At 41.1% G+C, this 144179-nt stretch overlaps 1 protein-coding gene across 1 annotated transcript; it reads right to left on the minus strand.

Annotated features, from left to right (window-relative positions):
* Positions 1–259: 259 nt before the first annotated feature.
* On the minus strand, positions 260–89964 carry LANCL2 (LanC like glutathione S-transferase 2). The gene is made up of 9 exons (XM_068982809.1): positions 89776–89964; positions 69821–69938; positions 35070–35277; positions 34070–34217; positions 32253–32399; positions 29139–29321; positions 6752–6928; positions 2799–2871; positions 260–523 (listed from the first exon to the last, which is right to left on the minus strand). The coding sequence occupies exons 1-9, from the start codon at positions 89962–89964 to the stop codon at positions 408–410; spliced, it is 1359 nt and encodes a 452-aa protein (XP_068838910.1). The 3' UTR covers positions 260–407.
* Between the last annotated feature and the right edge of the window lie 54215 nt (positions 89965–144179).

The following is a 144179-nucleotide window of genomic DNA, read 5'->3' on the forward strand; positions in this document are numbered from 1 at the left end:
GAATTATGTTACTTAAGAGACACCACCTGCCTATTTCCTTGTTTGTCAATACAGAAAACACCTCACTTTAAATAGTATGTACAGAGAAGTGGCTGCCGTGTGCCCTCATGCACAGCCAGCTCGGGCTCATGGACAGAGAAGGGCTTCTGTTTAGAACAACCTGCACCTAGAGACAGCAAACGCCGGGAGTCATGCACACACGACAGAGGGCTGGACATGAGGAAGTCGTATTTCACACCAGCGAGGGGGCACTGTTACAGAACGCTGATGGGACGGCTGTCACCACACTCGGACACTGGGGGTCTAGGAAGACGTCTGCTTCTCCTTCTTCTCCCGCCTTCAGGATTCCCAGTTGGCTCTGGGTCAGGCACTAAGCAACCTGGTGGCTTCTGGCCCAGTCAGGTCTCTTAGTAGTCTTTTTGAACCTTTGTATCCCTCTGGGAAGAGCTGAGTTCAAATGCTGGAAACCGTGATGCCTCTGGGGCCAGAATGTCAGAGAGGAAGTGAACAGTGCCAGCCATGCCTGCAACGAAAAACGTGATCCATGATGAAAAAAAACGGTGTGTGGTGGGGTCTCAAGCCAAGTGACCTTAATCACTGCCTTTACTGGGGCTGTAAGAATGTGGGGAAAGGTAGTGAGGACTTTAAAAATAAATTCACATAACAAATGGAAAATCCTTATATTAGCACATAGCAGGTTTTCTTCACTATCTTATTTTTAAATCTTGCATCTTGACACTTTATGGTGATTTCATAGAACTGCTAACAAAAAAGTTAAGGGCATTGCTATTGTGATATTCCAACATATAAACTTCTTCTCAGAGTCTTTATGTTTTTATTTCAAATGTAAAGCTGCATTTTATATTTTCTTTAGGTTTTAAAAATACTAGTTAGAACAAACTTTACTTGCTTGGTTAAAATCCCCACCACCAATCACTGCAGTAACTCAGCAGTCTACCCGAAGGAACCCTTGGTTGGAGGGAACTCCTGCAGAAAGGGTCCGAAGCGCTGGGGGCCCTGCCAGCCTCGTGGCCTCCACACAGCCACTCACCATCTGACTAGAACCAAGTTACTGGTGTCTCTTGCCAGGCATTTGTCAGGCACAGGATCCAGGAGAATCTGAGAGCTTCCCAGCCTCTCAGCAGGGAACATTCAAAGATTTTCACTCACTGGGGCTTTAAATTTGCCATTTATAAACTTGAATTTATGAACCTGAATGAACTTCATTTACGGTTAAGGTTATATCTATTATTCTGTTATTTCTATACACACATAAACACACACACATATAGGTTATTCTGTTATATCTGATATAAATCATTTTTATGACGTGATGAAAATTTTTATCCTGAGAAACATTTTTTCATTATAAAATCTGTGAATACTAAAAGAGATCTTTTTTTGCAAAAAATAATGACAAATGCTCTAATTTTTGCTCACCTGTCTGTTATATGATTAGACTATTATCAATAGCAGAAATAAAACATGGCATATCACTACAGACAATTCAAAATATCAAAAAGATAATGAAGGGATACTACCAAAATTTTAGGCACATAAATTTGACCCCACAGGTGAAATGGAGCAATATCTTAAAAACGCAAACTAATAAAACTCACTGAATATGAAATAGATAATTTACAGCCTGGTAAACTATTAAATTAAGTTCATAAATTTAAGACTCTTGAGAAATAAATCTGTAAGCTAGGAAGGTTTTGTGGAAGAATGTTACCAAACATTTAAACCAGAATTCTTCTACCAATTAATATATAATCTATTACAGAAAACACAAAATATCAATTTAGTAGGCCAGTATTGCCCAGATAGCAAAACCAGACCGTGACAGTATAAAAATGGACAACTACAGGCAAATATTCCTTATGACTATAGATGCAAAAACCATCAACAAAAGATTAGCAAAAACAATTCTGCAATACATAAAAACCACTGTATACAATGGCCAAGTAAGGTTTATTCCAGAGATGCAAGATTGGCTTAACATTTGAAAATGAACCAATGTGATTCACAGTGCTAGGAGGTTGAAGAGAAAACTCACATGATTTGTACTTGACAAAACTCAACACCCATCTATTATTTGATTTTTTTATAAGTATTCATTTATTCCTTCTGGAATTTACTTTGGAATTACTATAAAATGTAGCCCTAAAGTAATTAAAAAGTTGCCATCAATTTATCCCAACCCCATTTAACCTTTGCCCTTAGTTTGTGCAACTTATGTCAGAATATCTTAGTCTCTGCAGGTCTTCTGTTTGGTTTTCCTGAATTATATTCTATGCATTCTGCCTGCAGCAGACTCTCAATATGTTCTCTGGTTTCTTTCACTGCTCTTGTTTTTCAGACTTTCTTATTATTTTTCCAAGTACTAATAGTTTTACTTACTAATAATTTTAAATTACTAATATTAATTATTTATGCCTCTTTATATGACTTAAATGTATCTAAATAACTAACCAAGTTTGCTGTGAATAGATCAATATCATATGCATGGTATTACAGGTGAAACGCAGAGGAAAAACTTATTATTTCTTCTATCACTAAGCAGCAAACAGTCTATGCATATATACTTCACAAAAGATCTGAAAATACACGGAAGAAGTTCACAGGAGCACAAACAGGCAAGGTAAAGAGACTCAGTATAGTTTTCAGCAAGGAATAACTTTGCTCCTGGTATTTGCCAGCTTTGCACTGATCACTAAGTAAGATCAACTGTGCACAGAGCCAGGAGGACCAAACGCACGCACTCAGAGACTTGAACCTGCAGTTTCCTTCACTCTTACCTTCAAAGAGAGAATAGGGTCTGTCAGGAATTCGGCAGCCATGTGCTCCATAATCTAGACACCACTCTGCAAACTAGGAAGAAAGACATTTATTTTTAAGAGTGGGGTTTCACTTGGTGGAAATGGAACTAACAAGACACTGTAGTGAATTCACAAAGAATCAAAGGCCCAGGTGCCCAGGCAACAGAGTGGCCAGCAGTGTGGGTCTGGAGGGACTTAGCACCTCTTCTAAGGAGGCGAGACCTTTTAAGTCCTATCACCTGTCTAGGCCTGTTTCCTCATCTGTCAGTGAGGATTTACCCAGGAAGGTTGTTGGGAAGACTGAAGTAGAAACACACAGTTCACAACCTTCTATCTCTTCCAGGCATTGCCTTCCACCCTGGCAGGCACTCTGTGCAGATGAAAACCCGCGCATGCTGAGCCCTGTTGCTGAATATGCAGCTTGCCCCTCTCTCCCCTTCTTTCCCCACTGAGCCCCTGGGCCTCCCACTGCTCACCCTATTCCTCTCGAAAACACATCCCTTAGCTTTCTCAGCAACTCCTCTGAGCTCTCTGACACTTCCTTCTGAAACTTCTTCAACGGATTTTTGTGACATAATAAAACTCATGCTGCTTTCTACCCTCCAAACCCTCACACACTTCTAGCTCTTTCGATGCACTATCTATCTGGTTTTCTTAGTCAGGCATCAGGAAGATATTCATACATTTCTGTCTTCTCCACATTAAAAAAAAATCCACCAAATTCTGTGGGCTCAACATCCTAAGTGTTTCTAAATCTCTCTTTAGTATCATAGCCAGTATCCTTGGTTTGTAACTCTGCATTTCTGCTTATAGTATGTGAATTTATATCTCAATAAAGTGGGTTTTTAAAAAAAACAAAAAAAAACAAACAAACCAGATGAAGTCTTCAGGGAATTTTTTGGTGGAAGGGACCCATTTTCATTCGACTTCTTCGAAGACCCGTTTGAGGACTTCTTTGGGAATCGAAGGGGCCCCCGCGGAAGCCGGAGCCGAGGCACGGGCTCGTTCTTCTCTGTTTTCAGCGGACTTCCCCCCTTTGGAGGGGGATTTCCTTCCTTTGATGCAGGGTTCACTTCCTTCGGCTCGCTAGGCCACGGGGGCCTCACGGCATTCTCCTCCTCCTCCTCGGCCTTCGGCGGGAGTGGGATGGGCAACTACAAGTCCGTATTGACGTCGACGAAAGTGGTGAACGGCAGGAAGATCACCACCAAGAGGATTGTCGAGAATGGTCAAGAAAGGGTGGAAGTTGAAGAAGACGGCCAGTTAAAGTCCTTGACGATAAATGGTAAGGAGCAGCTGCTGCGCTTGGATAACAAATAGCTGACCGCACGCGCGTAGCAGAACCCTAACTCTGGCACGCGCCATGCAAGGATTAACAGGAACATTTTTTTGAAGATTTCAAACGAACTCGACTTTCAGTATAACTGTACCTAATCTAAAGTATTTATACACAGCTCGTCGGAGCCCTGTTTGTCATAGACTTTTGAGTTTACTGTTGGGACCACGTAATAGGACTATTTTATTTGTCTTTAAAATTGTTGTAAATCTCTGTATGCACTTTGCTTTTTATTAAACGTAATCCAAGGTGGCCGTGACTCTTTCGTACACTAACACCAGCACGGACTGCTTTTCCATTGTGTTTGAAACGTGAGCCGAGTAGTCTCAGCCTGCTGTGAAGTTAACATTGCCAGGATGACTCTTCCACAAGATAATCTCAGTTTTTTCAGTATTTAGTAGTGATGATATTAATACATTAATGGTAATGCATTTCTGGTTTAATGTGCATTGAGGATGTTTTCAGTCATGCATGAATGCTGGCAACTTAGTAAGTTTTGACAATTGTTTAAATATGTAATGTTAAGCTTAGGTTTAAAAAAGTTAAGCTGGTAAACTGGGTCTTTGTCATTTGCTTAAAAAAAAAAAAAGAAAAGAAATGCAAAAAAAAAATAAAAAAAAAATAAAAAAAAAATAAAAAATATTAAGTGACTTAGTTGCTTGGCTGCATTGGGTCTTAGCTGCAGCACTAAGGTACACAAACTCTACAGTTGAGGTGCTCAGGCTCCAGAGCACACTGGCTCAGTAGTTGCAGCAAGCCAGCTTAGTTGCTCTGAATGTGGGATATGGGATCTTAGTTTCCTGACCAGGGATCAAACCCACATCCCCTGAATTGGAAGGCAGATTCTTAGCCAACGGACCACCAGGGAAGCCGCGACATTTCCTGCATTAATTATTAAACAACAATTTGGAGAAACCCAGATTGTTTACCTCTGCCTCAACCACCCACTGCAGCCATGGTGATCCTTCTGAGAGAGAATACTGAATGTGAATCACAAACCCTGATGAAGCTCCTCCTGACAGATGAGGACTCACGTGGCTGGTGGGGAGACCCACAGGTGTGGGGACCACAGGGCTTGGGCTCCTGCATCACTGGATCTAGGCTGGGGTCCAGGCCCTCTTAAGTGTGAGAGCTTTTAAGTACTCACAAGCTCCCAGTGAGTCTAAAGTGTAACCAAGGTTGAGATCTACTGACTAGGGGAAGGACTAGCTTTCTTTGGCCTCTGCCCTTCTGACTTCATCCCTCACCCCGCACCCTCTAACACTGGGTACTTGGGGTGTCAGACTGCCCTGTGCTGTGCCTGCCTCCATGGTTCTGCAGGAGCTCTTCTCCTAAGGGAGAGACACCCCCTCTTCATGCCATGCTTTCCCGACCCACCTGAGAAGCTCTACATCTTTAGAAAACTAGCTATGCATTCCTCCTTGTGAAGTCTTCCCCAGTCCCCACAACTTCTTGCCCATCTGCCACCGTGACTGCTGTCACCCGAAGCTGACCCTCATGTCTCTGCTCCAGCCAACGGAACGTCATGGCCCCAGGGTGCTCACCCCTCCAGCTCCCTCTGCGGGCAGTTCTGCTCCCATCCCCCACCCCTGCAAAGTTTCCAGCTCTCCTTTGGGCCTCAGTTTACATGACACTCCTGGGCCAGCACCTGCCCTCGATGCCCTCACAAGACCCTGTGTGCACGGCCTTTGTGAGTGTGGGTACCACGGCTCTATTCCACCTGGTTTAAGAAAAGCCTTCAGAATAGTAATAAATATAAAAAATAAGCCACTCTGAATGCCCCCATCTACCCATGGTCTTGTACATTTTGGTGTATTTTCTTCCAATCTTTTTTTCCAGTGTCTTCATAACTATTTTGTGACATGTGTATAGCAAACGTTTACCGAGTCTTGCTTTGTGCATTCATTTTCAAACACCGGATGCATGTTTATTAGTCTCCACTTGGGGCCAGGCACTGTCCCGGCTCATGGTCGAGGGCGTGGCACAGCAAGAGCAAGCGGAGCACCCCACAGTGAGCAGCAGCTCCATTACTTGGGGTCGAGACCTCAGAGGTCCCCTCCACCAGGTGGATTTCAGAGGAACCCCAGGCCTGCTGTGCCCCACGGAGAGCACGGGTGGGGGAAGCAGCAGTGTGGAGCACAGGGCAAGCCAAGAGGAGGCATGCGAGGGCTGAGGCACACAGGCCCTCCAGTGTGGGGGCATGGGTTCTGTGCGTGGAGCAGTGTGAAACCACTGGAGGACGTTAAGCAGGGGCACTTACTGATGATCTGCCCATTATCACAATTAATTTTTCTTGGAACAAATTTAGGAGGCGGATAGTATTTTTCCAGTTGAGGCTTAAAGCAGGCACGTCCCAAAGTCATGAGGCTAATAAATGCACAGCAAGGCACACTTAACAGGTTGTGGGACTGCAGAGGGCATTTCCACTCCGTAGTCCCACTGCACAGAGGACCCCTGAAGAAGAGGGCCAGCAGGGACACGGCTGTGTAGAAGAAACTGCAGAGCTGGGCGAAGCATGTCTGAAACAAGAGAGCTGTTTTGGGCTTTGTGTGCTCTGGAGGGCTCAAAAGCTATCTGAATAGACATATACTCTTACCTTGCAAGCTCGGTAGAGGTACTTTTTATCCTGCGTGATGTGGTAAAGGGAAAGGAAGGAGTAGCCGTTCCCAGCGGTCCCATGGCAGATCCCATAGCCCTTCCGCAGCAGACCTCGCTGCCAAATCACGTCGCTGCACTCCACTGCGTCCTTTAGGTACTTCTCCTCCTTAAAAACCTGAGAAATGGAAAACAAAGCTGTGCTAAACTGGTGTCTTAAGTAACAAACAGCACAACACCTCCCCTTTCTGCTGAGAAAGTGTCCTGCCCTTAGGACACCTGAAGTGACCCGAGGTGAACCGAGCCCCGCGGCAGCAGCACCGCACCAGGCAGCCTGCAGTCCCCTCCCCTCCAAGTGGCTTAGGGGAGTCCCAAGGCACTCCTCTCCCCCACCCTCCTTCCAGTGCGCAGTGTTTCAAAAGCAGTTCAAAGGTTAAAAAAGTATGAGGAAACTGACAAGATCTCTTTGGTACAATGGTCTGTCATACACAAACTGTTTTGTACTTCCTGGGACTTACAGGCTGCAGCTCTGAAACTACTACTCGTGTAGAAGGCATTGTAAGATTCCATAACGCCCTGCCATCCACATCAAGAACATTCCATACCCTAGGTCAGCCATATACCCAATGCACCCGACAAGCTGTGATATAAATTGCCGCAAAGAAACCTGCACAGAGCATCTTCAGCCCCTTGGCGGAGGAAGCACCACCTCCACGCAGCGGTTTCCAGGGACAGAGACAAACACGCTCAGCAGAGATGACCCCGGCAGGCCAGGAGGACGCTTTCACCATTCCGACTTCCCTTCACTCTGCTCTTTCTCCTCACACTGCATTTGTTTTCCTTCCCAGTCCTTTCCTCAGAATCTGTTATTTTTGTTAATAGCAATCTCTGCTGCTGAGCTCATTCCATTCTAGTGCAAACAAGTTTTAGACCATGGGTTCGAAGCAAAAGGTCACTGGAGAAGAGTTCTCTTGGGTGGCCAAAAGGATCTTCCCTGTGACCTCTTAGGCATCCAACTGAGCAGGCTCTGAGGAGCAAGAGAAACAGCACCTGAAAGGGGATCAGCATCTGGGGGTCTGGCTGCTCACCATTCAAAAGCCAATAAGCAGGCCAGGTTGGTGGAAAGAAAATTTGCTTTATTTCAGATGTTGGCAACTGGGGTAGGGGGAGGTGGCGGACATATGTCCAAAGACCGACTCCGCCCTCAACACCACCACCAAGCAGGAGGTGAGAGCTTTTACAAACAGAGTGGGGTTGGGGGCGATTACATGCAGAAACAGCACAGTCATCTCCAACAGTCATCTTCAACTGGTCATCAGTGTTCTGAACGGCATCATCTTGGTTGTTATAGACACAGTTAATCTTCAGTTCTGCGGTGCACTTGTTCCCATTTCCTGGAAGTCAGGTCTCAGAACTGTGGCAGCTCAAGTCCTGGATAGTCTGGTAATCATGTAGATAGCTTCTGAAAGGTTGCTAAACAATGAAAGACGCAGGGATTCTTGGCCTCTGGAGGGGAAGAATTTGATCCGGGGCAGAAACGAGGTCTGATTGCTCAGAGCTTTTGTGCAATAATGTGAAAGTGAAATTAGTCAGTCGGGTTCAACTCTTTGTGACCCCAAGGACTGTAGCCCACCAGGCTCCTCTGTCCATGGGATTTTCCAGGTAAGAGTACTGGAGTGGGTTGCCATTTCCTTCTCCAGGGGATCTTCCCACCCATGGATAGGACCCGGGTCTCCTGCTTTGTAAGCAGACGCTTTACCATCTGAGCCACCAGGGAAGAACTGGTGTAATAAAGTTTTATTAAAGTATAAAAAAGGTAGAGAAAGCTTCCGACAGACATCAGAATGGGCAGAAAGAGCGACCCTCCGTAGTGTTAGCAAGGGAGTTATATACTTTTTAATTAGTTATTATAATGAATCAGAAGAATGTTTGGAGGTTGTAAAGACCTCCAAACCCATAATTTACAGACCCATAATTTACAGACCCACTCCATAATTTACATTTTTAAGATAACAGGATTAGCCAGAAGGTTTTCAGGAAGGAGAAACTGTCCTCAACCAGGATACACTGTTGTCAGTAGAGAGTTCAGTTCAGTTCAGTTAAGTCCTTCAGCCATGTCTGACTCTTTGCGACCCCATGAATCGCAAAACACCAGGCCTCCCTGTCCATCACCAACTCCCACAGTTCACACAGACTCATGTCCATCATGTCCGTGATGCCATCCAGCAATCTCATCTTCTGTAGTCCCCTTCTCCTCCTGCTCCCAATCCCTCCCAGCATTAGAGTCTTTTCCAATGAGTCAAATCTTTGCATGAGGTGGGCAAAGTATTGGAGTTTCAGCTTTAGCATCAGTCCTTCCAATGAACACCCAGGACTGATCTCCCTTAGGATGGACTGGTTGGACCTCCTTGCAGTCCAAGGGACTCTCAAGAGTCTCCTCCAACTCCACAATTCAAAAGCATCAATTCTTCAGCACTCAGCTTTCTTCACAGTTCAACTCTCACATCCATACATGACTACTGGAAAAACCACAGCTTTGACTAGACAGACCTTTGTTGGCAAAGTAATGTCTCTGTTTTTGAATATGCTATCTAGGTTTGTCATAACTTTCCTTCCAAGGAGTAAGTGTCTTTTAATTTCATGGCTACAATCACCATCTGCAGTGATTTTGGAGCCCCCAAAACAAAAGTCTGACATTGTTTCCCCATCTATTTCCCATGAAGTGATGGGACCAGATGCCATGATCTTCGTTTTCTGAATGTTGAGCTTTAAGCCAACTTTTTCACTCTCCTCTTTAGCTTTCATCAAGAGGCTTTTTAGATTCTGCCATAAAGATGGTGTCATCTGCATATCTGAGGTTATTGATATTTCTCCCGGCAATCTTGATTCCAGCTTGTGCTTCTTCCAGCCCAGCGTTTCTCATGATGTACTCTGCGTAAGAGTTAAATAAGCAGGGACAATATACAGCCTTGAGGTACTCCTTTTCCTATTTGGAACCAGTCTGTTGTTCCATGTCCAGTTCTAACTGTTGCTTCCTGACCTGCATACAGGTTTCTCAAGAGGCAGGTCAGGTGGTCTGGTATTCCCATCTCTTTCAGAATTTTCCACAGTTTACTGTGATACAACAGTCAAAGGCTTTGGCATAGTCAATAAAGAAGAAATAGGTGTTTTTCTGGAACTCTCTTGCTTTCTCGATGATCCAGTGGATGCTGACAATTTGATCTCTGGTTCCTCTGCTTTTTCTAAAACCAGCTTGAACATCTGGAAGTTCATGGTTCATGAATTGCTGAAGCCTGGCTTGGAGAATTTTGAGCATTACTTTACTAGCATGTGAGATGAGTGCAAGTGTGTGGTAGTTTGAGCATTCTTTGGCATTGCCTTTCTTTGGGATTGGAATGAAAACTGACCTTTTCCAGTCGTGTGACCACTGCTGAGTTTTCCAAATTTGCTGGCATATTGAGTGCAACACTTTCACAGCATCATCTTTCAGGATTTGAAATAGCTCAACTAGAATTCCATCACCTCCACTAGCTTTGTTCGTAGTGATGCTTTCTAAGGCCCACTTGACTTCACATTCCAGGATGTCTGGCTCTAGGTGAGTGATCACACCATCGTGACTGTCTGGGTCGTGAAGCTCTTTTTTGTACAGTTCTCTTGTGTATTCTTGCCACCTCTTAATATCTGTGCCCGAGGACAGGGGAGGCACCTGAGAGGAGCAACCCCATGTCCAAGGAGTGGTGGCTGCATGGGCGCAAGAGGGCCAAGAGGAGCTACTCTACTTAAGGTCAGGAGGGTTGGCTGTGAGGAGATACCCCTCATCCAAGATAAGAAGCAGTGGTTGCACTTTGCTGGAGCAGCTGTGAAGAGATATCCCACGTCCAAGGTAAGAGAAACCCAAGTAAGATGGTAGGTGTTGCGAGAGGGCATCAGAGGGCAGACACACAGAAACCATAATCACAGAAAACTAGCCAATCTGATCACATGGACCACAGCCTTTTCTAACTCAGTGAAACTAAGGCATGCCATGTGGGGCCACCCAGGACAGGCAGGTCATGGTGGAGAGGTCTGACAGAATGTGGTCCACTGGAGAAGGGAATGGCAAACCACTTCAGTACTCTTGCCTTGAGAAGCTCATGAACAGTATGAAAAGGCAAAATGATAGGATATTGAAAAAGGAACTTCCCAGGTCGGTAGGTGCCCAATATGCTACTGGAGATCAGTGGAGAAATAACTCCAGAAAGAATGAAGGGATGGAGCCAAAGCAAAAACAATACCCAGTTGTGGATGTGACTGGTGATAGAAGCAAGGTCGAATGCTGTAAAGAGTGATATTGCATAAGAACCTGGAATGTCAGGTCCATGAATCAAGGCAAATTGGAAGTGGTCTAACAGGCGATGGCAAGAGTGAATGTCGACATTCTAGGAATCAGTGAACTAAAATGGACTGGAATGGGTGAATTTAACTCAGATGACCATTATATCTACTACTGTGGGCAGGAATCCCTTAGAGGAAATGGAGTAGTCATCATGGTCAACAAAAGAGTCCAAAATGCAGTACTTGGATGCAATCTCAAAAATGATAGAATGATCTCTGTTCGTTTCCAAGGCAAACCATTCAATATCACGGTAATCCAAGTCTATGCCCCAACCAGTATCGCTGAAGAAGCTGAAGTTGAATGGTTCTATGACGACCTATGAGACCTTCTGGAACTAACACCTAAAAACGATATCCTTTTCATTATAGGACACTGGAATGCAAAAGTAGGAAGTCAAGAAACATCTGGAGTAACAATCCAATTTGGCTTTGGAGTACAGAATGAAGCAGGGCAAAGGCTAATAGAGTTCTCCTAAGAGAACGCATTGGTCATAGCAAACACCCTCTTCCAACAACACAAGAGAAGACTCTACACATGGACATCACTAGATGGTTGACACTGAAATCAGACTGATTATATTCTTTGCAGTCAAAGATGGAGAAGCTCTATACAGTCAGCAAAAACGAGACCGGGAGCTAACTGTGGCTCAGATCATGAACTCCTTATTGCCAAATTCAGACTGAAATGGAAGAAAGGAAGGAAAACCACTAGGCCATTCAGGTATGACCTAAATCAAATCCCTTATGATTATACAGTGGAAGTGAGAAATAGATTTAAGGGACTAGATCTGATAGACAGAGTGCCTGATGAATTATGGAATGAGGTTCGTGACACTGTACCGGAGACAGGGATCAAGACCATCCCCATGGAAAAGAAAAGCCAAAAAGCAAAATGGCTGTCTGAGGAGGCCTTACAAACAGCTGTGAAAAGAAGAGAGGCGAAAAGCAAAGGATAAATCGAAAGATATAAGAATCTGAATGCAGAGTTCCAAAGAATAGCAAGGAGAGATAAGAAAGCCTTCCTCAGCGATCAATGCAAAAAAATAGAGGAAAAGAACAGAATGGGAAAGACTAGAGATCTCTTCAAGAGAGATACCAAGGGAACATATCATGCAAAGATGGGCTCGATAAAGGAAAGAAATGGTATGGACCTAACAGAAGCAGAAGATATTAAGAAGAAGTGGCAAGAATACACAGGAGAACTGTACAAGAAAGAGCTTCATGATCCGGATAATCACGATGGTGTGATCACTCACCTAGAGCCAGACATCCTAGAATGTGAAGTCAAGTGGGCCTTTGAAAGCATCACAGGAACTAAGCTAGTGGAGGTGATGGAATTCCGGTTGGGTAGCTCAGAGGTTAAAGCGTCTGCCTCCAATGTGGGAGACCCGGGTTCAATCCCTGGGTCGGGAAGATCCCCTGGAGAAGGAAATGGTAACCCACTCCAGTATTCTTGCCTGGAGAATCCCATGGACGGAGGAGCCTGGTAGTCCACGGGGTCGCAAAGAGTCAGACATGACTGAGCGACTTCACTCACTCACAGAGTACAGAGTTTAAACTGAGTTTTTTGTTGTGTAATCATCAGTTTGAGGCTTAAAGATAAAAACGTTTTATGTGACTAAGACTAAGGAATGTAGAGGGAAAAAAAAGTTTCTCCTTTCCTCCTCCTTGAGAATTCCAGACCCCATCTCCTCCTTGAGAACCCCAGATCCCTCTCTCCTGGGGACCCCCAGACTTATCAGCCTGCCTAGTAATTGACTCTCTCACTTCTCCTCCTGGTTTTTCAGTATCTATAAGGCAGCTCACAGGATACAGCTCAGAATATTATGTATGCCCCGTGCGAAAGAAGCAAAGGTCCCTGACTGTGTTTAATGAGCAAATTCTTATCATTTAGTCTCTTCAAACTGTTTCCCTTCGTTTCCACATTTCTCACTTCTCTGATTAAACTTACTCTTTGACTAAAGTTTTCCACAGACAAAAGGCAGGCAGAGGACATGATGGCGTGGGGGACCAGAACCATAGGGTCCTGCTCTGTTTCAAAGGGAGACTGTTTCAGAGGCTATGTCATGAAATCACAGAGAGTAAGCCCAGTCCTGAAGGAAAGCTATGGCTCCTTTATCCTTTCCAGTGGTCTCCAGTTGGTGAAATCAGGCAGAGCCCCTACTCCCCTGTTTAGGCTGAAGCTGCTGGAGGTGCACTGCATACATTGAGCTTTCCCTTCCTCCCTCGGTACCAGGTGCACAGCCACCACACCCACCACCATCACAGGCTCATGCTCCAAGTGAGAAGCGACTTTTAATAGTGGGACATTTGGAAATTTAATAAACACGGACAAAAGCCCCCAGATTTAATCACAGATTTTATCTTTTCTACATTGTAGCCATTATAACTTGGCCAGAAAAATCTATTTACTGATCGACATTACCCCTCTCAAATGCTAAATTTCCCTGGAAGTGTCACGACAGAAAGTCTGAAGAGACGTGCAATGCAGAGGGCAACATAAGGGATCTGGAGTCAGAAGACACTGGTTAGATTCCCTCTCCCACAACTACTGACTGTATAACTTTGGTTAAGTCATCGTAACTTCTCTGAGCCTGTTGGCTTATGTAACAAAATGGACTGATGCTGAGATGACCAAATGTTGAAAATAAAGGCAAGGAATTGGGGCAGTCATTAAAAATATTTAAGGATTAAAAAAGAAACTATACTCAATATCAGAGAATGCTTTGGAAATCCCAGAGAAACCAGTCAGAACGGCCATGATTGAAAAATCCACACAAATAAATGCTGGAGAGAATGCGGAGAACAGGCAACCCTCTTGCACTGCTAGTGGGAATGTAAATGGATACAGCCACTATGAAAGACAGTATGGAGACTCCTTAAAACATTAGGAATAAAACTACCAACTACCCAGCAAGACCACTTCTAGACATATACCCTAAGGAAACAAAAACTGAAAAAGACACATGTACCCAAATTTACAATAGCTAAGACATGGAAGCAACCTAGATATCCATTGACAGATGAATGGATAAAGAAGCTGAGGTACATATGGAATGGAATACTACTCAGCCATAAAAGAAATGCATATGAGTCAGTTCTAATGAGGTGGATGATCCTAGAGCCTATTACACAGAGCGAAGTAAGTCAGAAAAGAGAAACACAAACATTGAATATTAATGCATATATATGGAATCTAGAAAGATGGTACTAATGAACCTATTTGCTGGGCAGCAACGGTGACACAGACATAGAGAACAGACTTGCGGACACAGGCAGTGAGGTGGAAGGAACGGGTGAGACGAATGGGGAGAACAGCTTGGAAGTATATACACTAACAAATGTAAAATAGATAACCAATGGGAATCTGCTGTATGACTCAGGGAACTCAAACCCAGGCTCTGTGACAACCTAGAGGGGTGGGATGGGGTGGGAGGTGGGAAGGAGGGGATGTATGTATACTAAGGCTGACTGATAACACAATATTGTAAAGGAATTATCCTGCAATTAAAAATAAATACATTTAAAAGAAGAACAGAAAAAAATCAGAAAGAGGAAGATAAAATAGCTTTGATCACACTAGAAAAATAATTATTATTTTGTTCAGAATATGCTTCTTATAATTTAGGAAAACAGTTTTACAAAATTTATTTGCTAGCTTTCTCCATCTGATCACTTTTCTGTTATATGAGTCAAAATGTCAATTAAAGTTGTTATGATAGAAAAAAAAAAGACAGATTTTCAGAAACTGATAAAACACCAATAGGTGAAATTAAAAATTTACTGGTAAGACTTAATACAGAAGAAATTATTAGTGAATATGAAGCTAAATAAATAGAAATTATACAATCTGAATTACAGAAAAAAATTAAAAACAAAAGTCTTAGGGACCTACTAAAAATGAAAGGCCTAACATTTACCAAGTGTCATGAAAGGCATACAATTGTAAGTCAAAAACCCAAAGGCTCTCAAGCAGGATAAATACAGATATACATAGGTACCTGATAAAATACTGAAAACCAAAAAGTAAAAGGGTATGTCAAGAGCTTCCAGAGAAAACACATACTTGTAAGAAAAATATACTACTACTAAAAAAAAGAATGACTAACATCTTAGAAACAGTTTAGGCCAGAAGACTGTGGAGCAGTATCTTTAAAGAACTGAAAGGGAAAAAAGAACTGTTAGCATAGACATTCAGCAAAAATATCTTCAAAGAATGAAGGTGGAATTTACAAGAGCCTGGAAGCAACCTAAATATCCATTGATGGATAAATAAATGAAGTTGTGGCACATATACACAATGCAATATTGCTCTGAAATAGTACAAGACTGAAATAATGCCATTTGCAGCAATATGAGTGGACCTAGAGATTAACATACTAAGTGAAGTAAGCCAAGTAACATATGATATCACTTATGTGTGGAATCTAAAAAAATTATATATATATATATGTGTGTGTGTGTGTGTGTGTATATATATATATATATATATAAAATCTGAATTGCTTTGCTATAACTATTGCTATATACTATTGCTTTGTGAAGCTAACAATGACATTGTAAATCAGCTATGTTGATGTTCAGTAGCCAAGTCATGTCTGACTCTCTGCAACCCCAGGCTTCCCTGTCCTTTGCTATCTCCCAGAGTTTGCTCAAACTCACGTTCATTAAGTCAGTGATGCCATCCAACCATCTTATACTCTATCGCCCCCTTCTCTGCTCACCCTCATTCTTTCCCAGCATCAGGGACTCTTCCAGCGAACTGGCTCTTCACATCAGGTGGCCAAAGTACTGGAGCTTCAGCTTCAGCATCAGTCCTTCAATGAATATTCCAAATTGATTTCCTTTAGGATTGATGGTTGGATCTCTCTGAAATCCAAGGGACTCTCTCAAGAGTCTTCTCCAACACCAGAGTTCAAAATCATCAATTGTTCAGCACTCAGCCTTCTTTATGGTCCAACTCTCATATCCAAACATGACTACTGGAAAAAACATAGCTTTTGACTATATATAATTTGTCAGTAAGGTGGCTCAGAGAGTAAAGCATCTGCCTACAATGCGGGAGACACGGGTTCGACCCCTGGGTTGGGAAGATCTTCTGGAGAAGGAAATGGCAACCTACTCCAGTACTCTTGCCTGGAAAATCCCATGGACAGAGAAGCATGGTAGGCTCCTACAGTCCATGGGGTCACAAAGAGTTGGACACGACTGAGCAGCTTCACTCATTCACTCACTCAAATTTGTCAGTAAAGTGATGTTTCTGCTTTTTAATATGTTGTGTAGGTTTGTCACAGCTTTTCTTCCATGGAGCAAGCCTTTCATGGCTGCAGTCACTGTCTGCAGTGATTCTGGAGCCCAAGAAAATAAAGTCTGTCATTGTTTCATTATTTCCCTATTTATGTGCCAAGAAGTGATGGGACTGGATGCCATGATCTTGGTGTGTTTTTTTTTTTTGAATGCTGAGTTTTAAGCTAGCTTTTTCACTCTCCTCTTTCACTTTCATCAAGAAGCTGTTTAGTTCCTCTTCGCTTTCTGCCATTAGAGTGGTATCATCTGCATATCTGAGTTTATTGATATTTCTCCCGGCAATCTTGATTCCAGCTTGGGCTTCATCCAGCCCGGCATTACACATGATGTACTCTCCATATAAATTACATAAGCAGGGTGACAAAGGAGCCTTGATGTACTGCTTTCCCAATTTGGAACCAGTCTGTTGTTCCATGTTCGGTTCTAATTGTTGCTTCTTGACCTGCATACAGGTTTCTCAGGAGGCAGGTCAGGTAGTCTGGTATTCCCATCTCTTTAAGAATTTTCCAGTTTGTTGTGATCCACATAGTCAAAGGCTTTAGCGTAGTCAACAAAGCAGATCTTCTTTTGGAATATCCTTGCTTTTTCTATGATCCAGCAGATGTATGCAATTAGTTCTGGTTTCTCTGCCTTTTCTAAATTCAGCTTGTACATCTTAAAGTTCTCAATTCATGTACTCCTGAAGCCTAGCTTGGAAGAGTTTGAGGATTACCTTATAGCATGTGAAATGAGTACAACTGTACAGTAATTTTAATATTCTTTGGCCTTGCCTTTCATTGGGATTGGAATAAAAACTGACCTTTTCTAGTCCTGTGGCCACTGCTGAGTTTTCCAAATTTGCTGGCATACTGAGTGCAGTACTTTCACAGCATCATCTTTTAGGATCTGAAATAGCTCAGCTGGAATTCTATCACCTCCACTAGCTTTGTTTGTAGTAATGCTCCTAAGACCCACTTGACTTCACGCTCCAGGATGTCTGGCTATTGGTGAGTGATCACAGGATCATGGTTATCTGGGTCATTAAGATCTTTTCTGTGTAGTTCTTCTGTGTATTCTTGCCACCTCTTCTTAATCTCTTCTGCTTCTGTTAGGCCCTTATTGTTTCTTTATTCTTTTATTGTGCCCACCTTTGCATGAAATGTTCCCTTGGAATCTCTGATTTCTTGAAGAGATCTCTAGTCTTTCCCATTCTATTGTTTTCCTCTATTTCATTGCAATGATTGCTGAGGAAGGCTTTCTTATCTCTCCTTGCTATTCTCTAGAACTCTGCATTCAGTTGGGTGTATCTCTTCCTTTCTCCTTTGCCTTCTGCTTTTCTCAGCTATTTGCAAGGCCTCCTCAGACAACCACTCTGTCATGCTGTTGTACTTCTTTTCTTGAGGATGGTTTTGGTCACTACCTCCTATACAACACTATAAACCTCCATCCATAGTTCTTCAGGCATTCTGTCTACCAGATCTAATCCCTTGAATCTATTCATCACCTACACTGCATAATCATAAGGGATTTGATTTAGGTCATACCTGAATGGCCTCATGGTTTTCCTTACTTTCTTGTATTTTGCAATAAGGAGCTGATGGTCTGATCCATAGTTAGCTCCAGGTCTTGTTTTTGCAGACTGTGTAGAGCTTCTCCACCTTTGGTTGCAAAGAATATAATCAATCTGATTTTGGTACTGATGATGTCCACATGTACAGTCATCTCTCGTATTGTTGGAACAGGGTGTTTGCTATGACCAGTGTGTTCTCTTGGCAAAACTGTGAGCCTCTGCCTTCTTCATTTTGTACTCCAAGGCCACACCTGCCTGTTACTCCAGGCTATCTTTTGACTTCCAACTTTTGCATTCTAGTCCACTATGATGAAAAGGACATCTTTTTTTTGGTGTTAGTTCTAGAAGGCCTTGTAGGTCTTCAGAGAATCATTCCAAGTTCAGCTTCTTCAGCATTAGTGGTTGGGGCACAGATTTGGATTACTGTGATGTTGAATGGTTTGCCTTGGTAATGAACTGAGTTCATTCTGTTGTTTTTGAGATTACACCCAAGGGCTGCATTTCAGACTCTTTTGCTGAATATGATGGCTACTCCATTTCTGCTAAGGGATTCTCGCCCACAGTAGTAGATACAATGGTCATCTGAATCAAATTTGGCCATTCCCGTCCATTTTAATTCACTGATTCCTAAAATGTCAGTGTTCACTCCCTCCCTCAGACCTGGTCACTGAGACCTTGCTCCTCTCTCTCCTCTGTAGAACCCTGCTGTGGATTTCAAGGTATGAAATAAAATCCAAATTTTTTAAATAACTTGTGAATTTTTCCATTGAGCTATAACATTCTGATATTACTCCCATTTCCAAGGGAAAATTGGGTTGACTTTTTTCTTTTATGGTTTAATACATGACTATATGGACCAGCTTGTGGGGTGCAAATCATTATGTCTTATTGCCATGGTGTTTATCATTCCCTCACAAACAATGAATAACAATGTCTGCTCCAAGGAAATGAAGGCTTTTCCTTCTCTTCTTAAAGCTTTCATCTTTTTATCATATATTTCCTTTATCTTCTTCAAAATGGTTTCAACTATTAAAATTAAAGCCTTTAAGGAAAATACAAAAAAAGGAAAAAATATAAGCTCATAGTCAGTGAAGCTGGATTGGTGACAGAGTTTCGACTTGCCAAGAAACAAACATGACACAAAGTTAAGAAAACTACTTAATTTTTTTTTTTTAATTCTCACAAGAAGAAGTGAAGTTTCAGGTGATTCATTTACTAAGACCTCTTCCAGAAATAATACTTACTTTATTAACTTACAGTATATTTCACCAGTTAATTAAGAAAATAATTCCTAAGAGGCATTTTCATTGTAAGTCTTGGACAGATGGAATCCCATAACAATAATAATATAAAAAAGCAACTTCAGTTTTTTCTTTCTTTTTTTTAACATCTTCCACTTAGCAGCCAATTTGATGGGGTAGCAGAATTGAGTTTTCCTAAGTATAGAGCAGTATTCATCTCCATCACGGCTTTTGCTTATTGTTGTGCGTGCTCAGTCGTTAATTCATGTCTGACTCTTTGCAACCCCATGGACTGTAGCCCACTAGGTTCTTCTGTCCATGGGATTCTTCAGGCAAGAATACTGGAGTGGGTTGCTATTTCCTTCTCCAGGGATCTTCCTGACCCAGGGATCGAACCCACATCTCCTGCAACTCCTGAATTTGCAAGCAGATTCTTTACCACTGAGTCTTATTGTTAGGCATTCTTAAAGTGGTAGGAAATTTCTGGATCAGTTATTACAAAATCCCTGTTCTCTGCAGTTTTTGGAATAATAAAGAAATGTCCGCAGAATTGATTTAAATGTTCATGATAAGGAGAGCATTCTTCACAAATGACCACAAGATGTAGAAGGAAGACTGAAGCACCACCCAGAGGGATGGCTTCAGATTTTGCCCATGAAAATGACCACTGTTGGAACAACCAGGAAACAACCAAAATGTTCACATATATTAAGAAAAGTTCCCTGGTACGTAACATTGATGAACCAGTACTCCCAAAATGTCAAGCTCACCTTGAAATCTACAAAGCACTTTGGTACAAAATACCCACACACTAGTGCCACAGGAATATGAAACAGTAGGAAGTCTACTGTTAGAATTTTATTGGTTCATTTGGATGTCATCATCATCACAGAGAACTGCAAGAAATTTCCTTAAATCAGGAAAAAGATACAAAATCTTTGTTACCACAAATACCACAACAATCAACAAACTGAAGGCTGTTCGCCAGACATGCATTCCTTGCACGAATCACCTCTTTGATGATGGATCACCCTCTCCTAAGTAATCTACTGAATAAGCCAAAGCCAGGTCAAAGGAGTTCCAGCTGGTGCATTCAAGTGTGTGGTTCCAGGCAGAACAACCTGGTGCCTATACGGTGCTAAGTACCTGAGGCAGGGCCTGAGTTATGAGACATTTAGCAACGTGTTGGGATCCAAAAGTATATGCTACAACTAAAATATACTGTCCTTTATTTTCCATTTTAAAAAAAATGAAGGTGAAATAAAGACAAGTGATAAGTAACAACGGATAATCAATGTGTTGTTACCAAACTGACTATAAGAAATGCTAAAGGGAGCTCTTCAGCCTAAAGGAAAGATATGGATCTTCAAGAAGGAATGAAGAGCACTATAAAGAGCAAATATACAAATAAATATGAAAGACCATCTTCTTTGTCTTAATTTCTTTAAAATACTATTTAAAAAGCAAAATTATAAAACTAAAAATTATATCACTGGTTTTTAACATTTGTTGATTTATACATCTGACAGATGTAATAAAGACAGATATAAAGAACTGCAGTCAAGAGAACTTGGCACTTACTACTTTCTTCTTTTTTATGTGAAATGTACAATGTTAATTCTAAGGAGACTATGAAAAGTTAAGGATGTCCACTGCAATTTCTATATTGAAATATTAAAGATGTATATTTAGTAACCACTAAAAAATGAGCAGTGAGCAGCTGAGAAGAGACCCCATGTCCAAGGTGAGGAACAGCGGCTGTGCTTTGCTGGACCAGCTGTGTGGAGATACCCCATGTCCAAGGTTAGGAGCAGCAGCTGTGCTTTGCTGGACCAGCCATACGGAGATACCCCACGTCCAAGGTCAGGAGCAGCGGCTGCACTTTGCTGCACCAGCCGTGACAATATACCCCACGTCCAAGGTCAGGAGCAGTGGCTGTGCTTTGCTGGACCAGCCAAGAGGAGATACCCAACGTTCGAGGTCAGAGAAACCCCAGAAGGATGGCAGGCACTGGAGCAGCTGTGAGGCGATACCCTACGTCCAAGGGCAAAGGAAAAGCACCACCAAGATGGTAGGAGAGGCGAATTCACACTTAGAATCAAACCCCGTTCCTTCCAGAGATGCTCAGAAGGCTCAAACAAACCTTGTGTGCACCAGGACCCAGGGGCCCCACAGAGACTGAGACAGAACTGTGTTTGAGCATGTCCTGTGGAGGTACAGGTGAGTGGTGGACTGTCACAGGGGAAGGGGCTCGGGGTGCAGCAGACCTGGGTATGGCATAAGCCCTCTTGGAGGAGGTCACCATTAACCCCTCCATAGAGCTGCCAGAACTTACACAGTACTGGGAAATAGACTCTTGGAAGGCACAAACAGAACTTTGTGCACCAGGACCCAGGAGAAAGGAGCAGTGACCCCAGAAGAGACTGACCCAGACTTGCCCGTGAGTGTCCAGGAGTCTCCAGTGGAGGCATGGATTGGTGCTGGCCTGCTGCAGGGTTGGGAGCACTGAGTGTAGCAATACATGCGTGGAATCTTTTGAAGGAGGTCACCATTATCATCATTACCTCCACCATAGTTTGAAAGTAAAGTCACTCAGTCGTGTCTGACTCTTTGCGACCCCATGGACTGTAGCCTACCAGGCTCCTCTATCCATGGTATTTTCCAGGCAAGAATACTGGAGTGGGTTGCCATTTCCTTCTCCAGGAGATCTTCTCCACCCAGGGATTGAATCTGGGTCTCCTACATCTGAGCCACCAGGGAAGTCATTCCACCATAGTTTGGCCCTAGTTAAATACCAGGGAGGGAACACAGCTCCACCCATCAATGGAAAACTGGATTAAAGATTTACTGAGAATGGCCCCACCACTCAGAATAAAACCCAGTTTCCTGGTGGCTCAGAGGTTAAAGCATCTACCTGCAATGCGGGAGACCTGGCTTCGATCCCTGGGTTGGGAAGATCCCCTGCAGAAGGAAATGGCAACCCACTCCAGTATTCTTGCCTGGAGAAACCCATGGACGGAGGAGCCTGGAGGGCTACAGTCCACGGGGTCGCAAACAGTCGGACATGACTGAGCTACTTCATTTTCACTTTCACTTTTCCCCCTCAGTCAGTCTCTCCCATCAGGAACCTTCCATAACCCTCTTACCCTTCTCCATCAGATGGCAAACAGACTGAAAACCACAATCACAGAAAACCAACCAATCTAATCACATGGACCACAGCCTTGTCTAACTCAATGAAACTATTACCATGTTGTGTAGGGTCACCCAAGACAGACAGGTCATGGTGGAGAGTTCTGACAAAATGTGATCCACTGGTGAAGGGAATGGCAAACCACTTCAGTATTCTTGCCTTGAGAACCCCACGAACAGTATGAAAAGGCCAAAAGATAGCACACTGAAAGATGAACTCCCCAGGTCAGTAGGTGCCCGATATGCTACTGGAGATCAGTGGAGAAATAATTCCAGAAAGAATGAAGAGACGGAGCCAAAAACAACACCCAGGTGTGAATGTGATTGGTGATGGAAGCAACGTCTGATGCTGTAAAGAGTAATATTGCATAGGAACCTGGAATGTTAGGTCCATGAATCAAGGCAAATTGGGAGTCGTCAAACAGGAGATGGCAAGAGTGTGAATGTCGACATTTTAGGAATCAATGAATTAAGATGGACTGGAATAGGTGAATTTAACTCAGATGACCATTATATCTCCTACTGTGGGCAAGAATCCCTTAGAAGGGATTCTTCATCATAGTCAACAAGAGTTCAAAACGCAGTACTTGGATGCAATCTCAAAAATGACAGATCTCTGTTCATTTCCAAGGCAAACCATTCAATATCATGGTAATCCAAGTCTATGCCCCGACCAGTAATGCTGAAGAAGCTGAAGTTGAACGGTTCTATGAAGACCTACAAGACCTTCAGAACTAACAACAAAAAAGTTGTCCTTTCCAATATAGGGAACTGGAATGCAAAAATAGGAAGTCAAGAAACACCTAGAGTAACAGGCAAATTTGGCCTTGGAGAACAGAATGAAGCAGGGCAATGGCTAACAGAGTTTTGCCAAGAGAACACACTGGTTATAGCAAACACCCTCTTCCAACAACACAAGAGAAAACTCTACACATGGACATCACCAGATGGTCAGCACCAAAATTAGATTGATTATATTCTTTGCAGCCAAAGATGGAGAAGCTCTATATAGTCAGCAAAAACAAGACCAGGAGCTGACTGGCTCCGATCATGAACTCCTTATTAGCAAATTCAGACTTAAATTGAAGAAAGGAGGGAAAACCACTAGACCATTCAGGTATGACCTAAATCAAATCACTAACAATACACAGTGGAAGTAAGAAATAGATTTAAGGGCCTAGATCTGATAGACAGAGTGCCTGATGAACTATGGATGGAGGTTTGTGACATCGTACAAGAGACAGGGATCAAGATCATTCCCAAGCAAAGAAATGCAAAAGAGCAAAAAGGCTGTCTGAGGAGGACTCACAAATAGCTGTAAAAAGAAGAGAAGCAAAAAGCAAAGGAGAAAAGGAAAGATACACCGATTTGAAAGCAGAGTTCCAAAGAATAACAAGGAGAGATAAGAAAGCTTTCCTCAGTGATCTGTGCAAAGAAATAAGAGGAAAACAATAGAATGGGAAATACCGGCGATCTCTTCAAGAAAATTAGAGATACCCAGGGAAGATTTCATGAAAAGATGGGCTCGATAAAGGACAGAAATGGTATGGACCTAACAAAAGCAGAAGATATTTCGAAGAGGTGGCAAGAATACACAGAAGAACTATACAAAAAAGAGCTTTACAACCCAGATAATCATGATGGTGTGATCACTCACCTAGAGCCAGACATCCTGGAATGTGAAGTCAAGTGGGCCTTGCTGCTGCTGCTGCTGCTAAGTCGCTTCAGTCGTGTCCGACTCTGTGCGACCCCATAGACGGCAGCCCACCAGGCTCCACCGTCCCTGGGATTCTCCAGGCAAGAACACTGGAGTGGGTTGCCATTTCCTTCTCCACAAGTGGGCCTTAGGAAGCATCATTACAAACAAAGCTAGTGGAGGTGATAGAATTCCAGATGAGCTATTTCAAATCCTAAAAGATGATGTTGTGAAAGTGTTGCACTCAATATGCCAGGAAATTTGGAAAACTCAGCAGTGGCTACAGGACTGGGAAAGGTCAGTTTTCATTCCAATCCCAAAGAAAGGCAATTCTAAAGAATGCTCAAACTACCACACAATTGCTCTCATCTCACATGCTAGTAGAGTAATACTCAAAATTCTCCAAGCCAGGCTTCAGCAATTCATGAACCATGAACTTGCAGATGGTCAAGCTGGTTTTAGAAAAGGCAGAGGAACTAGAGATCAAACTGCCAACATCTGCTGGATAATCAGAAAAGCAAGAGAGTTTCAGGAAAACATCTATTTCTGCTTTATTAACGATAAGAAAGCCTTCGACTGTGTGGATCACCACAAGCTGTGGAAAATTCTGAAAGAGATGGGAATACCAGACCACCTGGCCTGCCTTTTGAAAAACCTGTATGCAGGTCAGGAAACAACAGTTAGAACTGGACATGGAACAACAGACTGGTTCCAGATAGAAAAAGGAGTGCGTCAAGGCTGTATACTGTTACCTTGCTTATTTAACTTATACGCAGAGTACACCATGAGAAACACTGGGCTGGATGAAGCACAAGCTGGAATCAAGATTGCTGGGAGAAATATCAATAACCTCGGATATGAAGATAACACCACTATTATGCCAGAAAGTGAAGAAGAAGTGAAGAGCCTCTTGATGAAAGTTAAAGAGGAGAGTGAAAAAGTTGGCTTAAAGCTCAACCTTCAGAAAACTAAGATCATGGCATCCAGTCCCTTCTTCATGGCAAATAGATGAAGAAACAGTTGCAGATTTTATTTTTGGGGCTCCGAAATCACTGTAGATGGTGACTGCAAACATGAAATTAAAGACACTTACTTCTTGGAAGGAAAGTTATGACCAACTTAGACAGCATATTAAAAAGCAGAGACATTACTTTGCCAACAAAGGTCTGTCTAGTCAAGGCTATGGTTTTTCTAGTAGTTATGTACGGATGTGAGAGTTGGACTATAAAGAAAGCTGAGCACCAAAGAACTGATGCTTTTGAACCGTGGTGTTGGAGAAGAATCTTGAGAGTCCCTTGGATTGCAAGGAGATCCAACCAGTCCATCCTAAAGGAAATCAGTTCTGAATGTTCACTGGAAGTACTGATGCTGAAACTGAAACTAATTCTTTGGCCACCTGATGAGAAGAACTGGCTCATTTGAAAAGACCTGATTGATTGATGATGGAAAAGATTGAAGGGGGAGGAAAAGCGGACAATAGAAGATGAGATGGTTGGATGGCATCACTGACTCAATGAACATGAGTTTAAGTAAACTCTGGGAGTTGGTGATGGACACGGAGGCTTGGTGTGCTGCAGTCCATGGGGTTGCAAAGAGCCAGACATGACTGAGCAACTGACCTGAACTGAAAAAAATGTGCAAATAGATACAACTAAAGAGTCAACAGAGAAATTAAAATGGAATTCCTGAAAAAAAACCCAATTAATCTCTCCTACCTCCCTAAAAGGGAAAGAAAAAAAAAGAAAAACAAAGTAGGGGGAAAAAAGTCCCAATATGTAGCCAACAGAAACCTAATGGAAAAACGGTAGAGCTAAATCCAACCATGCAAATATTATTAAACTGAACCTCCAAATTAAAGGCCGAGACTGTTAAACCTGCACTGCTAGACAAGGCCCAACTATGAAGAGACACACTTTAAATACAAAAACATCAAAAACTATAAAACATTGCTGACCTAATAGAAAGAAAATATAAACAGCAGAAACCATATTTGTGGACAGGAATATTCAATATCAATATCAAATCTACCAAAACTGATCTATAAATTGACTGCAATCTCAGTCATAATCCCAATAGGCCTCTTCTGCAGAGGCTGACGAACTGATTTCTAAATTTTATACTGGAATGCAAAGGATCTAGGATATTTAAAACAATTCTGCAAAAGAAAAACAAAGCTGAAGTCTTAACATACCTGATTTTGAAGCTTAGAGCTAGAGTAATCCAAACAAGGTGGTATTACGATGACAGATAGAGAGGCCAAAGCAACAGAATAGCGAGCCCAGATATAAACCTATGCTTACTGGGTAATCGATCTTTGAATTAGTGCCTCTATAGGAACCAAATCAATTGGGGAAATAAGTCTTTGCAACAAACAATGTGGGAACAATCAAACACTTCTACAGTGAGAAAATGAACCTCAGTCCTTCACACAGTATATAAAACTTAATTTGAGACAATTCTAAATATAAAATCTAAATCCATGAAGCATGTAGGAGAATACTGTCTGTATAACCTGGGAGTGAGTAAAATTTCTTAGACAAGATTCAGAAAGTAATTGCCATTAAAAAAAAGAAAACACAACACTGACAAGGTAGACTTCACCAGAATTTAAAATTCGATTCATTAAAAGATCCCATACAGAATGTTAAATTAGGCTGACTACAGACTGAGAGAAATTATTTCCAAAACATATCTGCGAAAGGGCTTACAACCAGAACAGAGGAAGAATTCTTATAACTCAATAATAAAACGATAAAAAATAAATAAAACAATGTGGGGAAAAGATATGAACAGACACTTAACAAAAATATACAGTTAACCCTTGAACAATTTGGGGGCTGGGGTACCAGCCCCCACCTAGTTGAAAATCCTTGTATGACGTTACAGTGGGGCCTATCTGTATGCCATTCTGTATCTTCATTCAACCCATCATGGACTGTGTTGTACCATAGTACTGTATTTATTGAAAAAGATTCAAATATAAGTGGCCCCACAAAGCTCAAACCTGTGTTGCTAAAGGTTCAACTGTACAAACAACCCATGAGCACAAGCAAAATTGCTCAATATTATTAAACATCAGGAAAACACAAATCAAAACCAGAATGAAATACCCACCAGAAATGAAGACAACTTTCAACACCAAGAGTTGGCAGAGATGCACAGCAACTGGAATTCTCCTACACTGCTGACTGAATGTAAAAATGGTACAGCCCTTTAAGAAAAGGTCTAGCAGTGTCTTATGAAACTAAGCAAGTCACCTTCTGAGCCAGCAATTCCACTCCTCGTTATCAGCTCCCAAAGAAATGCAAACATATGTCTACAAAAAGACGTGTCCAAGTGCTCACTACAGCTTATTCACAGCAGTAAAATAACCGAAACAATTGACAGACAAAGGGGTACACTAATATGTTTATAACGACGCTTCATATCAGGAAGGTACCAGAATCTTGAGGAAGAAGGAAAGAAAGTATAGTTTGAAAATAATCTCTCCAGGTGATTCTGACAACCACCACCTAGAAGAAAGATATTCCACGTTAGAAATAATTAACTAACAAATGAGTTTCTAGAGAATAATTTATATGAAAACATTTGCTGATGAAAAGTTAAGGTCAAGAGTTGACCATCAAGATGCATTTCTAACAGTTCTACTGTGGAAATTACAGAGGAGGATTGTGGGTACAGGAAGGGAGGGTATGGTTTTTTCATACATTTAGCCCAGAATCAAAGGATAACTTTGATATTACTTTGCTATGACTTACATGGTTTTCTTGTGAAACATATTTACTTTTTCAAATATAACTTTATTTGACCAATGTTAGTATTTGTTTATTAGTGGCTGAGTCCACACAAACTGCTAATGCCCTAAGGCCTAAATGTGTGGTTAGAAGGTGGAAGATTTTGTTACTATAACCTATAATTTACCATAAAGAACTGATCATAGAAAAGTAAAAGTGTTAGTTGCTCAGTCATGTCTGACTCTTTGTAACCCCATGGACTTGTAGTCTACTAGGCTCCTCTGTCCGTAAGTTTCTCTAGGCAAGAATACTGGAGTGGGTAGCCACTCCTTTCCCCAGAGGATCTTCTCAACCCAGTAATCAAAACCAGGTCTCCTGCACTGCAGGCAGATTCTTCACCATCTAAGCTACCACAGAAACTCACTGATTGTAACTATTCACCAAAATAGATTCCATCTGTGAGGTCCGCAAATGTCCACAAACGTAACTGTTAGGAAATCACTTTCAATTAACAAAATACCTAATACATCACAGAAATAGTATTAAAAATCTTGACATTTTTTCCAAGACCATCTAAAATACTACATAATTTCAAATAATACATGTTCATACCAAGAAGCGTATGCCCTATGTGAAATGTGAGTAGCATCTATAGGAGCGAAAATCAAATAGCAACCATTACAAAGATGCATTAAAAGAAAAAATTTCAAAAGCAATTTTACATGATAATTTCAGTTTACATGGTAATTTTCAGTCCAGGAGAGAAATAACAGTATTCTTAACACTGTCCGCAGACAGATTGAGAGTCTACTACAGTTAATCAGTAAATGCATTGCCAAATTTCCAATAATACTATGTGTGAAAATTTGAACACCATGTCCATCTTCCATAAATAATTTTATAATAATTTTAAATTCAGATTTAAAATTTCCCAAATCATCATCATCCTGCAATAAAGGCTTATTCAGGGAAGGAAATGAAATGATGTGAAGTCAAACAAAAAACATTGTGGCTCTAATGCTACCTCTTACCTTACTGGTTATTCATACTTATGTCATCTAGGTTTTCTTTTACACATAAATATAATCCCTTTTAAGACACACATACACACTTACAGCTCTAACTATAGTGGTGATGAACAGTGAAATAAGATTTTCTGCTTACTAGTAGAAATATTAGCCCTAAAAGGTTTTTAGTTTGCAAGCAAATATGATTATCAACACCAAACCGAAAACTCGGTGGTGAACACTGTGTGTGTGCACATTGGATGCTAAGGACATAGCCTGAGCACTGACCTTGTATGCCTGCATGAGCACATGGATGACGCCGGGGGCCCCGTGGCACCAGTGCACCAGTCGGTCTGTCTCATTGCTTAGTGACGACGGATAATTCCCAGATCGGAATCTTTTGTGGCGCATATAGTCAATACTAGGTTTCACCATTTCTGTCAAGGTTTCTTGGTCCACTTTTGCTGCTGGCTTTTAAACAAATAAAAAATTTAATTAATTTTTCCATAAGTTTTTTTTTCTTTTTTAACCTATATTGCAGCTAATATAGTTAAGCATCAATTACCTAGAATACTGAGGAACATATAAAACTGGAATTAATTTACCTCTCTGGTTACTTAAGGCCTGGGCAGACTTTTGCAACAGTGCTTGCTGAGGCTGCAGATGAAGCTGAAGGCTGTCTGCTGGGGATTCCCTCTTGCTCAGGGGAGGCCTTCAACTGACTGGACAAAGCCCACCCACAGTGCAGAGAACAGACTTCTTTACCAGAAGTCAACCTGTTTAAATGTAAACATCACCTATACACCCTCACAGAAATACCCAGAATAATCTCTGACTAAATGTCTGGGCACCACAGCACAGTCAAGTTAACACATAAATTTACAGCTGGGGACTTTCATATACCTGTATCTACAAATCTTTTATCTGAGCTATTTCTGCAAGAGACTTCAATTCCCTATGTGAGGCGGTGAGGCACTGCAGCTGGGCTGGGGGAAGGTGCTGGAGAGAGGCTGGCTGTGGCCACAGCGAGGTCTCCTTGCTGACCGTGGGAACAGTCATGAAGCCCCGCCTTCAGCTCTGTGCTTCACTTCCAGTCTCATCTACACCAGGCTTTCTGGAGTTAAAAAAAACTGGGTTTACTCTTTCAGTCTACTTCCTGTTATCTCTAGTCACCTCACTGAGCAGGGTGATCCCTGCAGAGGCCCAGGTGGGCTCCACAGAGATGTTCAAAGATGCCCTCCTGTGGCCCAGACTCACTCTCCACCTGCATACATGTCTGGCACTGCCTTTGAGGGCACCTTAAATTCCTGAGTGCAGGGGCTAAATTCCTGGCTTGCTTCTTGCTGGCATCCTCTTCCGCAGGCAGCTTGTGCAACCATCCTGTCCTCTCAGGTCGCCAAGGGTTTCTTTGTTCCTTCATCTGTTCTCAGTCTACATCCTTGTCTAGTGGGGCTACCGAAGTCTCCAAGTCTCATCAAAGAAGCTGGGTGTCAGTTTTCTGTTTTCCTTGATGTTTTGACATGATGTTCAAGAAGAACTGTTCTTTATTCTTCATTGTAAAAGTGGAGTTCGGTTCAACTGATATTTTGAAAGTTTTTGTGTATGCTGTTCTGTTAGCCATTCAAATGAAACCACACAGGAGCCCCCGCATGGTCAGGCTGGCACCACTGGGGAGAGCCATGCACGGCCAGCTTCACGAGACCAGCTCTGGCACATCATTGCTTAGTGATCAGGAAGAGAATGCTGACATCAATTAGTATCCTTTACAAAACAGTGTCTCTATGTTTGTCACTTTAAAAGTAGGTGAGTTGAAAATTTTATGATTTGTGATTCTCTCAAGGAACCGCCTAATCTCTAGCAAAATTAAACTAAACACCTAAGACTAAATTATTGGTGATTTTCTTATGATTATGTTCCCCCTAAAGGTTTTACCACTTTTAAAAAAGGTTCAAAGGCCACTGTTATAAACATTTTTCTGAGAAAATAGAGAAAAAAAGACAATCTACCAACTGTCTAGAACAAAACTGCCATTTTAAAATGAGACATGGAATTCTGGCTGCTTGGGAACATGTCTGAACTAAGACAAAATTCACAAGTTGGAATACATAGGTGTTTTACTTTCTACAATGATAACCAAATATACTTAATCACCAGAGAAAGGAGTTCTAGTCCTGGGCAAATAGGAATTTTCTATTTTCCTTTAGTGAGTACCAGCATGATGAAAAAGATAAAAATAAAAAAGAAATTTGTAAGTAAAAGTTTTAAAAAGGAATATACGGGCTTTTAATTAAAAAGATCTAAATTCTAATCCATGTTCCTTGACATACTAGCTTTGTAATTTTGAATAAGTTTATGAAGTACTCTGTTATGGGTGTGGTAGAATAAAAAAAGGCTTAATTGGGACAAAAAAAAAAAAGCACAGACAGACCATATTTTATTGTTCTTTGTTTTATTGTGCTGCACTTGTGTTTTTTAAAAACTGAAGGTTTGTGGCAACTCTGAATCAAGCAAGTCTATTGGCACCACTTTTTCCAACAGGATTTGCTCATTTTGTTTCTCTGTGAAACATTTTGGTAATTCTCATGATATCAAACTTTTTCATTGTTATTATATTTGATATAGTGATATACAATCAGTGACCTGTGATGTAACTACTGCAAAAAGATTACCACTCACTGAAGGTTCAGATGATAGTTTAGCTTTTTTTAGCAATAAAGTATTTTAAAATTCAAGTATGTACATTTTTAAGGACATAATAGTACTGCACACTTTAAATAGACTACACTATAATGTAAACATAACTTTTACATGCACTGGAAAGCCAAAAAAATTTATGACTTCCTTCGTTGTGACATTTGCTTTACTGCAGCAGTGTGGAACTGAACCTTCGATGGTGCTGAGGTCTGCCCAGAGAGGAGGGACTCACAGGCCATAAGGCTGGAAGCAGGCTGAAGCAGTATTTGGTGCAAGGTCTTAGACTATCTGATGGAAGAGTCAGTACGTGATTCAGCAGACAGGGATGATTCAGAGACAAGAGCATAACCACAATAATAAACTAGTTAAAAATTTTCAACACAACTGATACCAAGTTGGGGTTATTTGAATATGAAAAAGCCTCTGCCCTAGTCTGCATTCTAGAAGCCTTTTCTGCTTCTTGAAGGTTTTCCCCAATTAAAAGAGCAGGGAAAAATGGACAGAAATAAAGTGTGGGCTATAGACACCTTGTCCAGTACAAAACTGCACACAGAAGTCCTCTCTCTCAGGAGGTCCCTGCTGGAGGATCCATGACTCTTATTTCATTTCAGCCTGCTTGGTTTGTAGTGAAATTTCAGTTCCCATTCTCAATTCGATCTATTATTTTATAATGTGGTTACGGTACTGGTATTACAGACTGGCACTCACCTGCATTAACATGTAGTAGATCCCGGCCATGCCATGGGCTGCGCCAACATACTGCTTCCTGTGCCACTGATACAGCAGGGGACAGCGCTCTACCTTCCTCTCTTCCCTGGACAGAGCTTTGCCCGATTCAATGACAGCACTGACTACCTACACAGATGATGAGACAGGTAAGTCTAGAAAACTTACATCTAATCTGTTTTAGTTTAATTAACAATAACAGCATGTCTTTATATACATAGATTACTTAATCTGAAAATCATTATATACATAGATCACTCAATATGAAAATCTTTAATCTTTAATACACAGATTACTTAATCTGGAAAGATAAGCACCATTATCTTTATTAAGCAATAAATACAGTCAGGGAGAAATCAGAAGACAATCTCAGAGTAGAAAAAGATATTAAGAAGTAGAACCAAGAGATCAAAAGGCCTTTGTATGGACAGTTTACTAGAACCTAGGAACACTTCTTATAAAAACTATCCTGGACTACTTAGACTCAATGCTGTTGCTGCTGCTGCTAAGTCGCTTCAGCTGTGTCCGACTCTGTGCGACCCCAGAGATGGCAGCCCACCAGGCTCCCCCGTCCCTGGGATTCTCCAGGCAAGAACACTGGAGTGGGGTGCCACTGCCTTCTCCAGTGCGTGAAAGTGAAAAGTCAAAGTGAAGTCGCTCAGTCGTGTCCGACTCTTAGTGACCCCATGGACTGCAGCCCATCAGGCTCCTCCTTCCATGGGATTTTCCAGGCAAGAGTACAGGAGTGGGGTGCCACTGCCTTCTCCGACTTAGACTCAATATTTTCCCCCAGAAGGCAAGTACAGTTGGCCCTCCATATCTGCTGCGGGTTTCATACCCGTGGATTCAACCAACCTCTGAAAAAAATAATGGGGAAAATATATTCCAGAAAGTTCCAAGAAGCAAAACTTGAATTGGTTGCATGGGGACAACTGTTTACATAGTATTTTACATACATACATACCATATGGTGTTAGGTATGAAAAGTAATCTAGAGATGATTTAAAGTACACAGGAGGATATGCATAGCTTACATGCAAATACTACATCACTTTATTAAGAGACTTCGGCATCCTGTCATTTTGGTATCCAGAAGGGGTCCTGGAATCAATCCCCAGCAGGTACTAAGGGATAACTGTACATCCACCAATGCTGGAGGAACTGGCTTTATTTATGAAAGATTATAGCAACGAGGTTTGCTGCAGGATTTTAGAATGACTAGGTGGCAAAGTAGTATTTAACTGTTTCCTCATATCCTCTCTCCCCTCATACTTTTGGTAACAGGGCTCCAAGTTTTAGTGAGACATATCGCCTCTGAGATACAGACAGGGGGACACAGTCATCTGACGGAGTTCTAGAAGTAGGATGTGCGCACAAGTGAGGTGGGCAACTTCTGGTTCCTCCACGTCCTCACCACCCCCTGGGCTGGGGGCTCTCAGTGCCGTGCAGATAAGGGCATGGCCCAGGGATAAGGCAGAACAAGAGAGAAGCTGGTCCCTAGCCATATTCACCTATCAGTTCAATTCACCATATTGCCTATCAGTTCAGATACCTCATGAAAGAGAAATAAACATTCTCTCTTCTTTAAGCTACTGTTTGGTTCTAGTAAAAACAGCTGACTTAATACAAACTTAAACTAAAAAAAAATATTCCCAGAAGAAAAAATGAAAGAGCTATTTATTAATTTTATGAGAGGCCTTAGGAAATTACTCTTACCTAGAGGCAGAGTCCAGCTACTACCAGCAGACAGGCTGCCTGATGGAAAGGAGAGGACTCCCCAACCCATGGCCCCACAGTACCTCTTTGATAGCTGACTCACACACAGCGCCTGGACCTATCTCCGTGTTCACGTAGAGTAAGGCGTACAGATAACCTGCCCGTCCATAAAGCAGCTCATCAGGAAGGTCTGAATCTCGACAGACGACGGTTCTCTGAAGTTGCAAAAGTCTACCCAACAAGAAAAATTCTGTTTTCCCAGAGAATGCCTAAAATACGTCTTCCTGAAACTGCAAGTAACCCTATCAGTTTAGGAATTATCTGTTATTATTTTTCATTTAAAAGTGATTTTTTAAAATATCAAAAAAGAGGGAAAACAACAAAAACTTCCACTACAAAACCAAACAAAAGCTTCTCTCTCAGATATCAAAATTAATAATAACACATCTTGCAGTTCAAAAGTTCTACATTTACTAATATATCTAAACTTTATAGGAATATATACATATAAGAGAATTTACTCAGTTTTGAAACCCAGAATTAAAAAAAGTGATTAGAAATTTTAATAAAAATCTTACTAAAATGTAGCCAAAGCTTGAGAATTAGCTTGAGTCACCCCATCTTTAACTAACATTAACTGACCAGCACATGCCAGACACTTCACTAGACCATGGCAGTGAGCTCTGATTCAAAAGAGAATATAAACCAATATATGCAATAAAAGCTTACATTCTCTATATTTCATAACAACTGAACCAAAGAATAACTCAGTTATTATAGCAAATCTAAGGCATATAAGCTAATTTTCATGCACTGAAGGCAACCAAAAATTACTTAGGAAAAAACATGTTTACTCTCTTCCCTCAAATTAAGACAAACACATGCTTGGATAGAAAAGGAGCAAACAATCCCAATATTGAGACCAATCAGGCTCAAGATTAATTTTCAAACTTTTTTCTATTTGGAGAGAACTATTTGCAAGAGCAGGTGAATTAAAAGAGAAAGTTATTTTCATTTTTTGAGTTTCTTTCAACATCAATACTGAGAATTTGGAAAAAAACACTTCCAGTAGTAAAAACTCACTTTGTGATGCATTCCTGGGACTCACAATCACTTTTGAGTTTATGATATACAACAGCTCCAACGGCCAGGGGCCCAGCATCTCCACAGAGGAAAGTGACCCTTCGGCCATTCAGATTCCGAAGTGTTCTCTTTACGTAATCCAAGGATCGGAGCAAATAGGACTGGTCACATGTGACCCGGTACAACTGCAGGTACAAAAGGGCTATGCCTGGAATAATCCCCCACCCCCACAAAAGAAGACAAACATTATAGCCTTTCCTTTTTATCATCAGGACATTAATTCACAATTACATGAAACTCCTACATAAACTCTTCACTTCTGAAGGGGTAACATTAAAAAAAATCACATACGATTTGTTTCTTAAAATGAGGGGGAAAAAAACCCAGGGTAGAAAAAAATTTAGACAAGTTTAAATGCTGCCAATTGCTCTAACACAATGATTCAGTAACTCCTAGATAAGGGAAATGTAAGACTTCCCATTCATTCCCCTTCAATTTTCATTGTCTCAAGGTTGTACATATTTTTTTTTGCTAACTTAGGTCCTTTTCGTCTTAATTCTCATATAATAATGTCCTCCTCCTATATCTCATGCCAAATTACATGATTGCTTTTCTGAATTTTATACCCTTTTCTTTCCAATACCTATTTCTCACAATTTTTCAATTTTCTTTAAGTGACCAACCAACCAGTTATCCAGCTCATCATTTATGGAAGAGCCACATGATGCACTTTAAGGCAGTGAATTCACAAGACATAGCTTATCACCTATCCAACTTTCCTATGTTAGACTAAAAAACAGATCTGTTTACTCAAGGGAACCAGAGAGGTGTCTTTTTCTGAAAATCGAAGGAGGATGAGCTATATGGCTTCTAAGGAAGCACGCTATTATTCCTGGGCTCAGGAAGTCAGTGTGACAGCTAAATAATATATCAATCTGTATAAATAAATACTTAATAAAATATACTCAGGAAAAAGTATTTTTTAAAAAATGATATGCTGGTCAAAAGGCCAAAAAAAAAAAAATCTATTAATGTTTGAATTGAGGTTCACTAATATTCTGTTCTTCATCAGATATCCTACTTTCACTTTTCATTTTTCATTTTGCTTTTTAAATTTCTCAAAATAGGTAGCTTCTTTCTTCTTTAATTTTGCTATTCAAGGTATACTACTTCCCTTTGAGGTTAACTCTTAACACCCACATATATTTTTTGAGAAGTCCTTTTCTCATTATCCATTGTTTTTACAAGTCATTGTGTCAAACAGATAGAAATGGAGCACATTAATAAGCCCTAAAAAGATCCTTCCCTATGATTCAATTATGATTTCGAGTGTGTGTTTTCTGTATTCAAAAACTGAAATTATAAACATATAGAAAACAAGTTCAATACCAACAAATTTCAAATATAATAATCACTATAAAAGGTTCACCAGTATTTCCTTACTGACTCAGAAGCCCCTAAAAAAAGGATGATGATCTGGCCAACCTATGAACCTAAAAATCTATGGTTCTATATATTCAAAGCTTAAGTATTTTAAAGTAAATGATGGGAGGAGCATAAAGATGGCGGAGGAATAGGACGGGAAGACCACTCTCTCCCTCACTAATTCCTCAAAAGAACATTTCAACGCTGAGCAAACTCCACAAAACAACCTCTGTAGGCTGGCAGAGGACAGCAGGCAACCAGAAAAGCAGACCATTGTCTTCAAAAACAGGTAGGGAAAAATATAAACGACGAAAAAGGAGACAAAGGAGGTGGGGAGGGAACTCCGTCCCGGGAAGGGAAGCCCGTCCCGGGAAGGGAATTTTAAGAAGAGAGGTTTCCAAACACCAGGAAACACTCTCCCTGCCGAGTCTGTGGCGAGTCTTGGAAACCCAGAGGGCAACATAACAGGAAGGAAAAATAAAGAAATAATTAAAACCAAGAGATTACAAGCCCAACAGTAACTCCCCCAGCGGAAAAGCAGCACAGACGCCTGCATCCGCCATTGGGAAGTGGGGGCAGGGCAGGGACGCGCGGGAGGCGCGGGCTGCAGTGCTTTGTAAGAATCGGGCAGGAACGCCCCACGCGCAACCAGAACGATCTAACTTGCACTAGCAAACCAGACTGTGGGATAGCTACCGCACGAAAAGCTCGAACATAAGACGCCGCCAGGACCGAGCACAGAACAAAGGACGGAACGGAAAAAGCCGGCTGCAGACCATCCCCCGCCGGGGACAGGCAGCCAGAGCCGTAAGGACTGGAAAGGGGCAATTGCAGACCTGGAGAGACTTTACTTACCTAACTGCAAGCGGGCTTCTTTGCTAAAACTTCTGGGGGTGCTGGACAGTCACAATCTGCCTCACGGGGGACGCCAGCGGTCCACCCAGAAAGTTGAGCAGCAGAGACAGAAAAGGTGACAAGCCGCGGCGATCACGCTCGCCAAACTCCTGAGCTACTCGGACCTGGGAAGGGCACAAAGCGCAGTCCCAGCCGAATCTGTGCCTCTGAGGGCTGCCTGAGCGCCAAACATGAGCGGCTTGGACCGGGAAGTGCACGCAGCCTAGGGCCAGCCCCAGACGGTTCCCGGCTGTGCATCGTAGAGCCGGAGCGGTTTGTGCGCCGCGAGAAGGGACAGGTCAAGCGGGGCTGTGACACTGAGAGCACACGACAGCGCTATTAGTTTGCGGCATTCCCCCTCCCCACAGCGCGACTGAACTAGTGAGCCTGAAAAACCAGCAAACGGAAGAAGTTAAACAGAGGGAACCACCTTGGAAGTGATCCCACACGGCCCAAAACATCAGAGAAGAGCCAGATATATTTTTACTATTTTAAAAATCATTCCTTTTTTTTTTTTTTTTCTTTCTTTTTTTTTTCTCTTTTTTTTTTCCTAACCTTTTTTTTTTAATTGTTAAATCTTCTATTTCTCCTTTAATTTTTATTACTATAACCTATTATTACTATTTTTTAAAAAAAAAGACTTTTTTTTTTTTTAAGGCAAACACCATATATAGCCTTTGGATGGTTGTTGGTGGGGTTTTTGTTTGTTTGTTTGTTTTGTTTTTTTTTTGTTTGCTTGTTTTTTTTTTAATAATTCTTGGTTTTTTTTCTTTCTTTCTTTCCTGCTTTTTCCTTCTGCTTCTTTTCTTTAATATTGTATTTTTGAAAATCCAACCTCTACTCTAGATTTTTAACCTTTGCTCTTAGGTTTTTGTTGTCAATTATGTTCATTTAAAAACCCAAACTTCACGACCCAAGTTTACCTGAGAGCGAGATTACTGGCTTGACCACTCTCTTCTCCTATAGACTCTCCTTTTTCTCCACCAGGTGGCCTCTGTCTCTTTTCTCCCCCATCTCTTCTCTATCCAACTCTGTGAATCTCTGTGTGTTCCAGACAGTGGAGAACACCTAAGGAACTGGTTACTGGCAGGATTTGTCTCTCTCCTTCTCATTCTTCTCTCTTATCCTCCTGGTCACCTCTGTCTACTTCCTCCCTCTCCTCTTCCCTGTATAACTCCGTAAATACCTGAGCGGGCCAGACTATAGAGCGCACATAAGGAAGTGACTACTGCCTAGCTTGCTCTCTCCTCTTTTGATCTCACCGCATCTCATTCCAGTTACCTCTAACTACCCCCTCCATCTTCTCTTCTCCTTGTAACTCAGTGAACCTCTCTGAGTGTCCCTCAATGTGGAGAAACTTTTCATCTTTAACCTAGATGTTTTATCATCGGTGCTGTATAGATGGAGAAGTCTAGAGGCTACTGTAAAAACTGAAGACCAGAAGCAGGAGGCTTAAATACAAAACCTGAAAACATTAGAGAACTCTTGAATTCAGGGAACATTAAGCAATAGGAGCTCATCAAATGCCTTCATACTTACACTGAAACCAAGCTCCACCCAAGGGCCAACAAGTTCCAAAACAAGACATATCACTCAAATTCTCCAGCAACACAGGAACACTCCCCTGAGCTTGAATATACAGGCAGCTCAAAATTATTCCAAAATCTTTGATGTCTCATAACCCATCACTGGTCACTCCACTGCACTCCAGAGAGAAGAAACCCAGCTCCACCCACCGGAACTCCAAGATAAGCCTCCCTAACCAAGAAACCTTGACAAGCCACTGATAGAACCCCACCCACAGTGAGGAAGCTCCATAATAAAGAGAACTCCACAAATCACCAGAATATAAAAAGACCACCCCAAACGCAGCAATATAACCAAGATGAAGAGACAGAGGAATACTCAGCAGGTAAAGGAACAGGAGAGTTGCCCACCAAACCAAACAAAAGAGGAAGAAGTAGGGAATCTACCTGAGAAGGAATTCCGAATATTGATAGTGAAAATGATCCAAAATCTTGAAATCAAAATGGAATCACAGATAAATAGCCTAGAGACAAGGATTGAGAAGATGCAAGAAAGGTTTAACAAGGACCTAGAAGAAATAAAAAAGAGTCAAAATATAATGAATAATGCAATAAATGAGATCAGAAACACTCTGGAGGCAACAAATAGTAGAATAACGGAGGCAGAAGATAGGATTAGTGAAATAGAAGATAGAATGGTAGAAATAAATGAATCAGAGAGGAAACAAGAAATACGAATTAAAAGAAACGAGGACAATCTCAGAGACCTCCAGGACAATATGAAACGCTCCAACGTTCGAATTATAGGAGTCCCAGAAGAAGAAGACAGAAAGAAAGATCATGAGAAAATCCTTGAGGAGATAATAGTTGAAAACTTCCCTAAAATGGGGAAGGAAATAATCACCCAAGTCCAAGAAACACAGAGAGTTCCAAATAGGATAAACCCAAGGCGAAACACCCCAAGACACATATTAATTAAATTAACAAAGGTCAAACACAAAGAACAAATATTAAAAGCAGCAAGGGAAAAACAACAAATAACACACAAGGGGATTCCCATAAGGATAACAGCTGATCTTTCAATAGAAACTCTTCAGGCCAGGAGGGAATGGCAAGACATACTTAAAGTGATGAAAGACAATAACCTACAGCCCAGATTACTGTACCCAGCAAGGATCTCATTCAAATACGAAGGAGAAATCAAAAGCTTTACAGACAAGCAAAAGCTGAGAGAATTCAGCACCACCAAACCAGCTCTCCAACAAATTCTAAAGGATATTCTCTAGACAGGAAACCGAAAAGGGTGTATAAACCCGAACCCAAAACAATAAAGTAAATGGTAACGGGATCATACTTATCAATAATTACCTTAAACGTAAATGGGTTGAACGCCCCAACCAAAAGGCAAAGACTGGCCGAATGGATACAAAAACAAGACCCCTCTATATGTTGCTTACAAGAGACCCACCTCAAAACAAGGGACACATATAGACTGAAAGTGAAGGGCTGGAATAAGATATACCACGCAAATAGAGACCAAAAGAAAGCAGGAGTGGCAATACTCATATCTGATAAAATAGACTTTAAAACAAAGGCTGTGAAAAGAGACAAAGAAGGCCACTACATAATGATCAAAGGATCAATCCAAGAAGAAGATATAACAATTATAAATATATATGCACCCAATATAGGAGCACCGCAATATGTAAGACAAATGCTAACAAGTATGAAAGGGGAAATCAACAATAACACAATAATAGTGGGAGACTTTAATACCCCACTCACACCTATGGACAGATCAACTAAACAGAAAATTAACAAAGAAACGCAAACTTTAAATGATACATTAGATCAATTAGACCTAATTGATATCTATAGGACATTTCACCCCAAAACAATGAATTTCACCTTTTTTTCAAGTGCTCATGGAACCTTCTCCAGGATAGATCACATCCTGGGCCATAAATCTAAACTTGATAAATTCAAAAAAATCGAAATCATTCCAAGCATCTTTTCTGACCATAATGCATTAAGATTAGATCTCAATTACAGGAGAAAAACTACTAAAAATTCCAACATATGGAGGTTGAACAACACACTTCTGAATAACCAACAAATCACAGAAGAAATCAAAAAAGAAATCAAAATATGCATAGAAACTAATGAAAATGAAAACACAACAACCCAAAACCTGTGGGACACTATAAAAGCAGTGCTAAGAGGAAAGTTCATAGCAATACAGGCATACCTCAAGAAACAAGAAAAAAGTCAAATAAATAACCTAACTCTACAACTAAAGCAACTAGAAAAGGAAGAATTGGAGAACCCCAGAGTTAGTAGAAGGAAAGAAATCTTAAAAATTAGGGCAGAAATAAATGCTAAAGAAACAAAAGAGACCATAGCAAAAATCAACAAGGCCAAAAGCTGGTTCTTTGAAAGGATAAATAAAATTGACAGACCACTAGCCAGACTCATCAAGAAGCAAAGAGAGAAAAATCAAATCAATAAAATTAGAAATGAAAATGGAGAGATCACAACAGACGACACAGAAATACAAAAGATCATAAGAGACTACTATCAGCAGTTGTATGCCAATAAAATGGACAATGTGGAAGAAATGGACAAATTCTTAGAAAAGTACAATTTTCCAAAACTGAACCAGGAAGAAATAGAAAATCTTAACAGACCCATCACCAGCACGGAAATTGAAACTGTAATCAGAAATCTTCCAGCAAACAAAAGCCCAGGTCCAGACGGCTTCACAGCTGAATTCTACCAAAAATTTCGAGAAGAGCTAACACCTATCCTACTCAAACTCTTCCAGAAAATTGCAGAGGAAGGTAAACTTCCAAACTCATTCTATGAGGCCACCATCACCCTAATACCAAAACCTGACAAAGATGTCACAAAAAAAGAAAACTACAGGCCAATATCACTGATGAACATAGATGCAAAAATCCTCAACAAAATTCTAGCAATCAGAATCCAACAACATACTAAAAAGATCATACACCATGACCAAGTGGGCTTTATCCCAGGGATGCAAGGATTCTTCAATATCCGCAAATCAATCAATGTAATTCACCACATTAACAAATTGAAAAATAAAAACCATATGATTATCTCAATAGATGCAGAGAAGGCCTTTGACAAAATTCAACATCCATTTATGATAAAAACTCTCCAGAAAGCAGGAATAGAAGGAACATACCTCAACATAATAAAAGCTATATATGACAAACCCACAGCAAACATTATCCTTAATGGTGAAAAATTGAAAGCATTTCCCCTAAAGTCAGGAACAAGACAAGGGTGTCCACTTTCACCACTACTATTCAACATAGTTCTGGAAGTTTTGGCCACAGCAATCAGAGCAGAAAAAGAAATAAAAGGAATCCAAATTGGAAAAGAAGAAGTAAAACTCTCACTGTTTGCAGATGACATGATCCTCTACATGGAAAACCCTAAAGACTCCACCAGAAAATTACTAGAGCTCATCAATGAATATAGTAAAGTTGCAGGATATAAAATCAACACACAGAAATCCCTTGCATTCCTATACACTAATAATGAGAAAGTAGAAAAAGAAATTAAGGAAACAATTCCATTCACCATTGCAACAAAAAGAATAAAATACTTAGGAATATATCTACCCAAAGAAACTAAAGACCTATATATAGAAAACTATAAAACACTGATGAAAGAAATCAAAGAGGACACTAATAGATGGAGAAATATACCATGTTCATGGATTGGAAGAATCAATATAGTGAAAATGAGTATACTACCCAAAGCAATTTACAAATTCAACGCAATCCCTATCAAGCTACCAGCCATATTTTTCACAGAACTAGAACAAATAATTTCAAGATTTGTATGGAAATACAAAAAACCTCGAATAGCCAAAGCAATCTTGAGAAAGAAGAATGGAACTGGAGGAATCAACTTGCCTGACTTCAGGCTCTACTACAAAGCCACAGTCATCAAAACAGTATGGTACTGGCACAAAGACAGACATATAGATCAATGGAACAAAATAGAAAGCCCAGAGATAAATCCACACACATATGGACACCTTATCTTTGACAAAGGAGGCAAGAATATACAATGGAGTAAAGACAATCTCTTTAACAAGTGGTGCTGGGAAAACTGGTCAACCACTTGTAAAAGAATGAAACTAGATCACTTTCTAACACCGCACACAAAAATAAACTCAAAATGGATTAAAGATCTAAATGTAAGACCAGAAACTATAAAACTCCTAGAGGAGAATATAGGCAAAACACTCTCAGACATAAATCACAGCAGGATCCTCTATGATCCACCTCCCAGAATTCTGGAAATAAAAGCAAAAATAAACAAATGGGATCTAATTAAAATTAAAAGCTTCTGCACAACAAAGGAAACTATAAGCAAGGTGAAAAGACAGCCTTCTGAATGGGAGAAAATAATAGCAAATGAAGCAACTGACAAACAACTAATCTCAAAAATATACAAGCAACTTATGCAGCTCAATTCCAGAAAAATAAACGACCCAATCAAAAAATGGGCCAAAGAACTAAATAGACATTTCACCAAAGAAGACATACGGATGGCTAACAAACACATGAAAAGATGCTCAACATCACTCATTATCAGAGAAATGCAAATCAAAACCACAATGAGGTACCACTTCACACCAGTCAGAATGGCTGCGATCCAAAAATCTGCAAGCAACAAATGCTGGAGAGGGTGTGGAGAAAAGGGAACCCTCCTACACTGTTGGTGGGAATGCAAACTAGTACAGCCACTATGGAGAACAGTGTGGAGATTCCTTAAAAAATTGCAAATAGAACTACCTTATGACCCAGCAATCCCACTGCTGGGTATACACACCGAGGAAACCAGAATTGAAAGAGACACATGTACCCCAATGTTCATCGCAGCACTGTTTATAATAGCCAGGACATGGAAACAACCTAGATGTCCATCAGCAGATGAATGGATAAGGAAGCTTTGGTACATATACACGATGGAGTATTACTCAGCCGTTAAAAAGAATTCATTTGAATCAGTTCTGATGAGATGGATGAAACTGGAGCCGATTATACAGAGTGAAGTAAGCCAGAAAGAAAAACACCAATACAGTATACTAACACATATATATGGAATTTAGAAAGATGGCAATGACGACCCTGTATGCAAGACAGGAAAAAAGACACAGCTGTGTATAATGGACTTTTGGACTCAGAGAGAGAGGGAGAGGGCGGGATGATTTGGGAGAATGGCATTCTATCATGTATACTATCATGTAAGAATTGAATCGCCAGTCTATGTCTGACGCAGGATACAGCATGATTGGGGCTGGTGCATGGGGATCACCCACAGAGATGTTATGGGGAGGGAGGTGGGAGGGGGTTTCATGTTTGGGAACACATGTAAGAATTAAAGATTTTAAAATTTAATAAAAAAAAAAAAAAAAACCTCTTCTACTCAAAAAAAAAATAAAATAAAAATAAAAGTAAAAAAAAAAAAAAAATAAAGTAAATGATGACAGGCAAAGTATAAAAAAAGAAGGCATCATGATATTCTGCCCCTGAACACTTCAGTATGAAAATCTAAAACACAAACCTCTTCTTAGAAGCCAAATTAAAAACCATACGTATTAAAATTAATAATTAGTAAGATTGAACTGAGTGTATTTTTTTTCTTTTTAGTAAATCTTTATATCAGTTTCGGCACTAGTATTAACCTTGCTTCATAAAACAATGAAAAGTATTCCTTATTTTCCTGTTCTCTGAAACAGTGTTAAGAGTAGCAATGATATTCCCTGTTCTTTAAAAAACAAAAACACTGACTCTTTTACTGTTTAAAAAACCTCCAGTTTTATGGAGGTACAATTGACAAAAAATGCCCTTTTCATTATAGAGGACTGGAATGCAAAGGTAGGAAGTCAAGAGATACCTGGAGTAACAGACAAATTTGGCCTTGGAGAACAGAATGAAGCAGGGCAAAGGGTAATAGAGTTTTGCCAAGAGAACACACTGTTCATGGCAAACACCCTCTTCCAACAACACAAGAGAAGACTCTACACATGGTCTATATCACCAGATGGTCAACACCAAAATCAGACTGATGATATTCTTTGCAGCCAAAGATGGAGAAGATCTATACACTCAGCAAAAACGAGACCGGGAACTGACTGTGGCTCAGATCATGAACTCGTTATTGCCAAATTCAGACTGAAACTGAAGAAAGGAGGGAAAACCACTACGCCATTCAGGTATGACCTAAATCAAGTCTCTTATGATTATAGAGTGGAAGTGAGAAATAGATTTAAGGGCCTAGATCTGATAGACAGAGTGCCTGGTGAACTATGAATGGAGGTTTGTGACACTGTACAGGAGATAGGGATCAAGATCATCCCCAAGAAAAAGAAATGCAAAAAAGCAAAATGGCTGTCTGAGGAGGACTTAGAAACAGCTGAAAAAGAAGAGAAGTGAAAAGCAAAGGAGAAAAGGAAAGATATAAACATTTGAATGCAGAGTTCCAAAAAATAGCAAGGAGAGACAGAAAGCCTTCCTCAGTGATCACTGCAAAGAAATAAAGGAAAACAACAGAATAGGAAAGACTGGAGATTTCATCAAGAAAATTATACCAAGGGAACACTTCATGCTCAGTAAAGGACAGAAATGGTATGGACCTAACAGACGCAGAAGGTATTAAGAAGAGGTGGCAAGAATACACAGAAGAACTGTACAAAAAAGATTTTCATGACTCAGATAATACAGTGGTGTGATCTCTCACCTAGAGCCAGACATCCTGGAATGTGAAGTCAAGTGAGCCTTAGGAAGCATCACTACGAACAAAGCTAGTGGAGGTGATGGAATACCACTTGAGCTACTTCAAATCCTGAAAGATGATGCTGTGAAAGTGCTACACTCAATATGCCAGCAAATTTGGAAAACTCAGCAGTGGCCACAGGACTGGGAAAGGTCAGTTTCCATTCCAATCCCAAAGAAAGGCAATGCCAAAGAATGCTCAAACTACCGCACAATTGTACTTCTCTCACATGCTAGTAAAGTAATGCTCAAAATTCTCCAAGCCAGGCTTCAGCAATACTTGAACCGTGAACTTCCAGATGTTCAAGATGCTTTTAGAAAAGGCAGAGGAACCAGAGATCAAATTTCTAACATCTGATGGATCACTGACAAAGCAAGAGAGTGCCAGAAAAACATCTATTTCTGCTTTATTGACTATGCCAAAGCTTTTGACAGTGTGGATCACAATAAACTGTGGAAAATTCTGAAAGAGATGGGAATACCAGACCACCTGACCTATCTCTTGAGACACCTATATGCAGGTCAGGAAGCAACAGTTAGAACTGGACATGGAAAAACAGACTGGTTCCAAATAGGAAAAGGAGTACGTCAAGGCTGTATATTGTCACCCTGCTTATTTAACTTCTATGCAGAGTACATCATGAGAAACTCTGGGCTGTAAGAAGCACAAGCTGGAATCAAGATTGCCAGGAGAAATATCAATAACCTCAGATGTGCAGATGACACCACCCTTATGGCAGAAAGTGAAGAGGAACTAAAAAGCCTCTTGATGAAAACAAAAGAGGAGAGTGAAAAAGTTGGCTTAAAGCTCAACATTCAGAAAATGAAGATCATGGCATCTGGTCCCATCACTTCATGGGAAATAGATGGGGAAACAGTGGAAGCAGTGTCAGACTTTATTTTTGGGGGCTCCAAAATCACTGCAGATGGTGACTGCAGCCATGAAATTAAAAGACGCTTACTCCTTAGAAGGGAAGTTATGACCAACCTAGACAGAGTATTAAAAAGCAGAGACATTACTTTGCCAACAAAGGTCTGTCTAGTCAAGGCTATGGTCTTTCCTGTGGTCAGGTATGGATGTGAGAGTTGGGGTATAAAGAAAGCTGATCGCCAAAGAATTGATGCTTTTGAACTCTGGTGTTGGAGGAAACTCTTGAGAGTCCCTTGGTCTGCAAGGAGATCCAATGAGTCCATCCTAAAGGAGATCAGTCCTGGGTGTTTATTGGAGGGACTGATGTGAAGCTGAAACTTTAATACTTTGACCACCTGATGTGAAGACCTGACTCATTAGAAAAGACCCTGATGCTGGGAGGGATTGTGGACAGGAGGAGAAGGGGACGACAGAGAATGAGATGGTTGGATGGCATCACAGACACAATGGACATAGGTTTGGGTGGACTCTGGGAGTTGGTGATGGAGAGGGAGGCCTGACGTGATGCGGTTCATGGGGTTGCAAAGAGTCGGACATGACTGAGCGACTGAACTGAACTTGTATGTAAACAGTTTTTTGCTTTCTGCTTCATAAATTCTCTTTCATTTTATACAGTTTTATTATAATGTGTCTCAGTAAAGTCCTGAGTTGAATCTCTTTGGGAAAGTACAGACATCTTGAATTCTTAATTTCCATCTCTCTTCCCAGATTTTGAAAATTATCAGCCATTATTTCTTTAAATAAGCTTTTGCTTTCCCCTGCGCCCTTTTACCTTCTATGACTCCTATAATGCATTAGTTGTTTTCTTGATGACATCCCTTAATTCATGTAGGCTTTCTTTACTTTTATTCATTCTTTTTACTTTTTTCTCCTCTGACTGGTTAATTACAAATGACCTGCTTCAAAGTTCATAGGTTACTTATTTCTTGTTGATTCATTCTGCTGCTGCTGCTTTCTTATGTCATTTGTTGGTAGTCTTCAGCTCTAGGCTTCCTTTTTGGTTCTATTATGTATTGTTTTCCTGAACTGTTTTGTTTATGCATTGTTTTGTATTGTTTCCCTGATTTCATTACAATGTCTTTCTCCGTTTTCTTGTAGTTCATGAGCTTCTTCAAAAACACTGATTTGAATTCTTTATCAGAGAAATCATAACTTCATTTCTTTAGGGGTGGTTACTGGACAGTTATTTTATTATAAAATTCTTAAGTATAAGTGGTATTATGTTTCCTTGATTTTTCATGTTTCTTGAAGTCGTGTGTTGCTGTTTCAGCATGTGAAGATGCAGTCACCTCCTTCAGTCTTTATTGACAGCCTTCAGGAATGAAATGCCTTCGGTCAGCCTGACGAGGGATTCTCAGGCTTTCTCAGAACGTCTCTATGGATATGCCTCCTCCACACTTTTTGTTCCCTGTTAGGGGAGAATTCTTAAGACTGTATGCCTCTCCTGATTCCATAAAGTCAGGCTGAGTGTTGAGTCTCCTGTTTGCTTTTCCTAGGGTAGTTGAGGGCTGCTCAAGTGTGTATGCTTTCTCCCAATCCTGCTGGGTGAGCCAGCTTTCTGCCCATGCTGAATGTCCACAAAGGTTGCACACACTGCCCTCAGGGGCACACATAAGGTGGGTCAGTGTGTGAGTGTGGAATGTAGCATGTTGGAGGCCCAAGGTTATGGTTATGGGCCAATATGGGGGGATCCACAGGTGGTGTCTCCAGTGACTCATGGGTAGGCTTCCTGATGGAGTCTGCAAAGTGGTTAGTGGAACTGTGTCCCCTGTTGAATTTTGAGCCCTGGCTGCTATGCTCTCAACCTCTCCTTGCCCCTCAGTTATGCAGATCACCTCTGTATTCTGAAAGGGGTGAGAAAGAAGTGGGTGTCCTCAGTAGTTTCACACAGAGTTGCGGAAGCTGGGCACTCACTCACATGTTCTCACTTTCCTCTGCGGGAGAAATCACAGGCCAAGCGTTTCTCTCTTGGCACTGAGCTGTTGAGGATGACGTGACAGGTGATGTGGGAATTTTCCTCTTACCCTTTTCAATGTATCCAACCTCAGTCCTATATATATATATATATTTTTTTTTTTTGGCTTCAGTGATATCGTGTAACTCCTCCATTGGACTCTTCGGTCCCAGAAAGGTACTCTCATTTGTGTGCAATTATCAAAATCAGTATTCTTTGGGTGGAAGAGGGAAACAGTACAAAACTCATGTTACACCACTTTTATGTCACTCTCCTTGGGATTTCCTGTTCTTTAACTAAAGTTTGGTAAAATTTCCCAGTGAAATTTTTGGCCAGGTAGTTGATGACATTCTCAAATTTTTATTTGGAATTATATGTATTTACACATTGTATCTCTTCCAGCATCAGGTTTGGTAGATTATGTGTTCAGATAATTGTCCATTTCAGTTATATTGTGAAATAAATTTATATAGTGAAAAGTAGTCATGCTATTCCTAAAATTTCCTGTTTTAAGGTTTCTCAATTTTATTGATGTTTCTATGCCTGGTTCTCCTATCTGCAAAACTCTGTTCCTCATCAGTGTTGCTCTATGCTTACGTCCCTGTTTCCTTGAATCGCATCTTAGCTAGTCTTCTAATATAGGAGTTAGCAATTTTTTTTTCCCATAAAAAACCTAGATAATAAACTCTAGGTTAGGCCTTGAGGACTACACTCAAGTCTCTGCTGGGTATTCTTTTATTTCAAAATTCTTAGGAATATAAATAAAAACCCTTTTTGGTAACAGGCCTGTGAAAAAACAGGCTGTATCCCAGATTTGGCCCATGAGCCACTGTTTGTAAGCTACTACACTAGCAGAGTCCTCTGCAATGCTCTAAATAAAAATATTTTCTAGGTTCTTCTTATATCTTTTGTTATACTTTATATGTTAGGAGGGTGGTAACCTAGCTGGATTTAAAATCTTATCTTCATTTTTAACTCCTTGAAAATCTGGTAGGGTGCTGGTCAACTTCTGAACGTGGCCACTTAGAGGTTTAATACCAAGGTGATTTCCTCCCTGTTGATACTTCTCTCATATACCTCCTCGTTAACTACTGACATCCCACACCACAGTACTACATGTGACAACTGATGAACTGACACTGATGCATCATTTTCACCAAAAGCCCACAGTTTATACTGCCATACGCTCTTGGTGTTATACATTCTATGGATTGGGACAAGTGTATAACAAGATGTATCCAGCACTACAGACGATCCAGAGCAGTTTCACTGTCCTAAATATCCTCTGTGCTCTGCCTGTTCATCTGTCCTCCACCTCTAAATTCACTGAAACCAGTAACCACTTCTACTGTCTTCATAGTTACATATTTTCCAGAATACCATGTAATTGAAATCTTACAGTAGGTAGCCTTTTCAAAGTGTCTTCCAGAAAAACTAGAAAGTTTTAAGTTTCTTCCATGTCTCTTTTTGGCACACCTCCTTTTAATGCTGAATAATACTTCACTGTTTAGATGCACCATTTATTTATCGACTTACTCAGTGAAAGATATCTTGGCTACTTCAAACTTGTGGCAACTATGAATATAGTTTGCTATAAAGACTCATGTGCAGCTTTTTGGTGGGCCTAAGTTTTCACTTCATTTGGGTAATAAAGAGCACAATTACTGGAACATATAGTAAGAGTCATGTTTAGTTTTTTAAAAAATTGCCAAACCATCTTCTAATATGGCTGACTATTTTGCATTTCCATTAGCAGTAAATCAGAGTTCTGGTTGTACCACACTGTCACCAGCATTCGGTACTGTCAGTGTTTCGAAATTTGGCAATTCCCTAATGACACAAGATGTTGAACATCTTTTCATATGTTTTCATATGGCTTACTTGCCATCTGTGCATCTTTTGGGGTGAGGTGTCTGCTCATGCATTCTGTCTATTCTATAAGAGCGTTGTTCATTTCCTTATTATTGGGTTTTAAGAGTTTTTTTGTTTATGCTTGGTAAAAATCCTGTACCAGGTATGTCCTTTGCAGTTTTTAAAAAATTTATTTTTTTAGTTGAAGGATAATTGCTTTACAGAATTTTGTTATTTTCTGTCAAAGCTCAACATGAATCAGCCATAGGATTTCTTCCCGGTCAGTGGCTTATCTTCTCATTGCTTTTCACAGGGTAGTTTTTTAAAAAGCCTTATCATTTACAGGGATCTCTCTCTCTCTCTCTCTCTCTCTCTTTTTTCCAAATTAAAGCTTTGTGGCACCCTGAATTGAGTAAATCTGTTAGAGTTATTTTTCCAGTAGGATTTGCTCATGTTGTTTCTCAGTATCACATTTTGGCAATTCTCACAATATTTCAAACTCTCTACCAACAAAAGGATAAAGACTCACTGAATGCTTATGTTAGCATTTTTTTCACCAATATTTTAAAATTAAGGTATGTACATTGCTTTTTTTTTTTGGACATGATACTGTTACAAACTTAACAGACAACACATAACTTTTATATGCATTGAGAAACCAAAAATTTATATGACTCATTTTATTGTGAAACTTGCTTTACTGTGGTAGTCTAGAACTGAACCTACAATATTCCCAGGGTTTTGGCTGTACTTCTTTCACAGATCACATCTTCAGTGTTGTATGTAAAAAGTCAGTTCCACACCACAGGCCATCTAGGTTTTCTCCTGTGTTATCTTGAGGAGTCTTATATTTTATGTTCAAGTCCATAATCTATTTTGCTAATTTTTTTTTTTTTTGCTAATTCTTTTGAAAGGTATCTAGATTCCTTCTGTTGCATGCGGATGCCCAGGTGCTCTAGAAACCATCTGTTGCAATGACCATCTTGGCTACACTGCATTGCCTTTGACCCTCTGTTAAATATGGGTAACTATATTTCTGTGGCTCTATGTCTGGGCTCTCTTCTGTCCTTTCACCAGTGCTACACTGGTTGATTACTGCAGCTTATGAGTCTTATAATCTTAAAAGTCTTGTAAAACTTAAAGTTGGATAGTGTTAGTTCTCCATCTGTTCTTTTCCTTCAATATTGAGTAGAATATTCTGAGTTTCTTTCCTCTCTATATAAACTTTAGAATCAGTTTGTTGATATTCACAGAATAACTTGTTGGAATTTTGATTGGGACTGCTTTGAATCTATAGCTCAAACTGGGAAGAAATGACATCTTGACAATATTGAGTTTTCCTACCAAAGAAAATGAAATACCTCACTTTAGTTCTCCTTTTAGTATCTTTAATAAAGAGCTTTGTAGTTGACCTCTCACAGATTTCTGTATATATTTTGATAGATTTGTACCTCAGTATTTTGGGGGGATGCTAATGTAAATGGTATTATGTTCTTTAAATTTCACTTATTCATTGCTGGTATATAAAAAAACAACTTGTAAACTTATTTCATATCCCACAACTTTTCTCTAATTGCTTATTAGTTCCAGAAAATTTTTTTGTTGTTGATTCTGATTTTCTACATAGAATGGCTATGACATCTGCAAAGGCAGTTTTATTTCTTCCTTCCAAATTTGCATACCTTTCATTTCCTTTTTTTGTCTTATTACATCAGCTAGAACTTCAAGTATGATGCTGAAAGCAGTGGTGAGCAACATTTTTACCATGTTGCTGATCTTAGCAGGTAAGTTTTAAACATTTTACCATTAAATATGACATAGTTTGTCTGTGATGTTCTTAACCAAGTTGAGGATGTTCCCCTCTATTCCTAGTTCACTGAGATGTTTAAGTCACAAATAGACACTGGATTTTGCCAAATGCTTTCTCTGTATTTTACGATGTGATTTTTTTTTAAATTTAATCCCACTCCACTTTCAAATATCACTATAACACTTCATGGGTAGAGCAACTATCTTATAATAACAAAATGTTCCTAAATTCATCTTCCTTTCTGTTGTATCTTACTATTGTTCATTTTACTTATACATAACATATACATGGTAGTATGGTCATGCTCAAAATTCTTCAAGTTAGGCCTCAGCAACATATGAATCAAGAATTTCCAGATGTTCAAGATGGGTTTAGAAAAGGCAGGGGAACCTCAGATCAAATCGCCAGCATTCACTGGCTCATGGAGAGGGTAAGGGAATTCCAGAAAAACATCTATTTCTGCTTCATCAACTAAAGACTCTGTATGGATCACAAAAAGCTGGAAAATTCTTAGAGATGGGACCTCCTTACCTGTCTCCTGTCTCACTTCTTGCAGGTTAATAAGCAACAGTTAGAACTGAACATGGGAAAATGGTTCAAAATTGGGAAAGGAGGACAACAAGGCTGTATATTGTCACCTTGCTTACTTAACTTATATGCAGAGTACATCATGTGAAATGCCGGACTGGAAGAATCATAAGCTAGAACCAAGACTGCTGGGAGAAATATCAACAACCTCAGATGTGCAGATGGTCCCACTCCAATGGCATAAAGTACAGAGGAACTGAAGAGCTTCTTGAAAAGGGTGAGAGAGTGAAAATGCTGGCTTGAAACTCAATATTAAAAAAACTAAACTCACGGCATCTGGTCCAACACTCCATGGCAAATATAAGGGGGGAAAGTGGAAGCAGTGACAGATTTTATTTTCTTGGGCTCCAGAATCACCAGTGTGAATGGTGACTGCAGGCATGAAATTAAAAGGTACTTGCTCCTTTGAAGGAAAGCTATGACAAACCTAGGCAACATATTAAAAAGCAGAGGCATCACTTTGCTGACAAAGGTCCATATAGTTAAAGCTATGGTTTTTCCAGCAGTCACGTACAGACATGAGAGTTGGACCATAAAGAACATTGAGCACTGAAGAATCAATAATCAGTGCTTTCAAATTGTGGTGCTAGAGAAGACTCACGAGAGTCCCCTGGACTGCAAGGAAATCAAACCTGTCAATTCTAAAGCAAATCAATTCTCAATATTCATAGGAAGGACTGATGCTGAAGCTCCAATACTTTGGCCACCTGACATAAATAAATCACTGGAAATGACTCTGATGCTGGGAAAGGTTGAAGGCAAAAGGAGAAGGGAGCAGCAGAGAATGAGATGGTTAGATAGTACCACTGACTCAGTGGACATGAATCTGAGCAAACTCCAGGAGACAGTGGAGGACAGAGGAGGTTGGCGTGCTGCAGTCCACTGGGTCACAAAGAGCTGGACAAACAACATATACATAATCATATATATATATGTGCATATATATAAACATACATATATGCTTATGTAACAAATATATTCATTGCTGTTATTTGAATATATGTAACTTAATGTATACTATCATGTAAGAATTGAATCGCCAGTCTATGTCTGACGCAGGATACAGCATGCTTGGGGCTGGTGCATGGGGATGACCCACAGAGATGTTATGGGGAGGGAGGTGGGAGGGGGTTTCATGTTTGGGAACACATGTAAGAATTAAAGATTTTAAAATTTAATAAAAAAAAAATAAATTAAAAAAAATAATAAAAAATAAATAAATTAAAAAAAAATTAAAAAAAATAAAATTTTAGATTTAATATGTTTTCCAGAAAAAAAAAAAAAAAAAAAGTAACCAGTTGGTGCAAAAAAGGGGTTCAAAAGTGCTTGGTTCAAAAATAATTGAGGTTCATTGATCCAAAAGTCAACCACAATTGCTTTTGAACCTCAATTACTTTTGCAACAACTAGCAATTACTTCTGCTCCAATAGCAATTACTTTTGCACCAATCTAATAATTTGATCTGCTAGATCATTTGAGAATAAGAAAAATAAAAGTTTTAATTTCACCTTCACTTATTCATACGCTAAAACTCTTCCTTATTTTAAATGCAGATCCAAGTAACTCCTGGTGACTCAGATGGTAAAGAATTTGCGTGCAATGAGGGAGACCTGGGTTCAGTCCCTGACTTGGGAAGATCTCCCAAAGGAGGGCATGGCTACCCACTCCAGTATTCTTGCCTGGAGAATCCCACTGGACAAAGAAGTCCACCGGGTCTCAAAGAGTCAGACAAATCTGAGTGACTAAGCACAGCAACAAGTAGCTAACTAATAACATTTTCCTTCTCACAAAGACTTGCTTTACCATTTCCTGAAAACTGAGTCAAATGGCAACAAATTTCCTTGATTTTTGTTTGAGAAAATTTTTATAACTCCTTCACTTTTAAGGATAATTTGAAAGGGTACAAAATTCTAGGATTTTTCTTTTTTAACTCTCAACACTTGAAATATTTCATTCCACTCTTACCTTGTTGCTGAAAAGAAGTCTGGTGTAATTCTGATCCTTGCTTCCGTGCTATAGAGTAGGTGCTTATTAGTCATCTGTTTTACATATACTAGTGTGTATGTGTCAATCCCACTCTCCCAAATAATCTTTCCCTCCCTGCTTTCCCCACTAGTAACTGTAAGTTTGTTTTCTACATCTGTGACTCTATTTCTATTTTGTGAATAAGTTCACTTGTATCCATTTTTAAGATTCCACATATACGAGATATACAATACTTGTCTTATTCTGTCTGACTTACTTCACTCAGTATGACAATCTCTAGGTCCACAGTTCAGTCGCTCAGTCGTGTCCAACTCTGCGACCCCATGAATCGCAGCACACCAGGCCTCCCTGTCCATCACCATCTCCCGGAGTTCACTCAGATTCACGTCCATCAAGCCGGTGATGCCATCCAGCCATCTCATCCTCTGTCGTCCCCTTCTCCTCCTGCCCCCAATCCCTCCCAGCATCAGAATCTTTTCCAATGAGTCAATTCTTCGCATGAGGTGGCCAAAGTACTGGAGGTTCAGCTTTAGCATCATTCCTTCCAAAGAAATCCCAGGGTTGATCTCCTTCAGAATGGACTGGTTGGATCTCCTTGTAGTCCAAGGGACTCTCAAGAGTCTTCTCCAACACCACAGTTCAAAAGTATCAATTCTTCGGTGCTCAGCCTTCTTCACAGTCCAACTCTCACATCCATACATGACCACAGGAAAAACCATAGCCTTGACTAGACGGACCTTAGTCGGCAAAGTAATGCAAATGGCATTATTTCATTCTTTTTCATGGCTGAGTAAATTACATTGTATACTGCCTCCAGGCTCCTCTGTCCATAGAATTCTCCAGGCAAGAATACTGGAGTGGGCAGTCACTCCCTTCTCCGGGTGATTTTCCTGACCCAGGGATCAAACCTGGGTCTCCCACATTGCAGGCAGATTCTTTTACTGTCTGAGCTACCAAGGAAGCCCAGCTATGCCCCATGTCTTCTTTACCCACTCCTCCATAGTTAACATTTAGGTTGATTCCGTGTCCTGGCTATTATAAAGAGTGCTGTGATGAACACTGGGATGCATATATCTCTTTCAAGACTTTTTTACTTATGGTTTTGTGAAGTTTGGATATTAAACGCCTAGATGCAGGTTTTTGTTCTTTGTTTTTGGTATTTATCCTGTTTGGTATTCTCTGAGCTTCCTACACCTGTGGTTTAGTGCATATTAATTTGGAAAAATTCTTAGTCACTATGGCTTCAAATATTGCTTCTGATCCTTTCTCTGTTTCTTTTCTTTCTGGTATTCCCATTTCACAAATATTAAACCTTTTGTCATTGTTTCCCATTTCTTGAATATTCTGTTTTCTTTTTTTTCAGTTTTGTAAGTTTCTTCTGCTGTATCTTTAAGCTAAGCATTCTCTCCTTAGCTGTGTCTAGTAGAGAATTCTTCATGTTACCATGTATTTGATTTCTAGCATTTGTGTTCAATTCTTAGAATTTACATCTCTCTGCTTACATTATCCATGGGTTCCTTCAAGTTATCTACCTTTCATTAAAACCCTTAGCATATCATCACAGTATTTAAAAACTCCTGGTCCAATAATTCCAACATTCCTTCCATATCTCATTCTGGTTCTGACGTTCATTTAGTCACCTCAAACTGGCTTGGTTTGAGACATCCTTTCAGTATGTCTAGCAATTTTTCTGTTGGAAGGTAGACAAAGCACTGGGTAAAAGAAACTGCAGCAAGTAGTCTTAGGGTAACAGAGTGGCCAGGAGTGCAGGAGTGGGGGCGCTCCATGGTCCTATGAGCAGGTCTCAGTGTTTCAGTGAACATATGCCCCTGGGCCATGAGCTCCATCAGACTCCTCAGTGTCTTCCCCACCTTAGGTTGAACAGGATGCCGAGGGAGCTGGAGTCGGCTACTACACTTTCCCCAGGTAGCTTCTGATCCAGTAGGTTAGGCTCTGGTAAAATAATTTCTCCTGAAGGCTGGCCTTGTTAAGAACAGAATGCTCTGAAATATTTTAAAATGGTTCCTTTGCCCCTCAACCCCACGAGAAGCATGCAGGGATTTTTCTCCAATAACCACAGTGAGGACCTGGGATAACTGCTGAAGTTAATGTCACAAAAGTGTGGAAGCCTCCCTATGATTGGGTCCTCCTGGAGTTTTCTTCTTTCTCATATTTGCCTACAGTGAGTTTCTAGCATTAATCAACTGCAGTTTAGGTTCCTGTGGTGATTTCCCTTTGGAGGTCTCTGCTCTAGTAAATTGTGATTTTCTGAATCTCCCTGAATATTGCTCCTATTTTAGGTGTAGCTATTTGTCATGTAACCCCAATTTTCTGCAGAAAACTGGGGTTACATGACAAATAGAAAAGTTGTTGATTTTTCAGTTTGTTCAGTTTTTAACTTTTTAGGACAAAGTGGTGACTTTTATTAGTAACTCCTTACATGTCAGGCAGAAACTGAAAAGTTTTTCTTCGATTTAATTTTTTTCTTGTTTCATTTTTCCTTTTATGTATTCCTATGTTTTCATTTCTTTCTTCAACTCCTTGCAATTTGGTCCTCATTTCTGATGTGATTTTGTCTTTTCCTTGAATTTCTTTTTTGAGTTCTGTCAATTCTTATTTTACATCATCTTACTGCCTTACCCTCTCTCCTCAGAGTCCATTATTTCTGCATTGTGCATATATTGCATAATTAAGTTACAAAATCAATGCTGAAAAGTGCTGCACTTTTTCTCCATCTTGTAGTAGAATTTTCTTGCTATGTTTTCTTCTGCTGAAAAACTCTGTTTTTTTTTCTAATATTACATAAATAATTGATCTTTTCCTTAAATTTGAAACAGATGGGTTTTTCTGGATCAAATATTAATAGGAAGATTCTCTAGAAGAGGAAGATGGTGAGAGTGGCTTCCATCGGAAAGGCATCTTCTTCTTTTTAGGTGAGGAACAGTTTACTTAATAAATGCTGACTTCTGGTGGCCAGCTTTCCTTTGACTCTCATTTTTTTTGTTTCAGAAGGCACCTACCATTGATGTTTCCCTCCTTCCTACACATTAGCAGTGTCACCAGGAATGCGGATTCTGCTTTCTAAGTTAATCCTCTTCTTCAGAATAGTGCTTTGTTAGGAAGTCTATAAAACCTATGTTCCCCATATAATCAGATATCTTTCTTCTCTGCTTTGTCCAGCATTACTTGCCCACTTTTCACTCAGATGTGCCCTCAAAGTTTCCCCTCAGTGTGTGTCTCCCTCCTCTGGGAATAATCACTTGTGGGGAGTGACAGGACAGATTCTGCCACCCCTGGATCCTTTGTCTTTCTTCCCCTGGTCTACCAATGCTCTTTCCATAGTCATTCTGGATGGTATTTGTTTTTAACCCTGTATTATTTGTGTATATTCTCTATCTCATATTTTGCTAAAGAGATAAATTTTGAATGGTTCAATTATTCTTCTTATATTGTACAGTTTTAGGAGACAAGACAGGGAGGTGTGGGTCTAAGTGGATTCCATACTGCTACATGAACCCCAAAGCCCTAAATATTATTTGAAATCATTGAAGCCAAATACTTCCATGATAATTCTCAGTGATCCCCCAAAATGACAACAATTGGGGATTTTTAAAAAACAATGATTCTTAGAATCATACCCTCTGAGTTCCTGATATGACTGTCCTGGAATGGAGTCTCTGTTTATTATAAAGCTCTCCAGATAATTCTGATGCATAGCCAATTTGGGGCCTAACAATAATGGAGTTAAAACCTCTTTTCAACAAGAAGAAATGCTTTAAGTAAAAGACTTCATAGCGGGAAACCTGTACTACTAATAACTGATTTTTCCTTTCAAAATAACTGTATTCTTTGTATTTTACTTCAAGTTAGCCAAAATTATTTAACTTTATATTTAGGATAAATTTCTTTGGCTCTGTAAGGGAACGAGCTCCATGTCTGTCTAGGTATAAAAGTTTGAAAAATTAAATTCTATTGTCACTATGTAATATTGTAGTCACAATAGGCAAATAATAAATAAAGCATAACATAAGTGAGTACACATATAAACACAAATAAAGCGATTGTGGCCATCATACTTGGGTGTCACTTGAAAAACAAGTACCAGTTCCTGGCGACCCCAACATTATACTTGTGTCCATGCTGTTTACTGATTAAACTATAAAACTTTAGCAAGAAAAGACTATACATTTACACGTGAATTAGGATTAACAATAATCACTGTGTTTCTAATCCCTCAAAACAAGGTCTGTCCAGCAAAACAGACACAGATGTAAACAACAGACTTTTGGACTCTGCGCGGGAGAAGGCAAGGGTGGGATGATTTGAGAGAATAGCACTGAAACATGTATATTATCATATGTGAAACAGATCGCTAGTCCAGGTTCGATGCATGAGACAGGGTGCTCAGGACTGGTGCACTGGGATGACCCTGAGGGATGGGATGGGGAGGGAAGTAGGAGAGGGGTTCAGGATGGGGAACACATGTTACCCATGGCTGATTCCTGTGAATGTATGGCAAAAACCACTACAATATTGTAATTAGTCTCCAATTAAAATAAGTAATTAAAAAACAACAACAACAACAACAAAAACACCAAAGTCTGTCTCATTTCTATTCCGTATTATAATGTATGACACCATGGTAAAATAATAAAAAGAATATAAAGATTAGTTGAGGCAAACTGATTTTGAAATTAAAATTTTTGATGTGAAGTGTTACTACTGGTTGCTTGCTTAGTTATAATTATCAAAATAAAAATCTTTATGTGTACAAATGATTTAAATGGGTACAAATAGAAGGTTAAATCATTGATAACTTTAAGGCCAGAAAAGTCACACAAATGTGGCTTGTCGCAAAGAACAAAGACATAGAAGCAAACAAAGAAAAAAAGACCTTAGAGCAAGTCTGTTCTCATTATATATTTTAAAAAATCAGACATATATTAGGTCAGGTAATTAATGTTACAAAAATGACATACTGACTTCATATGACATTTAAACTTCAAGCAGAAAGAATTTCTTTAGAAATAGAACTACAGGCCTGGAAGGAACATGTGGCCCAGAATGGAAGCAGTTGGGGCTCAGGACAGGTAGGCAAGTGTTTAAGAATATTAATGTCCAGGAGACCTTCAAATGGCAGATGATTAAGATGGGGAGATCACCTTTCCCCCAACAAGTTCAGTTCAGTTCAGTTGCTCAGTCGTGTCCGACTCTTTGCGACCCCATGAATTGCAGCACACCAGGCCTCCCTGTCCATCACCATCTCCTGAAGTTCACTCAGACTCATGTCCATCGAGTCCATGATGCCATCCAGCCATCTCATCCTCTGTCGTCCCCTTCTTCTCCTGCCCCCAATCCCTCCCAGCATCAGAGTCTTTTCCAATGAGTCAACTCTTCGCATGAGGTGGCCAGAATACTGGAGCTTCAGCTTTAGCATCATTCCTTCCAAAGAAATCCCAGGGTTGATTTCCCTCAGAATGGACTGGTTGGATCTCCTTGTAGTCCAAGGGACTCTCAAGAGTCTTCTCCAACACCACAGTTCAAAAGCATCAATTCTTCGGTGCTCAGCCTTCTTCACAGTCCAACTCTCACATCCATACATGACCACAGGAAAAACCATAGCCTTGACTAGACGGACCTTAGTCGGCAAAGTATTGTCTTTGCTTTTGAATATGCTATCTAGGTTGGTCATAACTTTTCTTCCAAGGAGTAAGCGTCTTTTAATTTCATGGCTGCAATCACCATCTCCAGTGATTTTGGAGCCCCAAAAAATAAAGTCTGACACTGTTTCCACTGTTTCCCCATCTATTTCCCATGAAGTGATGGGACCAGATGCCATGATCTTCGTTTTCTGAATGTTGAGCTTTAAGCCAACTTTTTCACTCTCCTCTTTCTCTTTCATCAAGAGGCTTTTTAGCTCCTCTTCACTTTCTGCCATAAGGGTGGTGTCATCTGCACATCTGAGGTTATTGATATTTCTCCTGGCAATCTTGATTCCAGCTTGTGTTTCTTCCAGCCCAGCGTTTCTCATGATGTACTCTGCATATAAGTTAAATAAGCAGGGTGACAATATACAGCCTTGACGTATTCCTTTTCCTATTTGGACCCAGTCTGTTGTTCCATGTCCAGTTCTAACCTGACCTGCATATAGGTTTCTCAAGAAGCAGGTTAAGTGGTCTGGTATTTCCATCTCTTTCAGAATTTTCCACAGTTTATTGTGATCCACACAGTCAGAGGCTTTGGCATAGTCAATAAAGCAGAAATAGATGTTTTTCTGGAACTCTCTTGCTTTTTCCATGATCCAGCGGATGTTGGCAATTTGATCTTCGGTTCCTCTGCCTTTTCTAAAACCAGCTTGAACATCAGGGAGTTCACGGTTCATGTATTGCTGAAGCCTGGCTTGGAGAATTTTGAGCATTACTTTACTAGCATGTGAGATGAGTGCAATTGTGCGGTAGTTTGAGCATTCTTTGGCATTGCCTTTCTTTGGGATTGGAATGAAAACTCACCTTTTCCAGTCCTGTGGCCACTGCATACTAAGTGCAGCACTTTCACAGCATCAGCTTTCAGGATTTGAAACAGCTCAACTGGTGACTGGTGATAGAAGCAAGATCCGATGCTGTAAAGAGCAATATTGCATAGGAACCTGGAATGTCAGGTCCATGAATCAAGACAAATTAGAAGTGGTCAAACAGGAGATGGCAAGGGTGAACGTCGACATTCTAGGAATCAGCGAACTAAAATGGGCTGGAATGGGTGAATTTAACTCAGATGACCATTACATCTACTACTGCAGGCAGGAATCCCTCAGAAGAAATGGAGTAGCCATCATGGTCAACAAAAGAGTCCGAAATGCAGTACTTGGATGCAATCTCAAAAATGACAGAATGATCTCTGTTCATCTCCAAGGCAAACTTGGATAACCACAGTTATCCAAGTCTATGCCCCAACCAGTAACGGTGAAGAAACTGAAGCTGAACGGTTTTATGAAGACCTACAAGACCTTTTAGAACTAACACCCAAAGAAGATGTCCTTTTCATTATAGGGGACTGGAATGCAAAAGTAGGAAGTCAAGAAACACCTGGAGTAACAGACAAATTTGGCCTTGGAATGCGGAATGAAGCAGGGCAAAGACTAATAGAGTTTTGCCAAGAAAATGCACTGGTCCCCCAACAAACACATCAACAATTCAACTGCACATGGAACAACTTCTACAGAACAACTTCTGAACACTAGCAGATGACAGACATCCAAAAAGATATGTCAATCTTGTCTTTGAGATAAGATAAGACTGAGATACAGCAAAGGATAAAGATAAAGAAAGAGACAAAGGATTTTGAGGTGGGACCAGCACCCTCTGGAGGGAGTAATGAAGGAGGAACAGTTCCCACACACTTGGAAACCCCTCATGGGAGGGGTCAGGGGAACCTCTGGACTCTCAGAGGGGAATCCAGCAACAGGTGCTCAGAAGGCAAAACTGAGATAATTCACCACAGAGATCTGCCAAACAGCCCTTCCCAATTCAGAAGTGGCCTGAATGCCTGCCACAGTGAGTGGAGGCTGGGTATCAAGGCTCAGGCTTTGGGGGTCGGACTGCAGGGAGAGGACTGGGGTTGACTACCATGAAGATACTCTGAGGAGGTTAGTATGATACAGCTAAGGGAGTTCAGGGAAAAGCCTGCGCCTGCCAGAGAGGCAAGAGGTCATTGCTGCAAGGAAGCTCCACCTCCCCATGCTCATGGAATGCAGGACCCCATCTTCACAAGTGCCAGAGGGAAAAGGAGATAGCGGCAGTCAGTGACTTTAGAAACAGAAAATCTGGCAGGAGAGCCAGATGCAGAAATAGACACAACTGCAGTTTGTGATACCAGAGGGGGAAACATGGGATACTTGACCGCTGCCAGGCCAGTGTCGGGGCCAGAGGCGGTGGACAGGAGGCCACTATGGTCTCGACCCCAGGGGTTGCAACTGCCACCAACCTGTGAGAGGGCACAGGTCACTGCCCACACTTTTATGGAGGCCTGAGCAGCTTGGCTCTGCCTAGGGACCTACAACCTGAGGCCAATTCCCCTGGGGAAGGGCATGACTTTCCTTAGAGTGTGGCAACTTCCTGCAGATCTCAGCCTCAGTGGGCACTCCCCACACACCCAAATGTGTCTGCCGTACCCCTCCCTTTCCCCAGTCCAACTGTACAAGTGAGCCCTAATAAGCTGCTATTTTTGTCCCCTCATGTCTAGGTGGAAAACAGACATTAAGGGAGGCCTACAAGCAGAGACAGGGGCTAAACCAGAGCAGAGAACCAGGGGCCGTGTGAGCAACAGAGAGAAGGGAAAACAGCTCTTACAGCTGCAGGTGCAGCAGATTAAATCCCCACAAAATTGTGGACTTTAGGGGCAATTGTGGACTCTGGAAACAAGTAAAGCAACTACTGAGTAAGGCAAAATCTGAGTTTGAGCTGACATTACACTGCCCACAACAGGTCCAAAGACCTTTCCAGAAATGCTGGAAGACTTTCGGAGTACATAGATCAACTACAGCACACTGTGTGAAGAGGAAAATAAGGAATCTGTACAACATTCTTCCAGCTCTCACTCTCTATATTTTTTTCTTTTTGATATTGTTCCAATGATGTTCTTTCTTTATTAAACCTTTAATTGTTATTTTTTATGAACTACTTTTGCTTTTGCTAAAACATCTTATTTTTAAATGAATTCATTCTATTTTTTTGTTTTTACAGTACTCTTCAGTTATATTACATTTTTTCCATGTTTTTTACTCTGTATTTGTGCTAGTCTGCTGCCGCTGCTGCTGAGTCGCTTCAGTCATGTCTGACCCTGTACAACCCCATAGATGGCAGCCCACCAGGCTCCTCTGTCCCTGGGATTCTCCAGACAAGAATACTGGAGTGGGCTGCCATTTCCTTCTCCACTGTGCTAGTCTAGTTTTTAGCATTGATTTTCACATATAGATTTGTTTAATGGCTTGATTACTCTTCATTTTCAACTCCTGTTTTTCTCTTTTTCTTTTCATCTCTTTTTTCTTGCTCTTTTCTCAAGATAAGTGTGTGAGTTTCTTTGGGTGTGGTTTAACCATTAGTCTTGGGGGTGTGTGTTCTGTGCTGTGTGGCCTGTGACATCTTGGAGCTACACTAAGGGGTTGGGCCTTAACCCCTGAGATGGGAGACCCAAGTACAGGACTCAGGACCAAGAGACCTTCCAACCATGGAACATTAATCACCAAGAGCTCTTCCAAAGGTCTCTCAACACTAAGACCAAGCCTTACCCTAAAGCAAGCAATCTTCAATACCAGACACCTCAAGCAAAACCTCCAGCAAAATAGGAACTCACATTGCCCATTATCAGACAGGCTGCCCAAAGCCATAACAAGCCCAGAGAAACCCCAAACTACACTACTGGATATGGCACTACCCTTCAGGGAGACAAAACACAGTTCCACCAACAACAAGAACACGGGCACAGGTGCCCACCACTAGGAAACTCCACCAGTCACTGGCCCAACCCTAGCCGTGTGGAGGGGAAACCCTGACAAATAAGAGAAACTACTGCCTTCAAGCCTACCAACAGGAGACTCAAAAGCAATAAATTAAACTACATGAAAAGAAAGAGAAACATGAAGCAGACAAAGGAAAACAGTAAAAACCCACAAGACCAAACAAATGAAGGAGAAATAGGTAGTCTTCCTGAAAAGGAATTCAGAGCAATGATAGTAAAGATATCCAAAATCATGGTAACAAAATGGATGCACAGGTAAATAGAATGGAACACAGATCTAGAATATACGAAAAATGTTTACCAATGACCTAGAAGAAATAAAGACTAGAAAGCCAGCAGCAAACAACACAATAACTGAGATTAAAAACACTCTGGAGGGGACCAACAGCAGAATAACTGAGGCAGAAGAACAGATAAGTGAACTTGAATATAGAATTGTGGAAATAACTGAAGCAGAATAGGACAAAGGAAAAAAATTAAAGAAATAGCAACACTCCAGAGAACTCTGGGACAATATTTAGTGCACCAATATTCAAATTATAGGCATCCCAGAAGAAGAGAAAAAGAAAGGGTATGAGAAAATATTTGAGAATATTATAGTCAAAAACTTCCCAACATAGGAAAGGAAATAGCTACCCAAGTCCAAGGAGACCAGAGAATCCCATAAAGGATAAACCCAAGGAGAAACACACCAGGACATATATTAGTCAAACTAATGAAAATTAAACATAAAGAAAAAATATTAAAAGCAGAAAGGAAATGGCAATAAATAACATACAAGGAGATCCCTGTAAGGCTAATACCTGATCTTTCAACAGAAGCTCTACAAGTCAGAGGGAGTAGCAGAATATACTTAAAAGTGATGAAAGGGAAAAAACCTACAACTAACATTACTCTATCCAGCAAGAATCTCACCAGATCCAAAGGAGATATTAAAAGCTTTACAGAAGCAAAAGTGAAGGGAATTCAGCACCACCAAACCAGCTTTAATAAATGCTAAGAGAACTTCTCTAGATAGGAAACACAAGAGAAAGAAAAGTCCTACAGAAAAAAAAAACCTCAAAGAAAAAAAGTAAACGGTAATAGGATCATATATATCAATAATTACCATAAATGTAAGTGGATTAAATGCTCCAGTCAAAACACAGATTAGCTGAATGGACGCAGAAACAAGACCCTTATATATGCTGTTCACAAGAGAATAACCTCAGATCTAGAAATATATACAGATTGAAAGTGAGGGGCTGGAAAAAGATATTCCATGCAAATTGAAAACAAAAGAAAGTGGGAGTAGCAATATTCACATCAGATAAAATGGGCTTTAAAATACACACCATTACAAGAGACAAGGAAGGACACCACATCATGATCAAAGGTTCAATCCAAGAACAAGATATAACAATTATAAATATATATCCACCCAACACTGAAGCACCGCAATACATAGGCAAAAGCTAATTATTAAAGGGGAAATCAACAGTAACTCAATAATAGTGGGAGACTTTAACCACTCACACCAATGGACAGACCATCTAGACAGAAAATTAATAAGGAAACACGAGCTTTAAATGATATATTGGACTAGTTGAACCTAATTGATATCTACAGGGCACTTCATCCAAGAACAGTAGATTTCACTTTTTTCTCACTTTTTTCCTGAACATTCTCCAGGATAGATCACATCTTGGGTCACAAATCAAGCTTTGGTAAATTTTAAAAACTGGAATCATCTCAAGATCTTTTTGACCACAATGCTATAAAATTAGATGTGAACTACAAGGGGAAAAAAAAAAAACTATAAAAATCACTAACAAATGGAGGCTAAACAAAATGCTTCTGAGTAATGAAGAGGTCACTGAAGAAAGCCAAAGAGATGATCAAAAAATACTTAGAAGCAAATGACAATGAAAACATGACAACTCAAAACCTATGGGATGCAGTAAAAGCTGTGCTAAGAGGGAAGTTTATAGCAACACAATCCTATCTCAAGAAACAAGAGAAAATTCAAATAAACTACTTAACCCTATACCTAAAGCAACTAAAAAGAGAACAAAAAAAAAACCCCAAAGTTAGTAGAAGGAAAGAAATCATGAAGATCGGGGCAGAAATAAGTTAAAAGGAAATGAAGGTGACAAAAGCAACGACCAATAAAACTAAAGGCTGGTTCTTTAAATGATAAAAAAAAATTGACAAACCATTCAGTTCAGTTCAGTTCAGTTGCTCAGTCGTGTCCGACTCTTTGCGACCCCATGAATTGCAGCACGCCAGGCCTCCCTATCCATCACCAACTACCAGAGTTCACTCAGACTCCCGTCCATCGAGTCAGTGATGCCATCCAGCCATCTCATCCTCTGTCGTCCCCTTCTCCTCCTGCCCCCAATCCCTCCCAGCATCAGAGTCTTTTCCAATGAGTCAACTCTTCACATGAGGTGGCCAAAGAACTGGAGCTTCAGCTTTAACATCATTCCTTCCAAAGAAATCCCAGGGCTGATCTCCTGCAGAATGGACTGGTTGGATCTCCTTGCAGTCCAAGGGACTCTCAAGAGTCTTCTCCAACACCACAGTTCAAAAGCATCAATTCTTCGGCGCTCAGCCTTCTTCACAGTCCAACTCTAACATCCATACATGACCACAGGAAAAACCATAGCCTTGACTAGACGGACCTTAGTCGGCAAAGTAATGTCTCTGCTTTTGAATATACTATCTAGGTTGGTCATAACTTTTCTTCCAAGGAGTAAGTGTCTTTTAATTTCATGGCTGCAGTCACCATCTCCAGTGATTTTGGAGCCCCCCAAAATAAAGTCTGACACTGTTTCCACTGTTTCCCCATCTATTTCCCATGAAGTGATGGGACTGGATGCCATTATCTTCGTTTTCTGAATGTTGAGCTTTAAGCTAACTTTTTCGCTCTCCTCTTTCACTTTCATCAAGAGGCTTTTTAGTTCCTCTTCACTTTCTGCCATAAGGGTGGTGTCATCTGCATATCTGAGGTTATTGATATTTCTCCTGGCAATCTTGATTCCAGCTTGTGTTTCTTCCAGTCCAGCATTTCTCATGATGTACTCTGCATATAAGTTAAATAAGCAGGGTGACAATATACAGCCTTGATGCACTCCTTTTCCTATTTGGAACCAGTCTGTTGTTCCATGTCCAGTTCTAACTGTTTCTTCCTGACCTGCATACAGATTTCTCAAGAGGCAGGTCAGGTGGTCTGGTATTCCCATCTCTCTCAGAATTTTCCACAGTTTATTGTGATCCACACAGTCAAAGGCTTTGGCATAGTCAATAAAGCAGAAATAGATGTTTTTCTGGAACTCTCTTGCTTTTTCCATGATTCAGCAGATGTTGGCAAGTTGATCTCTGGTTCCTCTGCCTTTTCTAACACCAGCTTGAACATCAGAAGTTTATGGTTCACATACTGGTGAAGCCTGGCTTGGAGAATTTTAAGCATTACTTTACTAGCATACGAGATGAGTGCAATTGTGTGGTAGTTTGAGCATTCTTTGGCATTGCCTTTCTTTGGGACTGGAATGAAAACTGACCTTTTCCAGTCCTGTGGCCACTGCTGAGTTTTCCAAATTTGCTGGCATATTGAGTGCAACACTTTCACAGCATCATCTTCCAGGATTTGAAATAGCTCAACTGGAATTTCATCACCTCCATTAGCTTTGTTCATAGTGATGCTTTCTAAGGCCCACTTGACTTCACATTCCAGGATGTCTGGCTCTAGGTGAGTGATTACACCATTGTGATTATCTAGGTCGTGAAGATCTTTTTTGTACAGTTCTTGTGTGTATTCTTGCCACCTCTTCTTAATATCTTCTGGTTTTGTTAGGTCCTTACCATTTCTGTCCTTTATTGAGCCCATTTTTGCATGAAATGTTCCCTTGGTATCTCCAATTTTCTTGAAGAGATCTCTATTCTTTCCCATTCTGTTGTTTTCCTCTATTTCTTGCATTGATCGCTGAGGAAGGCTTTTTTATCTCTCCATGCTATTGCTATTCTTTGGAACTCTGCATTCAGATGGGAATATCTTTCCTTTTCTCCTTTGCTTTTGCTTTTCTTCTTTTCACAGCTGTTTGTAATAAAAGATTCCCAACAGCCACAGCAATCTTGAGAAAGAAGAATGGAGCTGGAGGAATTAACTTTTCTTACTTTAGCCTTTACTGCAAAGCTACAGTCATCAAGACAGTGTGGTACTTTCACAAAATAGAAATATAGACCAATGGAGCAGGTTAGAGACCCCAGAGATAAACCCACACCCCTATGGACGCCTTGTCTGTGACAACAGAGGCAAGAACATACGCTGCAGAAAAGAAAGTCTCTTCAATAAACAGTACTGGGAAAACTGGACAGCTACATGCAAAAGAATGAAACTAAAACACCTCCTAATATCACACACAAAAATAAACTCAAAATGGATTAAAGACTTAAATAGTAAGGCCAGAAACTATAAAACTCTTAGAGGAAAACACAGGCAATACACTTTTTGACAAGATCATAGCAAGATCCTCTTTGATCCACTTCCACGAGTAATGGAAATTTTAAAAAAAAAACACAACAACACAAGTGGGACATAATTAAATTTACAAGCTTTTTGCACAGCAAAGGAAACAATAAAGAAGATTAAAAGACAATCCTGAGAATGGGAGAAAATAACTGCAAATGAAATAACTGACAAAAGACTAATCTCCAAAATATATAAGCAGGTCATATAGTTCAATGTCAGAAAAACAAGGCCCCATCAAAAACTGGGCAGAAGGCCTAAACAGACATTTCTCCAAAGAAGACATCCAGATGGCCAATAAACACATGGTAATCACTGGAGAAATGCAAATCAAAATGACAATGAGGCCTCATCTCACACCAGTCAGAACGGCCAGCATCCAAACTGTAGAAACAAGAAATGCTGGAGAGGATGTGGAGAGAAGGGAGCCCTCTTGCACTGTTGGTGGGAATATAAACTGATACAGTTACTATGGAGAACAGAGATTCCTTAATAAACTAGGAATAAATCTACCATATGAACCAGCAACACCACCACCACTGGGCATATATTTAAGAAAACCATAATTCAAAAAGACACACGTACCCGTGTTCATAGCAGTACTATTCAGAATAGCTTGTACAAGGAAGCAACTTAGATGTTCATTAACAGAAGAATGGATAAAGAAGATGTCGTACATATATACAAAAGAATATAATTCAGCCATAAATGAGAATGAGTGTGTGTCAGTTCCAGTGAGATGGATGAATCTAGAGCCTGTTATGCTAGATTTTTTTTTAATAAATTTAAAAAAAAATTGCAAAACATTTCATCAATGAAGATAGTTCAAAACTTCTTTTTATAAACTATAAAACAGTATCATTTTAAAAGAAAATTCAGATCCAAGTCTTACATATCATAATCCAAAAAGAAAACATATCAATTACTTATATCCCATAGACTTACCTGTCCAACCAGTATAAGCAGAGCAATCATGTGGATCAGCTGTCTTCAGCCCTTCTTCCATTTGCTGTAGAAGATCTTTAATTTTGGTCTGGATTCGTCTTGTGAAGTTATTAATAATCTGACAACCAAAAGGAGACATAATATTAAGTTACAGAAGAGCAGGATAATGTTGCAGTGGATGGGAAGATTCCCTGGAGAAGGGAAAAGCTACCCACCCCAGTATTCTGGCCTGGAGAATTCCATGGACTATATAGTCCATGGGGTTGCAAAGAGTTGGACATGACTGAGTGACGTTCACTTCACTTCACTTCAAACACTTCAACTAACAGTCTAAGTTGTAAAAACAAACAGATAGAAATTATAATACCTGGCCCATTAAGGTTGGAGCGAGTCTACCTTGTTTTTACGAGGTTAAATTTTAAAATGAGAGCGTGCCCTATATGGATTCTAAGTAACAAGTAGGATCACAAAAAATAAGCTGCAGAAATCAAAGAAAAAAAAAAACAAAAAAAGAGTAAAGAGATGGATTTGACTACACAAACATTTTAAGTTGAAGAACATAAGATGGTTTAAAAGTCAATGACAAGGGAGGAATATATACAATATAAAATATTATAAATAAAAGCAGGCTATGTAACAATATGGAAATACACATAAAATTATCAACATACCTTACAAAAAGAAAAAATCAAATTGCAAGCATACGCAAACATTTTCAATCACTTAGCAAGTAATGCATTGAAAATAAATACAAATATTATCAGATTAACAAATAATAAAACATTAAGTTCCAAGGCTGCTAGGAGCTAAGGAAGCAGATATTCTTACTGAGTGCTGGTGATCGTTCTCAAAGGAAATTTATCAGTAATTCTTACAAAATCTTATTTATTTTTGGCTGTACTGGGTCTTTGTCACTGCGCACAGGCCTTCTCTGGTTGTGGCGGGCAGAAGCTCCTCTCTAGTTGTTGTGCACAGGCTCCTCACTGTGGTGGTTTCTCTTGTTGCAGAGAATGGGCTCTAGAGCCCGGATTCAGTAGTTGTGGCATGCAGATTAAGTGCCCCACAACACGTGGGATCTTCCCTGACCAAAGATGGAACCCTTGTCCTCTGCACGAGCAGGCAGATATCACCAGGGAAATCCACATCAATATTCTTAAACATGTCGTTGACAGTGTTGTCCAGATTTTTCGGCCTTTGATGATTTTTGAAAACTCCAGTCACTACATCAATCGCTGAGGTGTAACTGTAATTCTCTTTTTGCCCCCCTTTAGTGTACTTACAGTTCTATTATTTGACACAGACAAATTAGGACTGTTATGTTTCTTTACAGGCTTTATCATTAAGAAACATCCCTCTGTGAGGCAACAGGGAAGTTACTTTCATGTTACAGGACAGTTAGTGCTTTCAGGCCAAATTTTACTGAAATTTGGGATTCTGGACTAAAAGCAACCTTAGAATTATGTTACAACTGTGAAAGCCCCAGAGAATGTGTGTACATTTCAAAGGGGATGAGAGTCCAGAGCAGGAAGACACTTCCCAGTCATAGAACTGAAGACAAAGGAGCCTGGTCTTATCACAGAGAGATTTATTTACACTCCAAAGACTTTACTTTGTGACAAAGGTCCATATAGTCAAAGCTATGGTAGCTTTCCAGTAGTCATGTATGGATGTGAGAGCTGGACAGTAAAAAAGGTTGAGCTCCAAAGAGATGCCTTAGAACTGTGGTCCTAAAGAGAAGACTCTTGAGAGTCCCTTGGACAGCGAGGAGATCAAACCAGTTAATCCTAAAGGAAATCAACCCTGAACATTCATTGGAAGGACTGATGCTGAAGCTGAAGCTCCAATACTTTGGCCACCTGCTTCAAAGAGCCAGCTCCTTGGAAAAGACCCTGATGCTGGGAAAGACTGAAGGCAGGAGGGAAAAGGGGCAACAGAGGATGAGATGGTTAGATGGCATCATTGACTCAATGTACATGAGTTAGAGCAAACTCCAGGAGAAAGTGAAGGACAGGGATGTCTAGTGTGCTCCAGTACATCATGGGGCTGCAAAGAGCTGGACACAACTCAGTGACTGAATAACAACAATGATGACTTTGATATTTCCGACAAAACTCTCTCAGAAAGGGAAGGAGAGACAGTTGTCTTCTTCCCTTTTATAAAAAGCACAGAAAACTTTACTTTTATTCATTCTTTGCCTGTAACACAGACTTTGGCTATGAACCTTTGACCTGGGTTTTGCTGACTCAGGATTAGACATGAGACTCAGGGAACCACTCACTAGTTACTTTCTTTCTCATAAATAATTAATCTCTGATATAATAACCTCTTGTGTACATTTAGGAAAAACTTAATAAGTATAAATATTAAAAACTAAAGAACAAAAATTAGGCATCTATCCACAAACGGAAGAACTTTCATGTGAGTAGTGGAACCCAGCACCTTACTCCAAGGGACTTAGAGCAAACCTAGCCCACTAGAGCCTTGGGTAATAAGCAGACAGACTTCAGTACCAGCTGTGAAACCTACAGGAGACTGAGCCAGGTCCAGCCCCTGAGTTATAGTCTGGGAGTACAGGCAGAACAATGACTCAGCAGTCACCTTCAGATGAGACAGCCTTTGTGGAAATCCGTATTTCCAGAGAAGTATCAATATTCCGTTGGAGGACAAAGAAAAACAGAAGTTTGGATGAGTTGGAGTGGATAAGAGGACTAGCTTGTCTCTGCCTGCATCACATAATGTATAGGTACAGCACGTGGCTAAATAGACAGCCCACGATTTCTCCCACAAGGCAAAGGGAGGGCCACTGAGTCCCGCTCCTAAAGGGCCAGCCACACTCGCTTAGTATCTAAGTCTGTGCAGGACTCTGCTGAAGAGACTTAATTCTCTCATTTCTCATAATGCATCCAGAGTATCCCAGGGCGAAGTCCAAGCCTGGGGAGAGGGAGCAAGTCAGAGAGTAGCATGTAAGATTCCCAGAGGCCATTAAAGGAATGTAGTCTCTGCTGATGCATTTTGGACTCTATTAGGAATCACGAAAAATCAAGGAGACATGGCATCACCAAAAGAGCACAATAATCTTCTAGTAACCAAATCTAAAGACAGGAAAATCTACTATTTATACAATAAAGAATTCAAAATAGCTGTTTTAAGGAAACTCAGCTATAAGAAAACACAGAAAGACAATTCAAAGAAATTAAAAAAAAAAAAAGGATGCGACAAAAATGAGAAATTTAACTAAGAAATAGAAATCACTGAAAAAAAAATTCTAGAGTTTAAGAGCTGAACAAATGAAATGGAAAACGAAATAGCATCAAAAGCAGGTAGACCACAAAGAAAACAGAATCAGTAAGACAGCTAGGGGGACTTCCCGGTGATCCCATGGTCAAGAATCTGCCTTGCAATGCAGGGGACACGGGCTCGACCCCTGGCCAGAGAACTAAGATCCCATATGCCACGGAGCAGCTAGCCCCTCACACCACTAACTACTGAGCCCCTGTGCTCCAGAGCCCGCAGACCACAACCAGAGGGTCTGTGTGCCACAACAAAAGGACCCACAGGACTCAGCGAAGACCTGACATAGCCAGATAAATAAGTGAATGTTTTTTAAAATTCTTTAAAAAAGAAAAAAAAAAAATAGGAACTTTGAAAGAACTCAGCCTAAAGAGAAAAAAGAATAAAAAAGTGAAGAAAGTCTGAATAATCTACGAAGACATCCTCAAAAACCCAATATCCAAATCATTAGAGTTCCAGAAGGAAAAATGAGGGAAAAGAGAGGCAGAAAACTTTTTAAAGAAATAATGGCTGAGAACTTTCCAAATCTGGAAAGAGATCTGGACATGAAATTCATGAAGCTAATAAACAGATTGCCCCATCAAGTCAACCCAAAATGTCCTTCTCCAAGACATTTTATTTAAAAAACAGAAAGTATAAAAAAATCAAACACAAAAAAGAGAAACCTAAAGACAGCAAGAAAAAAAGAAGACTGTAACCTACAAAGGAACCTCCAATGGGACATCAGTGAATTTCTCAGAAGAACTCTTACAGGCCAGGAGACAGTGGGGTGATATATTCAAAATAATGAGAGAAAAAAACAATCAAAAATAATCCACCTGGGAACTTCTCTGGTGGTCCAGTGGCTCTGACCTGTGTTTCCACTGCTGGGAGAACAGGTTTAATCCTGGGCTGGGTAATTAAAAATTCTGCATGCTGCTTGGCATGGTCAAAACTTTAAAAAAAAAATTTAATTAAAAAAAAAATACTCCATGTGGCAGAATTATCCTTCAGGGATATAAAGACATTTCCAGACAAAAGATGAGGCAATTCATCATCACTAGACCTATCTAACAAGAAATGCTGAAAGAAGTTCTTCAAGTTGAAATGAAAGGAGGCTAACCAGTAACATGAAAGAAAAAATACACAGATAAACATATGGTCAAACTCAGAACCCTGTAATATGATGTTAACACAATGCTACTTTAAAGATTAGAACAAGAGTATCAAAAGTAAATAAAGTTACTATAATTTGCTAATAAATACACAACATAAGAAGGCAAATTATGACATTTTAAAAAACATAAAAGGAGGAAGAGAAAAAGTGGAAAGGTTTTGTATGTGATTGAAGTTAAGCCATTATCAGAGTAAAATAAGTAGTAAATAAGTAGTAAAATCAGAGTCAAATAAGATGTTTTATGTATGTCATGATAACCACAAAGCAAAGAATTTGACTAGATTCCCAAAAGACAAAGATGGAGAATAAGAAGCATACAACAATGGGAAACCACCATTTCACAAAGGAACCCAGCAAGAATAAAACGGGAACAAGAGAAGTACAAAATAGCCAACACACAATTAAAAAGACGGCACTAGGAAGCTCTTGTATTTGTACTCATTCAGTCACGTCTGACTCTTTGTGACCCCTTAGACTTCAGGCTCTACTGTCCATGGAATTTTTCAGCCAAGAATATGGGAGTGGGTTGTTATTTCCTCCTCCAGGGGATCTTCCCAGGCATCACACCCAGGTCTCCTGCATTACAGGTGAATTCTTTTCTGCTGATCCATTGAGGAAGCCCAGTAAGTTCTGACATATCCATAATCACTCTAAATATATGTAGATTAAACTTCTAATGAAAAGGCAAAGAATGGCTAGATGAATTTAAAAAAACAAGATCCAACTATATGCTGCCTACAAAAGACTCACTCTGGCTTTGAGAACACAGGCTCAAAGTCAAAGGATGGAAAAAGACATTTGACAAGTGGAAACCAGAAGAAAGCAGTAGCTGTATCTATACCAGACAAATGATCTTAAGTAAAAAACAGTCACCTGAGACAATGGTCCTTCTATAAAGGGGTCAATTCTTGAAGAAGACATTACCAATTAGCAATAGTAATACAAATGCAGTCAACACCAAAGCAACTAAATACATGAAGCAAATACTAACAAAGCTAAAAGGTGAAACTGACAGTAATACAACAGTAATAGGTAACTACAACACCACACTGTCAGTAGGGACAGGTCATCCAGTCAGAAAGTCAAGAGAACACTGGACCTGAATCATACATTAAACCAAATGAACCCAACAGAAACATATAAGCCATTCAGTCTGACAACAACAGAATACACATTCTTCTCAAGTACACAGAGAATACTCTTAGTGGTAGATCAAATGACTGGCCACAAAATAGGTCTTACTATATTTAGAAGAGTGCAACCATACTATGTAACTACTGTGCTTGTGTTCAGCTGCGCAGTTGTGTCTGACTCTTTGTGACCCCATGGACCTCAAGGAGCCTACCAGGCTCCTCTACTCATAGATTTTTCCAGACAAGAATCCTGGAGTGGGTTGCCAATTTCTCCTCCAACTTTTCTGACACTGGCATAAAAATGGAAATCAACAAGGGGGAAGTGCAAAATCCACATATATGAGGAATTTAAAGAATATACTCCCAGATGACCAATGTCAAAGAAATCAAAAGGGAAATCAAATAATACCTTGAAACAAACGACAACTGAAACACAACATTACCAAAACTATAGGATGCTGCAAAAGCAGTTCTAAGAGAGAAGTTTATAATGATAGATACCTATAGGAAGGAAAAAGAAAAATCCTAAATAAATAAATAACCTAGCTTCACACCTCAAAGTGAAAGTGGTAGTCGCTCAACCATGTTCAACTCTTTGTGATCCCACGGACTGTAGCCTGCCAGGCTTCTCTGTCCACGAAATTCTCCAGGCAAGAATACTGGAGTGGGTTACCACTTCCTTCTCCAAGGGATCTTCCCAATCCAGGAACTGAACCCTGGTCTGCTACACTGCAGGCAGATTCTTTACCGTCCAAGCCACCAGGGAGGAAATTAGCAAAAGAATAAACCAAACTCAAAGTTAATAGAAGATAGGAAATAACAAAGATCACAGCAGAAATACATGAGATAGAAACTAGAGAAATACCGGAAAAGATTAACAAAACTAAGAGTCAATTAAAAAAAAATTTAATTGATAAACCTTTAGCTAAATTAAGATAAAGAGAAGACAATAAATAAAAACAGAAATAAAAAGATATATTACAAGTGACACCACAGAAACACAGTTGACTCTTGGAAAGCATGGCTCTGAAATGCATGGGTCCACTTATACGCAGACACTTTTCAGTAGTAAATACTACAGCGCTACATAGCCCATGATTGGTTGAACTCAGGGGTATAAAGGAATCAAGAACATAAAAGGCTGACTATATAAATTATATGCAGATTAACCCCCATGTTGTTCAAGGGTCGACTCTACCAAGTATCACAAGAGACTACTATAAACAATTATATGATAACAAAATGGATAACCTAGAAAAATGGATGAATTCCTAGAAACATACAACTAACCAAAGCCAAATCAGGAATAAATAGAAAATATGAGTAGACAAACAATGGATTTGGAGACTGAAATCAGTAATTTAAAACCTCCCAGGAAACAGAACCCCAGAAATATGATGGTTTCACTGGTGAATTGTACAAAACATTTAAAGAATAATTAACACCAATCTTTTCTAAACTTTTCCCAAAAACTGAAGAGGAAGGAAAACTTACAAATGCAAGACCAGCATTACTCTGATTCCTAAGCCAGATAAGGACACTGTTCATAACTAATATTCCTGATGAATATGGATGCAAAAATTCTCAACAAGATGTTAGCAAACTGAATTCAAAAATACACTAAAAGGATCAATCAACAACTTCAGATATGCAGATGGTACCACTTTAACAGCAGAAAGTGAAGAGGAACTAAAGAGCCTCTTGATGAGGGTGAAAGACTACAGTGAAAAATCTGGCTGAAACTCAACATTCAAAAAACTAAACTCATGGCATCTGGTCCCAACACTTCATGTCAAATAGATGGGAGGATAGTGGAAGCAGTGATAGATTTTATTTTCTTGGGCCCCAAAATCACTATGGACGGTGACTGCAGTCATGAAATTAAAGGACAACTGCTCCATAAAAAGAAAGCTATGACAAACCTAGACAGCACGTTAAATAGCAGGGACATCACTTTGCCAACAAAGGTCCACATAGTCAAAGCTGTGGTTTTTCCAACAGTCATGAACAGATATGAGAGTTCAACCATAAAGAAAGCTGAGTGCCTAAGAATTGATGCTTTTAAACTGTGGTGCTGGAGAAGATGCTTGAGAGTCTCTTGGACTGCAAGGAGATCAAATCAGTCCATCCTAAAGGAAATCAACCCTGATTGTTCACTGAAAGGATGACGCTAAAGCTGAAGCTCCAATACTTTGGCCACCTGATGTGAAGAGCCTACTCTTTGGGAAAGACCCTGTGAGGGGAAACATTGAGGGCAGGAGGAGAGGATGAAATGGTTGGTTGCCATCACTGACTCAATCAACAAGACTTTAAGTAAACTCAGAGACAGTGAAGGATGGGGAAGCCTGATGTGCTCTGAAGTTGTGTCCAAACAACTGGACACAGCTTAGTGAATGAACAAAAACAACGAGAGAAAACCCTACGACTCAACCAAAAAACTGATATAAACAATAAAACCAGAAAAGTTGCATGATATAAAATTCACATATGGAAATCAGTTGTGTTTCTATTGCTGCTGTTCAGTCCATAAGTCATTTTGTACTCTTTCTGACCCCATGGAGTGTAGCCTGTCAGGCTCCTCTCTCCATGGGGTTCTCTAGGCAAGAATACTGGAGTGGGTTGCCATTTCCTTCTCCAGGGCATCTTGCTGCACCAGTGATTGAAGCCACCTCTCCTGCGATGGCAGGAGGATTCTTTCACTGAGCCACCAGGGAACACTAACCAGAAACTTCTCAAAAAATAAAGAAAGAAAACAATTTCATCACAATAGCATCAAAAACAAGAAAATACTTAGGAATACATTTTATTATCAAGGAGGTAAAAGAGGTGTATGTTGGAACTGAAAGCTTCTGATGAAAGAAATCGAAGATATAAACAGATGGAAAGATAGCCTGTTTCCATGGATCAGAAGGATTAACAGGTTACTGCTGTTAGGTGTTAAAAGAGGAATAGTTGTCTGATTCTCCATCCAACTGCTTAAGAACTTTTTGACTCCAAGCTAGTCATTTAAGCCTCCTGTATTTAAACCTTTTAAACCATTTAAACCTTGGGTTTCTACCATTAGTCAAAGAAATGCAAAATAATAGTCATAAGAAGAAAAAAATAAAAAACTAGAGTGTTATATCTTCATAATCTGATATGGCAGAACCCATAAGGTAGTATCCAGCCCACGTTTATTTCCCACACCTTCTTCCTTATCATCAGAATCCTGATTCTAATCACAGCAGCAACGCATCTAAGCCCAGAAGAGCTACTTGCTGTCCCAGACTGCCTTATGACCAAGGGCAGCCACAGAACACAGTTTCAACCAGTGAAAGGCACGTGCAAGTCTTCCGGAGCCTCTTGGAAGGTTCTCACATTTCTTGATAAAAGAGAAACATAGAGCTGGTATTCCCTTCTTTTTTCTCCCTTTGTCCAGCTGTAACATTAGACAAGAAATCCAGGACTACAGCCATCTTATACTATAACACAAATGAGAGAAATACCAATGTAACTGCAGAAATCCTATCTGATATCTTGTTGAAATGAATCAACACTATCCGTTGCCTACTTCTAGACTTCCTGTTATACAGGAAAAATAGTCTGATTAAAATACTTCCAAGTCAACTCTTCTGTTCATTGTAACTGAATGTAGGCCTAAGGTATTTGTGTACAGTTTTAGCTCTGTCATGATAACTTGATTCCAAAGCAAATGCTTTAATCCTAATAAATGATACTAGAGTACAGTTCTAAGGCTTATGATTATTCACTCTAATTCCTCTTAATACTTGTCAAAATTTCATTGTAAAAATAATTTCTCTGCCTTTGTTTTAAGGTATCTTTTCTGGTTCCTAATTTTTTAATTTTGTCATAAAAGAGATTTCTAACTTACATTGGAACCAAAGTCTCATGAACAAAGAAGAAAATCTGTTATGCTATAATTTTACTTGGAGGAATTTTAACTGGTTCATCTCATTTAATGATTGTATTACTATAAAAACAATTTATTTAGTAATTAGTGAGCATTTACCATATGCCTGGCACTCAGTACTCTACATTATATCTGAATTAATCTTTCACATCACTGAATGATTCTCCATTTTCTAGGCGAGAAATCTGAGGCTAGCCCTAGGTCACATGTCAGCAATAGACCTAACTCCTGGAGCTGTAACTAGACTATCTAATCCCAAATTTCCTGGGATCCCCATGCTGAGCCCCTACTATGAAAATCTTTGCTTGATTTTCCATGTATAATTTATTTTTAGATTTGCAAAAGGTTTCCAGTTTTCACTCAATCACACCATATGAATATGATACATATCCACCACAAAGCACAGAAACAGCATGAGAAGCTAAAGAATTCTGGAGGTTGGTTTTTACTAACTACACTGCAATTGATGACCCCAAAAATCACGATGATGTTATCACTCACCTAGAGCCACATATCCTGGAATGTGAAGTCAAGTGGGCCTTAGGAAGCATCACTACAAACAAAGCTAGTGGACGTGATGGAATTCCAGTGGAGCTATTTCAAATCCTGAAAGATGATGCTGTGAAAGTGCTGCACTCAATATGCCAGCAAATTTGGAAAACTCAGCAGTGGCCACAGGACTAGAAAAGCTCAGTTTTCATTCCAATCCCAAAGAAAGGCAATGCCAAACAATGCTCAAACTACCACACAACTGCACTCATCTCACACGCTAGTAAAGTAATGCTCAAAATTCTCCAAGCCAGGCTTCAACAATACGTGAATCGTGAACTCCCTGATGTTCAAGCTGGTTTTAGAAAAGGCAGAGGAACCAGAGATCAAATTGCCAACATCTGCTGGATCATCGAAAAAGCAAGAGAGTTCCAGGAAAACATCTATTTCTGCTTTATTGACTATGCCAACGCCTTTGACTGTGCGGATCACAATAAACTGTGGAAAATTCTGAGAGAGATGGGAATACCAGACCACCTGACCTGCTTCTTGAGAAACCTATATGCAGGTCAGGAAGCAACAGTTAGAACTGGATATGGAGCAACAGACTGGTTCCAAATAGGAAAAGGAGTACATCAAAGCTGTATATTGTCACCCTGCTTATTTAACTTATATGCTCAGTACATCATGAGAAACGCTGGGCTGGAAGAAGCACAAGCTGGAATCAAGATTGCCAGGAGAAATATCAATAACCTCCGATATGCAGATGACACCACCCTTACGGCAAAAAGTGAAGAGGAACTAAAAAGCCTCTTGATGAAAGTGAAAGAGGAGAGTGAAAAAGTTGGCTTAAAGCTCAACATTCAGAAAACGAAGATCATGGCATCTGGTCCCATCACTTCATGGCAAATAGATGGGGAAATAGTGGAGACAATGAGAAACTTTATTTTTGGGGGCTCCAAAATCACTGCAGATGGTAACAGCAGCCATGAAATTAAAAGACGCTTACTCCTTGGAAGAAAAGTTATGACCAACCTAGATAGCATATTCAAAAGCAGAGACATTACTTTGCCGACTAAGGTCTGTCTAGTTGAGGCTATGGTTTTTCCTGTGGTCATGTATGGATGTGAGAGTTGGACTGTGAAGAAAGGTGAGCGCCGAAGAATTGATGCTTTTGAACTGTGGTGTTGGAGAAGACTCTTGAGAGTCCCTTGGACTGCAAGGAGATCCAACCAGTCCATTCTGAAGGAGATCAGCCCTGGGATTTCTTTGGAAGGAATGATGCTAAAGCTGAAGCTCCAGTACTTTGGCCACCTCATGCGAAGAGTTGACTCACTGGAAAAGACTCTGATGCTGGGAGGGATTGGGGGCAGGAGGAGAAGGGGACGACAGAGGATGAGATGGCTGGATGGCATCACTGACTCGATGGACGTGAGTCTGAGTGAACTCTGGGAGTTGGTGATGGACAGGGAGGCCTGGTGTGCTGTGATTCATGGGGTAGCAAAGAGTCGGACATGACTGAGTGACTGAACTTAACTGAACTGAAGTTTAAATGGGCCAAAAGAGACCCCCTACTAATCCCCATCTTTAAAGCCAATCAAGTCTGTTTTATTTACAGGAGTTTTAACTTATGTATTTAAGGGGCTAGAAAAATTTACAGAGATATCTGACCAATAATTATTTGGGACAGTTAGGCCAAAGGGCCAGAACTCCTTGGCTTAAACCACACTCTGGGAATCCCAGAGCTTTATATATAAAAGTAGATAACTGAACAAGGAAAAGGAAAAAAGCCTTCTAAAACCTCTCCTCTAGGACCAAAGCTTACTGTTTAGATCCTAATGAAAACTAAAGTTAAAGGTATTAAAGTTGGTGGAATTTAGATAAACGTATATAAAGTTGGTATAATTAAACAGGCTTTATATAAGGCAGTTACAGCTCTCATTTAATTATAATGTAATAGACAACTGAGGAAACCAATAGTTTGTTACTCAGTCCAAGCTCACTCTACTTGCCCCAGGACAGGCCAATGAATCCAAGAAATGAGGTGTTGAGGCAAGGAAAAAATTTTATTCGGAAACCAGAAGACTGAGAAGATGGCAGGCTAGCTCCTCAAAACGCCCATCTTGCGGAGGTCTGGATGCCAGGGTCTTTTATAGAGCCAGAGAGAGAGAAGCAACGAGGAACTAAAGGCAACAGGCGAAACAGAGCGACAGTCAGCGGGGAAGTAAAAGGGTCTTCAGTCTTGAAAAACATCTCCAGGAAGAGCCAGCCTTTGGAAAAGGGTGTGTTAATGTCTTCTCTTTTTTTAGCCATCACAGGCAGGCAGGCAGGGATGGATTATTTCTCTATGAGCTGAACAAAAGCATTTTAGTTTATAGTGAAGCAGACGGGGAATGTCCTCTGAGGCAAGCTATTAAGTATGATTAAAGCAATGAAAACCAAGTCAAAGAAACAGTTCCAACATGGAGTCAGAATTGGCTTCCTCCCTGCAACAGTTATCTGAGCCATACAAAATTAGTAAAACTGGGGACTAACGTGCAAGGGCTAATAAATAGTGATTTTGCTTTTGTTTAATTTATAAACTCAGAAAAGTCTTCACTAAATGCCTTATACAAACCTTTGAAAGCATAATAAGTTAAACTCTAAAGCTCGGAAACTAAGAAATGGTTTTTGTCACACAAATGTCTGAAAAAACAGAAATGTAAATGTAGGCCATAAAGACCTGAATTGGCTCAAGCCACTGGCAAGATCTGAAACTAAGGGAAAAAATGTGGCAGTTTTAAATCCAAGCTGCTGAGATTGTTTCCTCAGCCACACCTTACAGATAGTAAGCCTTACTTAACTCAGCAAGGAACTTTAATGTATTCCAACTGTTTGTAAACTAGTAACTTTATATGGTAATACCTGATTCTCAGTTAAGCTTTTAAATGAAGCCATGAGATTGTTAGGGGAATCACAATGAATGAAACAGCCCACCCTGGCCAGGCACCCTAGTAACCATTTGCATGAGTTGTTTTACCACAGCAGGTCCTGGTAAGGAACAGGGAACTAATAAGCCACCACCAACCCAAACTCAGCAGTGGCCACAGGACTGGAAAAGGTGAGTTTTCATTCCGATCCCAAAGAAAGGCAATGCCAAAGAATGCTCTACTACCTCACAATTGCACTCATCTCACACGCTAGTAAAGTAATGCTCAAAACTCTCCAAGCCAGACTTCAGCAATACGTGAACCGTGAAATCCCTGATGTTCAAGCTGGTTTTAGAAAAGGCAGAGGAACCAGAGATCAAATTGCCAACATCCGCTAGATCATCGAAAAAGCAAGAAAGTTCCAGAAAAACATCTATTTCTGCTTTATTGACTATGCTAAAGCCTTTGACTGTGTGGATCACAATAAACTGTGGAAAATTCTGAAAGAGATGGGAATACCAACCACCTGACCTGCCTCTTGAGAAATCTGTATGCAGGTCAGGAAGCAACAGTTAGAACTGGACATGGAACAACAGACTGGTTCCAAATAGGAAAAGGAGTCCATCAAGGCTGTACATTGTTACCCTGCTTATTTAACTTATATGCAGAGTACATCATGAGAAATGCTGGACTGGAAGAAGCACAAGCTGGAATCAAGATTGCCGGGAGAAATATCAATAACCTCAGATATGCACATGACACCACCCTTATGTCAGAAAGTGAAGAGAAGCTAAAAAGCCTCTTGATAAAAGTGAAAGAGGAGAGTGAAAAAGTTGGCTTAAAGTTCAACATTCAGAAAACGAAGATCATGGCATCCGGTCGCATCACTTCATGGGAAATAGATGGGGAAACAGTGGAAACAGTGTCAGACTTTATTTTTTGGGGCTCCAAAATCACTGCAGATGGTGACTGCAGCCATGAAATTAAAAGACGCTTACTGCTTGGAAGAAAAGTTATGACCAACCTAGATAGTATATTCAAAAGCAGAGAATTACTTTGCCGACTAAGGTCCATCTAGTCAAGGCTATGGTTTTTCCAGTAGTCATGTATGGATGTGAGAGTTGGACTGTGAAGAAGGCTGAGTGCCAAAGAATTGATGCTTTTGAACTGTGGTGTTGGAGAAGGCTCTTGAGAGTCCCTTGGACTGCAAGGAGATCCAACCAGTCCATTCTAAAGGAGATCAGCCCTGGGATTTCTTTGGAAGGAATGATGCTAAAGCTGAAACTCCAGTACTTTGGCCACTCATGTGAAGAGTAGACTCATTGGAAAAGACTCTGATGCTGGGAGGGATTGGGGGCAGGAAGAGAAGGGGACGACCCAGGATGAGATGGCTGGATGGCATCACTGACTCGATGGACGTGAGTCTGAATGAACTCCAGGAGTTGGCGATGGACAGGGAGGCCTGGCGTGCTGTGATTCATGGGGTCGCAAAGAGTCGGACACGACTGAGCAACTGAACTGAACTGAACCCAAAGAATTTGGGAAAGGTCAAAAAGAGACACTACGCGTCTGACCACCTCCCAGAATCCTCCTCTCTGGCATCCATCTTCTCTGAGCGATGACAACCCGAAAACTAATCCCATCAACATAAAACCAGAGACTTCCAAGCCAAGTGGCAGAGCAGTTCTCCTGGGTTCCCCTACCCTACTGCTCTCCGCCCAGGTGCCCCTTCCCAGTAAAATCTCTTGCTTTGTCAGCAAATGTGTCTCCTCGAACATTTCCGAGTGTTAGACAAGAGCCCACTTTCAAGCCCCATTCCTGCAACAAGATCTTGAGTTTGCCTGTTTATATCTGTGTCCACATTATACATATAAAATATCTCTACTTCAAAAAAAGTATAATTAGAATTTGATTTTAAAAGAGGTCTATGGCAGCCCAATTCAGTACTGTTGCCTGGAAAATCCCATGGATGGAGGAGCCTGGAGGGCTACAGTCCATGGGGTCGCTGAGGGTCGGACACGACTAAGCGACTTCACTTTCACTTTTCACTTTCATGCCTTGGAGAAAGAAATGGCAACCCACTCCAGTGTTCTTGCCTGCAGAATCTCCAGGACAGGGGAGTCTGGTGGGCTACCATCTATGGGGTCACAGAGAGTCAGACACAACTGAAGTGACTTAGCAGTAGCAGCAATCTTCATAAAAAGCTCTTACTTTTAAAGAATCTGGCCATGATGACTTTCAGGTTCACATGAACTGAGAAATAGTCAATATTAAATTGATCCCTGATATTAAGGTTTAAGTTTGTTAATCTAATTAAAATAAGACATGCTGTTAAGATTATTTTACCTAGGTTTAATAAATAAGACCTTACTGGATCTCTTGCAAGAAAATAACTTGATATAATGAAACTTAAAGTGAAGTTGCTCAGTCGTGTCCGACTCTTTGCGACCCCATGGACTGTAGCCTACCAGGCTCCTCCATCCATGGGATTCTCCAGGCAAGAGTACTGCAGTGGGTTGCCATTTCCTTCTCCAGGGGATCTTTCCTACCCAGGGATTGAACCCGGGTCTCCTGCATTGTGGGCAGACGCTTTAACCTCTGAGCCATGAGGGAAACTTAAAAGTGAATGTAAATAAGAGCTTTAGAGTTAAAACTCTTATCTTTTAGAAGTGACTACTAAATTGATCTTTCCAGATATTTGAAGACTTAAAAATTCTGGAGTTATGTTAACTGATGTGATGAAATTTTATTAACTAGCTAAAAGACACTGAGACATCAATTACTAAGTAGAAAAACAAAGTATTTGGGAATATTAATGAAAATGTTTGGTATCACCTGAGATGTTCTCTTGAGAAATCTGTATGCAGGTCAGGAAGCAACAGTTAGAACTGGACATGGAACAACAGACTGGTTCCAAATAGGAAAAGGAGTACATCAAGGCTGTATATTGTTACCCTGCTTATTTAACTTACATGCAGAGTAAACCATGAGAAATGCTGGACTGGAAGAAACCAAGCTGGAATTAAGACTGCCGGGAGAAATATCAATAACCTCAGATATGCACATGACACCACCCTTATGTCAGAAAGTGAAGAGGAACTAAAAAGCCTCTTGATGAAAGTGAAAGAGGAGAGCGAAAAAGTTGGCTTAAAGCTCAACATTCAGAAAATGAAGATCATGGCATCCGGTCCCATCACTTCATAGGAAATAGATGGGGAAACAGTGTCAGACTTTATTTTTGGGGGCTCCAAAATCACTGCAGATGGTGATTGCAGCCATGAAATTAAAAGACACTTACTCCTTGGAAGGAAAGTTATGACCAACCTAGATAGCATATTCGAAAGCAGACATTACTTTGCTGACTAAGGTCCGTCTAGTCAAGGCTATGGTTTTTCCTGTGGTCAGGTATGGATGTGAGAGTTGGACTGTGTAGACAGCTGAGCGCTGAAGAATTGATGCTTTTGAACTGTGGTGCTGAAGACTCTTGAGAGTCCCTTGGACTGCAAGGAGATCCAGCCAGTCCATTCTGAAGGAGATCAGCCCTGGGATTTCTTTGGAGGGAATGATGCTAAAGCTGAAACTCCAGTACTTTGGCCACCTCATGTGAAGAGTTGACTCATTGGAAAAGACTCTGATGCTGGGAGGGATTGGGGGCAGGAGGAGAAGGGGACGACGGAGGATGAGATGGCTGGATGGCACCACTGACTCTATGGACATGAGTCTGAGTGAACTCCGGGAGCTGGTGAGGGACAGGGAGGCCTGGCATGCTGCGATTCATGGGGTCGCAAAGAGTCGGACACGACTGAGCAACTGAACTGAACTGAACTGAACTGAACTGAGATGTTCTCTATAAGAAAACAAATGTTTTTAGAAATTATCACTGTTGTTTATACACCTATCTACAGAATGCCAATGTAAGACAGTTCATAACTGCTTACTTCTTAACTTTACTAAAATTGAGGTTTTAAGAGTTGAGGATTCTAATTTAAACATGGAATTAAAAACCTATGAGAAATGATACAGTAACTTTCAGTATACAGTAAGAAATGGAATGTACGTTTTCAGAAAGAAGATACAAAAGATGAAATTACATTTTATTGAGGAAAAAGAAAGTATGAGCCGGTTGATTTTATTTAGATGGAAAATGAGAGACAGGCTGAATATAGAAAGTGTTGAGAGATTTTGGAAAGAAAAAGGAAAAGGTTTTATCCATATCCAGGATTATCTAAATTTAGATTAAAGTTGACTAAATGGATTTTGTTAAGTAAGCTAGTGCAGGAGTGGAACTGGATTTCTGAAGAAGTGCTCCTGGAGAAGTGCTCCTTTTTAATAATAAATTGTGTGACTTTCCACAACCTTAAGTGATCTCTATTTGTTTTCCTTTGTTTTATGATTTTGGTTGAATAAGTATTCTTTCAGTAACCTATGATACTGTGTTTTAAAACATTTTTTATATTTCTATCAAAATTCCCAAATATCAAAATCTAACTAAGCTGTTTTAGCTTCCAGCTGACTCAGAGATAGATGCTTCGAAGAAACATCTCCAAAACATCTCAGAGACAAATGTTAAATTAAGTTTATTTGGTATTTTTAATTCAAAAGCATTGTCAAATGATTGAAGGCGAACTTTAGGTTATAATGTATGGATAAATATCATTAATACAGATGTTGCAAAATTTATATGAAATCCTTAACATCTGATATGTCCTGATATAATGCTACCAGTCATAATTCTAATGGTTATAGGAACATATCCAAATTTACTAATTACACTGTACTCAAATCTTTAACTATGCTATTTTAAGTTTTGTCCTTCAGAGACTATCATAATTTTACACTGCCTTTACAAAATGAAGATTTTCCAAAAAACTCATAAAAACAATTTTGAAACAAATAAACAAATGTGTTTCTGATAGCCTTAATACCACTAAGTTCAGTTCAGTTCAGTTCAGTCGCTCAGTCGTGTCCGACTCTTTGCTACCGCATGAATCGCAGCACACATGGCCTCCCTGTCCATCACCAACTCCCGGAGTCTACAGAAACTCATGTCCATTGAGTCAGTAGTGCCATCCAGCCATCTCATCCTCTGTCGTCCCCTTCTCCTCCCGCCCCCAATCCCTCCCAGCATCAGAGTCTTTTCCAATGAGTCAGCTCTTCACATGAGGTGGTCACAGTACTGGAGTTTCAGCTTTAGCATCATTCCTTCCAAAGAAATCCCAGGGCTGATCTCCTTCAGAATGGACTGGTTGGATCTCCTTGCAATCCAAGGGACTCCCAACAGTCTTCTCCAGCACCACAGTTCGAAAGCATCAATTCTTCAGCGCTCAGCTTTCTACACAGTCCAACTCTCACATCCATACATGACCACAGGAAAAACCATAGCCTTGACTAGACGGTCCTTTGTTGGCAAAGTAATGTCTCTGCTTTTGAATGTTATCTAGGTTGGTCATAACTTTCCTTCCAAGGAGTAAGCGTCTTTTAATTTCATGGCTGCAGTCACCATCTGCCACTAAACTGGGTAACAAGTTACAAACTAATGGAAAAACTGATTATGAAACTAAATGAACTTATGAACTATGATTTACATCTTTGACTTTAGAAAACATACTAACTTGAATCTGTTTTCCAGTAAATTTTTTTCTCTTATGCTGTGACCTACAACAGGTTGATAAAGTATGCCTTTGTAAACAAAGATAGAACATTTATCTTTTTCTCTCTGCCTGATCCTGCCAAGATCTGGCTTCTCCAGCTGGATCTCCTATGGACTTAATGGTTATTGCAACTGGATTACAACTCATTAAATTAATAAATGTTTTAATTTGTTGTTTCCAAATTGTTTATGCTTTGTCTCTCTGCTACACTGACTTTGTCAAGGTTACTAGCCAAATTGCTTATGTCTATTTTATAAGATTGCCCTCTCTTAGATGTGTAGCCAGGCCTCCAAAAAATTTAACAGTGACTTAAAGCAACTGATTAAAAAAAAAAAAAAAAGAGAGATCTGTATGTTTTCCATAACAGTAACAGTGTATTCTAGGTATGGGAAGATGCAACAAAGGAAATATCTCCTGAATCCTAATAGGTTAGAAGGTAGAGGATCCAGCGAATCTTCTATTGTCTATCAATGGGCCTAATCCAGAATTTAACACCTGGAGCGACCTATCAACAGGAACTTTCTTCTGATCTCAGACATCCTTCCAGAGCGGCGGGACAAAAAAAAAAAGGTCATGAAAAGTCTCTCCCATATGGTTGAATTTCCAACCATGGAGAGGGACTGTGAAAGAAATATTTTCCTACCACATCAGTAAACACATGTCCAGCCATCAGCGTTTTGGGGCTTCCAAATGTGAATGAGGGCTCCCAAAACAGAAAACAATGCCTGCTATTCAGCAGATGCCACCACCCCCCGACCCTCAGCCTCAGTGCTGAGGAGCTCGGAGGCATGTGAGAAATCAAAAAAACCAGGATGCTGGCCTCAGACAGCTGACATGCACAGGACAGAAAAGACTCCAAAACCCCACACTCCTCCATCTTCCCATTCACAGTAAATTCCTTAATTCGAGATTATCCATTTTCTTTAATTAACAATAAACTTTGATGTGCTAACTGCCTGGAGCCTTGTTACAAACTTAAATATATCCTAATTCCCTCTCCGGCCTTCTCCGGCAGTTTCTCAGGGCTACATGACATGCTGTCTCCCTGGCTTGAAGTCCTAAACACTGTCATCAAATAAAACTCTCCTTTCAGGTTGTGACTATTTTTTTAGCGGACTGGCAGGAGAAGCCAGGAGGCGCCGACCACGAGGAAAGAGACTAATAGCACAAAGGTTCACAGCCTTCCAGGGCCACGCGGCCCCCTGCCCGCCCCCTTAGGCTGAGCGTCTCTCGCCCCTGGCGTCCCCCGGGTCAGGCCGTGACCCGGGCGACGCGGGAGCGTGACGTCCGCGCGGCGCCGGCGGGTGACGTGGGCCCGACGAGGGGGCGGCAGTTGGACTCTACCATCGCTGGCGTCCCTGCCCCTCCCCTCCGGGCCTGGCGCTTCACGGGCTTAACAGCCTGTCGCCGACTCACCTTCCCGTCGCTGTGGAAAGGGAGGCCGAGCTCCTCGGGGGAGAGCGGGGTGCGAGAACATGGCGGTTCTTCGGCCTGCCTCTCGGCGGCGGCCTCGTAGTCCGGGAAAGGGTTGGGGAACGCCCGATCTTCCATATCTGCGTCCCCGCCCAGCTGCAACTTGAGCCTCCGGGACATGGACTCGCCCATGTCGGCCGCGCGCCCTGCCCTCCGCGGGGCCGCGCGGTACGGCGAGCGAGCTGGGACAACCCTCCTCAGAGGCGCTCGGCCGGGCCGCGGCGGGCGGCGGTAATTCCTAGGAAAGCGGCGGATGCGCCGCGCCGCTCATACACGTGGCTGTGGCCGGCGCCCGGTCCCGCCCCGACCTGTCTGGGGATGGGCCCCCGGGAAGGCTGCGGAGCCTTGTAGTCACCAAGGCTCCGCGGTACGGGGTCCCCTCCGAGGAGGAGGCTCCAGCCGGCCGGCGGCGCCGCGAGGACAGCGTCTCCGGGGAGGGCGCGGTCCCTCCCTGTCATCCCGCCGTTGGGGGGGTCTGGAGGAGGAGCCAACGCCTTTTTTTTCTTCTTCTTCTTCTTTTAGGTTAGCCCCTTTGTTTTGAAATAAACGAATACCTTAGGTAACAGCAGGTAATGTGAAAGCATACTTAATCACCTAAATATTTCATTGACCCGAAATTTCCTTCAATATTAGTTAAATTGCCCAGGAACATAACGTGTGTAATAAAGGACACAAGCAAGTAAATCTGCAGTTGTATGATCACAACATAGTTAACAGTCTTTACGGGTTCTCTTTTTTTCTTCTTCTTGTTTCCTTAATTATTTGAAGCTAAATATATGTTATAGATGTCATGATTTCTCCTCGAGGGAAATATATTTTTCCATTATTTCGTTTTTTAATTTTTGTATCCATTTAAACGTGATTGAATGCCAGATGGTACTAGGTGATGACAAAAGAGAGTTTCTGCCCTGGAGATTCCAAGTTAGTGAGAAAAGTAAGCATAGCTTAGCATGATATGAATACTCTTCTGAAACTAAAAAAGGTATACATTAATACATCAAAAGTGACATGATAGAGGAAAACAATATCCACCACAGTAAAGGCTCTATTCTGCCTCTCTGTAGCCTGGTTTCCCACTCCTGCCTGTCCAGGTGTCTCCCCTGAACTGTACTATGATAAACAGGTTAAACAGCCTCTACCCATAGGATGATCATGGAAAACTCCACTGTAGGAGAAAATCATTGTAAAGGTATTACTCAGCATAAACATATATCGTCAGTGTTCAAGGAAACAGAACTGATATACCAGGATGTCTTGAAGGCCCACTCCACTTTCCTGCTTCATTTCTTTGTCCCAGTGTCCATCTTTCTCTCAACCTCAATGAGGACATTTTCTAACTACTCCTGAATTGTGATACCTTTTTGTTGTTGTTCAGTCACTCAGTCCTGTTTGACTATTTGAGACCCAGTGAATTGCAGCAGGCCAGGCTTCCCTGTCCTTTACCATCTCCCAGAGCTTGCTCAAACTCATGTAGGAAATTCAGTCCCCTAACTGCTGAGACTCATCTCTCTTAGGAGCCATCCCTCTCCCAACTCATGGACTTTACTAGGCAAAATAACACACAGCAGATGTTTCCCAAAGCCTGAGTTATTTAGACCCTGACACCACAGGTATGCGCAACAGAAACATCCACTGCTGGCTTTGGTGTGTTAGGCCTAGCGACCTTTGCCCTCTCTCTACCCCTTGTTGACTGAAAATAAAAACAATGCCCAGTCTAAAGGTTGACAATTACATTTTATTCCATGGCCGTACTGAGGACTATAGCCTGTGATGGCAGCCTCTCAGATAGTTCTGAGGAACTGTTCCAAAGAGGAAAAGGAGGAGCCAGGATTCATAGGAGTTTTCTGGGGGGAAAAAAAAAAAAAACCTGTAGTTGAATTTCAAAAAGTTACTGCTAATCACACACACACAAAAACTCCTGACTTCACAAATTAATGATTTTAGTGCCCTTGTAAGATGCAGGAGTCCAGGCTCATTGACATTATTCCTTTGATCTGCATCTTACCTATCTGGGGTTTCAATATCGTTTTTTTCTTCATCATGAATCCCCTCAGGTGCCCCACTGGGGGCAACCACAGTGGATGATAGCTCTATGATCAAAACATCCCTTGTTTGCTGCAATGGCAAGGCAACATTCTGTTCACAACCTGGCGTGAGGTAAAGATAGTTTTTCTCCTTCTTAAAATCTTGGTGATAATCATGGATAACTACTGGCAGGTATACAAACTTGTCCTAAGGACAACCAATATTTTCGAAGACCAAAAATCTAAACCTAATGAAAGGATTTGGCAAATTTTCCTAAACACTGTTCGACCTTGAGGTTCCTGTCTTCAGTGGAGATTTCGTTTACACTGTTTTTCAAGAAATGACAGTCTCCTTACTTCACCTCCCGTCTCCAAGAGGTTTCTTAATGCAGGAGGCATGGGGATCTATTCTGACCTTTCAAACCTCAGGGCCACCCTCCTCTGCTGGGCACTCTTTAGTAACAAGGACTTGGCCAGTGCCTGGAAATTACAGACGTTTTAATTATTTTAGGCCAAACCAGATTCTTAGGGAGGGCATCCTTCCCATCCCTTCTATGTAACTGAGATGGTCAGTACAAGGATTAACTAAATACCCATCCAAAACAAATCCCAGGAGTGGTTAGGGCAGTTGGCAAGTGATGTTTCCTTTCTTTCAACAGAATCTAACTGGGAGAGGGGTATCTCTGTGTTCACCTGACTGAAAACTAGAGCACCACTTAAGGCTGGAAACCCTGAAAGGGCCCAGGGAGTGAGACTTCCTCCTGTAGCATCAGGTTTTCCTGAGGGAGTGAGTAGGGATGCATGGCTGAGAAACCTCCAGATGGCATGCATGTTGGCAGTGGCCAGTTGAAAGGACATCTGTTGAGGACACATGAAGGCCTGAGGCTTTGCTTTTGATTTATTATTTCTCTTTTTGTTATATTTATTATTCACATATTTGTCATCAGACAGGGTTTAGATTTGCACACCTTCCTCAGCCACCAGTGGGTCCTCTGGTCCCATTTATGCTTGCCAGAGCTGCCCAGGCTTCCATTAAAAGGACTTTCCTTTAGGTGGTACAAGAGGAAGTCCCAAAAGGCAGACCAGCAAACGCCCTTTGTCTTACATTGCAATCTCCTCTGAGATTTCCTTACCCTGGTCCATACATCCTGTCCCAAGTTGTTAGCCAGGGAAAGAAACAAGCTAGCTCAAGGGTATAGGGAAGGGGTTTGCTTTACCTCCTGTCTCTTTTGATACATGAGATGGTTCCTTGCAGCTGCAAGCCATATACAAGCCCTATGTATGCTATACAACCCTGATTTAAGACAAATTTGATCGCTTAAGCCAGCAGTTCTCATAGTGTGACCAGACCCTTTAGGGAGGCTGTGAGGCCAAAACTAGGTTTTTTTTTTTTATTTTTAAATTTTAAGGATAATTCAATGTATTAACTTTAATGTAAACTAGAACCTGATAGGCTACAGTCCATGGGTTTGCAAAGAGTGGGACATGACTGAGCTACTGACACTTTCACTTTCATATCTTAATGTCATTGTTTTAACTGTAAAGAAACAGACCCTTACAAGACCAGAATAACCCACAGGCCATGAGGTGGGTTTCTCTGTTTTCCTTTTTTTTTTTTTCAATTTAAAAGAATGTTCACCAAGATGGTTCAACAAGTAAGGCAAATGACGTGGCTATGAACACTGCAGTTTTGCACGTCTAAAACGCAGGGAAGTGTGTTAGACAGAACGGGTAGTCATTCTAATTAAACAGTTAAGTAACATCATGACAAATGGATTTGCAGCCTCAAAACTGTCCATTAAGATATCTTATTTCTTAGTGATCAAAGGTTCTGCATTGTCTCCGGTCTTTTTGATACTGACCAGGGTTCTTGGCCTTCCCAGATCAACAGAAATTAACCAGAGGCTAGTCAAGAAATTCAGGTGAGGGTGGGGCCCCTGCTGCAGGGAAAGGGGAATGAGAATAAGTAACAGGTTCCCTTGCTTGCTTGCTGAGGGGGTGGGAGTGAGTTGGTTCCTTAATACAGGGCAAGAGTAGGAATCTGTCAGGGGTTGGGCTAGAGGGAGGGCTTAGGTGTTCTGTCCTCTCCTCTGGTGACATTGTATACAGGGGGCATGCACAATATACTGTTTTTGCTCCCAGCTCTTCAGAAGTGGCAGTTGGACTTTTTTGGTCTTTTTGTATCTTTTGTCCATAGTTTGCGAAAACTGCACATACACATAATTGGTTTTAGTCCCTTGTAGTTTCTTTGTATTTCATTGCTGGAGGAGAGGAGTGTCCCGGTGCAGGCCCTGTAGCAAAAGGTCCCAGGTTCCAGCCTGCCTCATTTTTGTTGTGTTTTGTGTGAAATTCATTACCTAACGTAAACTTTTTGGACCTCCATCAACAGTAGTACACACTGGAGCTATTTTTCTGGTTGTGAAAGTTTCCATAGATATGCTGCAATGATCTTTAACATAAAATCTTTTGTAAGCTAGGTAACCAATTGCCGCTGTCCCAGAAGCAGTGGTAATGGGTGTTCTGGTAGTCATATTCTGCATACATATGCACAGGACACTGAGCACTAGTGAGCCTGTGCAGACTGTTGGAGACGGGTGTGAGAGAAGTATCCTCACTACTCTCTCCCTTTGGTACTGTATGGCAGCAACATTAGACATGATGCCACAGCAGATTAAATAGAGAAGCAGTCAGGTATCAGTTCAGTCCAGTCCAGTTCAGTCGCTCAGTCGTGTCCGACTCTTTGCAACCCCATGAATCGCAGCACGCCAGGCCTCCCTGTCCATCACCAACTCCCGGAGTTCACTCAGACTCACGTCCATCAAGTCAGTGATGCTATCCAGCCATCTCATCCTCTGTCGTCCCCTTCTCCTCCTGCCCCCAATCCCTCCCAGCATCAGAGTCTTTTCCAATGAGTCAACTCTTCGCATGAGGTGGCCAAAGTACTGGAGTTTCAGCTTTAGCATCATTCCTTCCAAAGAAATCCCAGGGCTGATCTCCTTCAGAATGGACTGGTTGGATCTCCTTGCAGTCCAAGGGACTCCCAAGAGTCTTCTCCAACACCACAGTTCGAAAGCATCAATTCTTCGGCGCTCACCTTTCTTCACAGTCCAACTCTCACATCCATACATGACCACAGGAAAAACCATAGCCTTAACTAGACGGACCTTAAAGATTTGCAAAAAAATTAAACAATACCCCTTTTCTCATGCATATTATTTTGAAAGTATTTATCTTTCATAAAAATATGTTGTTTATGTTAAAGTTTAGCATCTAATTTATATTAATATGTTGACAAATATATTAACATAATAGGTGAGAGTTGGACTATAAAGAAAGTTGAGTGCCGAAGAACTGATGCTTTTGAATTTTGGTGTTGGAGAAGACTCTTGAGAGTCCCTTGGACTGCAAGTCCATCCTAAAATTCAGTCCTGGGTGTTCATTGGTAGGACTGATTTTGAAGCTGAAACTCCAATACTTTGGCCAGCTGATGCGAAGAGCTGACTCATTTGAAAAGACCCTGATGCTGGGAAAGATTGAGGGCAGGAGGAGAAGGGGATGACAAAGGATGAGATGGTTAGATAGCATCACCAACTCAATGGACACAGGTTTGGGTGGACTGCGGGAGTTGGTGATGGACAGGGAGGCCTGACGTGCTGCGGTTCATGGGGTCACAAAGAGTCGGACACGAATGAGCAACAGAACTGAACTGATAACCAATTGTTAATTATAATTGACAAATTAAGGGTGTAAAGGAATTCTGAGACCTAACATTAGAAAACTGTTGCCTTCAGCAACCTGTTACTACAAACCTATGCATCAGGGACTTAGAGCATTCAAACCAACACAATGTGTATGTGAGCACTGCAGAGAACTCCACCCTCACTGCTGCAGCTGCTGCTGCTAAGTTGCTTCAGTCGTGTCTGACTCTGTGCAACCCCATAGACGGCAGCCCACCAGGCTCCCCCTTCCCTGGGATTCTCCAGATAAGAACATTTGAGTGGGTTGCCATTTCCTTCTCCAAGGCAAGAAAGTGAAAATTGAAAGTGAAGTCACTCAGTCATGTCCAACTCCTAGCGACCCCATGGACTGCAGCCCACCAGGCTCCTCCGTCCATGGGATTTTCCAGGCAAGAGTACTGGAGTGGGGTGCCATTGCCTTCTCCAACCGTCACTGCTGGTGTTTGCTATTTCCTGTGAAAGTCAAAGTCAAAGTTGCTCAGTGTGTCTGACTCTGTGACCGCATGAACTGAACAGTCCGTGGAATTCTCCAGGCCAGAATACTGGTGTGGGTAGCCTTTCCCTTCTCCAGGCGAATCTTCCCAACCCAGGGGTCAAACCCAGGTCCCCCACATGGCAGGCAGATTCTTTACCCGCAGTCTTTTTTTTTCCTTTTTTTTTTTTTTTTTGCTAGTGTATTTTGATGTTATTTGTATAATCTCTTGCTTTCTGGAATTCAATTTATAATTGGAAAATGATGATCAAAGAAAGGCTAGGTGTCAATTCAAATATGAAAAAAGAGAGTTAGGAGATCCTGACCCGAACTGTGTGTGTGTAATCATAGATGAATCAATAGATTTAAAGCTTGTGCCAAATTTTAAAATGTAGCTGGATGTTAATGCTTACATGATAGTTGTAAAAACCAGAAACAATTTATATTGTAACCAATCTTGGGTTTTGCAAGCATTTGCAGAAAGAAGTGGTGGTGGACTGGGGGTGTCCCCGTGGCAGCTCTCAGCAGCAGTCCTCTGTGACAGTGTCTTTGAGTGCTGAGGGCAGGGCCACCACTCTCAAAGGAGTCCTAGCAGGGACCATTCAGTGGCTGTCACCAGGTGAGAGCATGGTGATCCCTGAAAGTCTTTGAGCCAAAATGGCCAGCTTCATAACTCTCTTTCTACATTGGATCAAAATCTATCATGACTATCCAAAATATCTAATTTTATTTCTAGATCTCAGCAGGAATCAATGGGATGGTGTAGGTTGTTCTAGACTAACAGATAATAAGAAGGCAAAGATGAACCCAGCAGTTGGTTAGATCACAGGAAACGCTGAGAAAGAGCAGGAGATATCGATGAAATGGCAGCAGACTCTCAGCACTAGCTCATCTGGACAGCTCCAAAACATGAGACAGAAAGTTTAACTCAGACAGGAGATCCCTGTGGGGTTCAGCTATCTCTGAGGTCTGGGGACATGCAGGCAGCCCCAGCATAGTCTACTTGCAAGGAGAGTGTCTTCCTCTACTCTCTGAGGGACACATGCAACCACTGAGCCCAGGAACAAAGCCTCAGTTGCAGATGTGGTAGGATTCTGAGAACAATGTAATGTGGGGGAATTCTGAGAACAACGGGGGCAGGGGCTTGTCCCCAGCTCAATTCAGATGGGTGCTCAGGAAAGAGACTCTCATCAGGGTGAAGGAAGACTGGCTTCATGGGTAACTGTGCATTGCCTGCTCCTTCCTGCAGACTGGGCACAGCCTGTGAGGGTGGCAGAGGTAGCATGGTGCCCTGCAAAGCAGATGCAGGCCCAGAGGCGTGGACTCCCCCACGAACATAGGACACACACTACAAAGATTCCCATAAACATTTGGGCAGGGGGGGTATGCAGTTTGCAGGTAATGAGCCAGTGGGGAACCTGGCCTACCTGGTACACAGACTAGTGGCAGAGATAAGTCCTTTCCAGAACAAAATACAGGATTTTTCAGAAGCAAGCACTAAAACATACCTTTACTACTCAGATGGCTGCTCTGCCTCCATCTAGCTAATTCTTTCCTTAGCACTTCTCCATGCAAGGAAATAGGCCTCTCCTGATGCAAACTGGGCTTTGCTTGGGACAGCACTCTCATTGATATGGAAAGAGCTGGCTTACTAGCTCTTAATACCTGATCTCCTTTGCAGATAATGACATGGAAAGTTCCCCCTCCTACTCCACATATTGTACTATATAAACTGTCCAGAACAGGCTAATCTATAAAAACAGAAAACAGAAGAGTGGAAAGGTCTAATGGGAGAGGGATTAGGAAGTAATGATTAGGAGACACAGAGTTGGTTTTTTTTTTTAATGAATGAATTTAATTGAATTGGAGGCTAATTACTTTACAATATTGTAGTGGTTTTTGCCATACATTGACATGAATCAGCCATGGGTGTACATGTGTCCCCCATCCTGAACCCCCTCCCACCTCCCTCCCCATCCCATCCCTCAGGGTCATCCCAGTGCACCAGCCCTGAGCACCTGCCTCATCCATTGAACCTGGACTGGCAATCTGTTTCACATATGATAATATACATGTTTCAATGCTATTCTCTCAAATCATCCCACCCTCGCCTTCTCCCACAGAGTCCAAAAATCTGTTCTTTACATCTGACACAGAGTTTCTTTTGGTGATGAAAATGTTCTAAGTTGATTGTGATAATAATTGCACAACTCTGTGATATACTAAGGGCTTTCCTGGTGGCTCAGACAGTAAGGAATCTATCTGCAATGCAGGAGACCGAGGTTCAATCCCTGGGTCAGGGAGATGCCCTGGAGAAGGATATGGCAACTCACTCCAGTATTCTTGCCTGGAGAATTTCATGGACAAAGGAGCCTGGCAGGCTAGAGTCCATAGGATCTCAAAGAGTCAGACACAATTGAGCAAAAACTATTGAACTATACACTTTAAATGAGTGAATTTTATGCTATATGAATATATATCAATAGAACTGTTACACTAAAAAAAAAAAAAAACAGTTGAGAAACTGATAGCCAATACCTAGGCAACAGAGTGCCATGAGCCAGCTCTCTAACACCACAGGTGAGTAAGAGGGTTATGCTAACCTGCACTATGTGAGGTAGAAAAACTCAAGACTGCTGGGCCCTATGCTGGGACAGATTTATTACTGATTGTTGGGGGAAAAAAAAAAAGGCTTTGAGGGTGACATTACATGGCATCAGTCAAATGTGTTCTGTTATGATCCCTGTGAGATTTAGTCTAGTGACCTAAGGATGAAAGAGAAGGATAAAGAAAAAGAAGACAGAGATGGCATAATATACCCATAATACATTCCTTGGGATTTTCCAAGTTCTTTTCCTATGCCTAGAATTCTAGAAGACTGGCTGTGCCTTCTGGGTGGCATGCTCCAGGTCCTGGCAGGACATATGAGGCTCTGTTCCATTTCTTTCCTTCAGAGCACCCTGCAGAGTACAAAGCAGATGCCCCAGGAGCTCTGGGACTTCTGCCTCTGGAGATTCCCTAGGGTGACCTGGCTGGACCTAGGCTCTAGAAAAGTGGTCTGGAGAATGATTAGATCTTAGTGTGGAGCTGATTCAAACTGTTCACATAAATAATAGCCCTGTAAAACATTATTTGCCTTGGTCCTTATACACCCTAATGTATGTATCTGTTCATGAAAATTCAATTAACAATTAAGCTAAGAAGGAAAAATTGAGAATTTTGAAATTGAGGACTATAACCTGGAAAGCAGTTTCGCAGAAACCTCTGAAAACTGTTCCACCTTTTAGAAGTGAAAGACACAGTCAAATACACTATCAAGACAAAGAGTCATACATAAAAACGACAGACTGATATTTTACATAAAGTACACCAGAGACACACAGTCCAGGTTCAATTCAGTTGCTCAGCGTGCCCGACTCTATGACCCCATGAGCTGCAGCACGCCAGGCCTCCCTGTCCATCACCAACTCCTGGAGCCCACTCAAACTCATGTCCATTGAGCTGGTGATGCCATCTAACCATCTCATCCTCTGTTGTTCCCTTCTCCTCCTGCCTTCCCAGCATCAGGATCTTTTCAAATGAGTCAGCACTTCGCATCAGGTGGCCAAAGTAGTGGAGTTTCAGCTTCAACATCAGTCCTGCCAATGAACACCCAGGACTGATCTCCCTTAGGTTGGACTGGTTGGATCTCCTTGCAGTCCAAGGGACTCTCAAGAGTTTTCTCCAGCACCACAGTTCAAAAGCATCAGTTCTTCGGCGCTCAGCTTTCTTTATACCCCAACTCTCACATCCATACATGACTACTGGAAAAACATAGCCTTGACTAGACAGACCTTTGTCAGCAAAGTAATGTCTCTGCTCTTTAATATGCTATCTAGCTTGGTCATAACTTGCCTTCCAAGGAGTAAGCGTCCTTTAACTTCATGGCTGCCATCACCATCTGCAGTGATTTTAGAGCCCAGAAAAATAAAGTCAGCCACTGTTTCCACTGTTTCCCCATTTATTTGCCATGAAGTGATGGGACCAGATGCCATGGTCTTCGTTTTCTGAATGTTGAGCTTTAAGCCAACTTTTTCACTCTCCTCTTGCACTTTCATCAAGAGGGTCTTTAGTTCTCCATCACTTTCTTCCATAAGGGTGGTGTCATCTGCATATCTGAGGTTATTGATATTTCTCCCAGTGATCTTGATTCCAGCTTGTGCTTCTTCCAGCCCAGTGTTTCTCATGATGTACTCTTCACAGAAGTCAAATAAGCAGGGTGACAATATATAGCCTTGATGTACTCCTTTTTCTATTTAGAACCAGTCTGTTGTTCCATGTCCAGTTCTAACTGTTGCTTCCTGACCTGCATACAGGTTTTTCAAGAGGCAGGTCAGGTGGTCTGGTATTCCCATCTCTCTCAGAATTTTCCACACTTTATTGTGATCCACACAGTCAAAGGCTTTGGCATAGTCAATAAAGCAGAAATAGATGTTTTTCTGGAACTCTCTTGCTTTTTCAGTGATCCAGCAGATGTTGGCAATTTGATCTCTGATTCCTGTGCCTTTTCTAAAACCAGCTTGAACATCAGGGAGTTCATGGTTCATGCATTGCTGAAGCCTGGCTTGGAGAATTTTGAGCATCACTTTACTAGCATGTGAGGTGAGTGCAATTGTGTGGTAGTTTGAGCATTCTTTGCATTGCCTTTCTTTGGACTTGAAATGAAAACTGACCTTTTCCAGTCCTGTGGCCACTGCTGAGTTTTCCAAATTTGGTGGCATATTGAGCGCAGCACTTTCACAGCATCATCTTTTAGGATTTGAAATAGCTCAACTGGAATTTGATCACCTCCAGTAGCTTTGTTTGTAGTGATGCTTCCTAAGGCCCACTTGACTTCACATTCCAGGATGTCTGGCTCTAGGTGAGTGATCACACCATCATGATTAACTGGGTGGTGAAGATCTTTTTTGAACAGTTCTTCTGTGTATTCTTGCCAGGAAATCATGTTCAAAATGAACATCGAGTCACCACGACCACCCTACAAACCTGGAAAGAGTACTAACCTTTGCAGACGTTCCATTGCTGGCATCAGAAGAAAGGAAGGTTTATCTGTACAGTCGAGCAGGCGCTCCCACCTTTGAGGAGGTCTGCTTAATGCATGGGCTTCCCTGGTGGCTCAGACAGTAAAGAATCTGCCTGCAGCGCTGGAGACCTGGATTCAGTCTCTGGGTTGGGAACATCGCCTGGAGGAAGGCATGGCAACCCAGTCCAGTATTCTTGCCTGGAGAATGCCCATGGACAGAGGAACTTGGTGGGCTGCAGCCTGTGACACAGATGCACACTGCACTGTAAAGGGTAGAAAGGAGGCCCAAACAGAATCTTATGTTTAAATTTTGTTTAACCTTAAAATATAAATTTTATTTCAGCATGTTTCCAAACTTCAGAAATAATGTTAGTAGAGAAGAAGGAACATCCAGCATGGCATTTCGCATGATGTACTCTGCATATAAGTCAAATAAGCAGGGTGACAATATACAGCCTTGACCTACTCCTTTCCCAATTTGGAACTAGTCTATTGTTCCATGTCTGGTTCTAACTGTTGCTTCTTGACCTGCATACAGATTTCTCAGGAGGCAGGTAAGGTGGTCTGGTATTCCTATCTGTTTAAGAATTTTCCACAGTTTGTTGAGATCCACACAGTCAAAGGCTCTGGCATAGTCAATAAAGCAGAAGTAGATGTCTTTCTTGAATTCTTTTGCTTTTTTGATGATCCAGTGGATGTTGGCAGTTTGATCTGTGGCTCCTCTGCCTTTTCTAAATCCAGTTTGAACATCTGGAGTTCATGGTTCATGTATTGTTGAAGCCTGGTTTGGAGAATTTTGAGCATTACTTTACTAGCGTGTGAGATGAGTGCGATTGTGCAGTAGTTTGAACATTCTTTGACATTGCCTTTCTTTGGGATAGAAATGAAAACAGACCTTTTCCAGTCCTGTAACCACTGCTGAGTTTTCCAAATTTGCTCAGAGCACCATTTAATTCAGAGGACCATTATGTCTACTACTGTGGCAAGAATCCCTTAGAAGAAATGGAGTAGCCATCATAGTCAACAAAAGAGTCTGAAATGCAGTACTTGGATGCAGTCTCAAAAACAACAGAATGATCTCTGTTTCCAAGGCAAACCATTCAATATCAAAGTAATGCAGGTCTATGCTCTAACCAGTAACACTGAAGAAGCCAAAGTTGAACAGTTCTATGAAGACCTACAAGGCCTTCTAGAACTAACACCCCTCCTTCCACTGTCACCAAAATGTCCTTTTCATTATAGGGGACTGGAATGCAAAAATAGAAAGTCAAGAGATATCTGGGGTAACAGGCATATTTGGCCTTGGAGTACAAAATGAAGCAGCCAAAGGCTAACAGAGTTTTGCCAAGAGACCACACTGGTCATAGCAAACACCCTCTTCCAACAATATAAGAGAAGACTCTACACATGGACATCAGCAAATGGTCAATACCAGAATCAGATTGATTATATTCTTTGCATCAAAAGATGGAGAAGCTCTATAAAGTCAGCAAAAACAAGACCAGGAGCTGACTGTGGCTCAGATCATGAACATCTTATTGCCAAATTTAGACTTAAATTGAAGAAAGTAGGGAAAACCATTAGACCATTCAAGTATGAGCTAAATCAAATCCCTTATGATTATACGGTAGAAGTGACAAATCGATTCAGGGGATTCGATCTGATAGAGAGAGAGCCTGAAGAACTATGGATGGAGATTCATGATAGCCTACAGGAGGCAGTGATCAAGACTATCCCTAAGAAAAAGAAATGTAAAAAGGCAAAAATGGTTGTCTGAGGAGGCCTTACAAATAGCTGAGAAAATAAGAGAAGTGGAAGGCAAAGGAGAAAAGGAAAGTTATACCCATCTGAATGCAGAGTTCCAAAGAATAGCAAGGAGAGATAAGTAAGCCTTCCTCAGTGATCGGTGCAAAGAAATAGAGGAAAACAGTGGAATGGGAAAGACTAGATATCTCTTCAAGAAAATTAGAGATTTCAAGGGAACGTTTCATGCAAAGATGGGCACAATAAAGGACAGAAACGGTGTGGACCTAAGAGAAGAAGAAAATATTAGGAAGAAGGTGCAAGAATACACAGAAGAACTATACAAAAAAGATCTCCATGACCCAGATAATCATGATGGTGTGATCACTCAGCTAGAGCCGACATCCTGGAATTCGAAGTCAAGGGGGCCTTAGGAAGCATCACTATGAACAAAGCTAGTAGAGGTGATGGAATTCCAGTTGAGCTATTTGAAATCCTAAAAGATGATGCAGTTAAAGTGCTGCACTCAATATGCCATATATCTGATAAGGAGTTAATTTCCAAAATGTACAAGGGACTACTAAAGCACAATGGTAAAATAAACAAGCAAACAAACAAACAAAAACCAATTTTACAATGGGTTAACGACTTGAATAAAAAAGGCCAAATATGTAGAACTGAAAAATGGAATAGTGGCTGACAGAGATAGGGCTGAGGCAGGGCAGGGGAGGGGGAAGAGGGTGGAGGGAAATAGGCACATAGTGTTAGTGACCCAAGAGGAATAAGCTCTCAAGATCTGCTGTACCACATATGGGATACTGAGCACTTTAAAATTTGTTAAGAAGGTAGATGTCAAGTTAAGTGTTTTTTCACAGCAAAATAAAAACAACAGCAAACAAACAAAAGATAGTTTAGTTACATGTCCCTTGATTTGTGTTATTGTAAATATGTATCATCTACATATATCATAAACATCCAAACACAGTGTTAATCTTTCTTCCAAAGAAATTAATAGAATAAAAAAGGAACTTCAAGCTCTTCCTCCCTTGCAGTGGACAGCAGTGAATTAGCTATCTGTTCCTCTAGTTTTCAGCTGTTACTTTGGGCCCATGAAAGTCTCCTTGTCAGGAAACAGGACCCTATGGAGCCTTCCTGAGACAGACCCCTTCCTCATACCCTCTGCTTTAGCTGCTCTCTGAAGTATTTGCGTGTGTGTGTACTAAAGCACTTCAGTCATGTCTGACTCTTGGTGACCCCACAGATGTGTAGCCCACAAAGCTCATCTTTCCATGGGGTTCTCCAGGCAAGCATACCAGAGTGGGTTGCCATGCCCTCTTCCGGGGGATCTTCCCAACCCAGGGATCAAACTCGTGTATCTTGTCTCCTGCATTGGCAGGAGTTTTCTTTACCAGTAGCGCCACCCAGGAGGCCCTGAAGTACCTTGATAACATCTGATGCATATTCCTGAATTGTTTTACAGATGTGAAAACCCCTCACTAAATGGAAGAGGTTAACTACTACATGACCAGGAGCACATAACTCCAGGTCTCCTGAAGTCTGAGGATTGATAATGTGACACTCTGTGACACTGCCCTGTTACCACACCATCAACCAGAGAATTGTGCACAGCTATTATGCACCCCACCACCCCTCCCTCACCTAGCCTTTAAAAATGCTTTGCTGAAACCCACTGGGGAGCTTGGGGTTTTTGAGCACCAGATGTCCTGGACTACTACGTGTGTGGCACCTTAAAATAAAGGCTGCACTTTTCTTCACCGAATCCAGTGTCAGTAGACTAGCTTTACTGCAAGGGTGAGCAGACACATGTTTGGTTCAGTAACATCTCTATGCGTGTGTAGTTGAAGGGATCAGCCAAGAACCTGGGCAGAATTTATGATCAGATTTTGGGGTTTATCCACTTTAAACCTCCCTCCTTTCCAGAATTTCACTCCTAACTTTCCACCTGCTCCTCCAGCCCCACATTTTGTCATCTGATACTTCAAGCTGCCCTGAGCAGTCTGTGGCCTGGGGAGTTCTCCAGGTTGCTTCAGGCCAAAAGCTGAAAAATTACAAATTTCACGCACTAGGCTCCTTGACTTTCAAGGCCTGACTTCACTCCCGTTTCTGCCTGCTTTCCATCATGCTCAAGAACATACATACTGTTGTCTTTTTAACTCTTTTCAGTCTGTTAATCCTTATTATATTCACAGTTTTAGATTTTTTTTCCTCTCCATCTGTCAGGGAAAGAATTGGCAAGGGGAGGGGTGACTCATCCTGGTAATTTCTTCTAGTCCTGTATTATTTCCCTGGCAATATGAATATCATGGAATTCTATGTGCTTGGGCAGAAAGCCTCTCTATGTTCTTTTATTATTTTTTTTAGTAAATTATATCTACCCAGAATTCATATCACTAGTGGAGGCTTCTGTTCTTAAAAAGAACTGAAGCTTAACTAAGATTGGTTCCATCATACTTGGTCCTATTGAATAATAACATTCCCCTTCCTCCTAGCATCAGGTTAATAAAAATAGTGAGAAAGTCAAATAGAACCCACTCAGGTTAAAAAGGTAAGCTGCAAAAGAAAAGTGACAGTTTGGCTTTGTATATCACGAATCTTATTAATGTAAAGTTTATCGATACCACCACCAATACAATCAGATGTATCCTTATAAGAGGGAAACAGAAGGAGATTTCACACACAAAGAAAATGTAGTGTGATCCAGGAAGCAGAGACTGAGTGATGTGTCCAGGAATGCTGGCAGCCACCAGAAGCTGGGAGGGGCAAAGGATGGATTGCCTTATAGCCTCTGGAAAAAGCACAGCTCTGCTGACCCTTTGGCTAAGGCTCAGATACTATCTTTGGATTTCTGGCTCCGGAAACATAAGAGAATTCATTTATGTTATTGCAAATCACTGTGTTTGTGGTAATTTGTTACTGTAGCACATGAAAGGAATGTACCATATAATGGAGCGCTATATAGCAATAAAATAAATGAACTGCTCCACGAGCAACTTGGATGGATCTCAAAAACAACCCTGAACAAAATGAGCCAGAGTCAAAAGACAATACATTGTGTAGTTTCATTTCAGTTCAGTTCAGTTCAGTTGCTCAGTTGTGTCCAATTCTTTGCAATCCAATGAACCTCAGCACGCCAGGCCTCCCTGTTCATCCTCCCTGAGTCCACTCAAACCCATATCCATTGAGTCGGTGATACCATCCAACCATCTCATCTTCTGCCATCCCCTTCTCCTCCTGCCCTCAATCTTTCCGAGCATCAAGATCTTTTCCAATGAGTCAGCTCTTTGCATCAGGTGGCCAAAGTATTGGAGTCTCAGCTTCAACATCAGTCCTTCCAAAGAACACCCAGGACTGATCTCCTTTAGGATGGACTGGTTGGATCTCCTTGCAGTCCAAGAGACTCTCAAGAGTCTTCTCCAACACCACAGTTCAAAAGCATCAATTCTTCGGTGCTCAGCTTTCTTTATACCCCAACTCTCACATCCATACATGACTACTGGAGAAACCATAGCCTTGACTAGACAGACCTTTGTCAGCAAAGTAATGTCTCTGCTTTTTAATATGCTGTCTAGGTTGGTCATAACTTTCCTTCCAAGGAGTAAGCGTCTTTTAATTTCATGGCTGCAATCACCATCTGCAGTGATTTTGGAGCCCCAAAAAATAAAGTCAGCCACTGTTTCCACTGTTTCCCCATCTATTTGCCATGAAGTGATGGGACCAGATGCCATGATCTTAGTTTTCTGAATGTTGAGCTTTATGTAAAGTTTAAAAATAGTCAGAACTCACCCCTATTGTTAGAAGTCAGGACAGTGGTAACTTTGTGGTGTGAATAGTGACAGAGGGGCAAGAGGGGTGGCTGTGGCTTTGGTGATGTTCAAGTCTTTACATTTAGGGTTGTGTTCAACTTTGTTCATTGAGCTGTAATCTGATAATTTACGTATTATGTGTGTGTGTGTGTGTGTGTGTGTGTGTGTGTTTTACTTAAAGTTTTCTTAAAAAAAAAAAAACTAAATGAAATCTGGTCTAGCTGCATCTGGTGGGAGTCTTCCCCATCATCACCTCTACAGTGACAATGGCTCAAGGTCTGGACCTGCTCTTTAATCACCTGTTGTTTTTGGACCCACCTTACTTTAAATGGTTACAGGCTGATGCTGGTGGCTTCTCTGCTATGCTGTTCTCTATGTAGATGGTATGTATGTTTGATTTCAGTTCAGTTCAGTTCAGTCGCTCAGTCATGTCCGACTCTTTGTGACCCCATGAATCGCAGCATGCCAGGCCTCCCTGTCCATCACCAACTCCTGGAGTTCATTCAGACTCATGTCCATTGAGTCATTGATGCCATCCAGCCATCTCATCCTGGGTCGTCCCCTTCTCCTCCTGCCCCCAATCCCTCCCAGCATCAGGGTCTTTTCCAATGAGTCAACTCTTCGCATGAGGTGGCCAAAGTACTGGCGTTTCAGCTTTAGCATCACTCCTTCCAAAGAAATCCCAGGGTTGATCTCCTTCAGAATGGACTGGTTGGATCTCCTTGCAGTCCAAGTGACTCTCAAGAGTCTTCTCCAACACCACAGTTCAAAAGCATCAATTCTTCGGCGCTCAGCCTTCTTCACAGTCCACCTCTCACATGGCAGGAGGGACATCAGTGGGGGAAGAGAGAGGCTAGTCTTTTTTCAGGCACTTCTAATTCCCATAAGTGATTTTTCTAGCACCTCCTTCCTCTCTAGGCCCTGAGTGGGGACAGGTAGGGGATAAACACTTCCCTCTTCTGTGTAGAAGGAGAAGAGAGAAGCCTCCCACTATGAATGATGGGCAAGATGACAAGAGAACTCAGGGGCCTGTCCACTTCTACCCCTCCTCTGGTGAGGCAGATGGAAGCTACAGTTTAGAGACAGCCTCCTTTTTAGTTCTGAGGGTGGGAGACTATGTCTGACCCTAACTGTAGTGGGTGTATTTAGCATCTTTCTGTGTGGCATTGGGCTTTACTCACTAATTCTGGGACAACTGAAAAAATCCCACTAAGTTTCTTACCTCAAGGACCACTGTTCCAACATGTGCAGGTAAAAAATGGGTCCAAGTAAAGTATGTACACAATATTTCTTCCCCTGGAACACCTAAGGATATCTAAAAGATGGGGTCCAATCCTTGGTAACTTCTGTATTTTCGTAAGCTTGTATATTTTTGTCTGGTTGGACCCCCAACTATAGTTGTAACTGGAGGAACAAATTATCTTCATAATTCTCGATCCATGGAAGTTTATTTATAACTGAGAATAATAAACCCTCCTTCTACCAGTCTTCCTCCATGTTGTTACACTGGGCAGGTAAAACTTGATTTTTTTTGTCATGTGCAATTCTTCTTTCCTGCCAAGACTACTCTTTCTCAAATCAAGTGGTTGAAGCCCCATCGCATCCACTAGTTCCACAGTTTGCTAGAAGGAATCACTTGACTCAACACACTGTTTATAATGGTTTGGACCAAAGTACAGAAAACCATTGCAGAAGATACTTGGATTAATTCTCTCAACTTCAGTTGCATTCTCCATGTATAGGAAATAGTTGAAAAGCTAAAATTACATTTTTTTAGACTCTTGCTGGGTAAGTATTGGGTTCTGACACTGTGATACAGCAGCATGAGGTCTGGATAGACAGAATTTAGGTGGAGGCCACATTTCTTCAGGCCTCGGCCATTGCTGCTGTCAAGCAAGACTGGAAATGTGAGGCTTTGGGTCCACCTCATCCCTGTGTCCTTCCCCCAGCTTTCAAGAAGACAAAAGGCCGTAGGTGAATTGGCACTTTTCTATTTTCTTTTTCTGCCCCCGCCACCAATTTTCTTTATGACTGTGAAGTATCTATAACAAAAAGTCTTAATCTCTTAGCATTGACGTTGAAAAGAAATACAGAGACAGAGTATTTGGAAGAATGAGAAAAATGGTTTATTCTTTGCCTAGAAAAGGGGGAAACACAGCAGGCTACTGTCTCAAGATCTGAAAGGGAAAACACAGGCTTTTCAACCTTGGGTGGTGCCCTAGGATTCAGTCAGGTGAAAACAGAGGTGCCCCTCTTCAAGTTAGGCTCCTTTGAAAGAAAGGAGACGTCACTTGCCCTTACCACTCTTTGGATTTCTTTTGGATGAGCATTTAGTTAATCCTTGTACTGACGATCTCACTTACATAGAAGGGTTAGGAAGGATGCCCTCCCTAAGAATTTGGTTTGGCCTAAAATAATTAACCAGGAGCTAACTGTGGCTCAGATCATGAAATCCTTATTGCCAATTCAGACTTATATTGAAGAAAGTAGGGAAAACCACTAGACCATTCAAATATTGAAAGGTTGTTGCTGAACCATGAAAGATGCTGGGATTTTTGGCCTCCAGAGAAGAATTCAATCCAGGGCCAGAGACGAGGCTTGATTACTCAGAGTTTTGTGTAATATAGTTTTATTAAAGTATAAAAGAGATAGACAAAGCTTCTGACATAAACATCAGAAGGGGGGCAGAAAGAGTGCCCCCCTCCTAGTCTTTAGCCGGATGTTATATAGCTACTAGCGGTCTGCTAATTTAAGAAAGGAAATGTCTCAAAACTCAGAGAATGGCACCAGGTGAATCACCAAGTGGCATGAATATTGAAGAAACGCAGATTTCCATACAAATATATAGTTTCATTAACATTAGGAGAACAATGTATGAGTATAACATACTGTTTCCTCAAGTTGGTTCTGAGCAGAACCAACTTGAAGACAGAACCAACTTGAAGACAGAGTTTATGGTAAATAAATCATACATTAACATAGCTTAATACAAACATTTCCATAAGAAAATACATTGGTTAGCTCAGGGTTTGAGAAAAGTTTAGTTCAGGGGGATCCAGGTGTAATTATGGCAACACAAAATTTTAAGAGAAACCTCTTTTTATATTTGTATAGAAAAGGGGGAAAAATAACACTAGTTTGTTTCCTCCTGCTGCTTAAGAGAGAGATAAAAAAAAGTCTGACACTTGCTGCCTATTTTCTCCGTTTGGAGACCCCTGGCCTTCCTGCCTGCTACCCTCTCAATATGACCTAAATCAAATCCCTTATGGTTATACAGTGGAAATCACAAATAGATTCAAGGGATTAGATCTGATAGACAGAGAGCCTGAAGAGCCTGAAGATGGAGGTTTGTGACAGCCTACAGGAGGCAGTGATCAAGAACATCCCCAAGAAAAAGAAATGCAAAAAAGGCAAAATGGTTATCTGAGGAGGCCTTACAAATAGCTGAGAAAAGAAGTGGAAGGCAAAAGAGAAAAGAAAAGATATACCCATCTGACTGCAGAGTTCCAAAGAATAGCATGGAAGAAATAGAGGAAAACAGTAGAATGGGAAAGACTAGAGATCTCTTCAAGAAAATTAAAGATACTAAGGGAACATTTCATGCAAAGATGGGCACAATAAAGGACAGAAATGGTATGGACCTAACAGAAGCAGAAGATATTAGGAAGAGGGTGCAAGAATACACAGAAGAACTATACGAGAAAGATCTCCACGACCCAGATAACCATGATGGTGTGATCACTCACCTAGAGCCAGACATCCTGGAGTCCTAAGTCAGGTCAGCCATAGGAAGCATCACTACGACAAAGCTAGTAGAGGTGATGGAATTCCAGCTGAGCTATTTGAAATCCTAAAAGATGATGCAGTTAAAATGTTGTATGCAATATGCTAGCAAATTTGGAAAACTCACAGTGGCCACAGGCCTGGAAAAGGTCAGTTTTCCTTCCTTTCCAATACCAAAAAAAGGCAATGCCAAAGAATGTTCAAACTACCACACAATCACACTCATCTCACACACTAGCAAAGTCATGCTCAAAATTCTCCAAGCCAGGCTTCAACAGTACGTGAACTATGAACTGCCAGATGTTCAAGCTGGATTTAGAAAAGGCAGAGGAACCAGAGATCAAATTGCCAACATCCATTGGATCATATAAAATGCAAAAGAGTTCCAGAAAAACATCTATTTCTGCTTTATTGACTATGCCAAAGCCTTTGACTGTGTGGATCACAACAAACTGTGGAAAATTCTGAAAGAGATGGGAATACCAGACCACCTGACCTGCTTCCTGAGAAATCGGTATGCAGGTCAAGAAGCAAAGTTAGAACCAGACATGAAACAACAGACTGGTTCCAAACTGGGAAAGGAGTAGGTTAAGGCTGTATATTGTCACCATGCTTATTTAACTTATATGCAGAGTACAATCATGAGAAATGCCAGGATGGATGAAGCACAAGTTGGAATCAGAATTGCTGGGAGAAATATCAATAACCTCAGATACGCAGATGACACCACCCTTATGGCAGAAAGCAAAGAGGAACAAGAGTCTCCTGATGAAGGTGAAAGAGGAGAGTGAAAAACTGGCTTAAAACTCAACATTCAAACAACTAAGATCATGGCATCTGGTCCCATCACTTAGTGGCAAATAGCTGGGGAAACAGTAGAAACAATGGCAAGCTTCATTTTCTTGAGCTCCAAAATCACAGCAGATTGTGACTGCTGTCATGAATAAAGGACGCTTGTTCTTTGGAAGAAAAGTTATGACCAACCTAGACAGCATATTGAAAAGCAGAGACATTACTTTGCCTACAAAGGTTCGTCTAGTCTAAGTTGAGGTTTTTCCAGTAGTCATGTATGGATGTGAAAGTTGGACTATAGAGAAAGCTGAGTGCCGAAGAATTGTTGCTTTTGAACTGTGGTGTTGGAGAAGACTCTTGAGAGTCCCTTGGATTGCAAGGAGATCCAACCAGTCCATTCTGAAGGAGATCAACCCTGGGATTCTTTGAAAGGAATAAAGCTAAAGCTGAAGCTCCAGTACTTTGGCCACCTCATGCGAAGAGTTGACTCATTGGAAAAGACTCTGATGCTGGGAGGGATTGCGGGCAGGAGGAGAAGGGGATGACCCAGGATGAGATGGCTGGATGGCATCACTGACTCTATGGAAGTGAGTCTGAGTGAACTCCAGGAGTTGGTGATGGACAGGGAGGCATGGTGTGCTGAAAATTCATGGGATCACAAAGAGTTGGACACAACTGAGCAACTGAACTGAACTGAACGATAAAAATAAAAGTCAGTGCAAACATTACATCCAACAGCACAATTCTCACTAAATGGCTATTTAGTTTCGAGTCCCTCTTCCCCTTTAAACCCTTTTCTAAGCTCTGTTCTTCCCTGTCCCCAGGTGAAGTCTCCAGCAGGTCGTGACTTTTTTGTTAACTTACCTGTAACTGAGAAGTTCTAAGGCCACCATGCGAAACACAGCCTCTAGCATGTGTACCTTCAATAAAAACAAACTTGATGCCTACACTTACTCATTTGCTTGAAAGCAACTAAAACTCCTATATAAACTTGTGTCTGCAGGCCCTAGAGGCTTCTTTGAGATTACAGGACAGCTAGGTGTTCTCAGGCTAGCGTTGTATGCAGGCAGAGTTGAAGAGCAAGCAGCACTGCACGCAGTCTCCAGGCGAGGGCCTCTGCCATCACATGGGCAGAGCCACACGCCAAACAACAACAGTCATGTGGTGGCACAGACAGAGAAAGAGGAGCCCAGGGCCTGCCCAGGTGTCAAGTTCTTTCCTACAAAGCTGAACTTCTAATCTCCATTGGGTATAAAGTGACCACAAAGTAAACTGACATAGAAGATATGGATAGGTATGGTATGCATGTGTGCTAAGTCACTTCAGTTGTGTCCAGCTATTTACAACCCCGTGAACCGTAGCCCACTAGGCTCCACTGTTCATAGAATTCTCCAGGCAAGAATACTGGACTGGATTGCCATCCTCCAGGGAATCTTCCTGACCCAGGAGCTGAACCTGTGTCTCTTACGTCTCCTGCTTTGGCTCGTGGGTTCTTTACCACTAGTACCACCTGGGAAGCCCATAGATAGGTAACAAATACATGACAAGATGCTCAAAGATCCTTATTAGAGAAAAGCAAATCAAAACTACAATGCAATATCATCTCACACCAATCAGAATGGCTACCATCAAAAAGTCTATAAACCATGAATGCTGGAGAGGGTGTGGAGAAAAGGAAACCCTCTTGCACTGTTGGTGGTAATATAAATTGATACAGCCATAATGGAGAACAGTATGGAGATTCTTTAATAAACTAGGAATAAAACTACCATATGACCCAGCAATCCCACTATTAGGCATACACCATGAGGAAATCAGAACTGAAAAAGACACAGGTACCCCAATAGTCATTGCAGCACTTTTTAAAATAGCTAGGACATGGAAGCAACGTAGATGTCTATCGACAGATGAATGGATAAAGAAGTTGTGGTGCATTTACACAATGGAATATTACTCAGCTATAAAAAGGAATCCATTTGAGGCCATTGTAATGAGATAGACAAACCTAGAACCTATTATACAAGTGAAATCAGAAAGAGAAGAACAAATATCATATATTAATGCATATACATGGAAACTAGAAAGATGGTACTGATTATTTGCATGGCAGCAGTGGAGATGTAGACATAGAGAACAGACTTGTGGACACAGAGTGGGAAGGAAAGGGTGGGACGAATGGAGAGAGTAGCATGGAAATATTTATATTACCATATGTGAAATAGATAGCCAGTGGAAATTTGCTGTATGACTCAGGGTGCTCAAACCAATGCTCTGTGACAGTCTGGAGGGGTGAGATGGGATGAGAGGTGGGAGGCAGTTTCAAGAGGGAGGGATCATATGTATACCTATGAATATATATATGGTATATGTATACCAATTCATTTTAATTGAAGGGTAATTGCTTTATAATATTCTGTTGGTTTCTGCCATACATCAACTGTTCATGTATGGCAGAAACGAACACAATATTGTAAAACAATTATCCTTCTATTAAAATGAATTTTAAAAAGATGAAAATGACAAGGAATTAATCTCCAAAATATACAAACAGCTCTACAGCTCAATATAAAAAAAAATCCAATCAAAAACCGAGGAGAAGACCTAAACAGATATTTCTTCAAAAAGACATATAGATGGCCAAAAGAAATATGAAAAGATGATCAACATCACTAATTATTAAGGGAATGCAAATCAAAACTACAATGAAGCATCACCTCACATTGGTTAGAATGGCCATGATTTTAAAAAATTTACAAACAGTAAATGCTGGAAAGGATGTGGAGAATGTAAATTTGTACAGTCATTATGGAGACCAGTATAGAGATTCCTGAAAAAATTAATGATATGGCTAACACATGATCCAGTAATCCCACTCCTAAGGTATACATCCAGAGAATGCCAAAATTTGAAAGTATTCATGCACCCCAATGTTCATTGCAGCACTATTTGCAATAGCCAGGACATGGAAGAAAACTAAATGTCTGTTGGATAAATAGATAAAGAAGATGAAGTACATATATATAATAGAATATTGCTCAGTCCTAAAAAAGAATGGAATAATACTGTTTGAAGCAACATGGATAGACTAAGAGATCATCATACTACTAAATGAAGTAAATCAGACAGAGAAAGACAGCTATCGTGTGATATCACTTATATGTGGAATATAAAAAAAGGGTACAAATGAACTTATCTACAAATCAGGAATAGTGTTATAGAGGCCTAAAGCAAATTTTCAGTTACCAGGGGGTAACCGGGGAGGGATAAACTGGGAGATTGAAATTGACACATACATACTACTGCTGCTGCTGCTGCTGCTAAGTCGCTTCAGTCGTGTCCGACTCTGTGCGACCCCATAGACGGCAGCCCCCCAGACTTCCCGTCCCTGGGATTCTCCAGGCAAGAACACTGGAGTGGGTTGCCATTTCCTTCTCCAATGCATGAAAGTGGAAAGTGAAAGTGAAGTCACTCAGTCGTGTCCAACTCCTAGCGACCCCATGGACTGCAGCCTACCAGGCTCCTCCGCCCATGGGATTTTCCAGGCAAGAGTACTGGAGTGGGGTGCCATTGCCTTCTCTGCACATACACACTACTAAATATAAAATAGATAGTTAATAAGAACCTAGTGCATAGCACAGGGAACTCTGCTATACTCTGTAATGGACTATAAGGAAATAGAATCTAAAAGAGAGTGGATAAATGCATAATTGACTCACTTTGCTGTACCACAGAAACTAACAAAACATTGTAAAGCAACGATATCCCATTAAAAAATTAAGTAATTTTAAAAATGGCCGTGGTTCTGTAACCCAAGAGCCTCCCTGCCCTTGCTGCTGCTCATTGCTCTTCTTGGTGTGCTAATAAGGAGATCTCACTATTGAGTCTGCCCCTGCACCTGCACTGTTTTTTCATCTGTCCTCACCACGCCTTGAACATATGTCTGAATATAGGCCTGAGACTTGGGGAGTCTGAGGGGAACCTGGGATATCATCTTGTTTTACCAGAAATCAAGGAAGTATTTAAGGATGGCTAAATTGGGCCAAAGGATACAGGATTTGCTTTTCTCTCTTTATTGTATACCTCAATAACACACACACACACACACAAACAACAAACACACCATCTGGAAGAGGTTCCCACTGCCTCAAAATAGATCAGTTTGTCAAAAAGAATAATGACCATAATAAATCATAACTGTATAAAACTGCATGAGTTTGTATAAAATTCAAAAACAGAAAGAAAGAAAAGGGAGAAGAAAGCAAACTCTTATTTACAAATATCAGCAAGTAAATTTAGAAAGAATGGTAGCATTTTAAAGAGTACCCCTAAGTGATCACTGATTGTTGATTGATCAATGATAATTAGATGATAAAATCATGAGATAAGATATTGTAGAAACAGGATATTATACACAAAAACCCTCATCCCACAGATTACTAACAAATTACATAGGTTCCCTACTAATTAGATCAGGGAAGATGTGATTTCCTTATCCAAGTGATCTAATTTAATAGCACCAACAGTGGAAAAAATTGACATTTCAGAATTCATGATGTGATACAATATGAAATAGTCAAAATATTGGAATATTCAATATCTTCTCTTTAGTACTCTTACCAAAAGTATTTGTCTTGAATCGTATCACAAGGAAATCATCAGACAAATGCAGAATGTGATTAATTTATTAGGCATCTGGCCCACATTCTTAAAAAACAGTCAGTTATCATGAAAAGGAAGAAAAGGCAAGGGGTAAGTTTTAGATTAAAAGAAACTAACATTTAACAGCTTCAGTGTGTGAACCTAATTGGAAAGGACTGTGGTGGAGCGGGGGGCGGGGAGGGGGACTTCAAATGATATTGTCTCTTGGAGACAACTGAGAAATCTAAAAGTGATTTCTGTTGTAGATGATATTTTTTAACTTTTTATTTTATATTGGAATATTGTTGCCGTTGTTTTAGTCACCAAGTCACGTCTGACTCTTTTGTGACCCCATGCACTGTTGCCCTCCAGACTCTTCTGTCCATGGAATTTCCCAGGCAAGAATACTGGAGTGGGTTGCTGTTTCCTGTTCCAGGCAATCTCTGTGACCCAAGGATCAAACCCTCATCTCCCACGTTGGCAGGATTCTTTACCATTGAGCCACCTGGGAGGCCCATATAGCTGATTAACAATGTGATAGTTTCAGGAGCACAGCAGAGAAACTCAGTCACACATATACACATATCCATTCTCCTACAGCATAACGTTGAGCTGCTACATAATGCTGAGCAGTAGGACAATGTTGATTATCTGTTTTAAATATAGCAATGTGTATGTGTCCCAAACTCCCTATAGACTGTCATACTGTGTGAAATAAGTCATACAGAGAAGGAGAAATATTGTACAATATACCTTCTATGTGGAATCTATAAAGAAAAGATACAAAGAAATTTATTTGCAAAATAGAAACAGACTCACAGACTTAGAGAAGGAAATTATGGTTGGGGGAAGGAAAGGGAAGGGTTGGGGAAGGATATTTAGGGAGTTTGAGATCCACATGTACACACCACTGTGTCTTAGATGACATTATTGAATTGTCTTTGTTGCTATGAGAATGGTATTGTGGTCATGAAGGAGAATGCCACTTCTAAAAGAAGAATGCTGGAGTATTTAGGAGTGAAGTAACATAACGTCTGCAACTTATTTTCAGATCACCCAGAAGCTTTATATACAGACTTATACACACATACAGATAGGACATAACATATAGCTAATGAAAATGTGACAAAATACTAACAGCAGATGGAGTGATTGTATGTAGATGTTTGCCAGTGGCTAGAAAATATTGAAGGAATTCCCTGGTGGCTCAGATGGTAAAAAAAAATTGCCTCCCAAAGCAGGAGATGCAGGTTTGATCCCTGGGTCAGGAAGATCCCCATGGAGAAGGAAATGGCAACCCCCTCCAGTATTCTTGCCTGGGAAATCCCATGGACAGAGGAGCCTGGTGGGCTACATGGGGTTATAAAGAGTCAGACAGGACAGAGTGACTAAATAACAACAACAGAGAATATTGAAATGTTAAGCACTACTGAGAAACACAACTAGTCCCATAGTTCTTGGGAAAACAAGGAAAGCAAAGGATAAACTTTTTAATGGGAGATTCTCTTAGGATGCTTCCCAGGTTCCAGCCTAGCTCCCTTTCCTGAGAACTTGGCTTCCCTGCAGGATCCTCTACAGCAGGAACTTCCACCACCTTTCAGAGAAATCCAGACCCCAACTCCAGCTGAAGCCTTTGGATCCCTCACCTCAAGCCTTGGGCTCTCCAGATTGCAGCCAGCAGTGGCTCTCAGATGCGATTCCTCCGAGCTATCTGTGAAGGCTTGGGAGGCCACTCAGCCCCTGCCCAGGAGCAGTGGAGTTTATGCTCTTGAGGGCAACACAAGTCTCAAGAAGGTAGAAACCCATGGAGAGATGCCCTTGGCTTCCTGTGAGGTCTTCTTTATGCATGTTCTGCCTAGCTCCTCACAGGTTCCCAGGTGGAGAAGCTCCACTCGCCAACAGCAAGTACAGCTCAAAACTTCACCCTTAGTTGACTTTTCTCCCTTCCCTGCCTCTGCCCACTCTCTCACATCTGCTTCCTGAGACCCTCTTTACTGATAAACTACCAGCACCTCTGAAACTACATTGTGGGGAACCCAGACTAAGTTACCTACTCTGGGTGTTGGATCTATTTTCTCTCCACTGGTACATTCCTACTGTATAGTAACCACATTAGCTGCTTCCACAGGACTGGAAAAGGTCAATTTTCATCCAGTCCCAAAGAAAGGCAATGCCAAAGAATGTTCAAACTACCACACAATTGCACTCATCTCACACGCTAGTAAAGTAATGCTCAAAATTCTCTAAGCCGGGCTTCAACTTCAACAGTACTTGAATTGTGAACTTCCAGATGTTCATGCTTAATCAAGTTCAGTTCAGTTTCTCAGTAGTGTCCGACTCTTTGCAAACCCGTGAACTGCAGCACTCTAGGCCTCCCTGTCCATCACCAACTCCCAGAGATAACCCAAACCCATGTCCATTGAGTTGGTGATGCCATCCAACCAACTCATCCTCTGTTGTCCCCTTCTCCTCCTGCCCTCAATCTTTCCCAACATCAAATGAGTCAGCTCTTCGCATCAGTTGGCCAAAGTAGTGGAGTTTCAGCTTCACATCAGTCCTTCCAATGAACACCAAGAACTGATCTCCTTTAGGATGGACTGGTTGGATCTCCTTGCAGTCCAAGGGACTCTAAAGAGTCTTCTCCAACACCACAGTTTAAAAGCATCAATTCTTTGGCACTCAGCTTTCTTTATAGTCCAGGCAGAGTAAAAACAGATCAAATTGCCAACATCAGTTGGATCATCAAAAAAGCAAGAAAGTTCAAGAAAAACATCTACTTATGCTTTATTGACTATGCCAGAGCCTTTGACTGTGTTCACAATAAACTGTGGAAAATTCTTCAAGAGGTGGGACTACCAGACCACCTGACCTGCCTCCTGAGAAATCTGTAGGAAGGTCAAGAAGCAACAGTTAGAACCAGACATGGAACTATAGACTGGTTGCAAATCAGGAAAGGAGTAAGTCAAGGCTATACATTGTCACCTTGCATATTTAACTTATATGCAGAGTACATCATGAGAAATGCTGGATTGGATGAAGCACAAGCTGGAATCAAGATTGCCAGGAGAAATATTAATAACCTCAGATATGCGGATGACATCACCCTTATGGCAGAAAGTGAGGAAGAAGTAAAGGGCCTCTTGATGAAAGTGAAAGAGGACAGTGGAAAAGTTGGCTTAAAGCTCAACATGCAGAAAACTAAGATCATGGCATCCAGTCCCATCACTTCATAGCAAATAGATGGAGAAACAGTGGCAAACTTTACTTTTTAGGGCTCCAAAATCACTGCAGATGGTAACTGCAGCCATGAAATTAAAAGACGCTTGCTCCTTTGGAGAAAAGTTATGACCAACTTGCTGTTACTGCTGCTAAGTCGCTTCAGTCATGTCCAACTCTCTGTAACCCCAGAGACGGCAGCCCAGCATGCTCCTCCATCCCTGGGATTCTCCAGGCAAGAACACTGGAGTGGGTTGCCATTTCCTTCTCCAATGCATGAAAGTGAAAAGTGAAAGTGAAGATGCTCAGTCGTGTCCAACTCCTAGCGACCCCATGGATTGCAGCCTACCAGGCTCCTCCGTCCATGGGATTCTCCAGGCAAGAGTCCTGGAGTGGGGTGCCTAGATAGCATATTAAAAATCAGAGACATTACTTTGCCAACAAAGGTCTGTCTAGTCAAGGCTATGGTTTTTCCAGTAGTTATGTATGGATGTGAGATTTGGAGTATAAAGAAAGCTGAGTGCTGAAGAATTGATGCTTTTGAACTGTGATGTTGGAGAAGACTCTTGAGAGTTCCTTTGACTGCAAGGAGATCCAACCAGTCCATCGTAAAGGAAGTCAGTTCTGAATATTCATTGGAAGGACTGACACTGAAGCTGAAACTCCAATTCTTTGGCCACCTGATCAGAAGAACTGTCTCATTTGAAAAGACCTGATTGATGCTGGGAAAGATTGAAGGGGGAGGAGAAGGGGACGACAGAAGATGAGATGGTTGCATGGCATCACTGACTCAATGGACATGAGTTTGAGTAAAGTCTGGGAGCTGGTGATGGGCAGGGAAACCTGGTGTGCTGCAGTCCATGGGGTCACAAAGAGTCAGACACCACTGAGCAACTGAACTGAAAGTCTGATTTAATCAAACTATAACACTACCAAGTTGCAGGGGAGGAGCTCTCTGAAAAACATTGCTAAAGCACATGGTCTTCAGCACTTAAATCAAAGTCCTTTAAGGTTTTTCCATTAGAGTGGAAGCCTTTCCATTATTCCCTGTCATCCAACAGAATATGATTTGGGGCATAGACTTGGATTACCGTGATATTGGATGGTTTGCCTTGGAAATGAACAGAGATCATTCTGTCGTTTTTGAGATTGCATCCAAGTACTGCATATCTTGAGAACAAGCATGTAACAGATTGTATCTGCCTGGCTATACAAGGATGAGATTTCTTTCTGTCTTTTCATTCTCTTTAGCAGATAGTTTGTGATACACACCACATCCTGGTTTAAAGATTATTCAATAATAAAACTTTTTTTTTCCATTTCTAGTTTCATGGAAAGATTTCCTGAGTTGGCAGTAGATTTTGCTTTTATTTTATTTTATTTTTTTATTTTTTAAATTTTAAAATCTTTAATTCTTACATGTGTTCCCAATGCTTTTAAATATAATCCCCCAACACTGGTGACACACTTTAACTTGATCTGGGTGGTATTTACATGAGTAGGGAATTATTCAAGCTTTGTGTACTTTACAGTAGGAAAATTAAACCTCAACTTGAAAGAGAGAGGGGATTCATGGAAGATGATGTAGTAGGAAGCACCTGGATTCTGTCTCCCCACCTAGACAGCAACTACACAGATGAAATTTATCTGATATAATATTTGGAACTCTAGAGTCTATTGAAGGCTGCACTTCCAGGGAAATTAACTACACTTGTAACGTGTAGTTAATTTTGATCAATCTCAGCTCTTAGCACAATATTCACTCCCCACTCCTCAGCCATATGACAGGCAACTGTGCACATTCTCCTGGAGCAGCTTGACCCAGCTTGCAGGAGCAAGAGCAGACAAAAAGGACCCCATGTTCCAAATATCAGGGATCTGTACTCTTATCACAGACAATGCTTCCACAGAGATTCAGACCAAGGGGTATCACCATTGTCACTGCACATTCCCTAATCATTGCTAGTCCCTTTCACTCTGGCTAAAGTGACTTCCAGGGAATTTTAAAATTTGGTGTCATTTTCCTTCCCTTCATTTTCCGCCTTTTCCTCTTTTGTCAGCCAGACATTGAAGATGAGCGCATTCAAAAGTAACCTTATAGAGAGCAGAAATTAGAAAGTCACCATGCATGCTTTCCTGATGGCTCAGAATCTGTCTACAATGCAGGAGACACAGGAGATGCAGGTTCAATCCCTGGGTTGGGAAGATACCCTGGAGGAGGAAACGGCAACCCACTCTAGTATTCTTGCCTGAAAAATCCCATTGACAGAGAAGCGTGGCGGGCTACAGTCCATGGGGTTGCACAGTCTGACTGAGTGCCTAAGCATGAGCAGGCAAGCTTTGGTTAAGGCATAGCTTCAGAAAATATCTGGGAAGACTTAAGTTTACACTTAAGGCTATTACTGACACAGAGCCAGCCTATAACAACAATGAAAACTGAAACAGTGAACAATAACAAAACCCTGCAAACCAGGGAAAGGGGAAGATGCTGATTTCACAAGTAACCACATTGATAGATTCAAATGTCCAGTATTCAACAAAAAATCACAAGGCACACAAAGAAAAGGGAAAATACGACTTATTCAAGGAGAAAAAAAAATCTGTAGAAATTGTCCATGGAAAAGATTTAATGGCACACATATTAAAGACTTTAAAACAATTGTCTGAAACATGCTTGAAGAACTAAAGGAAGATATGGAGAAACTAAGAAGAAACACTATGTGTGAACAAAATGGAAATATTAGCAAAGGAATTGAAAATTAAGAGAAACCAAAAACAAATTCTGGAAATGAAAACTATACTACTTGAATTAAAAAAAAAATCCCTACATGGATTAAAAGGCATACTTGAGCGGGCAGAGGAATGGATTAGAAAACCTGAAGATAAGACCATGGAAACCATCTAGTCTGCTGCGGCAGTTCAGTTGCTCAGTCATGTCCGAATCTTTGTGACCCCATGGACTGCATCATCCCAGGCTTCCCTGTCCTTCACAATTTTCCGGAGTTTGCTGAAACTCATGTCCATTGAGTCAGTGATGCCATCCAATCATCTCATCCTCTGCCACCCCCTTCTCCTCCTGTCCTCAGTCTTGTCCAGCATCAGGGTCTTTTCCAATGAGTCAGTTCTTCGCATCAGGTGGCCAAAGTATTGGCGTTTCAGCTTCAGCATCTGTCCTTCCAATGAATATTCAGGACTGATTTCCTTTAGGATGGACTGGTTGGATCATTTTGCAGTCCAAGGGACTCTCAAGAGTCTTCTCCAACACCACAGTTCAAAAGCATCAATTCCTCGGTGTCTAGGTTGGTCATAGCTTTTTTTCTAAGGAGCAACTTTTAATTTCATGGCTGCAGTCATCATCTACAGTGATTTTGGAGCCTCCAAAAATAGTCTCTCACTGTTTCCATTGTTTCCCTATCTAGTTGCTATGAAGTGATGGGACAATATGTCATGATCTTAGTTTTCTGAATGTTGAGTTTTAAGTCAATTTTTTCACTCTCCTCTTTTACTTTCATCAAGAGGCTCTTTAGTTCCTCTTCCCTTTCTGCCATAAGGGTGGTGTCATCTGTGTATCTGAGGCTATTGCTATTTCTCCCGGCAATCTTGATTCCAGCTTGTGCTTCATCCAGCACAGCGTTTCTCATGATGTACTCTGCATATAAGTTAAAACAGCAGGGTGACAATATACAGCCTTGATGTACTCCTTTTCCTATTTGGAACCAGTCTGTTGTTCCATGTACAGTTCTAGCTGTTGCTTCTTGATCTGCATACAGGTTTCTCAGGAGTCAGGTAAGCTGGTATGGTCTGGTATTCCCATCTCTTGAAGAATTTTCCACAGTTTGTTGTGATTCACACAGTCAAAGGCTTTGGCATAGTCAGTAAAGCAGAAGTAGATGTTTTTCTGGAAGTCCTGCTTTTTCTATGATCCAAAGGATGATGGCAACTTGATCTCTGGTTCCTCTGCCTTTTCTAAATCCAGCTTGAACATCTGAAAGTTCACGGTTCATGTGCTGTTAAAGCCTGGCTTGGAGAATTTTGAGCATTACTTTGCTAGTGTGTGAGATGAATGGAATTGTGTGGTGATTTGAACATTCTTTGGCATTTCCCTTCTCCAAAGATTCGATTGAAAACTGACCTTTTCCAGTCCTGTGGCCACAGCTGAGTTTACCAAATTTACTGGCATACTGAGTGCAGCAATTTCATAGTATCATCTTTTAGGATTAGAAAACCTCCACTAGCTTTGTTCGTAGTGATGCTTCCTAAGGCCTACTTCACTTCACACTCCAGGATGTCTGGCTCTAGGTGAGTGATCATATCATCATGGTTATCTGGGTCATGAAGATGTTTTTTGTTTGTTTGACAGGAGTGGAATTTCTGGGTTTCTGAGTCATATTTAGTTTTTTTTGAGAAACCTCTATACCGTTTTCCACAGTGGCTATACCAATTTACATTCTCACTAACAGTAAATGAGGAATCCATTTTCTCCACATCCTTGGAAACATTTGCTATTTGTGTTCCTTTTGATGATGGCCACTCTTAACATGTGTGACGTGATATATCATAGTGGTTTTGATTTGCATTTCTTTAATAATTAGGGTATTGGGCACTTTTCATGTGCCTGTTAGCCATCTGTATACCTTCTTTGGAAAAATTTCTATTTAGGTCTTCTGCTCATCTTTTAATTGGGTTGTTTTCTTTTTTTGATATGGAGTTGTATGAGCTGTTTATATGTTGGATATTAACTCATTGTTGGTCATATCATTTGCAAACATTTTCTCCCATTCTGTAGGTTGTTTTTTTCATTTGTTATAGTTTCCTTTGCTCTGCAAGAGCTTTTATGTTTAGTTAGATCCCATTCTGGAGAAGGCCATGGGAACCCACTCCAGTACTCTTGCCTGGAAACTCTCATGGATGGAAGAACCTGGTAGGATGCAGTCCATGGGGTTGCTGAGAGTCGGACACAACTGAGCAATTTCACTTTTTTCTTAATTTTTATTTTTACTTTATTTTGCTTTACAATACTGTATTGGTTTTGCCATACATTGACATGAATAGCCACGGGTGTACATGAGTTCCCAATCCTGAACCCCCCTCCCATCTCCCACCCCATATCATCGCTCTGGATCATCCCCGTGCATCAGCCCCAAGCATCCTGTACCCTGCATTGAACAATTTTCACTTTCATGCCTTGGAGAAGGAAATGGCAACCCACTCCAGTGTTCTTGCCAGGAGAATCCCAGGGATGGGGGAGCCTGCTGGGCTGCCATCTATGGGATCACACAGAGTAAGACACAAAAGAAGCGACTTAGCAGCAGTGGCAGCAGATCCCATTTATTTATTTTTGCTTTTATTTCTTTTACCCTAGGATAGGAATGTGAAAAATATTGCTATGATTTATTTCAAAGAATATTCCACACCTGTTCTCTTCTAGGTGTTTTATGGTTTCAGGTCTTACATTTAGGTCTTTAATCCATTTTGAATTTTTTTGTTTATGATGTGAGAGAAGGTTCTAATTTCATTTTTTAAAAATGCAGCTGTTCAGTTTTGCCAGCACTATTACTTGAAGAGAGTGCCTTTTGCCCCTTGTATATTCTTACTTCCTCTGTCATGGATTAACTGACTATACGTGTATGAGCTTATTTCTGGGCTCCCTGTTCTGTTTCATGGATCCATGTCTCTGTTTTTATGCCAGTACCATACTGTTTTGATTAGTTTGTATTAATAGTATAATTAAAGCCAGGGAGTGTGATTCCTTCAGCTCTCTTCTTTTTCTCAGGATTGTTTATGTTTTGGGGCTCCAAAATCACTGCAGATGGTGACTGCTGCCATGAAATTAAAAGACACTTTCTCCTTGGGAGAAAAGTTATGACCAAACTAGACAGCATATTTAAAAGCAGAGATGTTACTTCACCAACAAAGGTCCGTCTAGTCAAAGCTATGGTTTTTCCAGTAGTCATGTATGGACGTGAGAGTTGGACTATAAAGAAAGCTGATCACCAAAGAACTGATGCTTTTGACTGTAGTGTTGGAGAAGACTCTTGAGAGTCCCTTGGACTGCAAGGAGAACCAATCAGTCCATCCTAAAAGAGATCAGTCCTGAGTGTTCATTGGAAGTAGTGATGTTTAAGCTGAAACTTTAATACTTTGACCACTTGAAGTGAAGATCTGACTCATTTAAAAAGAGCCTGAGACTGGGAAAGATTGAAGGCAGGAGGAAAAGGGGATAACAGAGTATGAGATGGTTGGATGGTATCACTGACTCAATGGACATGAGTTTGAGTAAACTCCCATTGGTGATGGACAGGGAGGCCAGATATGCTGCAGTTCATGGGGTCACAAAGAGTTGGATTCAACTGAGCGACTGAATTGGTAATGTCAAGTGAAAGTGCTGAAACTGCTTACTCACTAAAAGGCAATGGTGACCCTTTAGGGCTCTGACTTCAGAAAGTAAATTTAAAACCTCCTTGTCTCATAAGGAATAATTATCATTCTCATCCACACTTCATTTTCCCAGACCATTTACACACAATTTTATTAGACATTTGTATTTTTAAACATTCTTAATGATTGCAAGAGGGCATCAGAGGGCAGACACACTGAAACCATACTCACAGAAAACTAGTCAGTCTGACCACATGGACCACAGCATTGTCTAACTCAATGAAACTAAACCATGCCTTGTGGGACCACCCAAGATGGGTGGGTCATGGTGGAGAGGTCTGACAGAATGTGGTCCACTGGAGAAGGGAATGGCAAACCACTTCAATATTCTTGCCTTGAGAACCCCATGAACAGTATGAAAAGGCAAAATAATGGCATACTGAAAGAGGAACTCTCCAGGTTGGTAGGTGCCCAATATGCTACTGGAGATCAGTGGAGAAATAACTCCAGAAAGAATGAAGGGATGGAGCCAAAGCAAAAACAATACCCAATTGTAGATGTGACTGGTGATAGAAGCAAGGTCTGATGCTATAAAGAGCAATATTGCATAAGAACCTGGGATGTTAGGTCTGTGAATCAAGGCAAATTGAAAGTGGTCAAACAGGAGATGGCAAGAGTGAACGTCGACATTCTAGGAATCAGTGAACTAAAATGGACTGCAGTTGGTGAATTTAACTCAGATGACCATTATATCTACTATTGTGGGCAGGAATCCCTTAAAGGAAATAGAGTAGCCATCATGGTCAACAAAAGAGTCTGATGTGCAGTACTTGGATGCAGTCTCAAAAGCGACAGAATGATCTCTGTTCGTTTCGAAGGCAAACAATTCAATATCACAGTAGTCCAAGTCTATGCCCCAATCAGTAATGCTGAAGAAGCTGAAGTTGAACGGTTCTATAAAGACCTACAAGACCCTTTAGAACTAACAACCCAAAAAGATGTCCTTTTCATTCTAGGGGACTGGAATGCAAAAGTAGGAAGTCAAGAAACACCGGGGGTAACAGGCAAATTTGGCCTTGGAATACGGAATGAAGCAGGGCAATGGCTAATAGAGTTTTGCAAAGAGAACGCACTGGTAATAGCAAACACCCTATTCCAACAACACAAGAGAAGACTCTACACATGGACATCACCAGATGGTTAACACTGAATTCAGATTGATTATATTCTTTGCAGCCAAAGATGGAGAAGCTCTATCAGTCAGCAAAAACAATACCAGGAGCTGACTGTGGCTCAGATCATGAACTCCTTATTGCCAAATTCAGACTGAAATTGAAGAAAGTAGGGAAAACCACTAGACCATTCAGGTATGATCTAAATCAAATCCCTTATGATTATACAGTGGAAGTGAGAAATAGATTTAAGGGACTAGATCTGATAGACAGAGTGCTTGATGAACTATGAATGGAGGTTCATGACATTGTAGAGGAGACAGGGATCAAGATCATCCCCATGGAAAAGAAATGCAAAAAAGCAAAATGGCTGTCTGGGGAGGCCTTATGAATAGCTATAAGAAGAAGAGAAATGAAAAACGAAGGAGAAAAGGAAAGATATAAGCATCTGAATGCAGAGTTCCAAAGAATAGTAAGGAGAGATAAGAAAGCCTTCCTCAGTGATCAATGAAAAGAAATAGAGGAAAACAACAGATTGGGAAAGACTAGAGATTTCCTCAAGAAAATTAGAGATACCAAGGGAACATTTCACGCAAAGATGGGCTCGATAAAGGACAGAAATGGTATGGACCTAACAGAAGCAGAAGATATTAAGAAGAGGTGGCAAGAATACACAGAAGAACTGTACAAAAAGGATCTTCACGACCCAGATAATCATGATGGTATGATCCTCACCTAGAGCCAGACATCCTGGAATGTGAAGTCAAGTAGGCCTTAGGAAGCATCACTATGAACAAAGCTAGTGGAGGTGATCAAATTCCAGTAGACCTATTTCAAATCCTGAAAGATGATGCTGTGAAAGTGCTGCACTCAATATGCCAGCAAATTTGGAAAACTCAGCAGTGCCCACAAGACTGGAAAAGCTCAGTTTTCATTCCAATCCCAAAGAAAGGAAATGCCAAATATGCTCAAACTACTGCACAATTGCACTCATCTCACACGGTAGTAAGGTAATGCTCAAAATTCTCCAAGCCAGGGTTAGCAATATGTGAACCGTGAACTTCCAGATGTTCAAGCTGGTTTTAGAAAAGGCAGAGGAACCAGAGATCAAATTGCCAACATCTGCTGGATCATCAAAAAAGCAAGAGAGTTCCAGAGAAACATCTATTTCTGCTTTATTGGCTATGCCAAAGCCTTTGACTGTGTGGATCACAATAAACTGTGGAAAATTCTGAGAGAGATGGGAATACCAGACCACCTGACCTGCTTCTTGAGAAGCCTATATGCAGGTCAGGAAGCAACAGTTAGAACTGGACATGGAACAACAGACTGGTTCCAAATAGGAAAAGGAATACATCAAGGCTGTATATTGGCACCCTCCTTATTTAACTTATATGCAGAGTACATCATGAGAAACGCTGGGCTGGAAGAAGCACAAGCTGGAATCAAGATTGCCAGGAGAAATATCAATAACCTCAGATATGCAGCTGACACCACCCTTATGGCAGAAAGTGAAGAGGAACTAAAAAGGCTCTTGATGAAAGTGAAAGAGGAGAGTGAAAAAGTTGGTTTAAAGCTCAACATTCAGAAAATGAAGATCATGGCATCTGGTCCCATCACTTCATGGGAAATAGATGGGGAAACAGTGGAAACAGTGTCAGACTTCATTTTTTGGGGCTCCAAAATCACTGCAGATGGTGATTGCAGCCATGATATTAAAGGATGCTTACTCCTTCACAGGAAAGTTGTGACCAACCTAGATAGCATATTCAAAAGCAGAGAAATTACTTTGCCAACAAAGGTCTGCCTAGTCAAGGCTATGATTTTTCCAGTGGTAATGTATGGGTGTGAGAGTTGGACTGTGAAGAACGCTGAGCACCAAAGAATTGATGCTTTTGAACTGTGGTGTTGGAGAAGACTCTTGAGAGTCCCTTGGACTGCAAGGAGATCCAATGAGTCCATCCTAAAGGAGATCAATTTTCTGGGTGTACAACTGGACTCTGTGGGAGAGGGACAGGATGGGATGATTTGATAGAATGGCATTGAAACATGTATACTATCATATAAGAAATGAATCGCCAGTCTAGGTTCGATTCAGGATACAAGATGCTTGGGGCTGGCACACTGGGATGACACACAGGGATGGTATGGGAAGGGAGTTGGGAGGAGGGGTTCAGGATTGGGAACACGTGTATACCTGCGGCGGATTCATGTTGATGTATGGCAAAACCAATACAATATTGTAAAGTAATTAGCCTCCAATTAAAATAAATAAACTTAAATTAAATTAAAAAAGAAAACAGAACCAAAAAAATAATAAAGAGATCAGTCCTGGGTGTTCTTTTAAGGTCTAATGCTAAAGCTGAAACTCCAATACTTTGGCCACCTGATGTAAAGAGTTAACTCATTGGAAAAGACTCTGATGCTGGGAGGGATTTTTGGGCAGGAGGAGAAGGGGACAATAGAGGATGAGATGGTTGGATGGCATCATTGACTCAATGGACATGAGTTTGTGTAGACTGCAGGAGTTGGTGATGGACAGGGAGGCCTGACATGCTGCAGTTCATGGGGTCGCAAAGAGTCGGACACCACTAAGCGACTGAACTGAGTGGTGTGCACAAAACAATGACTTCATTTGTTTAACAAATTCCTGGTTTCCTGAAGCCCGCAGAGAACATGAGCCAAGAAAACACAGGGAGAGTCATACTCAAGATGAGATCCAATTCAGAAGTGGGCAAACACGGAACATGATTCTAAAATATCACAGGGCCGGAAGAATGATGTCGGGATGTCTAGCACACGGAACCTCAAATACACTAAGGCTAGCCCAAAATGTTGGGGCCAAGAAAAAAAGAGGAGAATACCAGGTTCAGAGCAGCTAATTGAACAGGTGTAGAGAAGGCTGTTCAAAACAGGGCCAGGAAGTCAATATGAAAAAGTCACGTGGGCCAGGTAGAGAGAGAGGGCAAACTAGAAATGCATACCATCCAAAATCACCTGATGTACCCTTGTGCAAATGAGAGCCCAGAGTGTCACAGCTTCCAAATTTTTAAGAGAGGTCAGGAATCCTGATTTTTTGTGATATTTTCAATGTTCAACTTTGGCAACTAATTCAAAGTTTTCAAAATCTTGTTTGAGTGAAACAAATATAGCTGTGGTCTGGATATGGCCAAGGTCTTCTGATTGATGACCTCTACTGAGAGATCCTCTGGTTGTGCTATAGGTTTGAGCCAAAGGAACTTCAGTTCAGTTCAGTTCAGTTCAGTCACTCAGTCATGTCTGACTCTTTGGAACCCCATGGACTGCAGCACACCAGGTCTCCCTGTCCATCACCAACTCCTGGAGCTTACTCAAACTTATGTCCATTGAGTTGGTGATGCCATCCAACCATCTCATCCTCTGTCATCCCCTTCTCCTCCCACCTTCAATCATTCCCAGCATCAGGGTCTTTTCAAATGAGTTAGTTCTTCCCATCAGGTGGCCAAAGTATTGGAGTTTCAGCTACAACATCAGTCCTTCCAATGAATATTCAAGACTGATTTCCTTTAGGATGGACTGGTTGGTTCTCCTTGCAGTCCAAGAGACTCTCATGAGTCTTCTCCATCACCACAGTTCAAAAGCATCAATTCTTTGGTGCTCCACTTTCTTTATAGTCCAACTCTCACATCCATACATGACTATCAGAAAAACCAAAGCTTTGACTAGATGGACCTTTGTTGGCAAAGTAATGTCTGTGCTTTTTAATATGCTGTCTAGGTTGGTCATAACTATTCTTCCAAACAACAAGCGTCTTAATTTCATGGCTGCAGTCACCATCTTCAGTGATTTTGGAGCCCAAGAAAATAAAGTCTCTCACTGTTTTCACTGTTTCCCCATCTATTTGCTATGAAGTGATGGGACCAGATGCCATGATCTTAGTTTTCCCGAATGTTGAGTTTTAAGTCAACTTTTTCACTCTCCTCTTTCACTTTCATCAGGAGGCTCTTTAGTTCTTTGCTTTCTGTCATAAGTGTGGTGTCATCTGCATATCTGAGGTTATTGATATTTCTCCTGGCAATCTTGATTCCAGCTTGTGCTCCATCCAGTCCAGCGTTTCTCATGATGTACTCTGCATATAATTTAAATAAGTAGGGTGACAATATATAGCCTTTCCCAATTTGGAACAAGTCTGTTGTTCCATGTCCAGTTCTAACAATTGCTTCTTGACCTGCCTATAGATTTCTCAGGAGGCAGGACAGGTGGTCTGATACTCCCATCTCTTGAAGAATTTTCCAGAGTTGTTGTGATCCATAGAATCAAAGGCTTTAGCATAGTCAATGAAGCAGAAGTAGATGTTTTTCTTGAACTCTCTCACTTTTTCAAATTGTTGGCAATTTGATGTTGGCAATTTGATCACTGCTTCCTCTGCCTTTTCTAAATCCAGCTTGAACACCTAGAAGTTCATGGTTCACATACTGTTGAAACCTGGCTTGGAGAATTTTGAGCATTTCTTAGCTAGTGTGTGAGCTGAGTGCAATTGTGCAGTAGTTTGAGTATTCTTTGATATTGCCTTTCTTTGGGATTGGAATGAAAACTGACCTTTTCCAGTCCTATGGCGACAGCTGAGTTTTCCAAATTTACTGGCATATTGAGTGCAGCACTTTCACAGCATCATCTTTCAGGATTTGAAATATGTCTACTGGAATTTGATCACCTCCACTAGCTTTGTTCATAGTGATGCTTCCTAAAGCCCACTTGACTTTGCATTCCAGGATGTCTGGCTCTAGGTGAGTGATCACACCATCATGGTTTTCTGGGTCATGGAGATCTTTTTTATATAGTCTTCTGTGTATTCTTGCCACCTCTTCTTAATATCATCGGCTTCTGTTAGATCCATACTGTTTCTGTCCTTCATTTTGCCCATCTTTGCATGAAATGTTCCCTTGGTATCTCTAATTTTCTTGAAGAGATCTCTAGTCTTTCCCAATCTGTTTTTTTTCCTCTATTTCTTTGCACTGATCACTGAGGAAGGCTTTCTTATCTCTTCTTGCTGTTCTTTGGAACTCTGCAGTCAAAAGGAACTTCAGAGCAGCTGACCTCACCAAGTCACCGGTGTCTGGAATATGTAAGAACAACAAAGATGAAGAATAGCTTGCATTTTCTCCAAGGGGAAGAAGGTACAACCTACAGTCTATCGGACTATAGCCTTGTAGAATAGGTTAACACATGAATTGCTTATCAATGCTTGCAAAAGCAAGAGTGGACTAGAATTTAGCAGGAGGTTCAGTTGAAAACTATGCTGAAGTAGCTTTATTTCCTTTTTAGATCTAGTTATAAAATTGAGAAATTGGCAAAGTAGTCAACATTGCTACTGAAATTTAGCGTGGCATTTAATCTTTTTAAAAAACATTAACTCTTTGGATAAGAGAAAAATGTAAGTTAAATGCTAAGTGTAAGTAGTGAGTACTAATATCTGATACCTTGTTTTTTAAAGACATATCCTCCTACGTAAGGCTCAAATAACATCAGGAAAATTATAGGGGAAATTTATCTTAATGAAGTGAGATTTTAGAGAGAAATGGAGAATACTACATAGATGGGGAATTGAAACTGAAGAGGATGGCAGTGGTGTGGCTGCAAGTGTGTGCTATGACCCTGACTAAGCTGGGTCCTCTTCTGCAGTGTCACTGGGGATTTCAGTAGTGACTCAGTATCTCATTTCCCAGCTTCTGCCCTCTCTGCTACTCCAATGACCTCCTACTGGATGCATCCCCAGCACCTCCTCTTTCATGCCAGCATCCACACCAATCCTGTCCAAGCAGGTCCATTGGCCTGGACTCACAGCAGGAAGTGCCATTCTTGTCCCCATGCTCTCGCCCAGTAGAGGCTCTCCTTAGGCCCTATTTGCTAGGACTGGGTTTCCACTGTGCTTATTGCCCTGTTCTTGCTAGATTCAGGGATCAAGCCTTTTCTGTGCACATTTGAAATAATTGTAGCCCTTAGGAGAGCTCCCCTGGCCCATGACTTTTTGCCAGATTCTCAGTCTCTTCCTTCATAACTTCCCAGAACAAGATTTTACTATCTTCTGGATGTCCAGATTCAAGGTTAAGTTGGTCATGTAGTTTGGCTGGTGCACCTTGTTTGCCCCTCCAGGTTCAGGGTTCTTCTGCAGGGGCTCCTCCTACACTCCTGATAGGCTTATCTTAGGTCCTGGCTCCCTCTTTGATCCCACCTGCTCCAGGGAGCTGTAAGGAAGCATTCCGTCTCATTCCACTCCCACAATATTAACAGTATAATGAAAAGAAGGCACAGTTTGCATGCTTGTAGGTTACACTGAGCTATGGAACAAAAATCAGGATTCAAAAATGTCTTGACAAGTAGAAGCTAGGAAAATCCTAATCTTGGTCCATTATACCCACTTCCACAAATGCGGGATGTGGATTATGTAGCTTTGTGGCATCTCCTATTAAATCGGGCTTCCCTGGTGGCTCGGACAGTAAAGAATCTGCCTGCAATGTAGGAGACCTGGTTTTGATCCTTGGGTTGGGAAAATCCCCTGGAGAAGGGAAAAACTACCTACTCCAGTATTTCTGCTTAGAGAATTTCATGGACAGAGGAGCCTGGTGGGCTACAGTCCATGGGGTTGCAAAGAGTCAGACATGACTGAGTGACTTTCACTTTTGTTAAATAGACTTTTGGATTTTTAGTGGATATATTTAAAAGTTATCTCAATGTGAGTCATCAGTCACTTAGTGAAATGACTGCCAAAAAATCCTGCAAAAAAACGAAAGCCCTAGAATGAGCTTAGACTGTGTTAGTAAAGTGTAGAAGTTGAGAGGAGGAAGGTGATAGGCCATTTTACTCTGTGCTGGTAAGCCAAACCTGGAGTGCATGTGTGCTAAGTAGCTTAATGATGTTGAACTCTGCGTGACCCTTTGGACTGTAGCCCATCAGGCTCCTCTGTCCATGGGATGCTCCAGGCAAGAATACTGGAGTGGGTTGCCATGACCTCCTCCAGGCAATCTTCCTGACCCAGAGATTGAACTGGGGCCCCTTACATCTCCTGCCTTGGCAGGTGGGTTCTTTACCACTAGTGCCACCTGGGAACCCTGGAGTAGTGTGTTCGTTTCTGAAAGCCACATGTTTGGAAAACTGTAAACAATATGGGACATAGACACAAGAGTCAGGATGAAGATGAGACTGAAAATGTGCCCAACTGAGAATTTGCCCGGGGCTTAGAGAATGACAGCATTGCACACGTGCAAGATGGAGCCTGTGTCTCCAGCATGACCCTGGGACCAAAAATCTTCAGTCTGCAGAACTCAAAGAATAAAAGTGTTGCCACCAGAGCCCTGAATGAAGTGAGAAATCCTTCAGAGGGGAAAATCTGGCTTCCAGCAGCACAAATAGCCTCCATGGACTGATTCAAGATTAGCCAATCAGCTTCCAAGTTTGAAATTCCCCAAATTCCTTTGTCATAACCCTGGATTGGGAAAGATTTGAGCCTTGCCTCCGGTCTCCTTGCTGGTCCATCTTGCAATAAAGTTCTTTCTTTTCTCCAAAGCCAGTACCATGATATTGGCTCCTATGCATGTCAGTCAGTGAGTCCTTGCTCAGTAATTCTTGTGTAGTGAACTGCTGTTGTTGTTCAGTGGCTAAGTCCTATCTGACTTTTTGTGACCCCATGGACTGCAGCATGCCAGGCTCCTCTGTCCTCCACTACTTCCTGGAGTTTACTCAAATTCATGTCCATTGAGTTGGTGATGCTATCCCACTATCTCATCCTCTGTCTTCCCCTTCTCCTCCTGCCTTCAGTCTTTCCCAACATCAGGGTCTTTTCCAATCAGTTGGCTCTTTACATCAGGTGGCCAAAGTATTGGAGCTTCAGCTTCAGCATCAGTCCTTCTAATGAATATTCAGGGTTGATTTCATTTAGGATTGACTGGTTTGATCCCTTTGCAGTCCAAGGGAATCTCATGAGTCTTTTCCAGTCCCACAGTTTAAAAGCATCAGTTCTTTAGCACAAAGTCTTCATTATGGCCCAGCTCTCACATCCGCACATGATTACTGGAAAAAACCATAGCTTTGATGTATAGTCAGCCTGTGTCGGCAAAGTGATGTCTCTGCTTTTTAATATGCTGTCTAGGTTTGTCATAGCTTTTCTTCCAAGGAGCAAGAGTCTTTTAATTTCATGGCTTGCAGTTACCATCCACAATGATTTTGAAGCTCAGGAAAACAATATCTGTCACTGCTTCCATTTTCCTCCATCTATTTGCCATGCAGTGATGGGACCAGATGCCAGTTTTTAAAGTTGAGTTTTAAGCCAGCTTTTTCACTCGCCTCTTTCACGCTCATCGAGAGGATCTTTAGTTCCTCTTCACTTAATGCAATTAGAGTGGTATCATCTGCATATCTGAGGTTGTTGTATGATGAAATAGCCTTGGAAAATAGAGAGCACTTCTTCTGGAGCAGAGAGTAGGTTTGTGTTTGCTGTCTAGTATACTGATACCTTCCTTCAAGGTGAAATTCAGACAGCTTGCTAGCAGCCTGTATAATAAATAAAAGATAATCAAAAAAAGGTTAATGAGTTATTTTGGTTTCTTGAGCTTGCTGTGATACAAATGTCTAAGGGGTTTGGTCTTGGGGCCCCTCTTGTGATTTCATGTTGGTCGTTCTCATTCCCAGGATGTGTTTAGAGCTTTCCCCAGGACTTTGTAAAGACAACATAGATAACTTTCTGCTTCCTTCTCTTTACTTTTTTTCTCTTTCCTCCTCCTCCTTCTATGAATAATTTTTCTCCTATATTTTTAACAGCTTTATTAAAAGCTGTTACCATACCATAAATTCCTTCATTTAAAGTGCACAATCCAGTGGCTTTTAGTTTATTTACAGAGTTGTGCAGCCATTCAGTTCAGTTCAGTCGCTCAGTCATGTCTGACTCTTTGCAACCCGAAGAATTGCAGCACGCCAGGCCTCCCTGTCCATCACCAACTCCCGGAGTTCACTCAGACTCACGTCCATCAAGTCAGTGATGCCATCCAGCCATCTCATCCTCTGTTGTCCCCTTCACATCCTGCCCCCAATCTCTCCCAGCATCAGAGTCTTTTCCAATGAGTCAACTCTTCACATGAGGTGGCCAAAGTACTGGAATTTCAGTTTCAGCATCATTCCCTCCAAAGAAATCCCAGGGCTGATCTCCTTCAGAATGGACTGGTTGGACCTCCTTGCAGTCCAAGGGACTCTCAAGAGTCTTCTCCAACACCACAGTTCAAATGCATCAATTCTTCGGCGCTCAGGTTTCTTCATAGTCCAACTCTCACATCCATACATGACCACTGGAAAAACCATAGCCTTGACTAGATGGACCTTTGTTGGCAAAGTAATGTCTCTGCTTTTGAATATGCTATCTAGGTTGGTCATAACTTTCCATCCAAGGAGTAAGCATCTTTTAATTTCATGGCTGCAGTCACCATCTGCAGTGATTTTGGAGCCCCCCAAAATAAAGTCTGACACTGTTGCCACTGTTTCCCCATCTATTTCCCATGAAGTGATGGGACTAGATGCCATGATCTTAGTTTTCTGAATGTTGAGCTTTAAGCCAACTTTTTCACTCTCCTCTTTCACTTTCATCAAGAGGCTTTTTAGTTCCTCTTCACTTTCTGCCATAAGGGTGGTATCATCTGCATATCTGAGGTTATTGATTTTCTCCTGGCAATCTTGATTCCAGCTTGTGCTTCTTCCAGTCCAGTGCTTCACATGATGTACTCTGCATATAAGTTAAATAAGCAGGGTGACAATATACAGCCTTGACGTACTCCTTTTCCTATTTGGAACCAGTCTGTTGTTCCATGTCCAGTTCTAACTTTTGCTTCCTGACCTGCATAGTAGTCACTCCTTATTCCACACCCCAATCACTAATCTACGTCTGTCTCTAAAGATTTGCGTATTGTATAGATTTAGTGTGAATGGAGTTACACATAAGGTCATCGTTCATATCTGGCTTCTTTTATGTATTTGAGATTTATCCATGTCATAGCACATTTCAGTATTTTATTCCTTTTTATTTATCCATTTTGTAGCACATAAGTACTTTTATTTCTTTTTATTCACTGCTCAATTTCATATTCTCAGTAGTGGTATATGGGGGTTTCAATTTCTCCACATCGTCGTCTATATTTGTTATTGTCTATCTTTGTTGATTCCAGCTGTCCTAATAGATGTAAAGTGGTATCTCTTTGTGGTTTGTTTTGCATTTCCTTAAAGACTAATCACAGTAAACATGTTTTCATGTGCTTATTGGCCATATATTCTTTAGAGGAATGTCTTTTCAAAGCCTTTGCTCATTTTCAGTCAGGTTACTTGTCTTTTTATTACTGAGTTGTAAGAGTTCTTTATGTATTCTGAATCAGAATCCCTTCTTAGATAACACGATTCACAATATTTTCTCCCGTTTTGTGAGTTTTATTTTTATTTTCTTGATGGTATCATTTTTGGCACAAAAGGTTTAATTTTGATGAAATCTAATTTATCTTTTTTCTTTTCATCAATGTGCTTTTGGTGTTATACCTAGGAAACTGTTGCCTAACCCAAGGTCATTTTCTTTGAAGAGTTTTATGGCTTTGCTTTTACAGTTTTGTCTATGATCCATTTAGAGTTAATTTTTGTGTATGGTATAAAGGGGTCCAAATTCATCCTTTTGTACATGAACATTCAGTTGTCTGAGTAATAATTGAAAAGACTATTCTTTCTCATTTTATCTTGGTACCTTTATTGAGCCAACTCACTAGAAAAAACCTTGATGCTGGGAAAGATTGAGGGCATGAGGAGAAGAGAGTGACAGAGGATGGATGGTTGGATGGCATCACCAACTCAATGAACATAACTTTGAGAAAACTCGGGGAGATATTGAAGGACAGGGAAGGGTGGCATGCTGCAGCCCATGGGGTTGCAAAGAGTTGGGCATGACAGTGACTAAACAACAACAATCCTTGTTGAAAATCAGTTGGACATAAATGTAAAGGTTTATTTCTGGACTCTTAATTCTCTTCCATTGATCTATATTTCTATCCATATGCTGGTATCACATTCTCTTGATTTCTGTAAACTTATATGACTATATGTGACCATATCAATTTAGGTCTTTTTTAAAATATTTATTTATTTATTTTTATTATAATAATTTTTTTTTTTACTTTACAATATTCTATTGGTTTTGCCACACATCTGCCATGGGTGTACACATGTTCCCAATCCCGAATCCCCCTCCCACCTCCCCCCACCCCGCACCATCCCTCTGGGTCGTCCCAGTGCACCAGCCCCCAGCATCCTGCATCCTGCATCGAACCCAGACTGGTGATTCATTTCTTATATGATATTATACATGTTTCAATGCCATTCTCCCAAATCATCCCAGCCTCTCCCTCTCCCACAGAGTCCAAAAGACTGTTCTATACATCTGTGTCTCTTTTGCTGTCTTGCATACAGGCTTATCATTACCATCTTTCTAAATTCCATATATATGTGTTAGTATACTGTATTGGTGTTTTTCTTTCTGGCTTACTAAACTCTGTATAATCAGCTCCAGTTTCATCCACCTCATTATTTGGAGGAAAATTGTTTTACAATGCTCTGGTGGTTTCAGTGGTTCAACAACACAATCACCCATCAGTTCAGTTCAGTTCACTCGCTCAGTCGTGTCCGACTCTTTGTGACCCCATGAATCGCAACATACCAGGCCTCCCTGTCCATCACCAACTCCCGGAGTTCACTCAGACTCACGTCCATCGAATCAGTGATGCCATCTAGCCATCTCATCCTCTGTCGTCCCCTTCTCCTCCTGCCCCTAATCCCTCCCAGCATCAGAGTCTTTTCCAATGAGTCAACTCTTCGCATGAGGTGGCCAAAGTACTGGAGTTTCAGCTTTAGCATCATTCCCTCCAAAGAAATCCCAGGGTTGATCTCCTTCAGAATGGACTCGTTGGATCTCCTTGCAGTCCAAGGGACTCTCAAGAGTCTTCTCCAACACCACAGTTCAAATGCATCAATTCTTCAGCGCTCAGGTTTCTTCACAGTTCAACTCTCACATCCATACATGACCACTGGAAAAACCATAGCCTTGACTAGACGGACTTTTGTTGGCAAAGTAATGTCTCTGCTTTTGAATATGCTATCTAGGTTGGTCATAACTTTCCTTCCAAGGAGTAAGTCTCTTTTAATTTCATGGCTGCAGTTACCATCTCCAGTGATTCTGGAGCCCCCCTAAATAAAGTCTGACACTGTTTCCACTGTTTCCTCATCCATTTCCCATGATTACATATATTTCACCTCTCTGCTCACCCCACTCCAGTACTCTTGGGTGGAAAATCCCATGGACGGAGGAGCCTGGTAGGCTGCAGTCCATGGGGTCACCAAGAGTTGGACACAACTGAGCGACTTCATTTTCACTTTTCACTTTCATGCACTGGAGAAGGAAATGGCAACCCAATCCAGTGTTCTTGCCAGAAGAATCCCAGGGACAGGGGAGCCTGGTGGGCTGAAGCAACTTAGCAGCAGCAGCAGCAGCAGCAGCACCTCTCTGCTGAGCCTTGCACCCCATTTCCCACTCCAATATGTCATCAGAGTGTCAAGCTGGGCTCCCTGTGTTATATAGCAACTTTTCACCAGCTGTCTGTTTTACACATGGTAGTGTATATATGTTGATGCTACTTTCTCTGTCATCTTACTCTTGCCTTCCCATACTACGTTCACAAGTCCAGTCTCTGATTGGCTCTCATTGTGCCTGTTTAGAATGTTACTTTGAAACCTTAAGGAAAGAAGGAGAAAAGTCTCACTTATGAGAGGGGGAAAGCTCAGACCCCTGAAGTTCAAGAAGGACCTCCCCACGTTCAGCTCTGAGGGGACATGGAGAGCTCAGATATGGGCTCACCCAACCCTCAGGATAGAGGATGTGGATGAGCAATTTGTTTTCCACAGTGTCTGTATCAATTTACATTCCCACCAACAGTGAGAGAGGGTTCCCTTTTCTCCACACTCTTTCCACCATTTACTGTATGTAGATTTTTTTGATATGGTCATTTTGACTGGTGTAAGGTGATACACCAGTATCATCTCAATGTAGTTTTTATTTGTGTTTCTCTAATGGCAAATAGGTGGAGAAACAGTGGAAACAGTGTCAGACTTTATTTAGGGGGGCTCCAAAATCACTGCAGATGGTGATTGCAGCCATGAAATTAAAAGACGCTTACTCCTTGGAAGAAAAGTTATGACCAACCTAGATAGCATATTCAAAAGCAGAGAAATTACTTTGCCAACAAAGGTCCATCTAGTCAAGGCTATGGTTTTTCCAGTAGTTGTGTATGGATGTGAGAATTGGACACTGAAGTAAGCTGAGTGCCAAAGATTTGATGCTTTTGAACTGTGGTGTTGGAGAAGACTCTTGAGAGTCCCTTGGACTGCAAGGAGATCCAACTAGTCTGTCCTAAAGGAGAATAGTCCTCAGTGTTCATTGGAAGTACTGATGTTGAAGCTAAAACGCCAATACTTTGGCCACTTGATGTGAAGAGCTGACTCATTTGAAAAGAATCTGATGCTGGGAAAGACTGAAGGTAGGAGAAGGGGACGACAGAGGATGAAATGGTTGGATGGCATCACTGACTCAATTGAGATGAGTTTGAGTAAACTCTGGGAGTTGGTAATGGACAGGGAGGCCTGGTGTGCTGTGGTCCATAGGGCTGCAAAGAGTTGGACATGACTGAGCAACTGAACTGAACTGAACTGAACTTTCTGGAGAGCTTTTATCATACTACTACTACTACCAAGTCGCTTCAGTCGTATCCAACTCTGTGCGACCCCATAGACGGCAGCCCACCAGGCTCCCCCGTCCCTGGGATTCTCCAGGCAAGAACACTGGAGTGGGTTGCCATTTCCTTCTCCAATGCATAAATGTAAAAAATGAAAGTGAAGTTGCTCAGTTGTGTACGACTGTTTGCAACCCCATGGACTGCAGCCCACCAGGCTCCTCCGTCCATGGGATTTTCCAGGCAAGAGTACTGGAGTGGGGTGCCATTGCCTTCTCCTGCTTTTATCATAAATGGTGTTAAATTTTGTCAAAAGCTTTCTCTTCATCTATTGAGATGATCACATGGTTTTATCTTTCAATTTGTTAATGTGGTGTATCGTATTGATTTGCATAGTTTTAAAAAAATTATTTTTAATTGAAGGATAATTACTTAAAAATATTGTGATAGTTTCTGCCATACATCAACAGGAGTCAACCATAGGTATACATATGTCTCCTCCCTTGTAAACCTTCCTCCCACCTCCCTTCTTATCCCCACCCCTCTAGGTAGTCACAGAGCACCAGCTTTAGGTTTGAGTTGGTGATGCCATCCAACCATCTCATCCTCTGTCCCCCGTTCTCCTCCCACCTTTGATCTTTCCCAGCATCAGGGTCTTTTCTAGTGAGTCAGTTCTTCACATCAGGTGGCCAAAGTATTGGAGTTTCAGCTTTAGCATCAGTCCTTCCAATGAATATTCAGGATTAATTTCTTTTAGGATTGTCTGGTTGGATCTGCTTGCAGTCCAAGGGACTCTCAAGAGTCTTGATGAAGGTGAAAGTGTAGAGTGTAAAAGCTGGCTTAAAACAGCATTCAATTAAGTAAGATCATGGTATCTAGCCCCATCATTTCATGCAAATAGATACAGAAACAAAGGAAACAGTGACAGACTTTATTTTCGTGGGCTCCAAAATCACTGTGGAAGGTGACTGCAGCCATCAAATTAAAAGATACTTGGAAGAAAAGCTATGAAACACGTAGACAGCATATTAAAAGCAGAGACATTACTTTGCTGACAAAGGTCCATCTAGTCAAGCTATGGTTTTTCCAGTAGTAATGTATGGTTGTTTGAGTTGGACCATAAAAATGCTGAGCACCAAAGAACTAATGCTTTTGAACTGTGGTGTTGAAGAAGACTCTTGAGAGTCCCTTGGATTTGAAGGAGATCAAACTGGTCAATCCTAAAGTAAATCAATCCTGAATATACATTGGAGGGACTGATGCTAAGGCTGAAGACCCCATATTTTGGCCTTTGATGCAAAGAGCTGACTCATTGGAAAAGACCCTGATGCTGGGAAAGATTGAAGGCAGGAATAGAAGGGGATGACAGAGGATGAGATGGTTGGATTGCATTACAGACTTAAACATGAATTTGAGTAAGCTCCAGGAGATGGTGAACAACAGGGAAGCCTGGTGTGCTCTAGTCCATGGGGTTGCAAAAAGTTGGACACAACTGAATGACTGAACAACAAAAAGAGCAGGAGGGTGGAGAGGAATGGATTGGGGGTTTGGAGTTGGTAAATATGAACCATTACATTTAAAATGTATAAACAAGGTCATAGTGTACAGGGAACTATAGTCAATATCCTGTGATAAACCATAATGGGAAAAAATATAAAGAAAGAATACATATATGTGTATAACTGAGTCACATTGCTATACAGCAGAGACGGGCACAATGCTGTAAATCAACTACAGACTTCAGTAAAAAAAAAATGTGGTGATGCTGCATAACTTTCAAGATAGGCTTAGAAATGGTCCCTTGGCTTCTGATGGTTTCTTTTTCAATGCTTACTTTTGGGACCAGCTACCATGCTGTAAAGAGGTCCAGGCCACATGGGATGTCTGCATGTAGATGTTCAACCAACATCCTCATACTAGAGTCAGTTGATAGCCAGTTGAAGCAGCTGAAAGCCAGCTGAAGCAGCCTTGGAGAGGACTCTAGCCCAGCCACTGCCTAACTGTAACCACAGGAGGGTTCAAGTAAGCACCATCTGGTTGAGTCCAATCAACCCCAGACCAAGAGTGACAGTTATAGTAAACAGTTATTGTGGTTTATGCCACACAGCTATAGATAACCAGAGCAGCAATATGCACTGGTTATTCAATTATTGCCCTTCATGGGAATTCCCTAGCAGTACAGTGTTTAGGACTCCGCCCTTTCACTGCTGAGGGCCAGGCTTCAATTCTTGGTTTAGGAACTAATATCCTGTGAGCCACACAGTGCTGGAAGACAAAAAAAAAAAAAAAAACAACACACACACACACAAATAACAAAACAAATGAAAATACATATACCCAACCAAACCCCAAACATATTAAAAAATATACATATTGCCCTTCAGAAGACTCTGACTTTAGTTTGCATAGTTGCAGCACCCTGGATACTGGGCTGTGTTAGAACAAAGGGCCAGGTTTCTGCCCACCCTCCCTGCATATATATTTAGCCCAGCTCTAGCAAGATACTGAAGCACTTTATCTATAACAGTCGAACGCAACCAGAGCTGCATATCAGAGTCACCTAGAAAGATTCTTCTATTCCCCATGCCCAGGCTACAGCTCCTATCAGTTAAATCAGAATCTTTGAGAATGTGGCCCAGGAATCAATATATTTAAAAACTCCTCAGGCATTTTTAACATGCAAAGCAGCTTGAGACCCATGAGCAGAGTCAGTGAGGTTCCAGGACAGCTTAGCACAAAGATCATGATGCCGGCTCACCCCCGGCTTTGGCCCAGATCCTGGAGAAGCACTGTTACTCTCACCAGGGAAGCAGGATAATTTGGGCCCAGGGATAAGTTCATTCTTCTCTGTTTGACTTTTAGTGAAATATATCATTCGTGATCTAGATTACTCTTTAATCTAGAGCCCCTGCCTTCTCTCTCTCTCTCTTTTTTGTAACGAGACCTCAGAGTCCAATTTATTTCACAAAATATCCTGATCATTCCAGGCATATTAATTTTCTCTTTCTGCTTAACAAGTCACTCTAAGACTCAGCAGGTTAAAACAGCAATAAACATTGATCATTTCATATCTTTTTGTGGGTCAGGAATTCAGGAGAGGCTCAGCTGGGTGGATCTGAATTGGAGACTTTCATGAAGAGTCCATGTGTCAGGAAGGCCTGACTGGGGCTAGGGACACATTTCCAAAATGGTGTGCCCAAGTGGCTGCTGAGTTGGCACTCACGGTTGGCAGGCGGCCTGGGCTCCTCTCCACGTGACTCCTTTGTAGGGTTTCTTGAGTGTCCCTATGATGTGATGTGTCAGAGCAATAATCTTCAGAGAGTGAGGAGAAAAACTGTGATGTCTTTTATTACCAACCTCAAACCACACATCATTTGCACTATCTTTGGCTACTCATCTCAAATGCTAGCAAAGTAATGCTCAAAACTCTCCAAGTGAGGCTTCAACAGTGCATGAACTGAGAAATTCCAGATGTTCAAGCTGGTTTTAGAAAAGGAAGAGGAACCAGAGATCAAATTGCCAACATCCATTGAATCATAGAAAAAGCAAGAGAGCTCCAGAAAAAATCTACTTCTCCTTTATTGACTATGCCAATGCCTTTGACTATGCAGATCACAATAAACTGGAAAATTCTTAAAGAGATGGGGATACCAGACCACCTTTCCTGGTTCCTGAGAAAACTGTATGCAGTTCAAGAAGCAACAGTTAGAACTGGACATGGAACAGTGGAC

Source organism: Capricornis sumatraensis, chromosome 10 (assembly GCF_032405125.1).
Source record: "Capricornis sumatraensis isolate serow.1 chromosome 10, serow.2, whole genome shotgun sequence".
NCBI classification, from domain to species: domain Eukaryota; kingdom Metazoa; phylum Chordata; class Mammalia; order Artiodactyla; family Bovidae; genus Capricornis; species Capricornis sumatraensis.

Bases quoted from the DNA above. Each gene is read 5' to 3' on its own strand.
- LANCL2 (XM_068982809.1), bottom strand. From the start codon at position 89,964: ATGGGCGAGTCCATGTCCCGGAGGCTCAAGTTGCAGCTGGGCGGGGAC. The intron at 29,322-32,252 runs GTGAGTGCCAGT...TTTGTTTAAAAG, and splicing joins TCTACTACATGTTAATGCAG to CCAGCAGCAAAAGTGGACCA. The intron at 524-2,798 runs GTAAGAGTGAAG...TTTTCGTTGCAG, and splicing joins ACCCTATTCTCTCTTTGAAG to GCATGGCTGGCACTGTTCAC.